Here is a 142,140-nt window from a genome sequence, read left to right as displayed (position 1 = left end):
ACCCTGTATGTCATATCAAGCAGTGACCATTTCTGCTATGTGCTTAAATGAATGCCTGTTGGGAGTGGGGAGGGACCAGAGTGTTGGTATCGATGCCCCAGCTTTGAAATTATCCAAATCTTTTAAATTGAGTTCAGTAGTTTCAGAAGGCTCCTCTGTTCTGATAACTGATCCTTGCAGAAAGCAAGTTTTGGAGTTATGACTTTGGCTGTTGGAGTGTTCTCCAGGGAGTCAGACACTGTGCAATGTCTTGTAAGGGAAGAGTGTGGTGTGGGAAGGATGGGAGGGAGGGGTAGGTGAAGAGGGATGTGATTTTCATAAGCCATTTCTCCAAGGATCAGTTCTCATGAAGGCAGTGAGAAGTAAATAGGCAGGTTTCCAATCATCCCTTTTTTATTTTTTTCTTTAATGTGTGTTAGATAAAGTGAAAATCCTTTGCACCCAGACTCTAAATAAGTCCTCTCAAGCTTGTAATTTGTAGCTATCTCAGGTCATGTGCCAGTTGGCAGAAGAATGGGGTGTTACACTGTGCTTTGTTATTAGATCTTTTCATTTGTATTGATTCTCTTTCTTTTCTTTTTCCATTTAAGTACACTTCTGTGTCAGCTTTATAGCTTTGTTGAAGCCTGTCCAGTGTTAGCTCAGAATCTGGTGTGCCAACTGGATTAAATCATAGCAGCTCTTTGCTCGTAGCACCAGTGCAACTTTCACCACTGCTTCGTTTCATCAGGTCAGTCTAGAAGATGCATCACTTCGTGTTATCTGGCTTTGCAAACAGGATACAGGCCTTTCTGGGGATAAAAACAGTCCTGCAAAGCACTGATTGCAGCTGGTTAGTCTGTGGGCTCTGTTTCGTGTTCGCTCTTTTGAGTTTTCTCTGCTGATTTTTTTTTTTTTTTTTTTAACCTGGTGATTTAATGCTTCAAATCTGTTTCAGCACATTTGTTCTGTCTGTCCTTGAAAGCTACCCGCGTTTGCTCTGCTGTTTGTTAAAACTCAGTTAGGACTTGCAGTTTCAACATGTCTTACTCTTTTCTGAGATCGTATGCTAGAGTGCTCAGCTCTTCCTCCTCTTGTTTCCCTGATGCTTTGTGTTCAGAGTATTGCCTCATGGAGAGGACCTGTGCTCTCATAAGCAGAAGGCAGGTGGGTGCAGTCCAGAAGCAGGGAGGAATTCTAGGGGTGTAAAGCCTTGGGGCCCCCAGAGAGCTGCCTGCAGGCATTTAGGGTGCTCTGAGATCCTGTTCCTCTTCCAGCTTTCCCCTCTGTGCATTCTGGATAGGGCAGAGTACTGCAGAGTCAAAGGGAGAAGGTGGTGCTGTGGGAGAAAGTGCTGAGCGTAACTTTCAGTTTTCCAAGTCTTTATTTAAAATGTAACATTGGCAAATAGTCTTGCCATCTGTCTATTCTGGATTCTCTAATGTGAGCCGAGAGGTGGGGGAAGGCAGCTCTCAGCTTGTTCTTCAGTGCTTTGAAGGCCTGTATCCTGTAGCAGTAGTGCCTTCCCCTCTATCTTTCAATATACAGGCATTTGAATTCAGTCCAGCATGTAGGATGCACCCTGTTTTGTCATCTTCTGCACGATTCCCTCTCCAATCTGGGAAGTGTTCTGCAGATAGAAGAAAAGAAGGTAGTGTTTAGAACTCAGAGCTTCTCTAGGCTGCCTCCCAGTTGTTTTTCACACTCCTTGTGCTGGTCCAGTCCTAGCAGGTGTGCAATGGAAGGCCCCAACGCCTGCCTGGCTGAAGGTCCCAGCAATCTCTGATGTCAAAGTTGTTTCTGTGCAACGATATTGGAGTAGGTGCTATATGCAGTCACTGCCAGAAGTCAGATCAATTTTATATTTTACAAAGTATTGTGATTATTTCCATGTTGGTTCTTACTGAGGCTGTTATTGTTGGCTGTTATTTACAGCCGTGTTGTGTAAGAGGATAACTGTCTGACATTTGCTGCACTATCTGAGTACATGGGAGTCAGTCCGTGTGGAAAAATGTACTTCTTGCTCCCCTAACAGAAGGGCTGTTCAATGCAGGTGATGCACTTTAGTCATGCTAAGCTCAGCAGCGTTATCTCCTTGAATCAGAAGGGACTTCCTGCCCTGTAGTTGCTTCCATTTTCAGATGGTTTTTCCTTTTTTTAAGGAGCTTGGGCTTGGGCAGTGTGCATTGTGGCACTGCAGCACTTCTGAATACTGTAAATTCTCCCTCCCCCTCCAGTTGCTTCTGAGAACAAAATATTTTGCTAAAAGCAGCTTTACCGAATTGTTAGCTGCACTAAAAAGCAACTTGTGTTGACCAAACAAATGTCAGGAAAGTGTAGGTTCCTGCAGTGGGTTGAATATCCTTACCAAAACCCTCCTGAGATCTCTGTGCAGCTTCTGTTGTGAAATAAAAATTGTCCGCGTTGCAGGGGGTGATAAAGAAATCAAATCTGTGGGATAAGCTTTAGAGTCACGATCTTCTGATCTGTGACTTTTCCTTGAGTGTGACCACATTGTTTACAACATGCATTTGCCAAGTTCTTTATTCTTTTTAACTGAAGTAGTGCTCGTGATGTCTAACAACGTTACAGTTGGTCTTCCTTTCTCTAAAAGAATAAGCTATTGCAGTGCAAGTGGAGCTGGGGTGCCTGGGTTGTGGCTAAAGTGGGTGGGAGGGTTGTAGTGAGGGAGAAAGAGGGAAGAAGAATGTTTTATTGCTTTAACTGAGGCTGAATGAGGTGGGATTCAGAAAGCTGCTCTTTAGGTGACGTGTAGGGAGTGCAGGCTGGAGGTGTGGGTTGAAGAAGTAGCTCAGAGCACTGGGTTGTAATATTTCCTTTGCAGTGCCGTGGGATGTTGGCCAGCCGGTGCTATTAGTTTCCTTTTCCACCTGTGCTTTTTGTTGGAGGTGGGTATTGTGAGCTCGTGTTCTCTGAAATCATCCCTGGCATCTCGTTGTGCAGAACAGCTCCTCTTGTAGCGTGATTTTCCTATGAAATGCAATATGGCAGAGGTGGTCTGTGGGTGAGCTTAGCAGTGTTGCTGCCTGTCTGTTTTAGGAAGGGCTGAGCACAGCTGCCTTTCAACTGTCAGATCAGAAAGGTTTCTGTGCTCTTCACTGGCTGCTGGTCCCCGGGGACCTGCTGACATCTCAGTGTGCTCCCATGCTGGGCTTCATTCATGAGGTCCCTCTGCTTTTCAGCCAGAAGTTCTGGTGCCATTTATCTCTGGAACCAGCGCACTTCTTCCATGGGTATTTATGCGTGGGATCCATGCATCTGTGCAGTGCTCTGCAGTGTGAATCCATGTATTCACCCTCCCTCTGTCTTGACAGCTGGAGCTGCACGCACTGCATTCAATCCTGCAGGTCTTCCCAATTTAAGTGCCTCTCTGCAGTTTCTCCCAGTGACTTTTGCTTGCTGCTGCAGCTCCCTTACCAGCTGTTTGCTCAGCTGTCTGTCCCTCCTCTGCTGAGCTACATAATTTAGCTGAATTTATCATTTTATTTATCAATTTATCACAGCCAAAGCTGTGACCAAGGTTGAACATTTGGAGCAGCCCTCAGAGTGCTTGTTTCTTCTGAGTGCTGGGCCTTTCCTTGAAGCCATTAATGAACTTTCTGCCTCTGCATTGCATTGTATTTATTAAGGTGCACTCATTAAGGTGTGTGATGGAAACCATGGTACAGCTTGCCAATGTCCTCTCCATCCTTCTGCATCCAGCGTTGATTGTAGCTGATACTGAGAAGCTGTCTTGGCAGAAAAAAAGTGGCTGTTGGACAAATGGAAACGATGTGAGAACAGAGGGCTCGGAAACCCACTGGGGTAGTTTGCTTTTGCCTGTTCTGAGCTTTGTCTTCCTCATTTGGAAGAAGAGAAATGCTCTCATTAGAGGCCTTTGGTGGTAGAGACAGCGTGGTTAAGTGATGGAAGAAGAGCCTTTGTCCTGGCATGTTGTGTGAGGTGGAAGACATTCCCTGAATCTTGTTGCCATCTGAACACCTGCAAGGAGCATCAGGATCCTCGAAAAGGAGGTGCTGCAAGGCTGTTTGTTCAAGATCAAGAAGGACATCTGCAGGTGGTGTGGGGGTGATGAGCAGCGTGTGCTTGGAGCAGCTCCAGGATAACAGATCACCTCCAGGCAGCAGCTTTCCAGCTCCAGAAATCTTTGTTGTTGTTGTTACCTATCCAAAATGGCTGGCATTTTCCCTGCTCCTTTGAAAGTAAGCGAGGCCACTCTGTAGCCAGCTGCTCATCAGCCACAAGCTGCTTTAACACCTCTGCACCTTGCTCTCTGCACTTGTTCACATGAATACAGATAGCTATTGTGATTGCAGCCCTTGTTTTTCTGGGCTTTTACCCTGGTTGTGTGCATCTCCTGCCCACGTGTGTGTGTGAGCACCACATCCTGCTGCTCCAAGCAGGCGCTTCAGCAGCACATGGCTGCTGAGCTCTGCAACAGCTTCATCATCTCTGTTTCATATAAAGCATAACCACCTTTGAGGATTGGTCCAGGAGGATGCACGAAGAAGGCAGGAGCGTGTTTTACCTCTGGCCAAGATAATAAAGACCTCTTGTTGTGCCAAGTGTGTTCTCCTGCCCGCTCTCCATAGCACGCCGGTGCCTGAATCTGTTTTTCTTAAGGGAAACTGTATCTGTTACCCACCCCCACAGTCAGCACAAGCAGGAGCTCTCACGGAACGACCTCTGCGTTTGCACTATTTATAAAAGGCACGTAGCACAGAATGGATGGCCTGTTTTTGTGTCCTGCGCCTAATGAGTTTAATTAAATAAAGCACATCATTCTCTTGATGATGTAGGTTAATTTTTTTTTTTCATTCACGCTGCCTTTTGGCAGCTTTAAGTAAAGGCCCGTTACCAGACGAGTCACCTGTGCTCTTTGTATGTTTGTCTTCACAGGGAGGCAGAGACCTGCCAGCCCTCCCCATGCTGCAGGTGGAGGGGAGGTTCTACTGCAAGGATTTGTCTGCAGCCATGGTAGCGTGGGGTTGGCTTAGCCTACCTGTGGAAGTACTTGCTGTGTGGTTTAGGAGCTGGAGCAGCTCCCAGTCCCACTGCCACCCCTCCTGCAGCTCCCAGGCCGTGCAGCTCACTAGAGGGCACCCGCCTGCTGCTGGTGAAGCAGGATGCTGGCAGCTTCCTTGCAGCACTCAGCTCCTCGCCTCTGGGCTGCGCACAGCGAACCTTTAATGCTGGCATAAATAGGTTGCGTTGGGCAGTGGGGGTCCTGCGGTTAGGATTCAGCTTGCCTTCGTCTCCTCTTGGTTTATGGGGCTGGTTGGAGACCAGCAGGCTGCACGTACTCAGGAGGAAGACAGATGAACACGCTCTGCTCTTTTGTGTTGGAAAGCAGCACCACGTACGCCCTGCAGTGATTGATCACTAGCTGCTTGCCAAGGAGGAGATGCTGCTTCATAATAAGCGTCTTGACTGCATTGTAGGAAAACAATAAAACTCCACCTGTGGCATCAGAACAGGAGAAAGGAGAGCTGCTTTCCCCATCCCTGACACAACGATACCTGCTGGCAGGAGGCAGAGGTGGCTGTGTGGCTCCTGTGCAGCCCCCTGCTTGCTCCTGCCTGTATTTCTCTGAGCAGCTTTGGGGAGGGCTGGAGTCCAGGATCACCTGTTGGCAGGCAGCTGGTTTGCACCCAGCAGCCATTCCTGTTCTGCCCTGTAGCAGCTGTAGAAGCAGTAATTAGGTTTGCTGGTAAACCCCTGCGAATCTTGAAGCCTGCAGGGAAGTTCCTGGTTCTGCCCCTGCTGTCTTCCCTCAAAGTAACCTTACTTTGCACCCTGCCAGCAAAACCAACCAATCCCAACATGCTCCAAAGCACAGGAGCTGCACGAAGTAGATCCCGTGGAGCAGAACATTAAAACACTCATCAGCTTCTGAAGCAATTCCCTTCCTTCTGCAGGTCCCAGATGAACGAGGTGATGCAGTGCTGCTTTGTGCACTCCGTGCAAGAGGAGCCCTCCCTGAGAAGGAACGATTGCATTGCTCCTCTGGGAGCCTTCCTGTATGTGTGCAGCTGGGCAGATGTTTCCACCAGGCTGGGGTAGGGAAGGAGGCTGTTACAGAGCATCTGTGTTCATCCTGCAAAGCTTGGCAGGCTGAACAAATCCTCCCATTTCTAACAAAATGTATTGGAGCAAGATGGAATTGCTCACCTCAGAGTTCAGCTTAACTGGGAGGGCTGGTGGGGTGTGAAATGCTGAAACGAGGTGGCCATTCATCTCCTGTGGGAAACAACAGTGCAGAGCTGGCATTTCATCCTCGTAGGTGCAAGTGGGATGTGGTTCAATGGGGAAGAGGTTAGCAGGAAATGAAGGCTTTGTTTTTACAGCAGCATGCCATATAGCAGAGCTGCTCCTGCGTGGCTGCTGCTCTCTGAAGTCCTTCAGCCTCATCTTTTGTAGGAAAGCAGTGGTTTGGGGGCAGTGTCAGTGACCCAGGTGTCAGCAATAGGGAACCCTCTGAACAAAAGCCCTCTGGAATGCAATCCATGCGACAGAGCAGCACACTGGACAAAGAGTCACCTGGCTCTGGAGTAGTGGCAAAGTCTGCATTAAACCATCCTGGCACTGCAGTACCCTCTGTGCACCCAGCAGTAAATCAGGAAGGACGTTTCCCAGAGTGATTTAGTGGGATGCTTGAAGTGGCACATAAACGCTTGCATATTGCTGCGAGCCTGGGAGCAGCTTTACAAGTGCTAGGTGTTATTATTTTGTTTGGAAACGGTGTTCTCTTTAAAATCAATACCACAAAGAAGAATACAAGAGCAAGCGAGTTAACTTGCTACAATAGTCTCATTATTGCCATTAGCAGAGGATTGTAACCCACACTGACAGCCCTTCCAGCTCCAGCTGTTCCTCTCACTTGGCATAAAGCAGCACTCGCTTCATCCTGACAGCACTCTTATCTCTGACCCTTGCTTGGAAAATTGTATTTTCTCCTCCTACCTGGAAATGAAATGTTGTAGACGGGCCTTTAAACCATAAAGAAACAAAAAAATAACCCTGGATGTGGCTTAAAACACTGCCCATGAGCACTGTGCCATCAATCAGCCATGCTAGCACTGAGCACAAGGAGCGTGGCCCATTCGTTAGGTGGGCAGCACATCCTCAGCTATTAACCCTGTGCAGGGAGTTGGTGACTGCATGGCTGTGCATCACGGTGGAAATGCTCATCCATCCTCCTGTGCCTGGATTCTGCACGTGCATTGAGTTCCCATCGCTCTCTGATGTTTTGGGTCCTATCCATCCAACAGCTGCAAGCTCTCACTTTGGGTCTGAGGCCTGCCCTGCTGATGGGGGATGTTTAATTCATCTCCTTGGCTGCTCTATCCTGATTTAACGTCCTATAGGTGCCACTTATCACTCTTCTCCCCACTTTCCCTTAACGCTGTGCGATTCCCCTGTTAAATATTTACTGTTCTCTCCATACCAGTGAGGCTCACAGTTCCCTTCAATTTCAATTAAAGATTTACCAGGTGGGCATTGGCATCCATGGTTCAGCCCTTGTCCAGCACAGAGCATCCGTGTCGCTGCGCCGGGACGAGGCAGCTCGTGGCAAAGCCTCATCACTGCTGTAATATTTATAATGAAGCAACTTTTTTTAAATCAATATTTTATTGGGGAGGTTGCTGGGGTAATTCACGCTCCGAGCATCCTGCCTCCACCAGAGAGAAGCCTGGCCTATTAGGAATAATTAACTTTTTGCTACTTACCTTTCGTGAAGTCGTAAATCTTTAATGCTGGCTGGGAGTTTAATAATGGAGGTTGTGACCTCAAAGCTGACAGCAAGGTTGGGGATGGAAGGGGGGGAAGCTGGGAGCACAGTGAGGATGGAAGGCACAGGATCTGTGCTCTTCCAGCCCAGCTGTACTCACACAGCTGCTTTGCATGGAAGGAGAAAACCCCCACATTTCCAGGAGGAAAACCCAACATTTTCATGCAAGCTGCTGCCATCATCCATCCTCTTTGGGCTCTTTCTCAGCTGCTGAGCAGCACTCAGAATTATGTTTCCAAGCAGGAAAGGCAGAAGGCTCCTCATTATCCCCCCTTCCCTCCCCGCCCCTTACACACACCAGGATTTTGGGATGCACCACAGCCTCTCCCCCCATAGCAGATGTTCCCCCCTCTCCTGCAGCCGGCTGTCGCTCCGCTGCATTATTTATCCACTCGGTAACGTTTGCTGGGATTTAGTGTTTAATAACTGTCACTCCAATATATCTTTCCTTAATCCCCCTCAGATCTGGCACGGTGGCAATTTTAAATATTCATCAGCTCCGTTTGTGTGTTCGCTGTTAAGGTTGCAATTTTCTTGTAATTAAAGATTTACAAGATGCTGCGTGAGGTGTACAAAGGGTTGGTAAGGACCAAAGCCCTCTGGCATTCAAGCTGGAAACCAGCAGCTCCCCATAGGTTTTCCATGGGTCTGAGTGATAGGGCAGCCACCCCCATGCATCTCCAAACAGGTTTTGCTGTTGTTTTTCCCCACTGCTGCTCTCAGTGTGGCTCCTCGTGGTGCAAAGCAGCTATCTGCAAGGGATGGGACTTTCAGCCCCCTGCTGCTGTGGCTTTGCCCTTCCAAACCCTCACACTGCTGCTCTCCCTATGGCTCTTTGCCTGCTCCTCCCAGTTGGGTTCCAGCTCCTTGTTCCCTAGCAGCATCCATTTCTCATTAGCAGGAGCCCTGCCACATGCAAACCCAAACAAAATTTCCCCTCCCTGCTCCTCATTAGGATTTAACACAGCTCCAGAATGAGTCCACGGATCCCTGGCTCACCAGCATCCATAGCACATAGCCGTGGTTTCACAAAGCAGCACTGTGTCCCCAAACCTTTGCTTCTTTGGTGACCCCCCCCCAAAAGCAGGAGGTGACCCTTGAGTACCCCAGTGCAAGGGGGAAGCATCCCAAAACACAGAACAGGGATTGGAAATGAAGCAAAGCAGCTAATTGCAAAGCACCCCCTCCCAACACCAAGGAGGTCAGTGCTTGCCTGGCTCAAAGCAGACCTCCATCTGCCCCAGCTGCTCTCCATCAGTATGATTGATGGGCACCTCATTGCCCACCTGAGCTCAACTGAACCCATTTCCTCGGTGGTTGGCTCGTGTAGGAAGCTAGAGCTGCAGTATGCAAAGGGCTGAGCAGCTCTCTTTCCGTTTCCCCATCTTCAGAGCATTGCAGCAGAGCAGGGAGAGGTGATGGAACGTTTGGAGGGAGAGATGCTCACCGTGGAGATTGACAGGCAGGTCTTCCTGGAGGTTTTTTGAGCTGCACCTGCTTCATCCTAATGGCATCATGCATATGGATAACACTGCTGACATTTCCCAGGGAGGTTGGACGTTTTAATTCAAATCATTCTGGAGGAAGTGCTGGAGGAGAGGCCTGCTTTGATTCCCTAATGAACCAATAACGATGTGCCCACTGCACTTCTCTGGGAGCCCAAAGGACGGGGATGTGGGGGCTGCCCAGCAGTGGGTGCTGAGTGCAGGGGCTGCATGAAAGAAGGGCCCCTCTAGAAACTTGTTTTATTAGGAGCTTAAAATAGAGCCTGGCATGCTGTGTTCTCAGCTGGCTCTGCCAGAAGCTCTCTTGCATATGGGATCCATGATGCTGCTTGCACTGAGAAAGAGGAGGAGGAGGGATGGAGGGCGGAAGAAGCAGAAATGAGACATGGAGAAACGAGAATCCAGCCCTGGATCTGCTTTGACTTTGGTGGCAGATTGAAGAGCTCTCCTGCTTTCCACTGCAGGCTCAGCCTGTGAGCAGAGAAGGATCCATGAGCCCTATAACGCTTTGCAGCCACTATAATTCACCCTGAAAAGCTCATTTCTGGCCTGATGCCCCCGATCAGGAGCTGGAAATGGCACGAAAAATTGCAGAGGGGAAATTTATTGCTGGGCTTGGTGCAGGATGCTGAGATTGAGCTGTGCAGTGAGGGCTGTGGGGTGCTGCCTCACAGTGCTGCATAGGCTCCAGCATGGGGACAGAGAGGGGTTTCACCTGACACAGCACACTGATAATGAACATCAGCAGCAGTGAATAGTGGATGAGGCACTGATGGTGCTCTCCAGCTGCTGCCCACAGCCAGGTCTATGGACAGGGGTTATAAATGGTTTGAAAACAGCTCCTTTTGGGAGTGAGGGATTTGGGATCTCCCTATGGAGGAAGGGAGCTGTACCCTGCCCCAGCTGAATTTACTGCATGCATCTCGCATTTCAATCTCTGGTTTGCAGCACTGCTTATTTCTCAGCAGCTCTTCCAGTGGCTTGCAGCAGCCATTTAACTGAACTGCAGTGCAGTGCAGTGGACCCCATTCCTTTGTGACTTCAACTGATGGTCAGAGAAAGCAGGAGAGCAGGTTCCATGCTTTCCCCTCCCTTCACTTCCCACAGTGTACAGCAGTGCAGGGGCTGAACTGTCCTGGGTCCCATTCCCTCCTGCATCTGAAGGTTTGTTACCATCAAGCCCTCTTGCTGCACAGCAGTGCATACAGAAATTTAGAAGAAAAACAAGAATATCCTTCCTCCCCCTCTCCCCCTTCCTCTTTCTGTAACATCACCCTCCGAAGTTTACAAAACAGCCATGAGATTGCACTTGCAGGATATGGGGTTGCAATCAGGCAGCCCTACGGGGATGCCCATTAAGAGATGCGTCACTGCTGCCACTTCTGCTCCGTTTGCCCCACGTGGCTGCCATCCATCCCCTCTGCTTCGCTCTGGGGGATGGCAGCGAGCAGCAGGAAGGAGCTGGGGGTGGGTTTGTGGCTGATTACTCAAGAAAAACAAGAAGCAAACAAAGGAAAACGTATCCTAAAGGGAAAGACTTTGTTTTTTTCTTCCTTTTTTTTTGTTTTTTTGTTTTTTTTGTATTTCCAAAGCAAGGACTGTCCAACCAGGGCGTGTGGGAAGGGGTGACCTGCTGCCCATCCCTATGGCTCTTCAACCATCCCAGCTGTCCCAGGGCTGCTTCTAGGAGCTACACGCAGATCCAGACCGTGTAGAGCTCTGCAAGCCCTGCGGCCAAGCTCTGCTCCTCGACATCCCCACGCTGCTTTGTCTCTTGGCCAAGTCCGTGATATTACACCATGTCTTCACTTTTTGTTCTGTTTTGTGTGATTTTTTTTTCTCTTTTTCTTTTTTCTTTTTTTTTTGGTAAAAAATAGTTTCTCCCTCCCTCTCCCCCACCCCCACTCCCCACCCAACCCAACCCAACCAATGTGACAGCCTTCAGGAGTCCAGGGGTGCCGCCTGCACCTCCACAGCCAGGAGCTGCCCGCTGCGTGGACCCTGAGCCCAATGCTGGGCGAGACGGGGGTAAACCACTCGCACGGCCCCTGCATCCCATAGTGCATCACCAGCCCTCCTGGGCTCGTCCCCAAAACCACAGCGAGCCACCAGGCCGGTGGCCAGCAGCAGGATGCTGAGTGCCAGCAGTGTCAGGAGGCACTGCCTGTCCCCGAGGAAGCGGTGGTGGCGGATGGCCTCTTTAGTCCTGGCGTTGACGCATGCCACCTTGGCCTGCAAGTCTACAAAGGCCACGTGGAGGCAAGCCCAGTACTCCGTGTCCTGGTGGAGCCGGGTGATGTTGTACGCGTGGGTCCCCAGTGGGATGCGAGCGACGTTGGTTGTGTCCAAGCTGGAGCTGAGCAGGAAGCTGGACCAGGTGAGGTTGGAGGAGACGGCGTTGAGGTGCGGCTTCCAAGTGAGTAGGATGTGGTAGGGCTGGATGTCCAGCACCACCAGCTCCAAGCTGGCCTCGCTATGCGGGAAGGAGCTGTTGACCAGCACGGTGATGCTCTTGGTGTCTGCCCCCAGCAAGTTGTGGGCCACGCAGGTGTAGAGCCCGGCCTCCTGCGCTGAGATCCCCATGATCTCCAGAGTCCCTTCGGGGTGCACCTTGTAGCGTCCGTCATGTGCATAGGGGATTAACTTCACCCCCAAGGGGGTGACCCAGTAGATCTCCGGATCCGGCTCTGCCATCGCCCGACAATGCAAGGAAATGTTGTCACCATCCGTCACTTCCAGACGGGAGGGAAAACTCTGGGTGGAGATGAGAGGCAGACACCGATCCGCCATCTCTCGGAAGGGGACGTCCCGAATGTGCCTCCTGTTGAGGTCGGGGGGCTCAGCACACAGCGTGGACTGCGGCTCGATGAAGCGGATGCGGGTCTCGGTGCTGTTGACCCAACGGATGACGCAGTCGCAGCGGATGGGGTTGCTGTGGATGCTGATCTCCTGCAGGTTGGGCAGGGACTCGACCGTCTGCTTATGCAAGGCACTTAGGGCGTTGTTGTTGAGCATGAGGGTTTCCATTTGGGGAAGGTGGTGGAAGGCGTTGGGGTGGATGAAGGACAGCTTGGGGTTGTTGGTGACGTCCAGCTTGGTCAGCTCGGGGAGGTTGATCAAGGCGAACTTGTCAATGGACACCAGCTCCTCCATGTTGTTGAGCCCCAGCTCCTTGAGGTGCAGCATGTTGGTGAAGTCACTCTGCCTGACCCTCTGCAATGGGTTTTTGTTCAGATCCAGGAACTTGAGGCTGGGCACTCGCTGCAGCGCCCTTTTGGGGACGGTCACCAGCTTGTTGTCATAGAAAGAGAGGCTCTCCAAGCTGCGCAGCCCCTCCAGCGCGTAGTCCGAGATCTCCCGCAGGTTCATCCCAGCCAGCACCAAGCTGCGAAGGTTTGACAGGGGCCTGAAATTCATATCCAAGATAGCATCCACCCTGTTGCCTCCGATCATGAGAATCTCCAGGCTGGGCAGCATCTGGAACCAGCGGCTGTCTACCATCCGCAGGAGGTTGGAGTTGAGATGCAGGCGCAGGAGGCTGCCGAGGCCGGCGAAGGCACGGGGCGCGATCCTACGCAGTTGATTGTGGTTCAGGTAGAGCTCCTGCAGGCTGCCCAACCCTGGGAAGCTGCTGTCGGGCAGCTCGGTCAGCCGGTTCTCCTCCAGGTGCAGGCTGAGCAGCTGCGGCATGCTCTTCAGGCCGAAATCCCAAACGTTAGAGAAGCTGTTCTGCGACAGGTCCAGCTCTGTGAGGTTTCGGAGATAGTCCAGCTCGCTCTGCTCCAGCCTGGCGATGTTGTTGCTTTGCAGAAGCAATGTGTGCGTCCCCGCTGGCAGATCCTCGGGCACGGCAGTGATGAACAAATCATTGCAGTCCACGGTGGCAGCCTCCCGGTACGCAGAGCGCGGGGTGTACCAGGGTCTGATCTGGCACACGCACTGCAGAGGGCATTTCACCTTCCAGGGTACGATGGGGATGGCAGCAGCAGCCACTATGCAGAGCAGCAGCGAGCTGCCCTGGAAACCTCTCATTTTTGGGTGGTGGAACCGGCCTTCCTTCGGTCAGGAAAAGCTCAGGGGGTGCAGCCAGAGAGGGGCATGGGGTGACCGTGGTGGGGACGGGGTCTGCAGGAGGAGATGCCCCAAGCGAAGCCCTCGGAGCAATCAGCCCCCACTGCCCTGCCTGCCCCCCCCCAGCTGAGGGCACATCACCCCCTGAATGGGACCAGTCCTCTAATCAGAGCTTCGCCTCCTCTTCCTCCCCAGTGGGTTCATTTTGGCACTCCGCTGCATTTTCCTGGTTGCTCCTCAAGATCATTCCTGAAAGAGGGCAGACGAGGAGTTGCGTTAGAGGAGACCTTACACATATGGCACGGGCTGGAGAAGCAAAGCCCCATGCACGGGAGCTCCAGCATCAGCCCCAAGACATACTAATACATGCACTTCATCTGCTTTGTATCAGCAGCATCACCTCTCCCCTCCCAGCCCAAGAGATGTTGGCTCATGGTTGCCCTGTACAGGGCTACCAGCAGCCCATGGACCTCTCACACCCGTCTCATCCTCTTTAGTCCTACATTGCCCTGGCCTGGGGAATCCCACCCCAGCTGCCCTCTGGAAACCAGAGGAGGGGCTGGGACCAACCATCCAACCCCAAGCATGCACCTCAGCACTTAAAGCACTGCTAGGATCTAATTAACAGGACCAGGAGTGGCTGAACTCATTAGAGGCTCCTGGAAGAATAGAGAAGCCCATTAACCCCATCCCTGCTGGGTGCACCCCCTCGTATCACCCCCTTGTTCTCCCTATAAAGGGCTTCCAAACAAACTTTGTTCGGCATCGACTCAACCAAACTGATGCCAGAATCGATCCCTGCACCGCCTGCTGTGGGGGCACTGCCTTTAAAGCACCTCCTGCATTATAGGAGGGGAAGGTGGTATTGATTTCTGCCGCTTCTGATGGACCCTCATCTTTCTTTTTAAATGCACGGACACTCCTGTGGCTGTAAATCTCTCCAGCCATTAAAATATCATAGAATTTTTTCTCCTTAAGAAGAAATAATACGAAAGAATATATATATGTATTCTAATATGTCATCATGGTTGTGAAGAAGAGCCCAGAAAAGTGCTCTTGCCCAGGGTTGGCTATGGAAATCCCTGTGTGTGAGGTGATGCTCCAATGGCCCGGGTGGTTGTATAGCAAAAGGACCCGAATTTACAGAAAACCATCATTTTCTGCTTGTGTTTCTGGTTCTGTTGGACACATTCCCCAAACGGATCAGGGAGGGCTGATGCTGCGCACACAGCATTGCATCAAGAGGCAGCAGAAGCCCAGAGGGGGAAAAAAGAAGAAGAAAAAAAAAAATATAGCACAAAATAGAAAAGCAACGAGAATGAGAATTGATGAGGCACAGAGAAGGGAAGAGTCTTTTCATCAGCAAGTTTGCTGGATGAAGCCAGGAGATAAATCACTGCATGGAAGGAGCTTTGGTCGCTGCTGCCTCTCCCCTGCTGCCACGGAGCAGCCCGGCTGCGGGAGATGGATGGCTGCAGCTGAGCCGGCTCCCTGCCCTCCCCTCTCCCTTAGCAGCAGGGAGAGGGGCTGATGGTCCCCGGGGTGTGCAATGGGGCAGGAGGTGATGGAGAGCCTCTGTCACCCTGATAGGGTGCTGTGTGGGGAAAGGCAGAGGTTGAGCAGTGGATCTTCTCTGCAAGCAGCATCAATCCTGCAGTGGTGTCCCCGGGTGATGTCCCCAAGGTTTAGCAGCCATCTCAACCACCTTGGGTGCACAGCACTGCCCTGAGCGTGCTGTGAGCTCCTGCCAAACCCTCCTCTTTTCTGAATGACGGCTTTACCGAATCTGAGTGTGGCTGTCACAGCTTTCCCATTTCGCTGTGCTCAGGCAGCCGTGAGCCTCTGCGTCCCCATCAATGCAGTGCCAGATGAGAAGTGGCAGCCAGATGCTGGAGGACCTGCCCCCCCCCCCCCCAATGCCTTTTTGCTCTTTTCCAGGGCATGATGCTATAGAGGAGCCCAAGGGGGATCCAACCCTTGCGTGCAGGGAGCAGGAGGGTGGGAACACACAGCTCTGCAGGGCTTTGCAGCCTGAGATGCACACGCTTGCTCCAGCCCTGCAGGATCCTCTCTGTGCACTGAGATACCGAGATCAGACCCGTGTGTGCATCTCTCCTGTGTGCACCCCCACGGAAGGGATTTATGGCAGAGCTTCATCCCTCCTTCAGCTTGGGTGATGTTTATCCCTGTACTGAAGTCACATCTGCGCTGCTCAAACCTCACAGGTTGTGTTAACGAGAAAACCAGCAGTGAGTTAAAGGGTTCTGTATTGATTACTTGCAAAACTTGGAAGTAAGGCACCCTGCCACGATCTGAAATGCTCCTCTATCCCTCTTTGTCTGCAGCATTCCATCCTGCAGGGCTTTGCTGTGATGGCCCGTTGGTGTGGTGTGGTTGGGGATAAGCACAGCATCACCATGTTAACAGCCTTCGGTGGTTCTGGAAGTGAAATGCCAGTGCTGGAGCATCGCTGTGGGCTGTGTGATGGTGTGGAGCACAGGATCAACCCCGAGCTACAATGTGCTGAGTACATCCCAAGGGATCTCTGAACTGCAGCATTCTGGATGAGCCACAACTGCGATACTGGCAGTATCTACTAGATAGCTGTTAATCTCTAATGAATGCTTTTAATGATCACCTGCTTAACATACAATACCTGACCTGTTAAATCTCATTTAAAGTGCTGAGGACCAGTCGTTATCGGGGGCTGATGGTGGTGGGGTGGAGTGGGAAATGATGGAGCTGTGGGTGCCCCTGTTCGTGGCGGGGAGTGGGAGGTGATGGTCTATAGAGGTCCTTTTCAATCCCAACCCTTCTGTGATTTGAGGCACACAGCCTCGTGGTGTTGGGCTGATGATTGGACGTGATGATCTCAGTATTCTTTTCCAACCTTAATAACTCGATGATTATTCTATGACTCAAGGATTCTCCCCTCCCCACCGCAGCCATCTGCCGATGCTCCAACCAGCTCTGATTTCCTTCCAGCCCACCAACAGCAATGGGCAGCACTACCTCCATTGGTGCAGGTGGGATGTGGGAGTGAAAAGAGGAAGAGATGGAGTGCTGCAGCTCAGCATCATGCGTGGCTGTGGCTGGAGACCTCAGCAGAACCTCTGCTGGGTGCGAGTTCTGCTTTTCTCCCACACGAGGAGCTGATGGAAGCTTTGCCATGCACACGTGGCACTGTGGATCAGAGATGCTCAGCCCCCATCTCAGCCTCACGTTGGGAGCGCAGCAAAAAACCCTCCAGGCTTGCATTCTGTTGTGTCCATACAAACCTTGTGTACGAAGCAATGGCACAGCAATGGCACAGCAACGCTCAGCGTTTCTGGAAGCTGAATGCCTCCCCAGCCCTCCTGCTGCAATCCTGTGTTCAGCAGCAGCACAGCTGGGTTGCAGCATCAGTACCCCAGGGTGGAAAAGCAGCCTCTCCATTGAGCGCAAAGCAACCGACCCAGATCTCGGCAGGGAGTTTGCTGCCACGTCAGAAAATAAACCAATAAATAAATAACTACAAATCCACCCAATCCCTCCGGTAACGTGGCAACTCCCCAGCACTGCTTTTCTCATCTGTATGCTTTGTCACAGCCCCGCACCATCCGCCGGGTGAGCGCCATGGCAACGCTGTGGTCTTTAAACACAGGAGTTTGTGCTGTGATCGCAAACAGCATTAGGCAATTTAATTAAGCAGCTGGCAAAGGAAAAACTTTGCCTGTTTGAGGCGTTTTATTAAATTCGGGGGCATTATGCAGCTCTACGCCCTTGCTGCATGGTTGGAGGGACGCTCCTGCCCCGGCCCTGCTGCAGCTTCAAAGCAAATAAACAGCACGGAGTAGAGGATGGGAAATCCTACATGGATCCTTGCAACCAGCAAAGGCACGGATGGGGCAAAGCCATTCTCTGTGCTGAGCTGTTACTCCCCAGGAAGCATTTGCACAAGGCAGGGAGCAGAGCCCTGGGTTGCTGCTCTGGGTGTTTCTTTCCTTGGTTAAGCCACGTTTTTTGCAAGCAGACTCAGGGACTCTGCTTGCTGCCTGAGGGCCTCGTCCTGCAGCTCTCCTGGCAGGGAGGGAGATAAGGTTGGTTCTGCTCATCCAGGAAGAAGCCAGCAGATAAAATGCTGCCAGGGAGCGTGCAAAGCAAACAGCTCCACTGCTGCATCTCCTATCAGCCCTATCCACCCGCAGCCGGCGGGCAGCAGCCACGCTCACCCCCTTATCAGACTGCTGCTCCCCACCCCCCCAACAGTGCTTTGGGTGGTTTTTAATGAGGAGGGTTGGGAAATGAGGCTGCTCTGCCTCATCTTTTACTTTCAGGCTCTGGACCCACAGGTGTCCCTGGCTTCTGTGCTGGCCCTGAGTGGTCCTGTGCCATCCTCCTGCTATGGGAAGCCCCGAGGCTGTTTCATTGAGATAACTCCACCAGGAGCCCTGGGGCTGCCTGGTTTCAGGGTTGGTCTCAGGGTTATCGTGTGCATTTGTAAATGTTTTTCAAAAGCAAGCTGGAAGAGCTGACTGATCTCCTGGCTGGATCGCTGGGAAGATGGATTCTCAGCCTCAGCTTGTGGCTGAATCGTTCCTCACTCTGAAATATTGGTGTCCTCAGCAGACCCTGTGCTGCATTGGGCAGCATCTCGGTGCGTTTTTGGATGCTGCTCACACGACTGGCACATCTCCGGGCTGCAGCAGGGCTCAGCTGTGCGTGGCCACTGCAGCTCTGTCCCCTTCCTCCTCACCCTCCCATTGCAAACATCCCAAACCCAGAGCATCCCCGATACCACAGGATGGAGATGGGAGAGGTGGGGATGGGATGGAATGTTGGCTGCTTCCCATCCTTCTACCACCGGCTCCGCTCTGCTGCTGTGCTCATCCTCTAACTTGCTGTTTGCCCTTTCCAACTGTTGCTGCAATGTCTCTGTTTCCAGAATGCTATCTCCCCAATCTTCTTCCTGAGTGGCAATAGCTAATTTAGAGCCCTTCACTGCGTAAAAGCCTCTGAGAGCCTCGTGCAGGGTTCCAAATGCCATTTGGCTCCTTCATCACCAGCAGGCTTTAGAAAATGCTGTCTGCTATCGATGGAGCTCAGCACTGAGTCCATTCAGCTCCCTGCAGTTCTTTTGCTTAGGACCCCGTGTGGGACCCCCAGCCTTGGGGACATGCCTTGTGGAGATGCTGCTGTGCCCTTCAGTCCCTGCACCGTGCCCTTGCCAGCATGCAGCTCTGTGTTTTTACACCAGGATCTTGCTCCATTTGAGGTGAGGTTTAACTCCATTCTGCCAGGTTTGGAGGCAGAAATTAAGGCTTTCTTCCCCAAAACTCTGTGTGCAGTGATGGGGTGCACCATGCAGCATCAGGGAGCTGTGCTGCAGGCAATGCCTGTCCCTGCTATTGCCTGGCAGACAAACAGCCCCGGTGCTGCAATGAGCCACGTGGCTCCTCCTGCCCGCTGCACTGCTCAGTTATTGAACTGCCTGGAAATCACCCCCAGCTCTCTCATAATCAGCTCACTACAGACCTGCTGTCCAAGGCTGGTGAGGAGAGCTGTGCCAACGTGCACCAAATTGGCTCACAGCAAAATGGGGGCACTGATGCAATCCTCTGAGCCCCTCTCCAACCCTTTTTCCTTGCTTCCAAACCCCGTAGCCCCCCAGCATAGAACTGGGCAGCAGTGAGATGCAGCAGTGCAGCCTCTGTGCTGGTGAACAGCATGCTCGTGTCACTTGTGCCATTAGCAGAGCCCTTTTCCTGCCATTTGCTGTCATTTTCTGGTGGCTGACAGACACTGCTGCTGCCGTGTGACAACGGGGCCATGGGGCACTGGGGATGGGAAGAGAAGGAGGAGGAGGAGGAGGAGGAGAAGGTGGAAGGAGCAGCATTTTCATGGGGGAGAAAGCCAAAGTTTAGTGCTCTCAGCCTGCAGTCTGCCCACAGCCTTTTGTGCTCCAGCTTTCTGGCTATGGGGCAGACGAGAGGATGGAAAGGAGAGAAAGTGGTGGGGAAGGAGGGGGGAACCCTGGAAAAGCAGAAATCCCCAAAGGTGGCAAATCAAGGAGAGCTCTGACTCTTGGCCACAGCACTGAAGGAGGGGCGAAGGCTCTCTCAGATCTCTGCCCGCCCTGCTCTGGTTTTAGGGTGTTTTCTGCAGGATCTCATGGTTGCATGCCCACGAGTGACACCACGGCTTGTTCCATTCCTGGGTGATGGGAGGAGCTGCTATGAATGGATGCTGAGTGCACGAGGAATTGAACACTGAGATGCAGAGCACCGAGACAGGCACTGGCTGCTTGGCAGAGCCCTGGCCTTGAAAGTGGAGCAGATGCCAGTCCCAGACAGCCCCGTCAATTCCAGCTAATAAAAAGGATATTTTGCATGTTGGGCATTTTGCAGAGGCTTTAATGAGAACAAACAAAGGCTCCTTGGTGCAGATCAGGGGGTGCAGGAGAGCAGCACCCACTGGTCTCAGCCCACCCCCCTGCACCCATAGGACCACACAGCAGCTCCATGGGGCCAAACAGCAACAAGGAAGGTCAGTGCCCCCAAAACAGCCCCGAATGGTGACACTGGAACTGCTGTGCCATGCTACAGCCTGATGTCTGCCACTTCCCACGCGGGTTATCCAGGAGAAGGAAGCATCACCAGAAGGGTTAAACTTTTTTTTCCCTCTTCCCATTTCCTAAAGGAGAGATTTCATGCCATGCTGAATAAATAAAATAATGTGATATTACAAAAGACTGCAGCGCAGTATATTAGATAGCACAGCACCGTTGCAGGGCGTCTGTCAGCACCAATCACCGTGACTGATGACTTATCAAGAATGGACCTGACATTTCCAAATGAGCTGTTTTGATAGAGCTGTCATTCAAAAGGGATCTAAAATAAAATAATAATAATAATAAAAGCACCCGATAGGAACAGGAAGGGAAAATGGAAAACATTTGCCGCCTTCATCCCTCCTGTTTAAGGCTTCCCAGCTCGGCAGCGAGACAATGAGGTGTGGGGCACAGTTCAGCAGTGCTTTGCTGCTGGGGGAGCTCCCTGCAGGAGATGGGGGGCTGCAGCCCTGCGCCTTGCCCAGCTGGCACGGGGGGCTGCATTGCAAGGGGCTCTTTTGCATTGCAGAAAGCAAGAGTGGGGTTGTGGGTGCCTGCCTCCAAACGGGCGCACGTCCCGGATGGGTGCATGCCATTAGCACCTTAGGGTTGGGTGCAGCTGCAGCCCCTCTGTGCTTGCATGGCTGGGAGATGGCGGGGTAGGGAGGGGAAGGAGCAGCTCGAGACAACTCTCTGTCCTTGGAGGAACTGACAAAATATTGTTTTCCTAAAAGCCCCAGAAAATGCTTTTCGCATGACTGAGCTCCGCGGAGATACTCATCCATTCGAGGCAGGAGGAGAGGGGCTGCTCTGCGAAGGAACTTTGGGATGTGTCATTAATGGTTTGAAAGGAGTGTGAAAAAAACCCAACCTGACGCTGGATGCAGGCGTGTGCATGGATAGCAGGAGAAAATGGTAATGAGCGCAGAACCCAACCGCCACAGCTCTGACCTGCAGCGAAGCGGCGATGCTCAGCATCGCCCTGCGCCCTCCAGCCTTGAGCTCCTGCCCAATTAAGCACACAGCTCTAACGGGGTTCTCCTGGCCCTAACGAGCCCCTGTCGTTAGCTGATTGCTGTGCTGTATCACTGCCACTTGTCAGCACGGTGACAGCGGGAGCAGTGAGGTGACGCTGAGACGTGGAGCAGGGAGTGGAGCAGAGCTGATTTAGTCAAATAGGGCAAAACTAAGGACACCCAAATTGCTGCATGGGGCTGAGCTGATGGTTAAGACCCCAGGCAAGGGCCCACATCTCCCTGATTTTGCCAGGAACAGGCAGTGGGGCTGCTGTGCGCTGCGGTGTTGTAGGATCCCAGCATAGGGTGCATGGGCTCTGGCTTTGGAGGAGCTCCACAAGCAGCTGCTGTCACAGAACCACAGATTTGTTGAGGTTGGAAAACACTTTGGGGATCGTTGCATCCAACTGTAAGTGTGACCTATTGAGCCTGTCCCTACCCACATCTGTTTACACCATGACCACACATCTCTTACATACCTCCAGGCTCAGAGACTCCAGAACTTCCCTGGGCAGACCATTGCAATGCTTGAGCACCATCTGCATGGAGAGATTCTTCGTAACATCCAGTCTAAAGCAGGTCTCCAGCCTACACCAGGTTTCTCAAAGAGAGTCTCATGATCTCACAAGTCACATCTCTGGCTGTGACACCACTCCTGCAGCCATTTGAAGCCATGAGAATCACTGAGCTTAAGCCTTTCCTTCACCAAGATCTGCCCATACGCACGTTTGCATGGTACTGCACCCCAAGGATTTCAATCTATGGCAACTTGAAGCACTTATTTTACAACCTGGATTAGTTAGTTACTGAAAGGCTGCTTTTATGGTTTCAGATGTCACCCACCAAGTTTTAAAACCTAGCAGGGCACAGAACGTATTTTCCCCTTAAAGAAAAGCTACTCTTCAGTTTGAGCAATGACTGCCAGACACCATCGTGTTCCCCCCATGGTTTTAATTGGTGCTGTTGGAGAGCTGCACCCCGGGAGGCTCAGCCTCCACCATAACGAAGGAGGAGCATTGAGGTTCAGCCCATTTCACCTTCGGGCCCCACCAGATGGGATCTCCCAGTACGAGGGGTGCAACCACTGCTTCCTTCCATCTAAGCCAGCTATTCCAGTGAAAGGTAATTCAGTGGGATGATGGATTCCTTAGGAAACATCGCCAGCTCCGAAAGGCGCAGCGGATGATGGCGCCACGGGGATGTGGGGATGGAGGAGGAAGGAGGGGGGGCGACGGCCGGAGATGTTTGGCAGCAGCGAGGTAAAATCAGAATGGGGGGGAAAAAACAGTGCGTTGTTTCAGATTAAATGCCCACCCCCTGCTTCAAAGGGCAGGCGGAGAGGCTAACAGGCTGTGACAAAGCAGAACGCATGGACACGGGCAGCCAATTCCCCTAAATACGGCTTTCTTCGGCCTTGATGTCTGCAAACGAGTGGCCTGCAATAAAAAATGAATGCGTTCCCCTGCACTCCCCACCGTGGGCACGGCTGTGGTCCTGGCCCACCCCATCCCCACGGAGCCCTGAAGTGCTGGGGCCGTGGGAGAAGGAGCGAGACGGCATCACTTAGCCTTCATTAGGCCAAATTAAAATCAGAACCGAGATGACAATTACAATTTGTGCCCAGCTAATTGTTCACCTCAGAAGCTGATCGTTGCGCAGATTGGGGAAATTAATTGTTTGCAATCCCAGGTGGGCTGGCTCTGAAACCTGCTGGAGGCGTGGAGCTCCTATGGGCACCGCAGGCAGGAGATGTGTGCTGCACTGCTGGGGGGCTGCAGACCCCAATCCTTGCTTCAACCCACCCTGAGCAGCTGCACAGTGGCTGAATTTGATGCAGCTTGCAGCCTGGCCCCTTGCATCCTGCAGCCTGCTCCTTTGTAACATGCAGCCAGCTCCATGGCTTTCACCCATTGGAAGGGTCTTAACCCATCACTTGCCATCTTCTCAGTGGCAGCACTGCTGTCCTCACTGCTGGCTGACAGAATGGCTTTGCTTGTGATGTCTCTCCATGCACACCCTTCCTTCTGGGGCTTGGGGTGCTGCAGCCATTGCTGCTCCTGGTGTCAGCCAAGCTCCTGTCAATCAAGCCCGACTCTTCAGAGCATCCTGCTGGAATTTAGATTTTTTTAATCCTCGGGGTGCTTGGGAAAGGGTGTTATGAGCACTCGGGTGTAATTATAGCTTCTAATGAGGCTGCCAGAGAGGGGGAAGGTGCCAGATTTCAGCGGAAACGGAGACCTCCAGCTTCTGCCTTCTCCCACCCCGCAGGTTGCTGGCAGGATCTCGGCTGCGACGCTGCTGCGTGGGAGCTGGATCCCTGCAGAGCTGGGGCTGGGCGTGCTGCAGGCTCATCCGTGGGCCAGCACCTTTTGCAACCTGCAACTGGGTCCTTTTTTCAACCTGCAGCCTGCATCTTTGCAATCTGAAGCTGGGACCCTTGCGACCTGCAACCAGGTCCTTTTGCAACCTGCAGCCAGGTCCCTTGCAACCTGCAGCCTGAACCTTTATAACCTGCTGCCAGCTCCTTTTGCAACCTGCAGCCTGAACCTCTGCAATCTGGGAAGCTGGGATCCTTGCAATGTGCAGCTGGGTCCTTTGCAACCTGCTGCAATCCCACACTAGAAGGGCTGCTTTTCCCTCTCCTCCTCCTTTTCTCACCTGCAATTCCTAAAGCAGACTGCAGCTCCTCTCCCTGGGATCAGGGTCTCATTTGCTCACTTTTCTTTGGCTCTCAGACAGCTCCTGCAATCCCAGCAGCCCGGGGCACAGAGCATGGAGCACTGCCAGCAGCCAGGCACTGGGACTTGATCACTCCTATGCTGTACACACCTAATGAGCTGCACCAACATGACAGCAATAACAGCTCGTAACACACAACACAAGTGTGTGCTTGTGCCTTGCAGCGATGTGAGTGCTGGAGAGACAGGAAATGATGGTGTACGTATCCATGACATACCATTGCCCTCTGTTGTGTGCTGCAGATACAGAAAAGCCCACAGATGGTTGGGGTGGGATGAAGCACAGCCTGCAGAGGGAACAGGGAGCAAGATTTTCAACCCCGGTGAGCCTGACGGAATGATGCAGGCAGCTCTGAAGCTCTGGACACTGAGTCTTTGTGAAAAATCAAGGCAGCATGGCACAGGAGCTGGGACTGGAGAGAGATGCTCACATCTCTTCCGTTTATTCCTACATCTTTCTAATCAACCAAGCAAGCAGCACGCCTGGAGCTGCAGCATGCAAGCTGCTTGAAACCTCCTTTCCAAAGATATGAAATCCATGGGAAAGTATCCATTGCTCCTTGCTTCTCCTGGTCACCCCGTGTCCCCAGCCCACTCAGCACAAGGCTCTGTGGGCACTCAGCACAAGGCATCCCATGGGCATCCTGACCCTGAGGCCAGCACAGGTCTGCTTGGGGTGACTCCATCCAGGCAAGCACAGCTGCATCACCCTGGGGACTCTCCCCAGCTGAGCAGCATGGAAACAGGAGGATCAATAGGAGCGTGGCTGTAACCCTCCCCCCTTGCTGCCCACACCGAGGCCATGGCAGCATCCTTCAGAGCAGGGATGCTCGGGGCAATGTCAAAAAGCCTTTTGAGCTCTGCTGCCCAAATTTGCTGGCAGCAAATCCAAACTGCTGCGAGGAAGCTGTCACCTGGGGAACACACATCCATGTCAATGTGGCACTGGGATAAAGTCTCACTTCCCAGTTCAAGCGCTGGGACAGCAGCTCCGGGCAGCTGAGTGTGGGGTTCATGCACTGCCCTCTGCCCCCAGCCCAGGGGATGCTTTAGGCTGAAGTGCTCTCACTGCAGCATTTTGATATCAGTCCCTTCAGATGGATAAACCGCAGCTCTTTACGCTTTCTTCAGCAGGTGGGGAAGAACAGTTTATTGAACACAGCTTAAAACAGGGAAGGAATTCCTGAGCGTAATTAAAATCTAAGCCACGATGGGACGTTTGCTGTTGTTTCTCCAGAGATGCCTGTTGCTGGAGACAATATTTCTTCAGCTAAGCAGTTGTGCTGCAGGCAGGGGATGCTGCACAGGGGCAGGAGGGCAGCTGTCTGCCTATGCTGACCTGAGGGTCGCAGGCGATGCTTCAGCAGCTCATTAGGACACAAGAGCCATGAGGAGCACACGGGTGGCACTGCAGGTTGGATGTCGAGCTGCTCCCAGTGCTGCTGCCAGAATCCTTCCTGCTCCCTGCTCACCCACCAGATGCAACGAGCAGCACTAACAGCAGGCAGGGCTGTGCTATGAAGGAGCTGCTCAGGAGAGCTCAGAGCTGCACTGAAAACCCCACGCTGACTTCAGGTCCTGCTCCATCCCCACAAACTGCAGTGGCAAATCGTGCCTAAGCTGCCCCCAATGAACCTGGGTGAGGCGTTCATTTTTTTGTGTGTTAAGCATGGGTTGAAAACAAGAGAGCATTGATTTCTCTCCCCAAGCTGAGTTTCGCACCTCAGAATGCTGTCCAACCCTGCGGTGGTTTTGGGGTTTGCATGGGGCCCCTCTCATTTCTCTGCTTTCTGCTGCATCTCTGTCTTGCTGGAGCAGTCCCTCTCCATCCCCACACATCTGTGCTATCCTCTGGGTAAAAAAGAAGCTGTGCTTCAGCACTTGCCTTGTGCAAAGGACTCCAGCTTTTGCTGCTCCCTAGGAAGCTGTGCTGACAACACCAGGGAGCATCCCCAGCCCGATCCCTGCTGAGAAACCCATGGGATAAATCTGTTCTTTGAGGCCGAGGGGAGGCAAAGCAACATCCAGCAGTCAAAGGAAAAAAAAGAAAATCACCCAAACCGTAGATTACTGCAAATGCCAATAAGTCATTAGGAATCACAAGAAAAATGTAGGGTTGCCATAGCAACTGCCATGCATGGCTTTTGGGGATGCTTCACCCCTTCCTAGGGCGGGGATGGAGGAAAAGCTCTGTGCTGTGGCACTGTTCCTATTTGGTTTGGGGGTGATGAGCCCCACCTGGGGAGCAGAGAGGCTTTGCCACCAGTGAAGACCTCAGGGACCATCCCAGTGAGATGGGGATCGTGGGGTCTTCCCATCCAAGCAGAGCTGCTGGGCCGTTTCTCCCACCTGGCACAGCCCCGTGGTGCTGAGCCTCACACACAGCTCCTTTTCCACGGCATCTTTGGACAAATGCTTTAGCAAAATGCAACCTATCCCTCTTCTGTTTCCCCTCTGCTTCCCTTTCCTGTGCTCTCCCTTCACCCAACCAGGATTGCAGCAGAACCCTCTGGGTGCCACAGCAACAAAACCTCATTCCCTTCCCCTAAGTGCCACAGGTGCCTGAGCAGCAAGACGCAACAAGATGCCCCACAAAGCAGAGAGAAGGGAGGACGCTGCTGGGTGGACAGGAGCCTCTCACTGCAAACTTCTCCCCCTCCCTGCTGGGCTTTTTCAACTCATTTAGCTCCATAATCCCATTACTGACAGGCGCTGCCCAAGGAGACTGTTTGCATCAAGGACACCAGCAGAACCAAGATTGGCCCCAAGCCCTGGGCAGGATGGAGCAGTGCAGTGGGAAGTGATGCCTTAGCACCCATCACCCATTTCCCTTCTAAGCACAGCAGTTTCCCAAAGGAAAATGACTTTGACTGCATGTTCCTCCCGTTCTCAGTCCCCATTCAGCACTTGAGAAAACATAAAATAAAGCAAAATGTGACGCTGGGCTCCTCTGCGGCTCGGAGCTCCACAGTGCAGTGTGACATGGAGCCAGCCCTGACTGCTGCTCCTTTCCAGTGCTCAATGCAGGGTCAGATTCTGCTGCTGCACCGTAGGTGTGGGAAGGTCTGACCTGACTCCGGACCGATGGAGCGACGTAACCCACACGATGCTGCACAAATCCTGCCCTGGGAAGCCTGGCTTCTCAGCCCTCAGCACATAGAAGGGAAGAAAACTGACTCAGGAATGGGAATTGCCACATTTTCTCCGTGTTTCTAAAAGCATTCGCCAGAAAATGCAGCTCTGGATCAACCGCGGCCATCTGCAAATTCGGATCAGACGCCGCAGAGCTCACAGAGCAAAGCCTGAACCCAATTGGACTCCTCACGTCAAGCAAGCAGGGCTGGTTCTGCGTTTCCAAACCACGTTTTGAAAGGCTGAACCTCTGAATTAAATTGAATTATCATACTACGAAAGAGCAATGGGCACCCAATTAAAACGCGCATTCCGGCGCAAAACAAATTGCTTCATTTCGTAACGTTGCATAAAGAGGAAAGAAGAATTCTTGTTCTTTTCCCAGGTGCCAGCATCGCTTTCTCTGTTTTTCCACACTGATGCTCTTCACCCACACGGCCCTGCTGGGATGAGTGGGGTTTCCCTGTGTTTTCTACCCTCAAACTAAGCTGGGATTAGTTCTCCTGTCGGGAAAGGTTGGTTGAAATGCAAAATCCCCTTTATGCTGATTGCAAATTTGGCACTGATGAAAGCTTTTCCATTCAAAGCAATTGCTGAGGAGCACGGCGGCTTCGTGCAAAGTAGGTTTCCCACTACGAAGCTGGAGATGAGGCTCTGCTCAGCTACGGGCAATGGGAGGACAGCGTGGGCAGACCCTGACCCTGCACACCAAGCTTGATGCTGGAGAGGCTGCTTTATGGCCAGTGATAAATGCCACGAAATATGGTTTTATAATAGTGCCTGGGATGGGCTTTTAAATCCAGCGGGCAGCTCTGGGGCCTGGAGGGGGTCAGAAAATACGGGCGCGTTTATAAGCTGCTGGAGGGGGAAGCTGGCATTCATTCTGAGTAAGGATGGTGAATAATTTATCAGGAGTGATTTGTTGATGAAGTTCTTCTCTTCTGCCCGTCTGGGTAAAAAGCACCCCGGTGCAGAGAGCCAGCAGCAGGCTATAAGGCACTGCTACGTCCCCATTAAGCCCTTTGTGAACGGTCTGGGAACGGATCCCGATTTTCCCATCTTTCTTTGTTATTTGCTTATTGCAAACTCCACAACAGAGCCGGGGCATCGTTCCCACTGTTTGCAAACAGCTGGCGGGGAGCAAGGCATGAGATGTCTGGGGGGGGCTGCTCTGAGGATCCATCACCCCCCTCTCTCATGGGATAGGGGCATCGCTGGGACCCCGCTCCTTGCATTGAGGGACCCTGCAGCCCACCCCACCCCCATGCAGGGCACAGAAACAGGGCTGGGGGCTGCCAACCCCCTGCTGAGCCCCCGCTGCTCCCAGCCGTGACCGGAGTGATTTTCTCGGCCATTTACCCCCTTCCTAAACCCACCCATTGAAGCAGCCTCTTGCAAGCCCTCTGTACATTTATTCATCACAAAATACTCTCTGCTGTCAACCACCAGTGAACCACTGTGTCACTGCCTGGGTGCTGGATGCTGACTGGCTGTGGGGTCAGTGTGGAACGGGGGGAACCTGGATCCCCACAGAATGCAGGGGTTCTTTGGGGCATGGTACAACTGGTGATCAATGAGCATCAGCAAACAAAGCCCAACCCCTACATGCGACCCCGAATCCAAGGAGACCAACTCCCTTCATAGGAACAAGTTTACGACTCGTTGAATTGTGACGTTTCTCTGTTCCCAATGCATTCCCAGTAAGCAACCCTGCTCCCTGTTGCTCTGCCCAGGGCTGGGCTGGGAGCTGCTGCTCACGCTGCAGACATTTCCCCATTTCATGGCCAGGAGAGCCAAAGTCATGCATATATCCCCATCATACCAAGCTGGGAAGGAGCTGCCATGGGTCAGTGTTGTGCTGGCAGCTCGTTAGGAAATCTGCCATGTGCTGGTCCATGCTCAAGACCTCATGCCCCATCCCCTCCTTTGCAGAAATTTAGGATCACCGAGCTCTCAGCCCCAGAGGGATCAGCATGCCCTGCTATGGGTGTTCCCACAGCTCAACCCCAGCAGCTGACACTGAATTTCTCATTTCACGTTGCAGAAAATAAAAAAAGGAAAGGTCCCAATCCATGGAAGGAGCTTAAAATGGCAGAGGAGCAGAATGTGGCACTGAGTTTTGCTCTCATCTCCCCTCTGCACAGCCCCCGATGCCAACACCAAGGGGCTGACAAGCCAGCTCTGCACCAGCGCAAGGAGAGCTGTGCCTACTGCAATGAGGCTGGATTGGAGGGATGGGGTTCTCCTGCCAAAGCGAGGAGGACAGCAGCTGGTTGGTGGTGTCCCATGTCCCAAACCTGACCACCAGTGACTGATGGGCTCGTGAAGTCCCACAACAGGGAGCAGTCAGCACTGCATGGAACTTGCATTGACCCTGCAGCTACAAAGAATTAAGGCAAGCAATGTTTGCTTCCCAGCTTTGCTACGGGCTCTACCTGCATGCAGGCTGCAGCATCAGGGCTGCTTGTCCTCCAAACAGCAGCAGGGGCCGGGTTCTGGCTCAGCAGCTGCACAGCAACATGATAGGGAGGGGAGGTGAGATGGGCAGGGTCTGTATGTAGCCAAGGGGCTCTTAATGCACAGGGGCACACCAACCCCAGGATCCCCAATCCCCATTGCTCCCTGGGCTGGTGGCACCCTACAGCCACAGGAGGGTCTGCTTTTCTTATAACAGCAGTGTGTGCATGGAGAATGGGAGCTAAGAAGGGCTAAAATCAGTACGAAACCAGCAGAGAGATCATTAAAGCCACCCCATGAGCTTCTCCTGCAGAGCAGCCCAAAGCCTCTTACCTCCCCCAGGGGCCACCCTTGCAGTGTGGGGCTGTGCACCCCCAGCACCCTGCTGCCCATAGGCTGCACGCCCACTGCCCAGGGCTCCCTGTTTGCTTTCCCCTCTCTTTTTGCCTTGCTGCACCCTCAGCAGGGTTGTGCCTGGCACCGGTGTGTAAAAGGAGGTTGGGAAGGTAGGAGGGAGAGCACAGGACCAGGCTGCTGGATTTCATACAGTCTCTTCTTTATGCCCTAACTTTGACACTTTCTCCAGGGCTCGGGCACAGAGGGGTTAATGCTTGAAAGTGCTGCTCCTGGAGGGATCACATCCTGCTGGCATCCCTGTGCAATGCTGAATGGATTTCACATTTCAGTCTCAGTGGCACCAATGCAACCCCACTGCATCGCCATAGGGATCTCCACAGTCACCCCATCAGTGCCCAGGCAAGAATCAGCCCAATCCCAGGGAGGGTTTGAGGGTAGGATTGGCAATCCAGCTCCCCCATCACTTCTGAGTTAAACCTCTCCCTGGAGCACCCGTTGTGCTCCTTGCCTCCTCCTGGACCGCTCAGCAGAGAGGCACAGATGCTGCGTGCACTTCCTATTGTCATCTGCTCATTTTTTTAATGCATCATTCAGACCAGGGACCAGACAGAGAGGAAGGGCTAAAACCCCAAACAAACAGCAGAAGCCCCGAGCACAGGAGCACCCCTCCCTCCCCCCCCCCCAAAGCCATGACCACCCGACAGAGATAATAAGGCTGGAGCCCTACTCACCATTGGGGTCTCCTCCCGTCTCCCATCACCGTGAGCATCCGCTGCGGCCGCCGCTCATCGGGTGCGGGCAGACAAAGGCTGGGGGTGCGTTGGACCCAGCAAAGAGCCCTCCAGTCCAACAGGGAGGGGGGGACAACAGCCCACCCCTGCACGCTGCCTCTGTGCTCTCTCTCAGCGCCTGATCCGGAGGCAGCGGGGAGAGAAATCCATCCTCCCCTCGCGCTGCAGCCGCTGCTGCCCCCTCCTCCTCCTCCTCCTCCTCCTCTTCCTCTTCCTCCTCCCTTCTTCTCCCCTCCCTTTTCCCCGTCCTCCTCCTCCTCCTCACTCGAGCCTTGTCGCCACGACGTGCCACCCACCCGAACCAGCTCCTGCTGCCTTAACTCCTGCAGCTCTGGTGAGCGCCGTGACACCACGCACCCATCCATGGGCTGGTGACATGGGGACAGCCACCCCGACACCCCCACAAGGCAATGCTCCCCAACAGCTCCCATTAAAGTGGAGCTGCTTGTTTGCACCCCCACGGCATCCACAATGCCTCCTGCTCCTTCTGGGGGCAACGTGGGGACAATGACAGGGGGGTCACAGAGTTTGGGGTTCCTCACACAGAGATTCCTGGCACTGTGCTGGGAGAGTAGTGGGGAGGGTGGTCTTCTCAAAGGGTTTCTTCCCTTCCACAGCCTGGTTCCTGGCACCAGTCCTGTCCCCATGCTGCCCGTGGTGACGCTATGGATGCCCCTATGTGTTTTGCTGAGTATCCCCTCCAATTGGGTGGTGGCCACATCCCCAGGTAGAATCTGCTGCCCATGGCTCAGGCATTCTTTCCCATTAATTGGAAGAAATTGTCCCTAACCGCCAATAAAAGCCCGAGAATGGCAGATCTATCATAACTCAACGGCTGCTGTAGGGCAGGATTTCAGTCAAGCCAAAATTTCCTCTTCTTTAACCTACGATCCAATCCTAATTTCAGTGGAATTATAAAGTCAAATCTGGGGTGCAGAAGCCTGGAGGCTGAGTCCAGAAGGCTGACTGCGGTCAGACAGAGAGAACTGGGGTTAATCACAGAATCACACCCCTACAGAACCATAGTATGGACCTTAAAGCTCATCCAGTTCCAACCCCCCCCTACAGATGTAGGCACAGATGTGGGCTCAACCAAGGCAGGATTCTGCAAACCAGTGCAGCAGAGCAGCCTCAGCTTTTGTTTTCTTGCCAGCAATACTGCCCCCAAAATGCTTTTTCCATCTGATGTCAGAGCCCCACAGATGCCACGTGCCCCAGGGGTGACAGTGGCCACTGAATCACCATCTCATGCGTGCATTTGCCTGGAGCTCAGGGATGGAGAACAGCCGCGCACACACGCGCCAGAGCCAGTGAGGGAGAAGAGGAGAGATTGGAGTGACCTGATTTAATTGGCAAGGCTTCAATAACATAAAATCCCTGCCCATGTGCCCAGACCAAATGGGTGATGTTCTGGCATGTTGGCCCCCATTCAGCAAAGCATTTAAATGGAGAGTTAATGGGAGCACATGCTTAATGTTAGCCTCGCTTAAATGCTTCGCAGCACAAACTGAGAGGCAGAGAGGGGTGTCAGCTGGAAAATTCCCTCGTGGCTTTTGAAGTAACAAGGGGTGAAACTCGAGGCTGCATCCAAACGCTGGGAGAGGTGGGGCAGTGCCAAAACCAATGAGCACCCTATGAAGCTCTACAGGAGGGGAGACCCTTTTACTGCCCTCTCTGTCCCTCTCCGAGCTGGGAACGGGGACCCACACCACTGGTATGGGGGTGAGCAGCAGCTGGCTGTGCCCAACCATTGCTCAGCAATGCATCCTCGTGTGCCAGCCACCCGGGTGGCCCTGAGCCCTCCCCGTCTCACACCTTGCTGCTAATCACACTGCTCCCTGCACAAAGCCAGCCCGCTGCAGAGGATGACTAATGCGTGTCACTCTCAAGATGCTATCTTCAGGCAGATGAGTACAGCCTGATCCAGGTTTTAATTGTGTGGGATTTTAGCCGAGATGGTGCTAATTTATTTTCTCTGCTGCTTCAGCACTTCTCATGGCTCTCATGCGTGCACTTGAAGTCACCTGGAAGATATTCCCCTGGTGCAAAGGGTTAAAGCTTTTCTTTCTGGGGCAGCAGCTTGCAGTCTCAATGATGTTCTTCCCCTGTAGCCGGTTATATGTGAGGAGCTGGAAGGAACTTTACATTCTCTTCCAACCCCACATGAGCTCCCTGGGGAGCAGGAGGAGATCGTGAGTGCTCCATCCCTGGAGATGCCCAAAGCCACGAGTGGGCAGCCTGAGCTGGTGGGGCACTGAGCTCATGGCAGAGGTTGGATGGGATGTCAGGTCCCTTGCAGCCCAGCCTTCCTATGACCCTATGTTTGGGTTAGGAATGAGTTGATCTTCGAGGTCCCTTCCAACCCAACCGTTTTATGCTCCAATGATTTCAGCACAGTTGCTGTAGGGATGTGGGGGCTCAAAGCGTGTGGCACTCTCTCACCACACCTCCATTCCAGTCAGAAGTAATGGTGACCAGGGAAATTTCCTCCCTCCTTAGGGCCCAATTTGCTCCTGCAGGTTTGCTATGGGCAGGATCAGCTCCAGCACTGTTTTCCTTTCCTTCCTCACAGCTATCTCCCCTACCTCACTGTCCCCACTGGGGATAGAGATGCTGGGCACAAAATGCCAACATCCCCTGGAGCATCGCCTGGGTGTTACATGGATACAGGCGTTGTTGTTTTGCCATTATTATTTTTCTTTAATGATTTAAGGATGTAACAGCAGCTCCCTCAGGCAGCAGGAGGGAACCGTAAACCCTGGAGGTGTTTGCAGAAGCTGCCTGCAGCCCTTCCTCCAGAGCCAGAGAGCAGACACCCCTTCCCTCCCGCATCTCCCCTGTGTGGAATAAAGCAGATCACTTCCCAGCAGCAGCAGTAAGTTATGGCAGGGCTCTCTCTGGTGCAGGACAGAGCCATAATTCACACAAGCTCTGCTGCTGCTGAGTTACAGCGTGGCTGCTGCCTGAGGCAGAGTGGCTGTATGTTACCCCTGGCACCTGGAACGCTGCGGGCAGGGATCACTCCTTCCTTGGGCAGCAGTGCCAAGAATAACCAGCTGAGTACAACACAACCCAACCCAGCACAGCCCAAGCCCCAGAGCTTCCTGATCTCAGGTTTTCAGGGACCTGTGATGATTTTCCTCCCTTTCAGCTGGGAAGACAAACATCAGCCTCTTTCCTCCAGGCTGGGGATGGGTCCACAGCTCTGTTGTTGCACCAAGCAGCACAGCACAGGCTGCCACCCAGGATGCAGTTGCCATTGCATCAATTCCACAAAGTCATTGCCATTTTGGAGGAGCAGTGTACCTATAGGCCTGGGGTGGCTGCTCATTGCTCAGAGCAGCCACACACTGGCAATGAGCTTGCTCAGGGTTATCAGTAAATCCTTGCTTCAAGGTGCTGTTAACACATTATTGTTGTTTTCTTCAATATTTCTATTTCTGCATGTTTCTGGAGTGTCTTTCAGCACTCTTCTAGTGGGCAGCCTCCACATCCCTCCAGACCAACCCTTGCACTTTGAGCACTGCCCACAGAAACCTCTGTCCTCTCTCTGGGTGACAAACCCACACCCATGGTGGCAGCCAATGTTGGGGTGCAGGAGACAGACACACAGTCAGCTGATGAAGGGATGCTCCCCCTCAGCCTCACACCTCCTCCAGAGCACCAGTCCCGAGCTCTCACCATCTCAACCCAAAGCTACATCCCCACGCACCACCACCAGGCTCCTGCTGCAGGAGGCGAGCTGGGTGGGAAGGGGAAATATTCTCTAGTTCCTTTATTTCTCTGCTTTGGGGCTGGTTTACAGCTACTATAAAAGCTGCTCATAAATCAAGGGCGATACTATAAAACGCAGGAAGAGCCATAGTTAGAGCCCCAAAGAGACCAAATCCCTCTGCCAGCCCTGGCAATGCGAGAGGAGCCGCTCGGTTTATCTTTCCCCTTCCCAGCATCTTTATGGCTGCCTTGGGAAGCGAGTCACAGGGGTGAGGCAAACCTGATGGAGTCCCCCATTATATGAACACGAGGCACGCTGAGTAATGCGCTCTTCTTTTATGGAACTCGCTTTGCATTGCAGAAATTTTATATCACTCTCTCTTCCTCTCTTTCTTTCAGCCTTCGCCCCCACCCGCTCTCAAAATTACAGGCAGGAGATTGGTCCGGGGGGAAATAAACTTCCTAAAGAGCACAGCGTTGGCTGATTAAAGAAAGGAAAAACCAGGGAAGGAAATGATTATGATGCCTCATGTGTTACGTGCTGCTTTAGGAGTCAGATTTGTTTCTTTTACTGCCAGACAAAAATGTAATTAAAAGGCTGCAGCGTCAGCCAGCGCGAGTGAACTTGTTGCGTTTGTCAGCAGACAGCGACCATTAACGCCTTCTGTGTCTGGGTCTGCTGATCCCCCAGGTCCTGTTAGCGCTCCTGTTGCCTCAGTGCAGACACAAGAGCAGGGATGCACTGAAGGGGAAGGTTGGATGTTAGGAAAAAGCTCTTCTCCAGATGTTTGGCGATGCTCGGGCACAGCTGCCCAGGGAAGCGTTGGGTCACCATCCCAGGAGGTATTCAAGGACCATGGGGATGTGACATTTGGGGACACGGTCGGTGGGCACGGTGGGATGGGTTGGACGTGGCGATCTTGGGGTTCTTTTCCAGCCTTCTGTTGTTCCACTCTATGAAAGGTGAGGCCTGGCCTCAGCGCAGCCTCTCTTCCACCTCCTGGACTGGAAAACGGACTGCAAGATGCGATTTTCTTTACCCAGCATCACACGGGGGGGGGGGGGGTCCTCCTGCCCCTTCCCCACTGCTGCATGAGGCCAAGCGTGCGGTGTTCGCCAGCAGCTTCGCATTTGCCAGCGTTTCCATGACGATGCGAGGCACCTTCGCTCCCCCTGTGTGTGCACACGTGCTCTGCGGGCACGCATGGGGCTCCCACGTGTGCACACTGGGTTGGCACCCACCCATGTGCTCACCTCCATGCACTCACGTGCCCGCATGCACACCCACACGTGCACACAGCACAGCATCCTCCCCCTCTCCCTCTGCCCCGCGCCTCCATCAGAAGGTATCTTGCAGGCCTCCAGGCTTTGCTTGCTCCTCACCAGCAGTCGTGTAGCTTTTATTTGTTCCTCTGTTGTCAGGCTGCTCCCTGTTGCTGCTTCCCTGTTGAACATGGAGGCCGTGGCCGCACCGAACCACCAGGGAATGGCTCAAAAATTAAAACATGCATCTTTTGTCCCCATGTTCTGATCGATACGGATCCCCCAGCACTTCTCTCCCAGGCAGCCCTGCCCTTTCCTTGTGGGTTGCCCACCTCCCTGCTTGCTCTCCACCCCGAGCCCCGAGCCATGCACCGGGCTTGTTTCCCTCCTTATTTTTTTTTTTAATTGGAATCTCCGCTGAATCCTCTAATTAAGTTCTTTGCCTGCAACTAATATTATGCCTCTAATTCCTCCCCGAAACGATTCCTCCAGCAGTCGCAGAGGTTATGTTCACTGGCATCCTTCCACCACTCTGTTAGGAAAAAAGAAGAGCCCTTTCTCATCGCTGCAGATGACTCATCTGTCAGCCTGCTGCTTGCTGTGGGGCTGAGCCCTCGCAGGATGGGGCCTTTGGACCGACCCCAGCCCAACAGCAGCCCTAAAGCCACCACTTGGCCCCATCCCCACTGCAGCACACAGCGCAGACCCTTTTCCCCCTCATCTTGAGGATTCAGCCACGCTCATAAAGGACTTGGAGCAAAATTTCAGCCTCATCTGCTTTGCAAAGGTGCAAAGCCCCTGCTGGAGCTGCAGGATTTGGCCTTGGGCTCTGGCAGCGTTGTGCAGCTGGGGCTCAGCACTCCTCCTGGAGGCAGTGGGCTGTGATCTGATCCAAAAGGCTGCTTGCTCACACACAGCATGAAAATTCAAGAGCCCTTTGATATTTTTCCTCTCTATCTGTTTTCTCCCGCTTGCTATTTTTATAAATAATACCTGGGCTCGAGCTGAACAGAATACCAAGCGTGCAATTAAATCCCCGAGTGCCAGCGCTGCTTTGGAGGAGGGCTCCAGAGCGATCCATCCTGGAGGCAGTGATGCCACAGCAGAGCATCAGCCCTTGGTGGGAGCTGACCCTACAGAGCACCCAGCAGCCCCACTGCAGCCAGGACAGGGCCTGTTCTCATCCCACCACCCCCTGAGATGGGGTCCTCCCATCTCTTTGATCTCAGCCCCTGTTAACACCAGCAGCACGTCTCTCTCTGCCTGTTGTGTGCTGGATGAAGGTCTGCATTGCTGGAAGGCGAAATCCATCAGAATTAAGGGGACCAAGCATGGAAAATAATGCCCTTCTTGCATGGACAAAGAGAGAAAACATCCAATCTGCCTTGTTTTCTTTTTTTTTTGGTTGGGGAGGGTTCTCTGAGATACATTTCTGCTGCTTTGTGGTATCCAGGGGTGCTGAGATTTTAGCAGGTTGGGAAAAACGAGCTCTTCACCATTACAGCTCTGGGTAGAGCATGGGACGCTGGTGGCAGCCCCAGGTGCCACCTCTTGGTGCCATCAGGCAGGACACGATGGGGACAAGAGCAGGATGCAGAGCCAGGTGTGACCCAGGGCTGCGATGTGAACGGGGTGAATGGGTGCAGAGCAGCAGGGAGCTGGGAGATGCTACCTGGAGAAGCGTTCGCAGGCAGCTCAGGAGGATGGCTGCAGGGTTGCCATGGCAATCAAGCAGCTACAAATTTGCCGATGATTTATCAAGAGTTTTGTTTTGGTTGGGTGAATGGAAGTCCTGCTTCTGGGCAGAGGGCTGCTGGTGGGCTGTGGGTGCCAAAACAGTGTTGTGGGAGCTCAGTTTGTCGCTTGGCGGTGTGAGAAAACACGGAGCAAACCCAAAGGCAGAGCTGAAAGTCGCCTGCTCAGCCCTTTATCAACAGGAATTTCTCACAGGCCTGGAAGCCAACCAAAAAGATTGAGCTCGGGTTGTTTCAATCAGCGCTTGCCCGAGTGCAGCCCCACATGCATGTCCCACAGATCTGCACTGTTGGTGGATTTGGCACGGGCAAAGCAGGTCGGGGCTTCTTTAGTCTGTTACCTGGTTTTGTTTTTGGGATGGGTTTGGGTTGGGCCCTGCATTTGCCAACGCAGGCTGAGTTGCTGCTGGATGGCTGTCTGCTAGGAATGCTTCCCAAAGCAATTTCAGGAGAGGTGATTGAATAATGCTCAGATTTATGGCATTTCATGCCACCTCCTGAGCTCCCTTGCTTGGAGCAGCAGAGCATCCCACAGCCTCTGAGCAGCATCCAGCTGCACACATCCAGAAATCAGAGCCTCCTGATGGGAAGCCCCAGCTCTCTCCAGATGTCTCTGTGTATTTTCCTCCTGATAACGTAGGGGATAGGGGAGGAAAGGGGGGGGGGGGGGGGGCTTGGGAAGCTCTGTGGTTGCTTGGAGCTGGGAACTTGTCCGTGAGCACAGAGCAGAGCAATGGATGGCACACGGAGCCCAGGGCTGAGCAGCCTCTGTAACCTGCTGCCAGCTCCCAGCCTGCTCCCCTTCCGAGCAGACATCTCAGTAATTGCTCCTAAACCTAATAACCGATTCTTTTTGATGCCTTCAGTGCCACAGTTATGTAAATCCCACCGTGATGGTGCTGTATATTTTATGGAGTGTGTGTTTGCTGATGTTCCCAAGCGTGCGTGCAGCTGAGGAAACGCTTTTGATTGCAGCATCAAAAAATCACAAGGACTATAAGAACAGTACAAGCAAAGAACAACTCAAGGAAATCGGGAGCCTGTGGTTGGATTGATTTGAACTTGCCAACAGAGGTCGGTATGAAGGTTCCTAAAATATGCCTGCTGTAGGGCTGCCCATCTCCTTCACCAACCCCAGCCAAGGGGAAGAGGAGAGAGAGATCCATCTGGATGCAGGGGAAAGAGGAGAGAACCCCTGGATGGATGCAAAGCCCTGCTTTGGCTTCACCCCCGAGGGGGCTTTGCTGCCCTTCTGCTATTTCTGTGAGCAGCTTTTGTTTTCCTGGGTATTCCCGGCTGAGCCGTGCTGCTCCAGATGGTGACCCTGCTCAGCTATTTTGGGACATCAGCTTGACCAGAGTTCCCCTGCCCTCAGCTGTGACAGCTTCTGCTCAGACCTAAAGCAGCTGCAGCAGGAAGCTGCACGAGGCACTGGGGGCAGCAGGGGGGGCACATTGCTTTCTTTTCTGCAAGTGCAGCTCTGACAGTGAACCTCTGTCCAAGTGCAACGTGGAGGAATAAATGAGGCTGACACAGCTTGCCCTGGAGCAGTAGTCCCATCCCTTCTCCACACGTGCCTTGAGATGGCCTTAAAGCATCTGCAGGCTCGGGGCGAGCTCTAACCCTAAACCTAATGCTAACCCTAACCCTAATGCTAACCTTAATGCTAAACCCAGCTGGAGCTGCCTCTGGAACCACCACAGGTGAGGCATGCATCTAAGTGGGAGGCTGAATGGGAGCCTTCCCATGACCATGAGAGGATGATGCTGGAGGACCACAGATGATTTGGGTCCCCCCTCTTCGTTCCAGCCCCTATGTAGCACAGAGAGCCCAGCTCTCCAAGCCGCCATACAGCACTGTCAATGAGCCAAACCTGAGCATGGGATTTGGCTAAACAAAAGCAAGACGGAAAGAAGCACTCCTTGGGAAGGGAGGAAAGGTTTTCCAAGAGGTGCCACCCCCATGTGGGGAGGACAATGACAAACGAGGTGAATTCAGAAGCTGCTGAGAAAATTGGCAGAGTGATGAAGGTTTGCTGCCAGGTTTGGGGGAGCTTTAAATGGCATTTAATTAGTGGCATTCAGGTGGTCACGATGCTGTGAGGCACAGTGGCAGCAAAAAGACACTGCTGCAGTTCCTGGCATTTGTTAATTAAAGCCGCTCCTGACAGAGACTAACGACTTTTTAATGAATCTGTTGTCTTAATGTCTTATTAAGTTTTGATTTTCCCTTTCCATCCCCTTTGCGGTGCTCTCCCCATCTCCCCACGCTGGCAGCAAAGCAGAGGGAGGGAGGCTTTGCTGGGAGGTGAGGAATGCATGCTGCTGTCTGTGCAGGGCTGATCTGGCAGGGGAAGCATTGGGGTTGGATGGCTCAGCTCCTGCCTGCAGCCCTGGAGCAGAGGATGCACAGGTTGTGGGGCTGGAGCTCCCACAGCTCAGTGTGTAATGCTATGGGAAAGCATCTTCTCCCAGAACCTGAGATGAAGGAGTCAGAGTGACCAAACTGAGGGAATCCATTGATCCATGTGATAAAAAGCAGAAGATATCATCATGCACTGAGTGGCTGCCATTTAGAGCTGCACTGCAAGGGTACACAAATGCTGCTCCAGCCCCACTGCAGGGTGGCCTGGGGGTGCTTTTATGCTCATGTTGCTCTTATGAGCAGCTTGGCAGCCCTCAGGCAGAGCAGTGAGGAGGACAGAGGTGGCCCCAGGGTCTGCATGTGAGGCAGGGAGCCACTTCTCCTCATTACACCAGTCCTACAGGCCGACATAGGCAGGCAAGAAGGTCCTCATCATTTTTAATTTGTGACACACGCATATACAGCGTGTGTATACAGTGTGTGTGGCCCTGCAGACACGTAGGTGCAGAGCTGGCCATGTGTGCAGCAGGCACACACACACACATCAACATGCTCTGCCATGGCGTTTGCATGTGTGTTGCCATCACCCTGCAGACTCAGAGATGGGACAGCATCCAGTTCAGTGAGGAAGAAATTTCAGCTATGACACGCTGTGCAAGTGCTGCCAGCGAGCAGAAAGCCACGAAGCTCAGGTAGCCTTCAGCAGGCCAGCAGGTGCAATACATGAGAGCTCTTGGCATTTAACGAGCCTCTGCTTAAGGACACACTCAGACACCAACACATTCACAGGGCCTGCACATGGGGGATCTGCACAAGGATAGGTTTGTCCCTTCAGTGCCACCCCGTCACACTGAAGTGCAGGCAGTGCTCCTTCCTTGGCTCAGCTCTGTCCCCAAGTGCTGGAGCAGCGCTGAGCTGAGCACGATGGATGCTGCCATCTCTATGGCAATGAGACGCTGGGAACTTGGCACCAGCCACTCCTGCCAGCCATGGAGAAAGGCATTAATGGGGTCTTTATCTCTCAGAGCCACCTTGGCCCTTCTGCTGGTGCTGCCAAGGGCTCAGCTTGCAGCATGGGATGTGTTGGAGCAATGCATTCTGCCTTGATTTCCTGCAGCTCTGCTGTGAGTGAAGCTGTGGGGTCTATGCGACTTCAGGGCCCCTTTCTCCCTCTGTTCCTCTCCCCTTCCCAGCACCCTACTTGTGCACAAGCATTTCTGGCACTGCAAATCTCCCTTGGAAAGAAAGAGTTAAGCACAAATCATTTTCACAAGTGCTGGGATGGAGAAGTCTCCTGGCAGCTCATTGTAGAGAGCCAAGCTCCAAAGCCTCTGCTCCAGGGCCAGCTGCTCTCGATGGGTGTCACTGTCCTAATTAAGAAGGAGATGTTTAGCAGAGTAGATTAAAGGGGTAGGAGGAAGGGGGGGAGAGAGGAAATGCACAGAGCATGGGGACAAAAGCAATGCACAGGGAAGAAAAATGCTTTGAAAGAGGGGAATGTGCAGCAGGGACCAAGAAGTGCTGCTAGCCTAAGGTCCAGGAAAAATGTCCTGTGATACTAAGGGACTGCTGGAAGCAGTTAGAGAGCAGGTTTCCCTAAAGGCCAAGTGCGAAATATAGCAGGATCCTAATTGCTATCGTTGGTCAGGCATCGCTCAACAGAATCCCAGCTGCTCTGGTAGGAGCCCACGTCCCAAACAAGAGGCTGACGCTGTGCTGACAGCTCCCAGTGTTGACATCCGTAGGAAGAGCAGCAGGCAGCTTCAAAGGGAGCACAAACCACCAAAATAGATCCGATTTCTACATCTATATTTAACACTGTGTTCTCCTTGGAATGGACTCAGGCTATGGCAATTAGCTGATGTTGAGGATGATTAAGGTTTGCTCTCGCGCGTTACATTTATAGCATCTCTCCCACTTCTTTTCTGCATGATAATTCCCTTCCTTTGCAATAGCAGCAGTGAGCTCCCAGGAAACGAGAGGTAAGAGGCAAGGTGAATTAGAAAGGTGAACCACTAAATGGATTGGGGGAAATGAATCAATCTGGTGCTTACCAATCTCCCAGACAGGAGGAGAGCATCGGCCCCAGGAAGGATTTACTCATAGATCTCAGGTGAGAGCGAATGGCTCCGTGCATAGATGTGAGATAACAGGAAAAAGGAATGAGACCAACAAAACCAGTGGCACATTTCTGCTACCCTATCTGAAGAGCTGGGGGCAGGAGAGTGAACATCACTTTGGGATCTGCGGTGCCACTGCCTGCCCCATCAGCATCCCTTCAGCAGGGAGGAACACTGCTCCTCTTCCTGAGAGCGAAAACAAACAGAGCATGAAAAAAAAAAGAAAAAAAAAAAAAAATCAACTGAAATAATTACAGGTTGCAACGAATCAATTGGAGCTGTGTAAATAGCCTGCAGACAGACGTAGGACATGGTGTTCAGGGCTGAACGCACTCAGTGCTCGCCCTCTTCCCCAGACACCTCTCCAGCTGCCACAGCTCCAGCCAAGGGATGAACTCAGCTGAGATGAGCCCTGCAAATCCTTCCAGAAGGCAAACGCTGGGGCTGCCCTCGTTGCAAACTGCTGCCATGGGTTTGGGTTCCATCACAGCGCTGGGGAAGGTTGGAGGGAGATGTCTGATATTTGGCAGCTGCACAGCCCGGGAAGCAGATGTGGGCTCTGGGTGAAGGTTTGGGTTTTTTCCCCACAGCCTGTGGGATCCCAGGGTGCTGGGAGGATGCCCTGTCATGCATTCGTAAGCTTCTCTTAGCAGAGACTGCCGTTAGGTATTCATGCAGCTAATTCTTAGAGACGTGCTGCTGGAAAAGAGAGGGGCAAAACCATCGTCATAGTGAAAATTTTATGCCTTGCAAGCCTCATTACAAAGCATTTTGAGGAAACAAGACAGGAGCAATTTTCTAGGATGTTTCTTCTGCTTTCAGAAACCCTGGTGAATATCAGTGCTGCTCACTGGCTGCCAGCAGCATCCCTCTGCCCCCCTGCCCAGCTCCCCTGGGCTGCCCTATGCACCGTCCCGTTACTTCTCCTTTGGGTTTTGGTGCCATGGATATCCCAGCTGGGGATGGGGCTTGAACAGGACTGAGAATAAGTGCTGAATGCAGGCACTGCAGCAGCCATAGGGGTGGATCTGAGGGGTTTCTGGATGGACTCATGGTGCTACAGACCCACCAGGGGCAGGAGCTCAAGAGCAGAGCATCATTCATGGCTCTGTCCGGGCTGAGCACCCTGGATGTCCTCATTGCAGCTCTCTGCTCACCCAGCATCCCCAGCACTCTGCAGCTGATCTATGGCCACCGGAGGCTCATTCCCATTGATCGATGTCCCACTGCTCCTGTACACGCTCAACAAGATGCTAATTTAATGCTGCGGTCATCTGGCTGGGTATGAGGATTAATGCGAGCTCGTTCTGCTTGCAGCCCCACACTGCTCGGGCTGTGGGGAGCCAGGTCACCTTTCTCAGTCCTTTTCCACGTGGGGAGATGCCCCAGCTCCATCATCAGCCATACGATACAGGAGTTCCATGGCTAACAGTGCTGGAGCACAGCCTGGGGGTCTGCAGCATCCTCATGGGGCTTGGAAGTTCTGGGTTCCATGAAGCATTTGTTAGGGCAACACTAGAGCTGAGCAAACACTTTGTGGAAAATATTTTTTTTTTCTGGACAAATCTTGGCTTGAAACTGACTTGTGAACAGCTTATGTGTTCCCTGGCCTGATCTTCTTTTAAAAATCAATCATGGCACAGCTTCTGAACCAGCTGCTCAGATAGCAGCTAATGCACAAGCAGCAGACTGGAGATTTTCAGTAAGACTCACTTGGGTAAACACTGGATCAGCTGCCCCCCACCCCACAAACGTTCTCCCCAGTGGGGTTATGCTCTGAACGCTCGCAGTACTGAGCTCTGAATTGACTTTCTGAAACAAAAATCTCTCCAAGTTGCTTTGAATTTGACTACTTGCTCGAACGCATGTGCCAAGAAATTCATTAGCAAACTATTAATGGAAAAGAACACAACGTCTGAGCGCCCATCAAGGAGCTCACAGAGGAGATACTTGGCAGCTGGCTGCTATCATCGTGATTGGCATCTTTCGTTACACCTGAAAAGTGTTGGAAATGTGAAACGATGAGCACCTGTGTGAGAACAGCTCTGCAAATAAAGCTGCAGTCCATCCTGAGCATGCTATAGCTGCAGGGAGAGCCTTGGTGGTGGTTGGTGATCAGGGCTTTTTTTTTTGGTGTTCTATATCTGCAGAAGACCAAGGGTGGGAGGTGCAATGCTGGTCCTGATCCTGGCTTTTCTCTGGACAGGAAGGTGAGATGTTAAACCTTTAAAATGTGTGATCTACATGCAGGCAGGAGTCTGTGCTTTGGGAGCAGCAGCTCCGCAGTGATCATCTCATGGGGTGGCTGTGTATAGAGGTCTGTGCTGCCAGAGTCATTTAAACTGGTAAACCTCCCCAAGATGGAAGAAAGCGACTGATAGATTTCAGTACATGGCTTTGAAAGACCCTGAAGGTAAAGGAAACTCTCTCCACTTAGCTGGAGTTGTGTTGGATGCCTTTTGTGATTGAGGAGAAGGCTGTATCAATCACTCCAGCAGAAAAATTCACAAGGAAAGCCCTTTAGAGCTGGAGGTGGGCACTGAACAGCCCTGCAGGGAGGGAGCCCTGTGAGTGCTGCTGATGGAGCTGTGAATTATATTCCACACTCGAATCCTTTTGCAGTGCAAGGTGTCGGCTCTGCTGCCTGAGTTCATGCTGTATAAATATTTATGGCTCCTAATGTAGAGCTTTGTCACATGTAATGACATGAAGCGAGCGGGATGTTGTCTATAGGTGACACGCTGCACCAAAGGAAAGTGGTTAATGTCCTGCCCTGCTCCTGTGGAAAGTGCATTAGCAATGCTTCACGTGTAGCTAAGGGAGCAGGGAACTTGGTGTGGCAGAGTGATTGCCTACCCACCATGGTCCCGGGGAGGGGAGGGGAGGTTTGGGGTCCCTGGGAGGGGAGGGGAGGTTTGGGGTCCCTGGGAGGGGAGGGGAGGCTCAGGACTTCAGATTAGGCTCTCTGACTGCTCACAGATGAGAAGATGGGGTGAAATCCCCATCATGAGCATCCCTGCTGCAGGGCAGCGTTAGATCTGAGCATCACCATCCTGCACTGGGGGCTCCTATCCCCACATCAGCTCTCCTCCCTCTACTTATAACCTGATAACTGTATCTCTGTGCCTGCCAGTCGACAGTATGATTTTTTTTTTTTCCTCCTGTATTGTTCTGCACGTTTCAGCTGCTCGAGGCTTTGGGGCCATCTCCCAGCCTGGCTGATAATATTGCCATTGTTCTCCTCCTCTACCGCCGCTGCTCTGAGTCATTCTGCTCTCTCGCAGGGTGAGCAGGAAGGTCTGGCGGATATCAGATGCAGCTCAGCCCATATCTGCCTGTTTGGTTGGTTCTGCATCTGCGATTCATCTTCAGAGAAGTTGAGGGGCTGCAGGGGGAGGGGGGGAGATGGGGAAGGGAGGAGGACTAATAGGATTAATCCTCTGAATTCATTACAGAGAAAACTCGGCGCCCCGCCAGCCGCTCTCCTGAACAAATGGTCAATGCTTCTCTTTAATAGCATTAAGCAAAATTACAAATCACAACGTTGGCTAATCAATCTCAATAGGCTTCTCTGCATGAAGATTTTTTTTTTTTTTAACTCTCTCCTGGAAAAGGCTGTAACAGATGATGCCTTTCTTTTCTCCCTCTTTCTTCTCTCCTTTCCCCCTTTTCCACCCCTGACATTGCTAGAATTCCTGGTTATTTCATTCCCTTCAGAAGTCCTGGCCTGGCTGGATGGAGTTCTGCATGCCAACTTTCTAAATGAAAGGAATTCCAATGCACTCGTCTTGGTTCCAAACCTTGTGCAAACAGAGCTGGGCTTGATCAAGCCCTGCATGGGAGAAGCTGGGAGCTGCAGCCCTTGATGCACCCCAACGCTGCTGTGCAGCAGCAGATCTGTCCACCCCAAAATAGAAAACAACTTGAGAGCCATGGAATGCCCTTTCATCAGATGGGCCAGGCTCTTTCCTTGCTCGTTGCTTGTGATTTGGGTGCAGGGCTTGGGCATGCTGCCGTGCTCGTTGCTGCACAACAACTGCTGCAGCAGGCAGACTGTGGGCAGATGTATTCTTGCTATGCTAGGCAAGAGTTTGGAGCCAAAGCAAGGCATGCTTTGGTCTTTTGTGTTTGTTTCAGTGTTCCTCACGTCAGCATATCTCTATATTAATAGATGGCAATGGTTTGCATACAGTGTGGGGGTATATTTAAAGAAATGCTAACACAGGAGTATATATATATATATATATATATATATCATAAGTACAGCTCTGTATTACACACTGCTGTTGATATTGGAGATGTTCTCCCACCTGTGGGCTTGCAGTGCCCATCAGGGCAGCTCATTCTGGCCCATGGGAGAGCAGGTTGAGGAACAGATGCTGCTGTGTGCATGGGGGGGGTTTGGGTGAGCTCTGAGCGTGCAGCCTGTGCCTGTAGGATCTGCCCTTCCTTTAGGTTGCGTGGACAAGGTGGTTCCAACTGGGTTAAAGCAGCAGAAATTATGACAAGAAATAAGGCAAACCTTTGCAATAGGGCCCCTGTGCACTCTTTGAGTGGAACAGGGGACCAAGAGAAGGCAGTGAAGAGGGCAGGAACACCCACACAGCAGAGGAAGGTCGGCACCTGCAGGAGCTGCCTGGGGTGGTAAGCATTAGCTAGAGTGAAATCATCAGGAAAATGAGCTCAGAAATGGTCTTGCACTGCTTGTTTTGCTGGAGAAGCACTTCAGGCAGGCTTCTTTCAAAGAAATTCCCATTTGCCACCTATTTCACGTTCTCAAGAGAACAACCAAAATATGCCTCTTAGGTCCAAAGTAGTAATTATATTTAAGGTCACTTTTAGCTTATTTATGGGTGGTTTTCGTTCTTTTTTTTCTGGCCGTGGTATAAATATTCACATGAATATATGTAGATGAGTGTGCTGAGATGGGATATATCAATCCCCAGGCTTGGGGTTGTTGTTTTTAACTGATATTTCAGTCACCTTTATAACAGAGAGAGGAAATAATTTTGGTGATGTATGCAGTGCCGGAACGGCGAGGGCAAAGCAGCCCACCTGGGTTAGGCTCACCCAGGATGTGAGAAGCCACACCATCTGCTTTGCTCCATGGAGAGCACGAGAAGCAGGAGGAGGAGCTGATCTCACCAAGGAGTTGGTGTGTGCTGGTGGCTTGGAGGGTTTGCAGGTGATGGAGGAACTCGCATGGTCTGGTGCAGCAATGCCCACAGCTTGGCACAGCCATAGGGATGCCCAAATGCTGGGGAATGCTGCTGCACGGCCCCTGAGGGTTGGGGCAATAGCAAATATCTGCAGGACAGGGCAGGTTCCTTTAGCAAAGGAGAAGAGGAATCTAGCGCTGAGCTTCCCCTGGTGCACCAGCCTCCTCCTCACCTAATCTAAAATTAACTTTGCTGTTCAGCTGCGTTTAAGCAAAACCAGTTGCCATGGCCACGCCAGGGGCTCCTAGATATAGCAAACGAGGTAATCAGTTAAAATGAATAGCCATGGAGCTGATGCTTGCTGTAGGTTACGTGTGAAGTTCGTTCACTTGTTAAACCTAATGGACTGTATTGCCTGTGAATTGGAAATGTAAATTCTTTCTCTTTTGGTGTCTGGAGTTTGAATCCGGCTGGAAAAGCTGGAGGAAAATGTCAAATTAAAAGAGCTGGTGCTGTGGATAATGTGAGCCCATGGTGGATCAGAGGGGATTTCTGTGTGGGTTTGAGCCTTCGGTTTGCTGCAAGGCGTAGAGCTGAGCCCCCCTTGCTGCCTCTGAGAGGGACACAGATATTTATAGCACCTTATTAATGCTTGCTTTGCTGGTGCTTATTAGCTCTGCTATCCTGCTTTGAATTAAATCAGTGATCAGGTCCTGCATGGCTTCAGAAGGTGCGAGAGAAGAACAGTTTCTATAGCGCAGCCTGCAAGGCATTGAAGAATCTGAAGGCAGGATGCCATGAATTGGCTGTGACCAGGCAGCCTTTGCCCATTGCTGCTGAGCAGTCAAACCCTGGGCAGAGCTGTGCAGTGGGTGGATGCTCACTGTTTTAACAAGCTCTCTCCTGCAGGAAATGGAACGGTCAGAGCTCTGTTTCATTTCTCATACAGGAGCTGGCAAGAGTCCTGCTCCAGTGGCTGTGAGCAAAGCCTTTCCCCTAAGGACATGAAGAGCAGAGGCCCTGGCACAGCTCCCTGCAGCCTCAGGGCAGCCCATTGCTGAGTGTCAAGCAAACCTGGGGTGACCCCTGCGGTCATCCTGCTTGTGTTATCAGTCTGCACAGTGCAGGCACAATTGCTTGCTTTGTAGCAAGCTTTACTACCAACCCATTTTGGCCCTGTTCCATGCAGCCTGATCTCGGGGATTTCTGGAGATTCCCACTTATTGCTGTGTGTGCTCCCCAGGATCCCCTCTGAGCAGGCTGTGAGCACACAGGTAGGCACAGCATCCTCCGCTCCGGCTGCTCGAATGTGGTGGAGGCTGAGTCATCCACTGCTGCTTCCCCCTCCCCTTTTCCCATCTCCTGAAGGTTTGTGGCTCAATGGTGATGGAGAAAAGCTGGCCCGTGCATCAGGTTGGCTTTTGGGAGGGTTGGGTTTGTGTCTTTTGCTCCCGTGCATGAAGTGATGCTGTTCAATGCTTGTCCTAACCCAAAAACTGGGTGGTCAGGAGGTGACACTTACTGCACTTCACTGCTGCACTTATTAACTTAACATCTTGCTAATTCAGCCTCAGCTAACTTACAAAAGAGAACAGAACAGATATTATTTTGTCTACTAATGCCTTGTTCCAATTGCCAAATCTTGCTCTTCTGCCAGCCTGGGGCTTTTGATGGCTAAGTAACACCACTTGCTTTATTTTTCATCTCAAATCATAGGCATAGCAGTGGTTTTGTCCATGTGGACACAGATATGAATGCTCTGGAGAACTGCAGACCCATATCACGGGCAAGTTCATCACCTGACATAAATCAGAGTGTCCCCATGCTCTAACAGTTATGCTGATTTACAGCAAGCCAAAATTCCCTTCTAAGGAAGCATTGAGTAATAGGCCTCACTGCAATGCTTGGAGAAATTAGCTTTGCTGTGACATATGGCACAACCTTCAGGTCCTAATTGTCCTGGCTTGAGCATCTGTAATACTACCAATTATTTATATGATGAGGCTGGATAGCATGTTTATCAGTAATCTTCCTTTTGCAGGCAGTTTATCAGTTTATGATCAGCAAAGTAGCACCCATTGGAATAGTCCAGGCAATTAACCACTCTGATGTGTGCTTGGTGTCATCAGATGTGTCATGCAATAAACAAAGAGAGAGGTTTTTGTGTTCAAAGGGGGCCCTGCTGGAGCTGCCGGGTCAGAAATGCATCCTCCATGCTGTGATTGTAATTGCAGCAGGGTGTGTGATTTGTCATTGCTATGCTTTTGTCTGAGCCATTCTTGCACACAGATAGGAAAGCACACTGACCACAGCCCCTGAGCTCTGTGGCCTGGAGGTTTATGGCTTGTCTTGTCATTCCTGGATTAGGATTTGCTGTTGCAGCTGAAGCCATGGGTCAGGGGAGCTTTCTATCTCTGCATGACACAAATGAATGAGTGGCAGGTGCCAAGCCTTGCTGTGTCCTGAGCCATGTGCGCCAGGTTGGGGATGCCCCACAGTCCCTTGCTTTTTGGGGTTGTTCAACATGGAAAACCTGCTTTTCCCCCCCCCCCCCCCCACTTGTGTGTGGAGTCTGAGTGTCCCCATCTGCTCCAAGCTGGGCTCTCACCTGGGTACCCCCAGGTAATGTTCAAGGCAATTATTCATACACCTCCCCACCTCCTGTTGTTGGGAGAAGAAAGCAGTGCTGGCTGCCCTCACTGTGCACTTATCTGTCAGGGTAAATACGTACCTCCATGTTTGGGTGAGATGCTGATGTTCCTGCACGAGGTGTTCGTGCTCGCCTTCCTGCCACTGAGGCAGTGACAGCATTATCTTGGTGTGCTCAGGGTCCTTCTTATCTCCTGTCCCTGTGATTTGTCCCATGAGGTGTCAGCTCCTTTCTGTTTGCTGCTAATCAGCTCCTTCCCACTGTCCCAGCAAATTATTCGGATAACGAGGGCTGATAGGAGAGGGCAGAGTGATGAGCACATGGTTTGGGGAGGGGTTCTAATCCTGAGCCAAGGGGAGTTCTGGCTTCTGCCATGCAGCCCCTGTGTGCTCAGGTGACAAAGGTGACCCACGCAGGCTTCAAGCAGCACAGACCCCAATGCCAGAAGGAAGCCCAGCCTGATGGTGGGCTGAAATAAGCATCAGGCACAGCGCTGGAACAAGCTCACAGCACCTCACCTAATGTCCTATACCTGTTATAGGTAAGGACTTACCCAGCATCCATAGACCTGCAGGTGACATTTCCAGGCTGTATTAATAAGGAAGGCTTTAAGAACATGCTTTATTTCTGTTATTTTACTGTCGTTTTTCCTGTGACTCTGAAGCTTAGCAGCTGACTTGAATGAGGTTAGCTTGTCCTCTTTGTGGCTCAGATCCTGTGAGCTCTGTGCCTATCGCCTCACTTCCATCTGCTGCCCCTTGGCTGATCAGTGGGGCTGGGAGCTGCAAGGAAGTTAATTAAAGAAGAGATTTGCTGAAAGGGTGTCTGGGAGGGATGTGTTTTGCAGGAGGGGCATCAGGTTCAGCGGGGCGAGACTGACTGTTGTCATCTTCTTGCCTACAAAAAGGGATGCATTTAGATGTGACCCGTTGCATGAGGCTTCAGCACAGCCTGAAACTTGAAGATATCAGTGCTGGTTGGCTCTGGATGAGGAAAGGAACTTCCTGCCCCATATCCACCCCTGGCATACCCATTGCTGTCTCTCCCTCTCCATGGCTTTGTATGGGGATGAGTTTCTCATTCCAAGATGCCATCCTGCTCCAGGTTGGAGGGACGGCTGCAATTAAAGGGTGCTCTGCTAACTGGCTGCCTATGGGCACTGAGAGCAGATCTCCTACATCCAGCCTCAGCCCGCTGCTGGCTTTCAGCTCCAGCAAACGCTGCCTATCAGGGGACACTTAAGGAAACCTTTTAGTCAATATTGCCTTGAGAAATTCACTGGTTGAGAGCCTTAATGCCTTATCATCCACAGTGTGTGGTATAGGACAACACAGTCCGGGAGGCAGAGAGAAATCCTCCAACACTTTCATCCTCCCCACCGCTCATCCAGAAGATGAAAACCCAAACTGTGCTGCTGGCTGCAAAGGAAATGACTTCTCCCTGGGGGAGAGAAGTGTGGTTCTGAGAGCTGCTGTTCTGTGCAGCGTGAGCTGCTCTCCCTCTGAGAAGAGGAGTGGGGAGTGTTTGCATGCTGGGGATGAGGAGGAGAGCGTGGATGAAGGGCAGATGTGTGGGTCAGCACCTCGCTGTGTGTGGGATAATGCATGCAGGATGCATGGGAGCACACATCCTTACCAGGTGCTGGGGATTCGTGGCATGAAGCACTGCCTAGGAACTGCCTCGAAGCCAAATTGCTTAAAGGTGATGGTAGGGCAGCCATGCAGTGCCTGGTGTGTCAGTCTTCCTTGTGCTATTGGTCTGTGCTGGGAGAGCATCAACACATCCCTGTTGTGGGAAGGAGAGGAACGCGTCCCATTGGAGGCCACTTCCTCCCAAGGTGGGATCCTGTCCTCATCTCTTGAGATGCAGAGCTGTGCATGAATAAGGGAAAACAAGTTTGCTCCTATTTTTATGTCAACCTCCTGTCAGCCTGTCTTTCTCAACTGCCGTGGTCTTTTGTATTCTGTTTCTTCCCTATCCCTCCCACTCTGGTCTCTTTTCTTCCACTTCTACTTCATCTTTTTTTTTTTCCCCACTTTGCAGCATTGTGCTAATTAATTCTACTAATTAGTTCGTGTTTGGGCATACAGCAAATGAACATGCCATGGTAGGAGGGTAAAATATTAGACATTATGCTGTCATCTAAATCTTAGAGGCATCAGAGCTGCCTCCCTCAGTAGGTGAGGGATGTGGCTGGAGGCTGCATCAGTGCTGGCTGTGCAAGAGAGCAGCTGGAACTGCAGCAGGAGCTGCAGGGGGGGATGAGACCCACGTCTGGGATGGCATCGTACTGTGGGTCGCCTCTGGTTGGTACAAGTGAGCTCACTGCACGTGGGAACCTGCAAGGTGCATGGATGTAAAATGCCACTGGGTGCATGTTCAAAGCTTGTATGCTATTCAGGCTTGGGGGTGTGTGGGTTCTGCATTAAAAAAACAGAAATGTGGCAGAAAAAAGAGTCGGTGTGGGCATCTCTAAGGTTTGGTTGAAATACATGGGTTGGTTCTATGCACCTAAGAGCAGAAGGTTCTCGGAAACCTCACTGTTTTTCCTTCTGATTGTGTAAGAATTCAGCCTTTGTCCTCACCAAAAAACTGCCTCATTTTATGTATGGGAAAGGGAGTAAACTGTGTTATTATAAATAATGAGGCAGCTCGTTATGTATGTGTGCTCCAAACTACTTGCTCAGCGTCTTTGCTGTTGATGGGGGAATAAAGCAAAGCCTCCTGCATGAATAGTGATGCTGCTCACCAGGTTGGTCTGCACCAGCTTTTGGGGCAGGAATTATTGCTCTGAGATGTGCTGTGGGTGCTTCTCCTCCCCTGTGCAATGCCTGTGTTGTTTGCTCCTCATTCAGTACCTACTTGGTGCTCAGAAGTAGCACAAACAGCTTTGCTACTTCCTTCTGCTGTTTGCTTGCTGTGCAATATTATTTCTTCCTTCTCTGTACAGAAACCTGTGCAAAAGGGCCCCAGCCCCATAAGCAAACAGAAGCTGCCTCTCTGTATATCACAGAGCCACATCCAAGCTGCAGGGCTGGTTCCTTCACCTGCTGCCCATGTGTGAATGCATTCACCACTGAATGCAAGTACTGATACGGGCACTTCTGTATACCTGGGACAAGCTGTCCTCAATGTCATGCTTGGTCCTAAACCCAATTTCTTTATCTGTGGAAACCCAATTATCAGCCTGGATGCTGAGGTCAGGAGAAGAGGCAGCTCGGATGATGAAACTTCCATTTCCACATCCCTCAGGCTGAGCTGTATTATTTTCTTTCATTATGTCACGCTGTCAGAACCCATTGCCTGTGTAAGCATGTGGCCTGAGCGTCTCAAACGATCCCTGCAGGATCAGGGTCGATTAACACCAGTGAACCAGAGGATGGATATAAAGCATCTTTGAGATGAGTGCCTCATTGGGACCTTCCGTCTCACAGCATTGCTCTTAGGGCAGAGTGCTGTGTTGGTTTCCCCTCTCCTGGGTACCAGAACTGAGAATCCTAGCATGGCAAAAAGGACCAGGAACCAGACCAGGCTTCTGGGGGCAATGTGGGGGAAGCCCTATTTCTAACACTGCTGCAGCATGCAGTGCTCCATCAGTGAGGAGCCGTGTGCTGAACTTGCTGCTGATCTGCACTTTAAGCACTGGGCAGATGCCTGAAGTGCCTCCTAAATCACCTCCCTGCACAAACTGCCTGGGCAGCCGTAGATCACTGACAGCGTTGGGTTCCTTGGAGCCTCCGTTTCTTTTTGGCTGCTGTAAAGTAGAAATGGAGCAGTGAGGGGGAACAGATCCTCCCCACCATCCCTGTGCAGTGGTGGGGAGGATCTGTTCCCCCTCATCCCTGTGCTGTGTGCAGAGCAAAACAGCCAAGTAGATTAATTTAAGCTCAGCTGAGGGAGGCCATGGATGTTCCCTATGCTGCTGTCCCACTACCTGCTGTCCTGTGGAAGGAGCGGCTTATTGGGGAGCACACTTGCAACAAGACCACATCTGACCCAGGCATTTCCTTTCATTCCCTCCCTAGGTGACTTTTCCAAAGGGAGAGGGGAGCCCCCTCTTCCCTGTTAGGGACCAGAAGACTTGACAGTGCTGCTGGGAATCGCTGAGACTTCTGTGCCTCTGAGAAATGACCCTGGAGGCATCCTGTAATGCACGCCATGGGTGGGGGTTTTATATGGCCCTGCTCATCAGTAAGGGATTCCTGGGGAAGGGAGGGACTGTGCAACGTTCTCTGCAGAGATCTGGAGAGCAGGAGGGGAGTTGGGGGTGCGGGAAGAGCAGTGCCACTGCATGGCAGGAATTCTGCACCATCAGGTGATGCAGGGAACCCAGGGCCCAGAGGAGGACCTGAGGGGGCTGGCTGTACAAAATCCCTGGGGTGACTGCAAGATCTGGGGCTTTGGTTTCCATCTCATGCACTGCTTTCATCAACTTTCATCAACCACCTGATAAATGAAAGGCCAGGAGCTGACTGGCACAAGAGAAAATGAAACATTTCATTTGGAAATTCAAACTTTCATTATTTTGTTTGTTGTTCTGATGAGAACCAAGTTGTTGTTGGGTTTTTTTTTTTCCCCAAGGAGGAATTTTTACTGAGTTAATAGCAGAGATGGAAGATTTTTAGATAAGTCTCATAGGAAAGCCCCTGTGAGGTTACAAAGGAGGTAAGGCAATTTAAAATCGAATCCACCCAGAGCCAGTGAAGAAAAGCGAGTCGGAATGCCTTGTGGCTCAGAGCATCCTTTGCCCCGGGTGGGTTGATCTGTTTCCCCTGTGCTATTTACCCACATTGGGATAAACCTGATCCCATCTCCTTCCTGCTCAGTTGGCAGTTGGGAATCACCCAGGGCTGGGCACTGTGAATGTCGCTGCTTGGCTCTCGCTCTGTCCTGCTGTGGCTGTTGGGGGGGAAAAAGAAAACACCTCTGGTGGAACAAGTGCTTATCCAGATCCTGCATTCCCGAGCTGGGCTCTGCCATTAGGAATCATCAGGACCCTGGAGGTTTGCACAGGGGGGTCTGAAGGAGTTAGCAGCATGCCCCAAAGGATCAGCTGCCAGGGTCTGCTCTGCTGCACTGATGTGGGGCTGTCAGGTGCTGTCAGGGTAATTATGGAAAATTGCTGCGGGATAAACATCGCTGTATTTGGAAGTGTAATCGTGTGGCAGCCTCAGGTTCTTTTGGCATGTCAGGCAGACACCAATTTTAGCTCCTTGCGCCTTGACAAGCTCAGCAGCTCTGAGCGAGTGTGTGCTCCTTCCTTCCATCTCTGCCTTGTCCCCCGTGACAGCGATGAGTGCTGCCCTCTGGCTCATCCTCTCCTTGTGTGACCATAAAATGCCTCTCCCAAACGCTGTGAGTGATGCCCCAATGGGGATGAATTTTCCTTGTCCTATTGGGGAAGAGCGCATCGCTCTGCTTGGGATGAGAGGCAGCGCTGCATCAGCTTTGGCGATGTGGAGAGGCAATCTGCAGTGTTTTCCTTTCGTAATTTCTGCTTCCCTTTCTGTACATTCTTGGTGGTAATTGTGGGGAATAAAGAGCCTATTTATACCGTTGTAAACAACTTGCTGCTGCTTTGGGAAAGTCTGGCTGGGGTGCTGGGCTGCTGAAGCCCCAGATGCGATGCGTTGAGATGTTCTCCATGCTGCTAGGACAGCTCTAGTGTCCAGTCAGCTCCATCTGGTGTGGCATCTGTAAGGGAAAAACAAATGGGAGCAGGGGAAATGCCATATAAAAAGAGCGTGGGGTGAGGATGGAACTGGCCAAGTGTAAATCAGCAATAGGGCTGTAAATACGGTGGTAGTGGCAGCCTCTGTGCACTGCTGGGTGTGGGTCTGTACCAATTCCCAATGAAGAATGAGTGAAAACCTGTTGGATTTGTCAACGTGGGTGCTGTGCATGCCTGTATTGCTGCTGGCTTTTGGCACAGGTTAGGTGTGTGCTTTTGTTCTTGGTCCAATGCAAATATATGTGGCTGCGGATGCCTTGTGCTCAATGTGCTCATAGGTGCAGAGCCCTAATCCTCATTCTGCAAACATTTCTGTGCAGACACAAGCTTTCCAGTGCTACAAGACTTCTTTAGGAACACGGTTTAGTGGGGTTTTGCTGGTAGTTTGATGGTTGGACCTCTTAAAGGTCTTTTCCAACCTTAATGATTGGTTGTATGAATAAATGTGGGCTCATCCTTGCGCTTGACCCAACGGATTGTCAAATGAGAGCTTGTGGATATCTGGGGACAATATGGATTTTTCTTTGTGTGAACATCGTTTTGTGGCTCTAAGCACTTCTTGGTTAGGTCCTTAAGTAGTGCTTGGGGAGGAATCTCAGCCCACAGGGTTGTCTGCTCCCCAGTGCCTGCGAGGAAAAGGCAACTGAAGGAGCAATTAGTCTGAGCAGCTGGGTGTGTGTTTGTGTAGGAAGATAAATAGAGATGTGGATGGATAGCCAAGGCATAAAATATCATAGGTAGATAATTAGATGGTAGATGGATGGGCCACTAAAGCGTGATTGATAGCTGGCTGCAGAGATGAGATGGAAGGAGACTTCTTCTGAACAGAGCCATCTCAGCTCTGTAACTCACAACAAGAAAACAACCTCAAGTCAACGCACGCCCACACGTGCGTGGAGTTGGCAAATTTCATGAGAATGCTGCTACAACTTCAGAATAACTTCGTAAATAACAATTTTGTCTTGATGTTAAGCACCGTGGAAGAAAGCAGGAGTTGTGGAACCTGCCTCCTCACACAGCACTCCAGGAGGTAGTGGCCAAGTCCAGGGCGGTGTCTTGAAGCAGGCTGGTTTGGGATTTGCATCATCGCTGCTGTTATGGAGGAACGAAGCAGCCCTGGGGATGCCCTGGTCATTGCAGGGGACGCATAGGGACAGCTGTGGGCTGCCATCTCAGTGCACATCCCTGTGCATCGTGCTGGAGAGAAGGGATCATGGTGAGAACCCGGCTGTCAGGGAACCCCTTGTGTGCGTATCGACAGAGATTAATTTATTGTTCAAGAGATCTCTTGGTTCCATTAGGGAGAACACTAAGGCACCAGCTGCTCTGCTGACCTGGCTCGGGCTGTTTCCCTGTCTGTCAGACTAATGCACCCTGGCACTTCCCAAGTTAATTTGCTGCTTAGGTTAGCCAGCCCTACAGCTGTAGCACCACATAAATCACGTTTCTTAAAAAGCCAATGTTTGCATAGGTTTATTGGGAGCACTGCAAAGCATCTGCATGCTCTCTGCAGTTCAGAGACTCCAAATACGCCAAGAAACCCAACTGATAGTGAATTTGGGACTGTTCTGACACTAGAGCCCTATGTGCACCAGGGGTCTCTGCACAACCACGGCTGCTCAGATAAATGTTAATGCTATTGAGGTCATCCCAGTGAGTGCCTCTCATTCCTTCATCTGTCCCTTACCAGGCTGACCAAACCTAGATCCTGAGCTGCAGCAGGGAGTGCTCACACTGAGTCTATTGGGAGCAATTACTAAATAGGAGCTCGGTCTTAATTTGGTGCTTGAAAGAAGGGGGGAAAAAAAAGAGATCAAAAGGAATTTTTTTTTTTCTCCACTACAGGAAAAGCAGATATTATGGATGTGAACTGCTGGAGAAGGAGCTATTTTGGTGTTCAGACAACTCAGCTTATTAAAGGGCTGTAATAAAAAGAGCTGCAGGTCAGTGGCTGTTGTGATGGTGGTGGGCTGCAGGGGGTGGTTTTCCATCTTGCTTGCAGCTGTTGAGTTTTACAGGGGGTCCTGGGACTGCATGGCCACGAAGAACTGCTTTTTGGGGAAGCAAATCTCACTTCTGGGCGCATTTCTTACCATCAAAAAGGAAGAAAAACCTCTGGGGACTGCATGAATTTCAGCAAAACTCTTTGCTCCTTACTTCGTACTGTTTCTACATGTGATCTACATCAAAGCCTCCAAGAACCGTTTGGAGCTCTGCTTACTGACAAGTGAGATGCTTCCTCTCCAAGTAGGGATCTGCAGAGACCTGCCCTTCCTTCCCTTGGTGCCAGCAAAATCTGCATCCCATCACAGCCTGCAATCAGAGCACCAGCTGCCTGTCTTACTGGGCCCCCATCTGTGGGGTGGTTACCTCTCAGCTGGGGGATGAAGTGGAAAGATCTTGTAGTAAATGTGCACGCAAACACGGTGCAATGGAGGTGTAGGTGAATAACATGCTGCAAAACATTGAGAGCGGGAGTTAGAGCAGGGTTATGCCGACAGGATGAGTGTATTTATTTATTATTTTAGGTTGGAAGAGAGAAAACTGTTGTCTCATAAAGGACCTCGTGCCTTCCATCCTCTATGTCTCAGCCCAGGGATGGCAAAGATTGGGCATGGGCTCAAAGCAAGGCTGTGCAAGCACCTTCATGCAGCCCCATCCAAATCCTTTTCTGAAAGGAAAGGATGAGCTCCTGCTTTGGACAGCAGCAGGACTGACCCCAGTGACATCCCAAAGCCTTTCCCCCCAATATCTGAGCACCTGGGCTGTCTGCCCTTCCACCCCATCCATTACACCCCTGGCAATGCCATGCAGACACCAGCACCAATTTACTTGATAAATTCTACTGCTTGTTATTTGAGGGATCGGACAGGCCTCGCACTTTCGGGAGATTAATTTTTGATTTATTGCTGGCTACGATGATTTATTCTGATCCTTCCCCAGGGAAAGGACAGGGCCGTAAATATTTTAAATGCCGTTGGCTGGTGACAAGAAGCATTGCTGGATGGTAACAGGGCGGATGGGGGATTGAAATCAGGGCAGCCTTTCTACTCAATTACTTAAAGGCGACTCCAAACATCTGCTGGTCTGCTTGAATGGAGGAAGAGGGAAAGAAGCTCCACCACGTGCTAAATTGTTATCTTATTAACTGAGACAGCATTCTTGGCTTTCTCCATTTGCCCTCAGAGCCACCGCTGTTGATTGGAATGAATTGAATTTCAAACATCGTCCGTCCTCCCTGGTGAGACAGAGAGGCAATGAAAGGGAACTGCATCTTGAAATGCCAAGTAGTCACATGGAGAAGTGGCTGAGGGCTCTTGGAGGTCTTCTGCTCCAGCTGGGATCTCCACGTGCTTTATGGAGGGGATGGGCATTGCACCATGCCAAGGTGGGCAATGGGAGAGCAGCAGCAGTGCTCAAGTGTTCTCTTGAGCTATGGGCTGGTGGCCTGGTTGCTCGTTTTGCTGTGGTCCCAGAGGAGTTCAGCACTGTGCTGTATCAACGTGAGGAGTTGGATCAAAGCAGAGCTGCGCACAGCTCCAGTGGAAGAGGAAAAACACTCCTGCTAAGTTATGCAAAATATGCATATTGCTTTCTTGTTTTAAAAGCAACATTCCACGCCCTTCTGCAAAGGTTTGAGAAAAGGGAAAGCTTTTAGCACGTGTGTTTCCTTCGGGTTCTCTCTATTTCTCTCCTTGCACCCAGGGATGATTGGGGTGCTTCTGTGCTGACTCTTGGCACTGGCAGCTTGCCTTGATGCAGGACAGGAGCTGCTGCAGCTCCAGGAAACTGAGGAATGCCCCCTTTGGTAGTATGAATAGGCTTCCCCATCACTATTCCTTTTTCAGCCCCATCAGCCCTGCCTGTTTACAGAGCTCTAATCAGCTGCTGTTATGGGTGCCCAGCTGTGCTCTGTGCTTCCCATAAACCTAATGGTGTGTGCAGAGGAAGCACGCATAGTGTGAGTGGGGTAACTGTTCTCATGCCCTTGGTTGACTCCACCGCTGATTCCTTGTTTTCCATCTGTGCTTTGAGATGCTCAGCCTCCAAAAAAGGAAGAGACTTCACCTGAGCACCATCTTTCCTCCATTATATCTGCACTGTGACGCTGTTGGGTGGATGAGCAGCACCAGGATGCTCCTTCTGCTATCAGACCCTTCCACCTCTCCTTCATTCATGAGCAAATCCACCCCAAATCTCCTCTTGGTTGAGTTGCTTCCGATCTCCCTTTGCTATCTGCCAGCAAGAAGAGGCTTCTGGCCGTTGGTGTGCACTCATGAAGGTGTTAATCAGCCACAACCAAGCTGCCTTTTCCTTGCTCAGAGTGATGCCCAGGGTGGGCAGGGGCCCTGAAACCCATCTGTGCAGGATGCAGACCCCAACCCAACCAGGTCTGAAGCACAGTGAGGGCTCTGAGCCAGGAGTGCAGAGCTCCTTTCCTTCTCTGTTCAAATAAAATCCTTTCCTCCTGCTGCTAAATCGGAAAGAAAGGGAGAAAGAAAAAGACAAAACACCCCCCCCCTCCCCCCCAACCTCACAATAAATATCTTGGAGGAAAAAAAATAACTGGAGCATTGAAGATAAAAGAGCGGCTGTTAAATGAAAATGTTGAGGCAGAAAGGCATTAGACAGCTCTAGTAATTGTTAATTTGTACTCGGATTTAGTACGAAAGGGCTTTTATTACTTCAAATATGCATTTATTCTGGTTTTCCATTTGGAGCAGTAACACGCAGATGAGCTTTCAAACCCCCAAGGTATTGGGTAAAATAAAAAATAAAAAATAAATCCTTTAATGGATTTTCAAGACTCCAGTCCAGCAACCATTCCTGTTTGGTTATTTTTTTTTTTCCTTTTTCTACTGTTTAGAGCAATACAGCGTGCAATTAACAGAAGCACAATGGGCGCATCATTAATTGACTTCTCTCATTGTGCTGGGGAGCATCCCAGGGCATTGCTGGGTTATGGGCAGAACCCCCCTATATGGGGACAGCTGGGACGTGGGAGCACTGAGCTCTGCAGTTGGCTTTAGGAAAGTTCCCTGTGACACAGATGATTCTCTCTTTCTTTTTTTTCTTGAGAGAAATATTCTGCTTTAAATGGGAATCGATTCGAGGAAGTCTGACAGACGAATACTATAAACAAGATCAAATGAATTTATGACTGTTGTCCCTTGTAGCTTGATAATCAATGAACTGTCGCAGGAAAGATGCTGGGGTAGCAAAGCGCCGGGGCTGTGTTGTCAGCTGAGCCGCAGGGCTGAACCGTTCAGAGCTAATTCTCCTCGGCACGCTCCTCAGCGAAGCTCTGGGGATGCTGGAGAGCTGCGTAAAACCGCACCGCTGAATCACCCCAGCAATGGGGTCCCATCAGGGATTGATTGCAGCGTGTTTATCCATCAGAAACAGCCGGCGTGAGCCCAGCCTTGTGCCAGGATGGACACCTCGGGCCGTGCACACAACGCGAAGCTGAGAAATTACTGAATTCTCTGCCTTCAGCTGGAGCTGGCTGAACCGTGGCACCGTTTGCACAGGGTTTGGGATCATCACACCTCAGGACTTTTCCCTGCCCCGGCTGGATTCCCGTGATGTGGCTCAGCCGTGTCACCTCCTTGATGACCCCCACGTGTGTCCTGCAGCTTTATGAGCCGTTATTGTCTCTGATGGGCCTTCAGTTGTCTTGAAAGTGTGTGCCGGAGGCTCCCAGTGGGGAGTTTTACTGCCTGAATCATAGGGCTGGGACAGCCTCATCTCGCTCCACTCTCTGCTCCATTAACAAGTAATCACTTTCTCACCAGCCAGCATTCAGGTTGTGTTTTGTTCTCATCTCGTTTTCTTTAAGTGAGTTTTAAACTGTGCCATGCAGTGCTAAGAATCACAAAGGAAGGGAATAAAACCCACTCAAAACTCGCCAAACCCATTCCTGCTTTGGTAAAACAAAACAAAACAAAAAAACCACTCTTGGTTTGGGAAAACAGCCCTTGGCCAATGCCAGATGGACACCAATGCCTCCGTGTGATGGGAAAGCCCAGAACTGCAGTGAGAGCTGCTCTGTACAACACAAGCTGCAGAGCCTGGAGCAAAGTCTGGGCTCTGGTGGAGTTTTGCCTTTCGTGCTCACAGTGCTCAGTATCCAAGTATGAATGTTGACACTTGCACAGGTGAGCAGGCAGCCAGCCCCATATCTTCTGGCCTTGCAACCCCAGCAGCTAATCCCAGCCTTGGTTTCTTCTGCACTTCAGCTCAGGGAGCCCAGGAGCACTAAGACTGTATGGAAACCACAAGCTGGGTGACATTTCAGCCCTGCTGGACCAGGGTGAGCATCCTTCCCAATGTTAGACTGCTATAAACATGTCAGAGGCACTAAGACTGCAAGGATCGATTCCCTTCACAGGATCAACAAAGCAATTTGCTGTCTAGGTCTTGTTCTGTTGTGAATAATAAGCAGTCATGGAAGCACGGCCTTTCTAACACCTTTTTGCACTTTAAATTTGGAAACCATCTGGGACTGTTAGTCATTAAAAGCAGGGAGCAGAAGAATGCATGTGGGGGGAGGGAGGGGGAAGGAGGGAGGGAAATTCCAGCCACTGATCATCAGCCTTGTCTTCTCAAACCTAATCCATAAAGGGCTCTTCACGTTCTGGAGTGCTGCAGATGGAGTGGAGATGCCACTGGGGAGCAGGAAGAGGGCAGTGCTGGCTCTGCTGCCAGGTTGGAGAGCACAGGTCAGTGTGAGCCCAGTGATGGAAATGCAAGATCTGTGTCCTCTGTAAGCAAATGCACATCCTCACCGAGTGCCATCAGCAGCAAGTCGTGCAGAAGGCATCCCTTGCCTGGTGCACCCAACACTTTGCAGATCCCCTCCTCACGGGGAGCAGCTGGAGCTCCGTGGCAAGGCTGACTGCCAGAGCCCAGCATGAAGGTTGTGCCTGGGGATCTGCTCTAAGCTCAGGTGTGAAACCAGCCTGTGTCATCACAAGGTCAATGTGGTTAACCCAAAACTCGGAGAAGCAGCACAAGGGAAGGCTCACACACTTGACAAAATGTGCACGTTCCCAGGGCCAGCCCGATGCTGAAAGCCACACACAACGCACTCAGCTCTCTTTGACAGAGGTGTTTTGTCCCTTTTGCTCCCTCGAGTGTTCTCAGCATACCAACATCAGTCCATTAACATTGAACCCAGCCCTCCTTCCCCTCAGCAACAGCATCAATATTTATGATGTGTAGCTAATGCAGTCTACTTCTATGATTTCTAGGATTTCAGGTGGGAATTCTTTGTACAAAAGACCTCTATTACTTTTCAATATAGGAGGCTGATGTTCACCTGCAAAACAGGCCTTGTGGATCTGTGACCTTCCTTTTACAAGCTATTTCATGCTAAAGGGACCTCGCCTGCAGCTGCTTCTCCATCACAGATAATCTAATTGGGAATAGAAATACAAGAATCCCACTAGTACTAATTGTTCTGCTTAAGCAGAAGTGAGTGTCTGAAAAGGATCAAGCTTATTGATTAATGAACCAATAACCAATATTCAGGCTTTGGTGCAGGCTCTGCAGCTGTGTGCTTGAGTCACTCTGCAGCTTTTTGTCACAACAAATGGTGAGCAAGTCAAAGACTCCTGGGATTGGCTTCATGAACCTGATTCTGGAGGACTGAGGGTGCTGTGTGAAGGACAGTGAAGTGTCCCAGGTCAATGACAAAGAGCTCAGAGGTAGAACAGTAGTGAAGGAGGGAGAGCTGATGTTGTGGATTTGGTCTTCAGCTATTGAGTAGAGCCAGCACCAAGGGGCTGATGACTGGGAGGTGAGAAACTCAGCAATAAGGGCAGCCCAAAGGCAGGACATCCCCTATGTCATGGAAAGATGCTATGGATTGCAAGGGAGTAAACATCTGAAGACCTTCTGTGTGCATCCTGGGTCCTTCCCTCTGCCCCACATATTGCATAGCAGCTCTGTGCCGCTGCACTTTCGTACGTTCTGCCTCAATTCAGGCAGGACTTCAATTTTTAAAAAGGACATTCATGACTGTTGGCAGCGAAGCCTTTCTGCAGGGGGAATCTGTTTCAGCTCACCGCCTGGTTAAGGAGGGCTGGAGGAAGTTTGTGCTTTTCTCTCCCTCTCTTTATGCATTTATCATACAGATATATGCTATTCAGCAGGAGTGGTGTTTTCAACTCAAGCAAAAACTCTGCTGAGCATTGATGGAATCTCACGTGCTTTAGTTCTGTTTAGTCTTAAAGAAGGAAGCCTAACACTTAGTATGAACCTGAACAGTTGCCATGCCTCCCTCTCTCCCTCCTGGCATTAACTCTCTGTGCTTTAACCTGGGCTTTCCATGTCATCCCTTGTGTCAGCTGCTTTCTCCAGACCCTTTAATTCCCACAAATTACCAAGAGGGGTCACTTCAGGACTGGCTTGTGCCAGACACAGGGAACCCAGTTGGACATTTCTCCTCTAAAGGCACGTCTACTGGAAGGCAGTAGGAACAAGGCGGTGGTTCTCTGAGTGATGGCCCAAACAGTGAGAAATCCTCAGGCTCCCAGCTCCAGGACTTGATATTTCCACCAGAGCACAGCCTTCAGACTCAAAACTTCTCATTGCTCCAGAATAAACGCTCTTCTTTTCCATGTAGGGCATCTAGCAGCCAAAGCCCAGAATGCCAGTTCATAAAACCAGTTGACTGATGATTATCTTTCCTCTCCTTTAATTAAAACCATGGCATTTACAAATCAAAAATATCCACACTGGGATTTCCTCCTGCCCTGGTATTTTAAATAATAATTGTTAATTATTAATTATTCATGATTAATGAATGTTTTGCACATCTAAATGTCTTCCTTCCAGACAACCCTGTAAAATAGTTTGCTATAAATGTAAGAAATCTGCTAGGTAACAGCAAAAGTTTTAGGCCTTCTGGGACTGTAGTGGAAATGCAGGAGATCTTTAATATATGGCAAATCCCTGTGAAGGGATCCTCTGAGAGTTAATGGATTTGCTCTTAGGGTGCACTTGGTTATGTCTGCCTATCCTAGCAAGGAGAGGATGCCCACTTTGTCCCTGTTGGATGCAACAGGCAACACGGATCACCCCCCAGTGACAAAATTGGGCACAAGGCATTCTTGGTAGCTGTGCAGGTTGTGATAGGGAAGGTGGATGGATGGATGGATGGATGGATGGATGGACGGATGGATGGACAGATGGTGCACAGCAGTAGAAAACTTCAACTGTAGAGCTTGAGACCAACACGTCCAAGTTGAAAGCTTAAAGCTCAGCTCCAAAATACTCATCCCAGCTGAAGGATTCAGCTGGAGTTCAAGAGTGCTGAGCATGGATCAGTGCTCTTGGCTTCTTTCTGCAATGGGAACTGCAGAAGAGAGGTTTGGAGACAGCCACCATCTGCCTGTCAGCTCCTGGGGCTCTAAGGACCACGTTGTCTTTGCCAGTACAGCAGTTTCTTCTAGGTCACCTCTTGAAGGATTCACAGCCAAGTTTCAAGTTTGCCAAATGTTTGTGCAAACTCAGTAGAAAACCACAGTCCAGTTTCATTGGAGCTCGAGACATTCACCTTTATGGCAACACAGTGCCTTGAACAAAGTGGCCGTGAGATGACACACTGCTGCATGGAAGGGATGTTCTTCCATTCTTCCAGCCCAACAGAGTGGGTGTGAGACATTCTTGTGGGTTATGTGGTTTCCCTTGCTGTGGTTCACTTTCTGTGGGATTTCTCACCTACATTTTTGAGTGATAGCAAGACGTTTCAGTTCTGCAAACTCCTCTGTCTGCTCCTTTCTCCCAGCCAGCCAAGCGTGCTGGTGGCAGAAATTGGTGTTCTGCTGCAATCTAGTGGTGGAACAGGCTCATGAAATTCGATTCAGGCTAAAGATGGGCTCCCAGGCAGGTTGTCCCAATTCTGGCAGGTACTTCTGCAGGAATACTTACCTATATGTGCTCTGTACCAACGATTCCAAAACAGATGAGACAAACCAAAATCAAGGAACGTTATTCTTCATGACAAACAATAGAGAGCATGGATGTGGCTTGAAATACTTGTAGAAAAGCGTACAGAAAGTACAATCTTTTAAAATTACCCCCTTGGAGTGTGTTGGAAGCCATCTTAGGCTTTATGGCAGGGCAACACGACTGAAGTCTTGCATAAAAGGCAGCTGGCTCATGTTAGCAATCAAAGCAGTGTAAGCACAGGCAAGCTGGCCTATTATTTTCCAGCTGAGCAGAGTCATCCTAATAAATGAGGGAAACAGGAGGGATGCTCTTCTAGTTTGCAAAACACTTGTGGGATGTGACGTTGCTGAGAGAGAGCTGTGGGCAAAGCTGCCCTGCCTGGCCCCAAAAGGCAACGCTGCTGGAGGAGAGGGAGGGAAGGATGCTGCCTTTTGTGTCTGTGATCTCGAAGCCTGTCTGGAAAGAGCAGTGTCAGAGCAAAACTTTGTTGATGTTGAACTGCTTAATGTTTCACAGTAAGGCAGTGTTGAATGCAGAAGCCTCTGAGGATGCCTGGAGCTGTGCAGCACAGATGTTTCATTGGCCTGGGTGGCTGCATACATGCCATGGTTTGCAGCAGGCTTTGCTCTCAGCTGTGTCATCTCTACCCCTTTCCAGGCCATTAACACCTTGACTCTTCAGCCAGCATCCCGCTGAGGTTTGCCCTGGGCTGCAAACTCTGCAGATCCTGGTTTCTACAGTCGTGCAAAAAGGTTTTGTTCTGAAGCTAAAAGTAGAAGGCAATATTTCCCTAGAATGAAGGCCAGAGTGTGGCTGGCTGACACCAGTAAGTTATCTCCAGGGGCTGCAGAGCACTTGCTTAAGTCTTGATGACATGCAAGCTGCCCTGGGGCAGGCAAAGCAGGCAATGCTTGGGAATTAAAACCATCCTTTCCAACAGCTGTGCTCTTTGTTACCAACATGAGCATAAGAGGAACTGTGGGAGGGAGCTGAAGATTCACCAGAGGAGCACATCTGCTGTTCAGTACATATGGCATGCTGCAACAACCAAACCCAGCCGGTTCTGGAGGTCTAGCTCAGGTTTGCTGTTTCTCTTCTTTACTGGAGCCACTAAACTCGCCCTGCTGCAATTCTTTTCCTTCTCTGTGTGTGTTGCAGGCACAGAAAAGAGAAAGCTTCACACCCGGTGCCAGGAGGCTCATCTTTTTTAATGAGCTTTTGCAAGGGAACAAAGTAGCTGCTCTCCCCGTTCTTTGTGCCATCTGCAGAACATCCCAGGGCGCTCGCAGGAGGAGGTTTGCAGGAGGGCGTTGGGCGAGATTTACAGCAGCCTCCTGACAGAGGCACTACGGCTGCGTTCTGTGGACGCTAAAAATAATCGCCCTGAACGGGAAAACGCCGTTGTGCTGAGAGCAGCAGATGGCAGCACAGCATAACGAATAGCATCGCCTCGGAGGAAGGTCTCCAGCCCGGCTGGGTAACTTGGCACATCCACCGATCCTTGCCTTAGAGATGCTTTGCGAGCTACAAGTGGATTTATTCGTGGTTTTCTCCCCTCCGGTTGGCTGCATCAGCACGGTGATTTATGTCCTAGGGGGCAGGAGGAGCTGCTGTCCCATTAAAACGAAGTGCCTGGGATGTGCATCCATCACCAGCTCTTCCTGAAAGGCTGGGTGTCGTAGCAGGGTGCACACAAACCCATCTCTCCAAGCACAGATGCTTTAAGGCTGATCAATGCTTTTCTTCAGAGAAATTGGTTGGAGGAGAGGAACTCATCTAATTTCTCCACATTTCTCATCCCTAGCTGAACCTGTTAATTCGATTGCAGAGGGTCTCTAGGGATGAGGAAAGGGAGAGACCCTCTAAGAGCTCTGGAATGAGAGCAAATGCACAGAGTGGATCTGGCAAGGAATCAGAGGAGAGGTGGAAACGAGCCCTTCGTGTCGCTGCCTCCCATGGTCAGCTCTGCCCTGCAGGGAGGTCTGGCTCAATAACCACTGCACCTGTGTATGTCTCTGTTGGTATGGGATGTTCTCATTCATGGGCCAAGGTTCATGCTAGCTTTAATTGTTAGCTGCCACAACAGCCTTGTATGTGCAGGATACAACTTCCACTGGGCTTATCTCAAGTTGCCGTCAGCTTGCAATGTTCTATCTTGAACATTTTGATTCTTGCTGCACCAAAATGGGTTATTCCTCAACAGAAATGCATTTTAAGAGGCCATTTTTAGTTTTGTTTCCAATGCACACGCACTCAGACAGTCTCCAAGGCTTCTGTCAGAGCTCAGCTCACCGTATCTTCCAGTGCATCTCTCTGAAGTGGCCACAGAGAAGAGCAGACAACTTCTTGTTCTTATCACAAAAGGAGCAGTGCTGCATGTTGCAGATCAGTGTTTGTAATGGAGTCAGGCAGTGTTTTCTTCCAGCAAGGACTCCTTACAAATCCTCTACAAAGAGACTTCCAAAAGCAAGAAGGGATATTTATGTTCCTTCACGGAGCCTTCAGTTCCTTCATGCTGGCTGCTTTTCAACCAACACCACTGACAGAATGGGACAGGTGCTTGTAAAAACAAGAAGTACACTTTGCAGGACACTGAGCAGCCCTTCTGAGGTACAACATGCCCTCAAATTCCTCTGGAGTTAACAGTAATCAGCATTTTGGAGAAGCACTCAGCTCGGTTGGAGGCGACTCTTGAAGAATGACTTTATGTCCTCCTGCCCTAAACAGAGCTGCATTATGGAAGCCCTGCAGAAATAGCACAGCGTGTTGAAATCTGATGTTTCCAAAGGTGCTGAGCAGCTCTGTGATAAAGGAGGTAAGCCTGAATCTCAGTGATATTGTTAGCAAAATGTCCCCACCTTATAAGCCCTCTTTCCTTGGCATTGTTAGTGACCTCTCCTTGCTCTATGGTTTGACTTTGCCTCCCTTTCCACCAACAGCTGTGCTGAGCAGACCCAGCTATTCCTCATGGATTAATCTTGATTTGTATCAGCTGGGCCACCGCTCTCCTGCAGCCCCTGCTCTCTGCTTTTGTGTAACTGCATCTACCACTCATTAGAGAAACTGCAGTGCACAGCTCATTTTCCAGATCCCCTGAAGAAGGTCCATCCACCCTTCGGAGGCCCTGCAGACCCCATGGGATGCACACACAAATTCTGAGCACATGATTTCTTCACTGACATTGATGGGATGGCAAGTAGATCTTTTGGGCAAACTTTTTCAAGGCAAACTCCATGAAGGGATGCTCAATATACATCGTCCAGCAGTGCCTAATCAATAAGGATGAACGTGCTCCTGCAGGATGGATGCATCTACGTTGAAATTTCACAACCTCAGCAGTTATTTGTCAGGCAACAAAGTGTACGGCGAGGGAAGTGGCAGGTCCCACTGTGAGTGCATCCTCGATGGGGGAAGGTTTTAATTAACCTGACATTTCTGATAACCAAATGACTGAAGAGATGGCTGTGCTGATAGCAGGAGCCTCTGCTGGGGCACACGGAAGGAAAGTGCCTGAATGCAGATTGCCACCAGCTGACGCCTCACTCGGTGCCAAGCTGCGATGCTCCTGAGCTTCGTCACCCCATGCAGGACAGGGAAGGATGCATCTGAGTGACTCCTCGTGCTCGGAAATCTTTCTCCTTCCCTGAAAACTCGGAGGTGAGCTTCAGAACCTGAACGCGGTCGGGTAAACCCTCTTCGTGTTTGTGGGGAAATCTGGGGGCTGAGCATCAGCGAGGACTGCAGGTGCTAATTAGCGGCAGCGTTAATAAATCCCTCCCCTACCCTTCCTTCTCCTCCCTCTCTTCCTGCCTCCTCCTCCTCGGGGGCGCGCTCGCCCGCCCCGGGAGCGCGCAGTGCGGCGCGGCGATCCCCGGCTGCGGCGATCCCGGCGCTCCGGTGTGGGTAAGCGGGGCCGGGCGGGGGGAAGGGGGGGGGATGAGGATGGGCTCGGTGCCCCCGGGCACAGCCGGAGCTTTGGGACTGTTTTACTCCCTAAACCCCCCCACAGATCTGGGATCTGCCTGCTGGGTTCCCCCTTTCTTACATTTTTTTTTTCCCTCTCTCGGAAATGGGCCAGAACTGCAATGGGGGGGGTGGGGGGGGGGTTGCTGCGTGCGGGGCTCGGGCATGTGATGAGGTTTTTGTTCTTACGTCATGACATCGCGTCTGTGTGAGCGATAACACACTGATGTGTCAACCCAGGGGGCAGGGTAAGGAGCATGGTGTGACAGGGCACTTTTCAGCCCCAAATCTCCAGGGGGGAGCTTCTCCCTGCCCCCTTTCCCCCCTATTTTCAGGGCTGCAATCGCGTCTTCCTTCTCCAACACCCGAGGCCGGTGAAACCCCTCCTCTGGCCTTATCTGGGAGGCCTCTCCGGCAGCACCTGGGCTGTGATGCTGCAGTAGCAGAGCTGGTGATGCTGTGCTGTGGATCCGCATGCTCTGGCTGAGCCTGCAGAAGGGCTCGCTGCTATCGATCAGGCTTCTGGAGGTGGGGAAAGTGCTGAATCATTTGTACTCCGGCTGTACGGGCGGTTCAGCTGTTCTCCATCTCCGGGAAATACTCAGAAACGATCTGCAGAGGCTGAAGAAAACTCTGTTGTGTTTTTTTTGTGGCCGAGGTGGGAGTCCCGTGGGCCTGAAAGAGAGGTACTGTCTGCTCTGAGCACAGGGTGATATCCTCTAACGTGGCCTCAGCTGCTCCTTAGGCAGCAGAGCACAGGGAGAATGCATGCTTACATCTTGCTGAGGCCTCCAATTGGGGCCTGGGGGGAGTTATGTGGGTTAAAGAGGGGGTTGGAGGGAGGTTTTTTCTCTCCTGCCCCTTTTGGAACTGGGGAGGGCACGTGAGCCTTGCTGCCTGGGTTGGTTTCTCTTTCTTCCTTTGAATGCTGTCTTTGAGATGGTTTTCAAGGTCGGATCCTCGGAATAGCATGTGGGCTATTGAGCATTTGTGAAATTCAGGGGGGGATGTTTGTCTGCTTTTTGAGAGGCAGCACGGAATGCCGGAGGGATGCACATAATGCAGAAAAAACCAGCAATATTGAAATCCAGCCCAGAACGCCTGACTGGTTTAAGATGGATGCTGTGGTGGTGTCAGCGTTTCCAGGGTGCTCCTGTCAGACGCTCAGGACAAAAGGAAGAATCTGGTGACTTTTATCCAGATGCTGACTCTTTTCTTGGTGCCTGTGTATCTGTAAAATGCCCATCCTTTGGCTAAAATGGTCGTCAGCATGACTGCTTTGTTTCCAGACAACTTCTATGCGTGGCCTATCCTGAAAGATAACTGCCCAAATCCAGCATCGCCTTCTTTTTATTTAAGGGCTTCAGGCCGGGCCTTTGCTGACTTTTCTTTTTTGTGTGTGTGGCTGTAATGTGAGTGCAACATAAATAATGCATGGCGGCGGAGGATGGGCTCAAGTTGTTAAGTTTGAAGGTGGACTTTGTTTGCCAGGCTTGACTTGGGAGCTGCCTTTGTCTCATCTGAGCTAAAGCTGTGTGATAATGCAGCCCATCAGATCAACGAAGCTCCAAAATCACCCAGCAAGATGCTCCAGAGGTTACTGAGGCCTCGGTGTTCTGTGACTTTTGTTGCCTTGCTTGTGGCCAGGGATCTGATTTGAACTGAGTCGGTCAATCCAATCATGCTGTCTCAGAGCTAATGATTAAATGGAAAACATCCCGAGCTCTTAAATGGTATTAATTCATAATGAATTATTTGTCTAGCTGTGATCTAATTGTCTTCATGTTTGTGGGGCTCGTGTATGATCGATGCTGCTGCTGGCAAAGTGCCACCATGAAGGCTCTCTGCAGTGCACAGGCATTAGAAGTGGTCGTGTAGCTTTAATTATAATAGCAAGTAACGAGGCCTGGTCCTTCATGCCTGTGCACCTGCTGGCTGTCTGAGAAGCTGCAAGGATGCCGTGAGCATGGAGACCATGGGTGGGTGATCTTAGCGTGGTTGTGTCCCATTAAATGTCAGCCTTCGTGTGAAGGAGCCTGGGATCAAGACAGAAGGAAGAAAGGACTTAAGAAGCAGGAACGTAGGAGATACTGATGGAAAACAGTAAACAGATTGGAAGGGCGGTCCTAACTTCCCACAGAAGCAATCCTTGCTTCCATTGCTCTGGTTTTGACCTGGCTGGGTGACCTCATGTCCTTGGGACAAGCTTGCTGTGTGAATTATTCATGCTCACCGAATGCCTTGGCTCCTTTCTTCCCATCTCTTTAACCCCGTTTAGCAGAAATGCAGTCATTTGAGGGTGTCTCTGTCAAAATGCAGACTTGGCAAACGGAAGAGCTTGTAGAAACGGAGACCCCCTAGGCAGAGGGAAGGCTTTGTACAGATTACACAGAGCTTCACAGTGGCTCAGTCTTGGTCTGGGTGTGCTCTGGTGAGGCAGGAGCCCACAAGAGGACGGTTTGCATCGGAGCTGGTTAGAGATACCTGGGGAAATGAAACAGCTTTATTCCCAGGGCACTTCTGTGGTTCTGACATTCAGCAGGGAGATTTCAGGACCGGCTGGACCTTCCATCTTTGCACAGAAGCTCTGTGTGCATGTTGACGTGTTGGTTTTAATTTAGTTGTCTTTGCAGCATCGTGGTATTGAGTCTCATCAGCACTTCACCTTCTAAGTAGATAAACCCAAACAGCAAAGCTGAGCTCCCTGTATTGCTCCCTGTGCTGTATTGCTATAGGGCTTCAGTGAGGTCTGGGAAGGCCTGGCAGCTGTGGAGATCTGCTTGTTCAAGTGAAATCAGAATGCAAGGAAACCTACAAAGAATGTATCTAAACTATATACAGAAATCAGTTTTCACTTGTATTTGAATAGAAAGCATGGGTGGAGGCTTCAAAAAAAAGTCAAGAAGGAAAAATAAGCTCTGGTACTTCTTCTGAGAATCTCTGTTCTTCCTTGGTTTGCCTTCATCAAAATATTCCCCTGTATCTTAAAACTGAACGGGCAGCCCAAACCACGCGTTGTATTCAGCTACAGTTTTTGAAAGGCTCTGGCAAATCTTGTCAGAGAGGTTCTGCCTTGTCTCCCTGCCCCGTGGGCAAATCCTTTCAAAAAACATTCTCTTTATTTTAAATATTGTTGGGTGACTTCTGCTCTTCCCCTCCCTGTCTGCTGAAGCAGGTTGGAACTTCATGTTTGCTTTTACCTCTGCTGTGCTGGGTTGCTGTTGCATAATAGCAGAGATCCAGCTTGGAGTGAACACTCAGAGTTGTTGTTACACTCAGTGATCACTCTCCTCTTTTTATTCATTTATTTTATTTAAATCCAGAGCTGAAAGAGACCTTTCTGTGTTGTTATGGATTAAAATAGAGGAGGATTTAGCCCTCAGCCCTGCTTATGGCGATCACAATTCCTAGTCAATAAGACAGGAGGGAAAGGATTAGCAGCCAAATGAACAGAGATGGTTTTGCATGGCTAAAGCAGGTTAGAAGCTCCTGAGGATGATATGCAGGGACACGTCTTCACTTTGCCTCTTCAGTGCTCCTCATCTGTGTTCCTTTGGACCTCATCCCACCCTCTTGATGCTGATAATAACTGGCTCCGTTTATTCTTGCTGTGCATTGGGAATGTGGTTTAGAGACCAACCCAAGGGCACAGAGAGCAAAGCATCCTGTCCTGACTGCAGGCAGAGCTGGAAAGAGAGCAGGATGCAAGCCTCAGGAGCAGGGAATGGAGATCTCCCCTCAAAAAGCAGCGTCTTGGAGACCTTTGCTAGCACTGCTGCGTCTCTCTTACTCAGTTAAGCAGCCCTCATGCTGGACTTAATTCTGAGGCTGACAGAGAAATATCGGTGCTATAAAGATGGTGCTTTGTGGAGTCAAGGTACAAGCTGGTGTGATACCAGGCACCTTCCTGTCTTGGTGTCCGCAGTGGTATTTGAGGCTTTGCCAGCTTCGTGCATGAAAGTCTGTGCAGTCCAGTATGGTCTCACCTCATGCCAGCCCTGCTCCAGCTGGCGCTGCTGATCCTCGTTATAGGCAACAGCTAATCACGTGTTCAAAGCCTAATGTAGGTAGAACTGATCAACACTTGGCATTGTCTGTCCTTGATGCTGCCCACCCAACTTTGGAAGCAAACACTGAGCCTTACTGATTGCCAGCATTAAAAGGATCATAACCCAGAGGCTTGGTGCAAGATGTTTAGCCCCGGAGGTTTATTTTAATTCCTGGCAAGTTTTCTCCTATTTTATGCCTCCTTGACAGTAGGTTTTGCAGGCTTCCAGCATGGGGAGTGATAGGTTCCTACAGACTTTCAAAGTCACAGCAAGCATGATACCATCTCACTGTCAACCTGCATATTCTATTCCTCCTGAAATGCCCTGGCACAGATGGGAAGGGCTGGCAATTGCAGTGTGAGCTGTGAGATGGATAGGATGCTTCTTGAATGTGCAAAAATGCCATGAAATCTCCTTTCTGTGATGAAATGTTTTCTTTTTTTTTCTTTCTAGTGACCTCAAATAGCTCCAAGTTAAGAAGAGAATGCGGGGCCTCTGAAACTGAGGCAGATTACCTGAGGCACTAACCTGTCGCTCATGTCTTTCCTTTGTATTAAGTAGTTGCTACTTAAGCAGGAAAAGCAGCTTTCATTTTCTAGGCATTACTCAGAAGGCAGTGCTCTTGAAAAAAAACATGTGAATCCTCCTTCTAATGTGCTTGGAGTCCTGAGGTTGTCTGCATTTGTTGGATGCACGAATAGGACATATGCTCCCTGACGGTCAAGATTTTAATTCCACTTATTTCCAGTGAGTATTTATATATTGAACGAAGCCATAGATTATTCTGTGAGTCCTAGTCCCATTCCCCTAGTTTTAACTAGGAAATGTGATTAAATAACAATGCAGGGTTAGCAAAGAGGGACAAAAACGACCAAGGGAAAGGGAATTAAAAGGGGAATTAGAAGGAAATTAGAGGAAAAGGAAAGATTTGATCTTTTCTTGAAGAGGACAGTCTTAGATAACAAATCATCTGCCCACGAGTGAATAACTCTTCAGGTATCGATTCAAGTTAAGTCAACAAAGCAATTGCCGGCCAACAATCCAACAAAAAAAGCGGGATTGTTGCGGCCAAAAGTTTCTCCTGCTGAACCTCTGGGGCTTTATTCCGCAATTTCACTCGTCATTTCATACGATTCGAGGTTTAAAACCGCACAGCCTGTGAATGAGGCGCTCGGGTTCCCTGGGCACGGAGCGCTGCCAGGCGTCGGCCGGGGCGGCGCTGCCCGCCGCTGCCGCTCTCCGTGGTGCTGAATCGGCTCCATCGCCCCTTCCGGGCGCAGCAAGAAGAAGGAATAACAGGCATAGGTTGAAAGCAATGCTTTCAAATGGATGTCGGGCGGGGAGGTGGAAAAAAAATGGATGGTAGGGTGGTTGGATAGTAGGTCAAGGTGCCTGCTGGAGTTTGAGGAGTGTTTGGGCAACGATTAATTGTTTGAATTTAGGGTTGTCCTGTTTGGAGATGGGAAGTGGACTTGCTGATCTTCGTGGGTCCCTTCAAACTCGGGTTTTTCTGTGAAAGGCACCCTCTCCTTCACAAGCATATGCTAAGAAGTAGAGAAGGTTACTTGGAAAGGCTGGGCTGTTTCTATCCTCACTGGATGGGTGTTTTCAAGATCTGTGTGGATAAAGTGCTGAGCAGCCTGGTCTGACCTTACAGCTGATGTTGCTTTCAACAGGCGGTTGAATTAGAAGACCTGCTGTGGTCCTTTTCAAGCCAAATTGTTTGTGATACTTTGCCTTAAGGGTTTCCACCAACAAAAAGCAAAACAGACCCCTTTCTCTTTGTGTCACTTTGAGCACTTTTTCTCATGTATGTAGGCTGACTGCCATCCCTCATATAACTGTGAAGAAGCTTTTATTGCATATTTACATGGCCTGGGGACAGGATGGGGGAAGGGAGAGAAAGAAATTACAGCACTGCCTTCTCACACAACAAACTGAAAAGGTGAAGACCATTCCTGACTCTTGACCCAATCCTGGAAGCTTTACTTATAGACTGTTCAGTTAATGAGGAGCTGCCTGTGCTCTGGTGTATGAGTGGTGAAAATGTCACTGTTCCTCAAGCAATTTAGATGATTAGTACTGGGAGTCAGCCTGCTTCTTGTTCTGCGAGCTCTTAACAGTTCCACAGTAGGGTATGGTACCACCAGCTGCCTTGCATTTAATTACACAGCCCTGTTTGTGATAGCTGGAAGAGTTACTAATATGCCCAACAGCACAGCATGGCTCAGCAGTTGATAAAGGCACATCTGTATGCTGAGCTGTACCCTTATTGAGTTAAGGGCATAGAAAAAGCTCTCTTTCTTGCTGTCACTTAAATGGTGTCAGGATTCGTGAAATCTTGCTTTCAGATTCCTAACAGACCCAGCAACAAAGACTGCTTGTTGCGAGCTCATTGGCTTCTGTTTGAATCCCTGTGACGTGTTCACAGATGTGTGCAGGCAAGTGGGAGAGGGAGGGGAGTGAGAGAAGTGAGTCTTTGTAGCCACGCATGTGTGACAGCATGCATGGGACCCGTGAAGTTCCTCAGATGCTTTCATGACACATCAGCCATGCCCCAGACCATGCTTTGGCGCAGTCATTTTGAGCAGTCTGTCTGCAGTTGAATTGCAAGCCTTGCAGAGTGCCTGGGAACTGAAGTCTTGGTTTATTTTTACTTCCCCCTTTGTAATTTCAGACCGGTGTGGCTAGGTAGGATTTGATGCCCTCAGCGGTGAAGCTGTTTGTAGGGCGTGCACTGACAAAAATCTCTTGAAAGCTGTATCAAATCAATCTACTTAATAAATTGATAATCCTATTTCCTTCTTCCACTCCATCTCGTAAATTTGGATTTTAACATAAACCATCTAAGGCTGCACTTTCTGTCAAAACAGAAGTCCGTCCCTTGTGCCCAGCAAAGCTGGATTAGTGCATGGGCTGTGCTTACTACAAGGCAAATGCGTGTGCAGTATAAAGCGTCCTTCAAAGTACTGTGTTACATATCCCAGGCTGACATCTCCTACTGACAGACCTGGTACCCAGATGCCAAGGCCAACAGAGTTTTACTTTCCAGCCACATCAGCAGCTGGGTACATGGCGATGCATTTTGGTTGACCTCGTCTGAAATCTCCTGACCACAGTGACAGCTGTGAGGCTAATCTGGCATGAGCTCAGTACAGCAGACTTCTCTCTAACGCTGCGTCTAATGTTCTGCTGTTTCCTGGTGTGCCCCACTACTCTAACCTTTCTTTACAAATAGATCCACCTTTCTACGGTGTTTTGGTTTTCACATGGAGGTGGGACTGGTTCCTATGAGTGCCAGGAGATGAGATGGGGAGACTTTGCTTTCTGAATGTTCCTGGCAGGCTCTTTACCCAGGAGATCCTATGTTTGCTCAGCTGTAATGTTTCTTCCTTGCCCTCAGCTTGCTCTGCAGGACAAACAAATGTGATTTATGCTCATGTCCTTAAGATGGCCCTCGTCTGTGACCCACACTAATACATTTAAAAGACAACTTAATCTCAATTAAGAGGGGAGTCGGGGACTTGGGTAAGAATAAATAATTCTCTGGTTGCAGGAGGAGGTTAGCTGAACTCAACGGAGTGTCTGGGATCTTCGGTTCTAGGGAAGCATGGCACCTTCCTGGGACTGTGTGCATGCAAATCTAATTCATTCCCAGCTCTCTCCATGACATCTAGTTACTCCTAACCAGAGAATTAACATGCTCCTCTAGATGTCTCCCAAAAATCATGTTTATAATGGCAGTTATGTAATGCAGAGTAACACAGTTCTTTTGTGGAAATTGGGTTCACTGTAACTCATGAGGTAGAGTGGGGTGGGAGGAGCACAGATCTTGGTTGAAGTCAAAGCAGAAGAGCCTGAGAACGAAACTTAAATGTATTGCCTCTTAGGCTGAGCAAACGTGTAATTAACAATAAGATACCAGGGTGGTTTCACAAGGCAGCTAATTGCATTTTCAAATGTCAGCTTGTCGGTTCTTATTTAGTTTTCATTTAATCTGGCCTTTGCCAGAGCACTGTCTGGTTTTAAACGGCATTTCCTCCTCCTTGTGCTGCTGAAGAGTCTTCTTGCTTGTTCTCAGAAAGCTCTGGTAGGACACCTCCATGCTGCTGGCTGTGCTTTATGATGTAGGCTTCTGTTTGCTGATGTCAGGGAGGGAGCTGGACAGCCAGGAGGGATTCCTCGGGTGGGAAGAGGATCGTGTCACTTCTGCAACTTGTTGAATCTACAGCTGATGCATGGCTGAAAAGTCTCTGCTCCTCTGCTGGTCCTCTGGGTATCAACAGAGCCTTTTAAAACTACATCTGTGTCAGGTAAAAGGTGCCAGTATTATCTCCGCTGTGCTCGCGGTTTCTGTTGGAGGAGATGCTGCAGCAGGTTGCTGTCATGGGATGGCATTTCACCTACGCTGACCAGCCTGTGTATCGTAGGCAGAGATTAGCATCATCCTGGTGTTTGAGGCAGACAGCACATACGTGGTGTCAGCTCCAGCCACCCGCCACGCAGTGAGCAGCAGCGTGTCACTTTCACTTAGCATAGCCTGGGATGGTGTCCTCACTGCTGACCAGCTCGTCGTGCCTGGCTCAGGCTGTGATAAGCAGGGAAATGGCACTAATGAACTTTTCAGTGTATAATCCCTGACGTGCTTAGGCAGGAGTGGTGTGACTTGACTTAAGGGCTGCCTGTGGTTGCAGAGAGCATCACGGAGCTAATGCTATCCAGTTAGGGCTTGGATGCTGAGAAGTGCTTGGCACTGCTGTGTGTAGTCATGCTGCAGGTAAGCACTGCCCTCCCTGAGCTGCAGCTGGCAAAGATGCTTAATCAAAGGACCTCCTAGCGGAAAACAGAGTTGGCTTCTGGAAACTCTTGTAGATGCAGGCCTCTAAAATGACCAGTGTCACTGGGTGTTCGTCCCCTTTACCAGCCCCCTGGTTGTCCTTAGTGTGGGGGAAGGTTTGGCCTTCATTGCTGTGCAGAGCCACAGGATGCTTGGGCAAGCAGCACTGGTGTCACTCAGGGATGTGAGGTCCCAAGTTGCCCCTTGTTCCCCTGTCCTGCCAGCATGAGGCTGTGTTTTCCCTCATGGCATGGTGAGGACGGGCTGGGTGCTGATTTCCAAGCAGGGTCCGTATTGCAAGGGCTGGCCTGTGTTTCTCTTCGTGTCAAGAAACCTTGAGGGCTTCTAAAAGGAAGCACTGGGTTAGCACGGAGTACTTATTCTTGTGGCTGCTGAATGCATGAAAATGCTGCCATTGCCTGCCTCAAGTCACAGATGTCAAGCAATTTGCAGCAAATCCTGGTTCTCAGTCAGAAGGAGGTCTTGCAAAATGAAACAGAGCAGGAATGGGGTACGGTACACGCACAGCCACAGAGCTGCGTGCCAGCAAGCAGAAAGCTGCAGCTCTGCAGTGGAAGTGCAGTCTCTGACTATTGTTCAGCAGAGTGGGGTCTGAGCTGTGCTGGCGACGCTCCCTGCTATTGATTCTGAGCAGATGTTGAGATGTGGGAAGGCAGATGGAGCCCCACGGCGCAATTACCTCCCACAATGGGGTGGGCAGCACTGAGCAGATGTCACACAGGGACGTGGTGGCGGCTCAGCTCTGGCCATGGGCTGCTGGGAGCCTTTGCTTGTGAGGTTTGTCTTTGGGATGAACACGGTTCTGGTCTCAGGTAAATGAATCCGACGCCTGGGTAAAACCCGAATTGTCCTGGTGCTGAGAGGCGCTGCGCAGCTCGGAGCAATGTGTGCCACCGCCTTTCTATTTCTGAACTGCAATCTGTGACAAATCCATAGGCATCTTCAGCATTGGGCTCTAGAGGGCAAAAGAAAGGCTTTTGGAATTCGGCTGCCATCAGCATGTGCTCGTACCTAATTATAGCCCAGTGCTGGCAGCTGTGGCTCCATCTTTCTATTGCCAGGCCGAGCAGCACAGACCCAAGCTCACTTGCTGTAAGAGCATGGGCTGTGTTCTGCTGCTCAGTGTCCTCAGCACTCCATGCAGATGTGCGCTGGGGCTGAGGCCCCATTCTGTGTGTTTTCTGGGGTGTAAGAAACCCTTGGGTCCTGCTCTGCAGCTGGGGATGCTGGAGTGAAGGGCTGCACACTGATGCAGCCAGAGCTGGTGTGCAGTGAGTTTCTAAGCTGGAAAATATAATTGAAATGAGCACATAACTGCCTCTGGGACATTAGGAGTAGAGCAGCAGTGGTTCAAGAACAGGCTAGAGATGTATGAAGCTGTTAATTGGGACTTCTGGAGGGTTTTTAGAATGCAGCCTGAAGAGTTAATCAGGCAGACGAGAGACATCTTCCTCCTGGAGAGGAGCTGAAGGCGAATCACCTCCTCTCCTGTCTCACTTAGGGGTAAGATGAGATTCCTGGGGTCCTGCTCCTTCCTTATGCCTCATCTCTTTGGATAGTGGCAGTCTGAAAGGAGTCCCGTAAAGAGGGACAGCAGGAAAAGAATCCTGAGAAACAGCCTCAATACTAGAAAATAACCTGGTTTTTCTTCGTGGTTTCCTTCAGGACAGAAGCAGAAGAGGTGCTCTGTTAGTTTATTCTGGTTAGAAACTTGGCTGGATTCTCACCAAGTCTGTGCTGGGAGGGGAGCTGAGGATTTTCCCTGCCCTTGGCTGCTGTTTGCGGGCACCCACCCCATAAATGCAGAACCCATCTTCTTTCCAGCAGCTAATTATCCCTGAAATGCAACTGCTTCTAAAGGCCTCTTTGGGACACTGGGAGTGGGGGGAAGGAAGAACCAGCAGCAGCGATCTCTTCCTGCTCAGTACAAGCCTGTAAGCAATCAGTGGGATTTCAAGGATCGTGAAAAAAGAGCATGGCTCATCTTCCCTGGGGAGCCTCTGCTTGTCCTCATTATTCCCCACCTCCCAGCCCTGCAGCTAGTGCTGTCCCCACCATCAAGCAATAGAGATATTGAGTTAATCCCTGGTGACTTCATTCATCTTTGAGCAGGGATTATTTCTGCTGGCAACCAGCCCTGACTCTGACCACCCGCTGCTGTGTCCCATGGCATGGCTGAGGCCAGCACCTTGTGCAGCCCAACGCTGCAATGTGCTCTCTTTCCAGTCCAGCAGTAGCAACCATGATGGGAAATTAATACCCAAGATGCTGGCAGCATCTTGCTGTTGGATGGAGTAGGGATGCTTTGGTTCTCTGTGTTGAACTCCCTGATTTGTCCTATGGGAGCTGTGAAGTTCAGGATGAGGATGATCAGCAGAGTGCTGGTGGTTTGCTCTGGGGTCAGGGAAGCATCATTAGGGGATGCCACAGGACACTGCAGCCTCACAGCCCTCTGTTGTGTTTGGTTGCTTTGGGATCAGAATGGTTCAGCTGAGGATCTACATCAGGCATTTGTGTAGATTGAATTAATTCACTTTTTCATCTCAGTTCTTACCTATTCAGGGTTTACTCCACGAGATCAAGTTTTAATTTCACCAGAGAGCAGGAAAGCACTGCCTAGATGATGAGGAAAGCAGAGTAACAGGGCACATGGCTTACTGGGCATAGCAGTGATGAGTTGATGGTCTGTCCAACCTTTATGATTCTATGAATCAAATGAGAAGAACGGGGCTCATGGTTTTCAAGTCCGCAGTCCTGCTCTTGCTGTCCCATTGCACTCACCCCTTATCCTTCTCATTTCCAGCCCCCCCTCTCACTTTCTAAGGGTTGGAAATGTGCTTGGGATTGCTGGCTTGCCCCTGGGCCGTTGCCCAATCTGAATAATCTGGATCAGCAAGGCTGCCCATGTAATTATCTCAGCAGCTATGCTGGGTTAATGAGAAACGCGGCGGTGGAGTCGGGCTGAGATCCGTTCATGGTGGTTACAATGCCCTTTCATGGGGGAGAAAGGATTTGGGGCCTTATTTAGACCGAGTTTCATCGGCTTGTTGTTAAATTAGCTGTCACAAATAACACACTGATCAGCTCGCAGTTATTAGGGCTGTGATTGCTACTGAAGGGTAAGTTTTGCAGCGGTGTTTGGGAGGATTGTGTGCTCTTGTTTGTGGAGATAAGGATGCATCCATTGGCATTGCATCCAGCGAGCTTTAATAGCGGATTCTTGGGAGAGGGGAGCTGTGAAGCAATGTTTGCCCTGAAATATTGGGTTCTCGGGGCACCTTCGGGCTCCAGGAGGCAGAACTGAAGTGTTTCCTTATAAAGGTGCTGCTGAGCACTGCTGAAGCTCAGCCCCCAGCTTAGGGACACTGCAGGACAGCCAGAGCCACAGACAGCGCTATCTATGCCTGTTTAATCAGGGCAATGGAAATGGCATTTAAATAAGATGGTAATGAAGTTGTGGATCAGATTGGTCGATTTCCTCATTTGAAGATACAAAGGGGAGCTTTGTTTATTTCAGGGGTTTATCACTTCTGTTCTTGCCTGATTAGTCTTAATCTTCTGCTGCCCTTTGCTGGGAACCCCCCATCTCTATTCTCTGCAGAAGTCCATATGTAAGTTTGTGTACAACCCTCCAGGGAAATCAGGCCACCTATATATCATTTAGTGACTTCAGACAATTAACCTAACAAAGATTCCCCTCTCTCCGCCTCCTTCCCCCATCTGCTTCCTAATTACTAGTGGAACTGGGATGCAGGCTGTGCCCATTTCTTTAATTAAATCACCTCTCTGCAATGTTTGGTGCTCGCCTCTTTAAAGGCTGGGATTTGCTGCTGGGGGGAAAACAGTAGAACGCAGAATGGACCATGAAGGCAAAGGAAAAGTCTCTGAGGTGCAGATTTTGGGGCTGGAATGAAGAATTATTTCAATCTTTTTCTTACCTTGGATCACAGTGGTGGATGTGAACTCTGACCTGAGAGCTCAAAGCGAGTTTTCAGTGCTTTCCTCCCACAGCTGGCAGCAGCGTGGGCCAGGGAAGGAGCGTTTCTGGGAGGGGAGAGAGCTCCCAGCTCCCCATTCAAAAAGGAATAATGCACACGTCCCTGTGTGCTGGTACAGGCTGTCCTGCCCTCCCCTCCGTGGGTACGGCTGCACCCAACCACCCCCATCCCAGGGGAAAGCGTTTCTCCCTCAGCAGCCGGAGTCTGGCTGACAGAAAAGCACTGAGCTGCTGGAGGTGCCGTTAATTAATGCAGGGCAAGGCTGGTTCGGGCTGTATTGAAACCTGCTGGGAGGTAATTACCAGCTCGCTGGCTCTGAATGCCTTCGGTGCGTGGCGATGCTGTGCGATTTGAGCTTGCAGCTGATGCTGTGCGCTGCATCTCAGGCTTGAGCATCGCAAGGACCAAAGAAACTGCCCAGCTGCGTTTCCAGTGATGCAGTAAGTGATTCAGCGGAAGGTGGGGAGCCAAGCAGCACTGCTCTATTTGTGCTCCCATGCTCGGGTGTTGTGGCGCTGCTGTTTTGTGGTGTGTGGGATGGGTGCATTGCAGCCCGGTGGGTGTGATGGGGTGGTTTGGGGGTGGGATATTGAGCACATAGAGGCTCATGGATGGTGTGTGTTCAGGAGGAGTTTGCAAAAGCTTGGTTCTGCAACACGCTTTGTGCTTGCTTGTTCTACAGGGGATCGAAAGCTCAGGGTGAGTTTTCATTGTTTTCCAGCCACAGCTGGTGGAAGGGCAGAAAATCCTGTGCTGTGCATGGGAGTGTGTGCCCTCCTTCTTGGCTTCCCTTGTTTGGCCTTTGCACTTTTAGGCTTCATCTTGTCCTTTTGCAGTAACCATCATCTCGGCAGCATCCTTGTTTTTCGGCAGGGCTGTGGCTACAGAAGGGGGTTCTCTCCTGAAATCCCTCTGGTGCTGTGGGACTGGGAACAGCAGAGCTGAATCTGAGCAACCTGAGCATCGCTCAGATCAGTGCGTTGGGTGCCGAGGCTCCTTGGGACTCACCTCACCCTTCAGCATCCTCATTGCTTTGGTTTCCTCAGCTGCGAAATGAGATGCTGCTGCTTGCAAGGGAGGGGGGGAATAGTGCTGAAATAGTGGTGAAAATGCTTTGAAATCTCTGGATTGGAAGCTTCTGTCTGGTACCGGGGAGCTCTGCTCTCTGAGGATGTCACATAGCTCTCAGCAGGGCTGGAACAAAAGGAAACTGCATCTGGGAGCAGCAGCCGGTGGTGCTGACAGCCGGGATGTGGGGACAGGCCCTGGCTGGCACCGAGCCTCCTCCCTGCTGGTGTGGGGGAGGGGGTGGCAGGGGACAGAGTGGGCAGTGTCCTGCACTGCAGCTCCTGCCTTATTCATGGGGGAAATCCAACGAGAGCGAAGAGGGGAGAGTTGGGGTTGTTAACAACTGCTATTGTGCCTTCTGCTGCAGAGATGGGGTGGGGATTGCACAGCCCTGTGCCAGGCAGGACTGTGGGGGGGGGGGATGAGGGAAGGATGCTCTGCAATACCAGTGGGAATGGAAGGCATTGAGCTGGGAAACCGGTGGTGAGAGGTGGAGGAGCCTGAGAATTCGGGAGGGGCAAAGCAGGTCTGAATGGGGGAAGTGAAGGTAGGATGCTCTGCCCTGGGAGCAGATTGATGGAGATGGGATGGAGGTGATGTTTTGGGAAAGCTTCCTGAGGAGGATTTTCTCCTCCTCAGGCTTTGATGTAGGATGAGCTGGAAAGTCTGCCTGAGATTCCCCAGGGCACCAGGAGAATCACCTTGCGGCAGGGCAGGGCTGAGCTCTGTCCCCATCATTTGGGGCTGTGCAGCACCTGACTGCCTCACTCACTGCCTGCTCTTCTTACTGCCTGTTTTGTCGGCACTGGGATGCTGTAAGGACGAGTTAATCTGTTTCTCACATATATAATCACAGCAGCTTTGACTTTCCCAATTTCCATCCCTTCCCAACTTACGCAGGGATGACGCGTGGCCCCAACCCCCCCTCATTGCTGCTTTTAGGGCCGGATGGCAGCAGCCTGTCCCTCTGCTGGTGGGAACAGCAGCCATCACCAGAAGTACGTGCACCATTGGGTTCGATTAGGATGCTCCTCTTTTAGCACGGAGCTTTAGTGCAAGATCTGGAAGTGGGACAAAAGCTTTAGTGCAAGATGCTGAAGTGGGACACTGGCTATTTGTGCTATTTAAAAGCCTCTTGCAGAAGGAGATGGTGGATCTGCAGTGCTTGGGTGCATCCCCACGGCAGCCAAGTGTGTCCTGCTCCCTCACACAGTGCTGTGCTTTTGTTTGGGTCTGGGCTGTGCCCGAGTGTGAGGGATTTTGTTCCATTGGTGGCCTCCTCAAACCCAGGGCACAGGCACTGAGCCCCCAAGGTGATGGCAGGAGGCATTAAAGCAATGGGAGGAGGTATTAAAGCACCCTGCAGCCCCCGGGCACGAGTCAGGTTTGGAATTCCTCGGGGAGGTGATAAGTGTCCTTTTCCACTAACTGCACAGAGCATTTTCATTACTATTTAATGGCAGGCTTTGTCTGCTTTGCTCAACCCCTCCTTGCTGGGGGCTGTTGGGCTCTGGAGGCCCCCAGAAGACATTCAGAGGAATGCAGAAGGCTTGCTGGTGACCTGGAAATCTGCCTCCCTGCTCGCCTTCAGCTGGACCTCAGCGCTGTGGTACATGAGGAGGATGCTGCACTTTGCTTCTCCCTTCCTGGCTCATCAATGCACCCTTTCCTCCCAGTGCTGTTCCAGTTGGTGACACAGCCCTCAGGGCAGGATGATTAGGGTGTAATAGCAGCCAGGTTGCTCCGGAGATGCTGTGTCGAGTTGTATGCATCAGCCTCACCTGTCTGTTGCTGTAATTTGATCTGATTTAAAATGAAAGCCTCTCAAAAGGTTGGCTGGGAAACCTATCCTAATAGCTTCGATAGCAACAGCAGTGTTCAATGCTGGTTTGTTTTCAGTGTGTTCCATGAGACATCTGCTAGGGATTGTCTTCATGGACCCACAGCCGCCTGCAGATCAGATCCCCCTGCGTGCAGCTTGAGTCTGACACCTCCCTCCCTCCTGCTCACAAAGCATCTCAGGTTGGGAATACAGGAACCAGAGTTTGGGGGGAAGCTCAGCTTTGCCACCTTTCATGTTTTTCCTTCCATCCCATAACCGTGCGCTGCAACCTCAGCAGTGAAAGGCAGCTCAGAATGACACCCCATGGCTCACACTGAGCCATCGGCAGCATGGGGGTGGGAAGGACACAATGCACAGAGCTTTCCCATGGCCCTGCAGCATGTCATTAGCAAATGGGATGGGGACAGGGATGCGTAGGGACCGATGTGAAGAGATGATTGCTCTGCTGGGACTCGAAGGATGGCAAATACATTTCCACGCCATCTCTCTCTGTAGGAAGAATTTGCATAAAAGTGTATAGGAAATAATTAGCATAAAGTGGCTGTTGGATGTGGGATGGGTTCCCAGGAGGGGATGGCTGCTGGCTCTGCCTGTTAGGGCAGAAGGAAGGGGAAAGTGGCTCCAATTCATAGGGCTGAGAACACTGGGAAGGCTGGTTGGGCCGTGGTGGGAATGGGAAGGAGACCCCTGGTTTCCCGACCACCCTATGAGCAGCAGAACTCAGTCCTTCCATTGGGACCAAACGCTCTTTCCTTTTCCTTTTTTACTTCTGAATGAATGCCCTTTTGCTGAGGGGAGCTGAGAGCAATGTCCTCTGCCTGGCTGCTCCAGACAATCCAATCTCATAACCTAAAAACAAAACAGAACATACACGAATGCCTCTATTCTATCAAGCCCTATTTATGCACTAAGAAAAGAAGGTGTATGTTAAGATGTGCTGTGTCTAAATTGGGAGGGAGGAGCCTGCAAGGCTGTTGTAGCTCTCGCTAATTGCTCATGAATAATTTTTGAGGTGGGGACCAGGCTCCCCTCCTTCCCACAGGCGTCTGCATGAGTGTGCGTTGCCATGGGCACACACTGGGATGCAAAACGCTGCTCACAGAGAGATGGCAGCCCTGGACCTGCTGCTCTGATCCCTGTGTGCTGTGAGTGCCTTTAGTGCTGCTCCTGCGTGGAAATCCCCATTTATTAAAGACTGTGAGCTCGCATCTCTCATCTTTCTCGAGGTGTGAAGCTTTTGCTAGTGCAAAGTTGCGAGCTGAGGTGGCTGCTTGGGGCTCAGAGCTGCTGTATATAATGCTGTCCATCTGTTTGCTGAGATGCTCGCAGTGCAGCTCAATGAGGTGCTGAATCCACGCTGTGTTTATGCCCCCAGTTTTGCTCCTCACTTTAAACTGACAGCAGTGGCAACCTTTGCATCCGGTCCCACGGCATCCTCCCTAATAGCAGCCTTCCCAAAGAAAGGATGCAAAGAACACAAAGGGTTACAGCTGCTGCAGGTTTGGGCTGGCTCCCCGAGCTCTGAGCGAAGGCTGGAAGGCAGACATTATGGGAATTGTATGCATGCCTGAGCGGGAGGGAGGCTCTGACTGCTTGGCATCCACTTGTCACATGGTGTGTGTTTGGATGCCAGATGACGGCTCCTGAGGTTGCTACCCAGAATAGATAGTTGCTTGTTCTTAAGCTAATTGCACCCATTCAGCCATTCGCAAATAACAAAGTGCCAAACTTTCTCTGTTCTGAAAAATTCCTGGAAAATGCCTGATGCTTTTCCATTATGCTTTGCAAAGAATGTTGTTGGGTTTTAAAAAAAAAAAAAAAAAAAAAAAAAGCAATCCAGCAAAAATCAACAGCTGCTTGTAATTGCAAGATCATAAAAAAGAGCGTTTCATGAACAGCGGGGGGGGAAAAATAAAAACTGAGGCTGTGTTGAGCTGCATCCATGGGCTCTGCAACGACAGAGCGGGGTGATTTGTGGTGCTGGGACGTGTTGGCCAAGTGAGTGCAGGTTGGGATCAGCCCAGAGAGCAGCTCTCCTCCTGGGGCAGCCCTATTGCAAAAGCCCTGCTTGGAGCTGGAGGTCGTTAAGCAGAGTCCCTTGGCACCTTCTGCTGGGAATGGTTTTGCTTCACCTTTTGGAAGCATCGAGCAGGGCTTGTCTGCAAGTGATGGTGAAAATCCTATCATCAAATCAAGAGGGTGGCTCTGGAAGCAGCGGTGTGGTTCAATGGGATGTCAGGGTGCAGCTGGGGGATCTGGGATCAGCCTGAAGTGATCTGGTGGCTGCTCTCCCTTTGTTTGTGCTGGTTTTAAAGTAAAGCTGCTCATGCGATAACGGCGTTGCTTTGCAGTTTGGTTCATTAGGAGTGAAACCAGCAGCAAGACCAGGAGGCAAAACCCAGCGCTCTCATCCCTTCTTGTGGCTTGAGAACAATTGGAGCTGGCTTTTCCCCTCTGTTCTTTGAGGGGGTTTAATAAACGAGCTGTGGAAATGTCTCTGGGGAGAGATGGTTTCTTAATGTGGTTCTCTTTTATGCGTATGCTCGCGTTATCAAAGCCTGTAACAAACTTGTGAAGGGGGGAAGTGCTGAGTGGGTTGGGCTGCTCTGTGCTGTTGGATCTCAGGGAGATGTGAGCACCTAACTTCATGGCAGCAGGGAAGAAGCCAGCATCAGCCCTTGTGTCCTGCAGGTGGTGGGACTGGTGCAGACATCACAGAATGCGTTGAGGTTGGGGAAGACCTCTGAGGTCGACAAATCCAACCCCAACTCATCCCACCATTCCCACTGACCATGTCACAGAACCACAGGAACACCAAGGTTGGAAAAGACCTACAAGGTCACCAACCATCCACCTACCACCAATAGTTCTCACTAAACCACATCCCTCAACGCAAAATCCAAACGTTCCTTGAACACCTCCAGGGTTGGTGACTCCTCCACCTCCCTGGGCAGCCCTCAGTGTCCCTCAGTGCCACATCTCCACACCTCCAGGGATCGTGTCTCCATCACCTCCCCAGGCAGCCTGTGCCAGTGCATCACTGCTCTTACAGAGAAGGGATTTTTCCCTAATATCCAACCTGAACCTGTAAAATCAAAAGCAAGTGCGTAGCTTTACTTTGGGTTCTATTCCAGTCTCAAAGTCAGCGCACAAAACAAGCTTACACAACTCCTTCAGTGCGCAAATGGTCTCGCCTGGAAAGCCTCAGCTAAATTTGTGCCAGAGGAAAAGAGAAACTCTTTCCAAAACCATGATTTAAAAACAAAAACGCAACCGAAAACATTTACTGTTTTCCGTATCGCTTTAGCCAGCGTGGAACATGCTCTGCATTTCTAGATGGTGTTTTGTCCTGGGGGGAGTCAAACAAGGAGCCTGGGAACGAGTTGTGAAAAACATGGCCGGGTTGTGAGCCGTGTCCAGGCCGGGGGAGCCAGAGCTGCCAACTGGATCACAGCCAGGATGGGGCCACCAGAATTGGGATGGGGACACTGCGCTGGGGTGGGGACATAGCATTAGGATGGGGATATGAGGATGGGACCATAGGGACACAAGCACTACCTGTGCTGGTGATCTCCAGTGCTGCCCAACCTGGAGATGTTGGAGAGGGTCCAGAGGAGCCACAAAGATGATCAGGGGGCTGCAGCACCTCCCCTATGGGGACAGGCTGAGGGAGCTGGGCTTGTTCAGCCTGGAGAAAAGAAGGCTGCGGGGTGACCTCATTGCAGCCTGCAGTACCTAAAGGGAGCCTACAAACAAGAGGGGAATCAACTCTTTGAAAGGGGAGATAACAGCAGGACAAGGGGAAATGGTTTGAAGTTGAGGGAGGGAAGATTGAGGTTGGATGTCAGGGGGAAGTTCTTTGCTATGAGTGGTGAGGTGCTGGAACAGCTGCCCAGAGAGGCTGTGATGTCCCGTGCATCCCTGGAGGTGTTCAAGGCCAGGTTGGATGGGGCCCTGGGCAGCCTGGGCTGCTATGAAATGTGGAGGTTGGTGGCCCTGCGTGTGGCAGGGGGTTGGAGCTTCGTGATCCTTGAGGTCCCTTCCAACCCTGGCCATCCTGTGATTCTGGTGGCTTCTCCTCTCCTTGGGCAAAAAGGGCCATCAGGTGTTTGACTACAAAACCAGAGCCGTGTTTTTGTTCAAGCTTTGGCACATAGACCTCAGGAATCTTGCTGATTTAGCCCCTGGTTGCCAACCTCGCCTCCCTACCCCCTGTTGCTTGTCAGCTGCAGTGTGTTAATGGCTTTTACGCCGATGTTTTGCACTTAATGCTTGCAGCACTTCATCTCCATGGTGCAGAGCTTGGCTGGATGAATTCGAGATGAGACAGTTGAAGAGCTGCATATTTAAATTCCCCTTTGTTTTCTGCTTAAATACCACTATTTATCCAGTGAACTTTTCCCCCTGCTTGCAGCTCATGTCAGTGAGAGGAGATCAGTGCTTGCTGGGATCTGCAGGACACGTGTTTCCTATCTCCAACCTGTGGGATGTTGGAAATGTTTTGCAGCCCAGAGAAGGGAGACGAGGCTGCTTGGCTCGTGCATCCCCTGTTGAAGCTGACCTGGCTGAATGCTGCCCACCATCTCAGCAGTGATCTTACACAGATCTCAACACAATAATTAGTCTGGCAGCCGTGGTTTATTTTTTCTTCTATATCCATCAATTATTGCTGACACTTACGTTGTTCCAGTGTCTTTCCAGGGCACAAACCAGTTGATTTTTCTTTCCATTTTCCAATGCTGTTGATTGGGTATGGGTATCACCTGCTATTGGTGACACTTAAAGACCAAGCACCAACCTCATCCTTCTGTATGCATAACCTTTAAGTGTTTTCTGGCACAGGAAACAAGTAATCCGCATCCTGTACTCAGTCCTGAAGGTTAAAAGCAGCTTTTGTGCCAACTTCATTCTGTAGAAGCCAAGTGCTTCTACCAATTAACTTGTTACAGTTTTGAAGGGGTCTCAAAAAGAAAAAAAAGGCAGATGGAGTGACTGTGCTGGCAATATTCACGACTGCCGTGCTGAGGGTGAGAATTTCATAGGGAGTAATGCAAAAACGTGCTAGGAAATGTGCAAAGGCAGCACTGCTGAGGAATGCTGGGTGGTGTTTCCCTGCGAGCCCCGAGCAAAGGCTGCTTCTTGGGGGTAATGAATAAAGTGTGAATTTGATGCTGTAACGGGTGATGCCGTGCTGTCTGTCGTTGAAGGCTGTCAGAGCTTTGGGGCTGGGGACAGATGGTGGGAATGGGGCCAGCACAGCGTTGTGGGTGGGTGGGAGGTGTGTAGACCACCGACTCCACCTCACCAGCTGTTGCTATGGGGGGAAAAAGTACCTAAAATATTATCATGAAGGAGGAAGGAGTGAAGGAACTTGCAGGAAATGGGCATCTCAAGTGGGATCTGCAACGGGCCAAGAGGTTTTATTGGAAGTGCCCACCCGAAACCTGGGTAGAGAGGGGATTTTCCTTGAGATAATGGGCTGAAAAGGTGGACTTCTGATATTCAGTTTGCCCTTCTTGGAAAATCATTACAAGACACTTCACCTTTTTCCATTCTATTCTATAGGCGTAACTTTCGTGGAGGGTTTATAAAGCCATGGCAGGCAGGTGATGGAGCTCAAGTTCCCTGCCAAGAGCTCAGTTACATCTCAGTGAGTGGCTGAGGGAGCACAGAGGAGAGCTAAAGATTCCCCTCCTGTGATTCCCTACCTGTAATCAGGATCCACATGTGCACAGGGCAAGGAAAACTGCTTACCCAGCAAAAGAAATTGCAGTGCTCCTGAGAGAGGCAGACTTGACCTTTCAAGCAGCCTTCCAGATAACTTTATTTGTGTGTTTATGTAAGATTTTAGAGAACTGCTGTGTCTTTTTGGGTCCCCTCTCCTTTTTTCCCCAAACTGTTCTGTGTTGTAGTGCTGTCTAAAGGCTGTACATCAGAGAGCTCAGAGATGAAATGTCAGATTTGTTGCTGCTTTGCTCTGTCACCACTGTTGAAGAGCCTGGGGTTTGAAATTAAATGTCAAAGGCGCTTTGCAGAACATGGAAACCAGATGTGCTCCTTTCCCACGTGTCTGGGAAAGACAGAGCAGCTTCGTTACCTACACTGACTCTTTTAGGGGAGATTTATGTTGGGAATGGAGCTGAGACCCAGTGCAATGACATGGTCCCAGGGAGTTGTGCTCTGTGCAGCTTGTGTCTCTGGACCCGCCTGGGCGATGGATGGATGGATGGATGGATGGATGGATGGATGGATGGATGGATGGATGGATGGATGGATGGATGGATGGATGGATGGATGGATGGATGGCCCACACACCATGGCTGACTGTAAGGTGATACCACAGCTTGAGGGCCCTCAGCTGAGCTGGTGCCTGTAAATACAGCTCACTTACAGGATTAATCATCAGCAGGTGTGTTCCCATCTTGTTGGTGACACCTGCGTGTGATCCAGTTACAGACCTCGCAGATGGAGACAGGAGATACACGTGGAGGTGGCTTGGATGAGAAGACTGCTCCTAAGGCTGGTGATTCCAGTGCTGTTGGGGGCTTGTAGGTTAGCTGTCCTGAGCTGAAGGGAGCATGGGGATGGTGGCCAGTATATTAGGAACAAAACTGTGCCTTTCCTGGATGGTTTCACTGTGACTGGCCTGGCGATGCTCTAAGGACAGCAGAAGGAACCATCTCAGGATCAGAGAGCAGGGAAGGGATAGAAACTTTCTGCTCAGGATATGGGAGCCTCTGAAGGAATAATGTTGGAGTTGCCCAGGAAATGCAAGTCTTTCATAGCAGAAGAACAGCTACTAATTTAGTCATAAGTCATAGGCTTGAAAAGGTTTTCTTCCTTAAGTGCAGATAGATACCGTACCAACAAAATGTTTTGACTGAAATTAAAGCTTTAGTGCTCAAGTCCTTCTCCACCTTTGAATGCTGTAATTTCCAGCAGGGAATGGGCAGCACTGAGTAAAGCCCTCTCTGAGTGCATCCTGAGCTGCAGCCATCGCTGCAAACAGATCCCAAGCCTGCAGGGCTCGAGGGCTGAATGTGAATCTTTCTGTGGTTTAGAGCTGAAAAGCTACACTGGGTACGTCTGCTTTCCCCCCCTGCAGTTCAGGGTTTGCCTGTGCTGATGTGGGGTCTCTGGATTGGGGCTGGAGGGGAATGGAAGGGCTGATATCTTCTTCCCAGGCTCCTCAGTCATCCCAAGTGCCCAGGACCTATGAGAGGTAACATGAGATGCAAACACCAATTCTCCAATTCATTTAGCCACTAAAGTGGTTTCCTGGTGTAGAAGCAGTCAGGGGTTTTTAACCCCTGGGCATCAGCACGCGGCCGATCATCGTGCTTTGCTTCATTAACCTTTTTCTTCTGTGCAAAGAGAGAACCCTTCTTGTGGTGTCGGGGCGTGCATGTTTGTGCCAAGTTGCATCATGTCACTGGCTGCTGCCATGCGGCAGAGCAGGACAGCTTAACCTGAGTGACACAGCATGGGGGGCAGCTACCACGGCACGTCCTGGGATGGCTGTATTTATTCCTCAAGGGATGCTGTGGGCTCGGGGAAATCCCTTAGCATGGTCAAGTCTGAGCTGATGGGGGCCTGAGGGTCCCTTATCCACCTGTGTGACCAAACACAGGCTTGAGCACATGATGCAGACCCCCCAGATCCCTGTGCTTCTGGATACTGGGCAGACTTATGTGAGCCAGAAGGGAATAGGCAGATTTTCCCAAGTGCTTGCTATTTATAGCTATTGCTGGGTGATTAGCAGTTGGCTAATCACTCGGGGACAGATGCTGTCATCCCTTGGATGGGTGGCCAAGGGACACAGCGGGGTAGATGTTAATGGTGTGTCCCCTGTTGCTCTGCCATGCGTCTCCTGAGCAGCGTGGGATGGAGAGCCCTGGAAAGGAGCTTTGCTGTGCGTGGGGGGGATCAGAGCTCAGTGGTCTCAGGTCTCTCCCGGGGACATGGTTAGTGGGCATGGTGGTGATGGGTTGACAGTTGGACTTGATCTCAGGGGTCTTTTCCAACCTCGGTGCAGGTTCTTTCCTGAAGCTTGCAGGGAGGTTGGCATTGCCACTGGTTGGGTTTGCACATGGTGCTGCTCCACTGGGACATAACACCCCAGCCTGGCTCCCACAGGCACCAACACAAGGTTTGGTGCTCAGAGCCTCTGCCTTTTTGTCTCAGCTGCCCCATCTTCCCTACCCATCCCCACAGGCTGGCAGCCCAAGGCTCAGCCCATGCAACAGCGATGCCCTGGAGCACCTTTGCTTTCTACTAAGGGCAGCTCCTCAGAGCTCTCTATTCCTGCTAGTGACAGGATCAGCTGCGGCCCCACACCACGCTCGTGGTGCTGGCAAAGGCCACATCATCATCATCTGCAAACAGCTTCGCACCTTCACGTTTTTTCTCCACTCTCGATGACCGCTTTGTAAAGGTTAAACGCTATTTTCTGATTAAATTCAGTGCTCTGGTGTTACAGGCTTATTTCCCACCCACACCATATCTCATGCATGACCTTGGGGTAACACTTAACCTCCCTGGACTCGAGTCACTCTCTGTAATAGAACTACAGTATTTTCTTACATTACCAAAAGGACAGGATGATAAATTAATTAACACTTATGTAGCGCTGAGATACGGGTCGTGATAGATAAAGAACATCTCCCTGGAGTCATCCGTGCTTTCAGCAGCCCTACATGAGAATGAATTACCTTCTGAATTCTCTATGCAATGCCATGTTTGCTTCCACAGCATCCTGAGGGTACCTGGCAGGTTGCAGGGTGGATTTTGCCACCTGGGACAAAGGCTCTAAACAATGGGAGATGGGGGTTTTACAGCCTGGAAGGCAGCAATCTGGAAACCCACCCAATATATGGTAGGGGGAACGAAGCAGGAGCAGATCCTGGGAAAACGGGTTCTTCAGTCGCTGCTGGGGAATCACATGCATGTATTCCCCCTAAATCAATGTTTTTCATTATCTGAAATGAAAAGTGCTTTCATTTATGGAAACGTTGCTCTGTGCTATTCAATCAGTTTTAATTAAGCGACTGAGATGCGTTAAATTGTGCTGGAGGAATCTTCTTGGGAACACTAGCTGCTCGAGTTTTACTGCTCCTCTTACAACCATAAATAGGGATAAATGCCTAATTGCTACTGAGAGTGTTCTGCTGGACCTAATGAGCTGATCACAAACAATCCTTCATTGTGGAATAATTTAATTGGATTTGACTCCAGCCAGAGATCCCTGTGCCTCACAGTGCTGGGCTGGGGGTCAGCAGGGAAGGAATTGGTTTCCATTGCTGCTCAGAAAGGTCCCATCTCATTATCTCTAGCCCTTCCATGCGGTTGTTTGTACCCAGGGGAAATTCCCCAGCTCTGCCTTTCTCCAGAGGAGAGCAAAGCACAGCAGTGCAGTGAGGCTGGGACTCCTGGAGTGGGGAAGGCTGTGGGGATGTGGCTTGGGAATGCCTCCCACAGCCAGGGCTTGGCCAGAGCAGGGTCAGGCTGCCATCACAGAGCCCTCGAGTGAATCTGTTCTGTGATGGGATCATCGCCCTCACATCTTCACTGAGAATTTTGAGTGGTTTATGAATGAAGTGCTTGGTTATGCTGTGTGTTTTAATTATGGATGTATGAGCGTTGTCTTTCCATCAGCGGAAACTTGAGAGCGTGAAGCTCTCTGCAGAACACACAGGGAAATGAGCAGCGATGGCGCCTGGGCAGGTTTGGTTTCAGCAGCACCCAACTTCCCAGCACAGCTAGTGGGAATGCAGGCAAATTGCAGCCACCTGGTGGGGAATTGCCCCTGCTGATGGGGGACAGCAGAGCTCCACAGAGCCACGCTGATCTCTGCTGGGCTGCAATAGCACCCGACACCCCAGTTCTCTGCACCTCCTCTTGAATCCGTGCAACCCTTGGGCAGTTGCTTAACTGCTGCGCTGTTATTCCAGATTTGGCTCGTTTTGCTATGGAAAGCACGACTCCTCTCTAAGCCTTTAGCTCCCATCCTGGTCCAGCTGCTTCCACCAGCTGTGTTCTCAGCCCTGGAATGAATTGCCCCATCAGTTTATCCACCATCTCCAGGCGCGTGTCAATTTTTTTGCCTTCTTGCTTTGAACCCTTTCCCTCTGCCTGCAAAGAGGAACAGCCTTCAGTTTCACAGGCCCTGCCCTGGGGTTCATTATCCTTTTCCTCAGTGAAAGATGCTCACACAACATCTGAAGGAGGTCTGGAGCAAGATCAGGGATGCATTTCCCAACCCAGACTAACAGCTTGAGATTAGGACATCAGGGAAATGCAAAGCAGCAAGTTGAAGAGCCCTTCTGAACCATGAAGGAGTATTGGGGTAAAAAGCATCTGAGTCCATCCTGCTGCTGCCTTGCCTGTAGCTAGTGGAAGGCAAAGCTGGGACCTGGATTTGCCCATCCTCTTCTACAGCAGCATCGCTGCATGAGAGCTGTGTTCCAACTCGGGTATCTCCCATTGTCAGACACTCTCAGGAACATCCCCAGACACCCATTGCTATGGGCCCCATCCCTCTGTGCTGGGACAGTTCCCCTACTGCCCACATTCCCAACAGTGCAGGCTCTGTTCTGCAGCTCCCAACCCCAGCAGCCCACCTACACACATGGGCACGGTGACAAATTTTGTGCTGCTGCACCCACAGCTGCCCTGGAACGAGCCTGGCTGTTGCTCCCCTAAAGGCAGGGATGATCTTTGGGTGTGCTTTGTTGTGAGTTTTGTTATTTGTTCGTGTTTCTTTGGATTAGCAGTGCTGACAATGCTCTGCGTGGATGCAAGGTCACACGTGCCATACAGGCTGTCCTCCCTGAGCCATTCTCACGTGGGCCCCGCTTTGCTCCCACTCTGCTCTTCCCTCTTCCTTTGGTCTAGATCAGCTGAGTCCCCATGGCTCCCATCCCATCGATGCAGCACTGCTGCAAATCTCCCTTCTGATTCACACAGCCCTTGTTTTTCCAGTCCAAGCACACGTGGCGATGGCTGGGATGTATCCATCAGTTGGATGCACAGCTGCCTGCTTTGTATGCTCTATATAATCAGTGTTTGGACTCAGTTATAGATTCCTATAATGGCTTTAGGTTGGAAGGGACTTTAAGTCCTGTTTGCGTTTCCATTTAATGCCCACATGTATGTAGACATCTCCCAAGCCTCTGCCAGGATCCTTCTCCTTCATGTCACAGACACTGCTTTCACTGTGGCTGACCTCAAAGCAGCACGTAGAGGTATTCAAGTGCCTGTTGCCTTACACAGCAGAAGGAAGGAAGGAAGTTTTAAAGCATTTTGTGCTGTTTCTTTATGTGAAACACCAGTATGTGAGCATAGGAAGGATGCTACAAATCTCAGCCTTGCTAAATATCCGGTTGCAGTATTGGCTTGATTTAGTTGGTAAGTCAAACTATTGCTTAGTAACAGAGAGGCATAAAACCAGCTTATCCATTACTCACTTTAAGCTGAAACTGGAGAAATGAAGCGCTCTAAATAATGAAGACCACAGATCACAGTGATATCTTCCCTTAGACAGAAAGCTAAAGAAGTAATTTGAAAGGCTTCGTTCAGCACGACCTGCTCCCTAAGGGCTGTGGAAATCCTGGACATGACTTTAATTACTGACCCGGTCCTATAATTATTTTGTCCTTCAACTGTTTTTATTGCAGTGACTGGATTGGAAAATCCTTTGAATGAGCAAAAAAAAAAAAAAGAGATCAAAGTAGAACTCCCCTCTGAGCCCCTTTGCAACCCATAATTTGGTGTAACGGGGATGCAGAGGGCTGGTGACTTTGCTTGGGCTTCAGCCCAGGGATGGGGATTTGTTCTGGGCTCTGATTTGGACCATCCTTGAGATTCAGATGTGTGCAGAGGGCCTGGAATGATTCACGGTAAATCTTTAGGGCTGAACATCTTGCTGTTCACACTTCAGAAATCTCGGGCTGCATATTTGGTCTGGGAAGGATGCACAGGGTCCTCCTTACCCATCCCTTCTTATTGAATAACCGTGATGTCTTCCAGACATCTCTGTGATTCCAGGGTGTGTTGCAGGAGCAGCATCTCCTTTAGGGAGAGCAAAACCCTGCAAGGATGATAAAACACTGCCCATTCTCCATAGGGGCAATGGGAAAAACGTTCTCAGGAGCTGCCTTGCACTGGCTGTGCCCCTGCCTGGGGTGCAGGAGAGCTGTGCAGGCCATGTGTCAGGGCTGTCGGCTGGCTGACAGCTGTCAGCTTGGCTCCCTGCAGTACCTATCACCGGCTTCTGTCTGTTGTTCTGAGCCCCCTTCCTCCCACATCAGCCTCATTGGGGCTCAGCAGCAGCAGCCCAAGCTGGACTGATTTATATTTCATGACCCAGGTTCTCCTTGCTTGCCAAATGGCCTCTGTGCTGCTCTCCTGTCGGTGCCGTCCCTGCACAGTGAAGGGCTGCACGGAGATGGGAAGGAGCAGCGCTGGGGATTTTCCACTGTTTGCTGCCCTGGCGTTGTTTCTGCTCTCAGCTGAGAGCTGTCTGGATGTCTGCTGCCCGGCTGTTATAGCTCTATTACAGACAGAGCTGTAACTCAGCTGTGATGCCACCTCTGCGGTGCAGCAGCCTTTCTACGGGGAATTTTATAGTACAGATAAGATAATTCATCCTCCTTTCTACTCTCTTTTAATCTGCAGTTTGTCTGTGGGCTTATTAACAGCAAAATCAAATGGATGTCTATGAAAACTCCAAGCGATGCGCTGCCAGTCCCTGCAGGCTCCTGGATGTGTGCAGGGGTGAAGGCATCATCCCATTGCCTGACCCCACACAGCTTTGAAGCCCCGTTGCCTCCTGGAAAATAGAGGCAAAGCAGCTCACAAAGAGATGCTGCATTTGTGCTCTGCTCTCGTCGGTCCAAAAATATTCCCATAGTGTGTAGAGGCAGTGCTCTTTTGGGAAGGGGAATGGCCATCAGCAGTGCTGGAGCACCTTTTGGGCTCTCGTTGGCTCCGCAGTTCTTCCTTCAGTGGAATTCAACTCTTTGTTTTCGGTCCAGAATGAAAGCTGGGTTTTACTGTTTGTTTGGTCTTGTGCATGAAATTCAGCTATGAGTTTCCTGACTCCTGGGCAACATCATCTGATGCCCATTTCGTCTAGTTTAGAGGTTTGCAGTCCTGCCCACGGTGGGGTGGTTGGTAGGAAGTGGTCTTTGAGGTCCCTTCCAACCCAATCATGCTATGATTCCATGGTTCTGCGTTTCTATGGTTCTGTGAAACAGCAAACCATCCTTCTGATTTTCTCCTGCGGGGCCTATGTGGTTCAGCATTCACTTCTCAGGGCAACTTTCCTGCATTCCTTGGGGAGAACTCAACAGAACTCTGGGGTTTGAGCACAGGTAACCACAAAGACTGAACAAAAAATGTTTGGAAGGGCAGCGACCATGGGCTGAGTACTGGAAACGTGCCTGGAAAATAATTCTGGCACCATTAACACCCTTTGTCCCTCTGTACAAATATTTTCAGATTGCAAACTCTCTGTCCCAGGAAGAGAAATGCAGGACATAGCAGTGCTGACCTCTGGCTTTTTGTGTTTTGCAGCTGAGGACCCAACAGCCATCAGCTCTCCTGGGGGGAGCAGGTGAGGTCATAGCATTATCCTGACATCCAAAATGGTCCTGCACAGCCACCAGCTCATCTGTGCAGGGATTGCATTTGCTCTGTGCCTCCAACACCTCATCAACGCCATCGAAGTCCCTCTGGATTGTAAGTTCTGATTTACTCCCTCTAAATCTGGGCACGGTGGGGGTGGGCTGATGGTTGGGTTGTATGATCTCAGTGGTCTTTTCCAAGGCCTGTGATTCTATGGTTTCCTGCTTGAAGGGCTGCGGAGGCAGAGTGAAGAGATACGCACACCAGGCATCTTTCCTGCTCCAACCAAACATTTAGGATATTTTCCTTTTTAAGTCACTTTTTAAGTCATTTCATCCAGAAATCCACCTGAATTGCTGACTCGAAAGCTGAGCAAAGGACTTGCAGCCACCCATCAAAAAGAGGCAGAACACCAAGCTGGTAGAGAAGCCCACCCCCAGCAAACCTTTAGCCCACAGACTTAAAGTGGAGCATCCCACAGTTTTTGTCTCTGTTGGGACTTTTGGTTAAACATGAGACACGAGTTATGTTTTATTGTGTTTTATTCAGAGAGTTTGAGGATATGGGGTGAGGAGGAAGGGGACAAGGGGTGTTGTTTCTACTAAACAGCATCTTCAGGCTGGTGTCTGGGAAATGTATGGCTCGTTTGGGTGCGCTTGGGATGAAGGTTTGTACTGAGAGCAAGCTGCTAAGTCATGGCTCAGAGGCTCTGTTCCAGCTACTCGTCTGGATACCAGTTTCATAATTTCTCTGTGTCCCAGCTTCCTCCTGTAGAGGCTGTTAATAATAATCAGCCTGTAGCTGCAGGGAATCTATTCTGACAGTGCAATGTACAGAAATCCTCCTGCGAGCGGTGCATTAGTGGAGAAAGCACTGCTTTGTGCTGCTGTCTGTAGTCAGGCTGAAGCACCAGGGTTCTTTGGAAACAACGTGAAGAGAGAGAGTGGGAAATCTCTGGTTTGCTGAGGGGAAAGTAAATACTTGTGCGACTGAAAGCTTGAGGTGGGGGTCCCATGCAATCTCTTACCTGTGAGAGACTTGAGTGTGAGTTCCTGCTCTACTCCGTTCCGAATGATTGTGGATGAACATAATTTTGTTCCCTAGGGTCAGCCCTTGGCACCCTTGTTCCCAACTTGGGAATTTGACAAGATGAACACAGCTTGGATGTGCAGGCAGTCAGTACATAGATGGGAGCCATTGGGCATGACTGACTAGGTCTGCAAACAGCAGTCTTCTGCTCTTTCTTGTGCTTTTCTGTCAAAAAAGAGTGATTTTGATGCTTACACGTAATATGAGCTTAGAAAAGTAAGGGAAATGCTGACAGCTGGTGGAGAACTGCTGAAGGCAGCCTGTCTTTGCAACTCACCTCTTCTTCAGTCACCTCCCTGCTGCACAGCATGGACTCACAGCAGAGCATCATCACCTCCAGCACTGGAGATGCTGGAGGATCTAAATATCTATCTATATATGGGATAGATACCTATATATCTACATATGGGATATAGATATTGGTACACTAGAGTTCATTTCATGCCCTCTTTGGACCCCCAACCCTCCCAGAGGCTGCACATTGTTAGCAGCTAACAGCGACTTGGACTCAGTGGTCCTTATGGGTCTCTTCCAACTCAGGATATTCTATCATTCCATCATTCTCTGAGTGCTCACCAGCGTCTCCTGCTATATAACTGTAAGTAGGTGGATTAGAACATGCTGGAATTGTTAAATCAGTCGTATGTAGGATTTGCAGGCTCTACAATAACAGTGTTTTGCTTTCATGTTTGTGTGCATAATGTGTGTTTATCGGGGTTAGCCCCTCTATTAACCCTTCTTTCTTCTTTTTCATTATGCTTGCACTTTGGAAATAACAGCAAGTATTCAGAGTGAATGTAAGTGCTGCCTTCTATGTGAACATGGTGGTGTCCTCTGCATGTCCAAAATGGCAGGAGGGGTTGGGTCTGGTGCCAGCTGTGCTTTGGTCCAAGGTATACGTGGTGCACAGGGCTGGTGACAGATAGCATGCGCTCCATGCTTGCTTGTGGTTTTGGAGGTCTTTGGACCACAGATTGGGGAAGGTGTCAGAATCCTGGTGAGATCTGCTGCAGGAGAGCAGAGAGAGGCTTCTCCCTCTCACACAGCTCATCTCACTGCTGCCATTTGCTTTGCAGTGCCTCAGCCCCCCACCATCACCAAGCAGTCTGTGAAGGACTACATCGTTGACCCCCGAGACAACATCTTCATTGAATGTGAAGCCAAAGGGAATCCTGTACCCACGTAAGTGCCCCGGAATTGCTCCTGTACTGGAGCTCTGTGGTTTGTTAGCCCTGGTTCTGAAGGTGCTGGGATTTCTGGGCACAGCAGATCTCAGTTGGCCACACTGTCCCCAAAACCAGCGCCATAGATGCCAGTTGCCACTTGCATAACCCAACTAAGGCTCTTTCCAGGGAAATACACCCCACAGTCACCTCACAAATCTCTCTGCCACGCTGACAGCTTTTCCTGGACAAGGAATGGGAAGTTCTTCAACGTGGCAAAGGACCCCAAGGTGTCCATGAGGAGGCGGTCGGGGACGTTGGTCATCGATTTCCATGGAGGTGGGAGGCCAGACGACTACGAGGGCGAGTACCAGTGCTTCGCCAGGAACGATTTTGGCACTGCACTGTCCAGCAAAATCCACCTCCAGGTGTCCAGTGAGTAAGCACAGTTGTGTGGGGCGAGCAGCAGAAATCAGACTCAGGAAGTTCCACGGTTCTATGGATGCTTTGTAGTAGAAGCACAGATAGAATCCAGTGGTCAGACATCCCAGCCTGCTTCGTGGTCTTTTAAGGTCACTTCCAACCCTGTGATTTTGTCATCCATTGCCTGTGTCAAGATCATGGAATCATTAAGGCTGGAAAGGATTTCTAGGATCACCGAGTCCAACCCCAAGCCATCCCTGCTGTGCCCACTACCCATGACCCTCAGTGCCACATCTCCACAGTTATTGACCCCCTCCAGGGATGGTGAATCCACCACCTCCTTGGGCAGCCTGCGCCAGTGCCTGACCACTCTTCCTGAGAAGAATTTTTTCCTGATATCCAACCTGAACCTTCCCTGGTGCAACTCGAGGCCATTACTTTTAATCCCATTGCTGTTACCTGGGAAAAGAGGCCTACCCCACCTCGCTACAAACTCCTTACAGGGAACTGTAGAGAGAGATGAGGTCTCCCCTGAGCCTCCTCTTCTCCAGACTGAACCATCCCAGTTCTCTCAGCTGCTCCCCATAAGACTTGCACACACAGAAATAAGGCTTCCCTCTCTGCATTGAGGCCATTCCATCGAAACCAGGCCAGGTCCGGTGGGAAGGGAGGAGATCTTCAGAGTGAATACCTACCTTCCTCATGCAGTGCTATGATTCTCATGGCAGGATCTCCCCTGTGGCCCAAGGAGAAGGTGGATGTCATTGAGGTTGATGAAGGTTCTCCACTCAGCCTGCAGTGCAACCCACCTCCTGGTCTGCCTCCTCCTGTCATCTTCTGGATGAGCAGCTGTGAGTTGGGGAAGCCCTTTCCATCATGAACCCTCACTCCCTTCAAGCACCTGCAGTGTTAGTTTGTAATAATTACGTTTGGAGTCATCGTTGCCAGTTCACAGCTTGGTGGTACCCACGCATGGTTTAAGTTGGGAGTTGCTTTTTGCCTTCACGTGTTCAGGAGGTCCTGTTAACTGAATGCCTCTTCCCTTGCAGCCATGGAGCCCATCCACCAGGACAAGCGTGTCTCCCAGGGCCAGAATGGTGACCTGTACTTCTCCAATGTCATGCTGCAGGATGCCCAGACTGACTACAGCTGCAATGCACGATTCCACTTCACCCACACCATCCAGCAGAAAAATCCCTACACCCTCAAGGTGAAAACCAGTAAGTGTCATGGTTGTCAGCCAGGATGGAGCTCTGCCAACCTCTTGGGTAGGGTTCTCCTTTCAGTCTTTGACAGCTCTGAGTCCTACCAAAGAAAAGAGTGTCTTCCCTCGTTTTGATCGGGATAGAAGTCCGGTTAAGAACTGATGGGACTCAGACTGACTCCATGGCTTGTTCCCTTGCAGTGCCCCAGGGCTGCAGAGATTGCTCAGTGTGGGTACTGCTGAGTTTCTGAGATGGACACGGATGGTGTATTCCCTCCATCCTTAGGGAGAGGTGCAATATCAAGTGATCTTTCCCTAATTTGGATGGCTGGAGATAGCCATGTTTTGCTCCAGGTTTAGGTTTATGGGGACGCCCTGTGGTGCTGCATGGGGGGGGACTGAGTGTTTGTTCATTGCTGACCAACAAGTCTTGGGGTTCACCATGACCAGGAGCTGATGAACAGTTCTGGAAGGTGGGAGCAGGGGGAGCAGAGCCTTAGGGGCCTGGCGACCCTGGCTCCCAATTCCCGGCACCAGGAGCTTCATCTGTTGCTTAATAGGAGGTAACACTATTAAAGCGTTCTGATACCTGGCACTGAGGTGTGATGTGAGCAGCAGGCTGGGCTTGGAGCATTCTGCACTTCTGGTGTAACACCTTCTCCTTGTGCAAAGCACGAGAAGTAGCAAAGCAAATACTACAAATGGGCACTAATGGTGAGGAAGGTGTACATGTAACTCGCTCCGGTTACTTGTTATCTGGTTGAGAAGCTGGCTGAATAAAGCCAAAATTTGCCTCGTACTGAAGGACTGAACCCTGAATGAGCTCAGGCTCAAAGTGGAGAGCAAAAAACCTGTGTTCATTTGGGTCTCAGACGTTTTCAGCCTGGTATATCGGTCCAGCTCCAGAAAAAGAAGTGAAAGAAATCCTGGAAGGATTTCCTGTGGAGCATCTCTGCTGTGTCTTGGGCCCCAGGCTGTGCCCTGGGTGCTCTCTGTTCTGCTCATTACCCAGTGGAGCTCTGTTGGCAATTAGCAGCTGTACTCGCCTAGGTGTCAGCAATTGTCAGTGAGGGAGAGCGGTGTGTTATGAGGAGCTGCTGTTTTTGCATATAACACAATTTGCTTCAATTACCTGGGAATTGAAAGGGGTTTTTACAGCAGATTATGCTCTTAAAGCTTAATTGTTGTTATCATTTTTATTTGTTCGCCCTCTCCATGCCTTTCTGCATCATTACACTGCTGCCTCGGTGCATCCAGCCCATTCTTTGTGCTGGAAAGAAATAGCAGGAGCACGCTTATCTCACAGTTAACTGAGAGAAAACGATATATTTTCTTCCCAAATTGAATTAATTCTTGTCAACATTGCCTTTATACCAAAGGAAAAACACTTAGAGGAAATGTTTATGATCAAGTTAGGTGATATTTATCACGCGTTTGTTTGTCTCTCCATCTCGTAGGAGGAAAGCAATCTTCTCTTCCCCTCCCGCACCACTGTGCTCTGTTGCTGTTTGTCTCCTAAGGCTCCGAGCACCTCTGTTTGCTTCTGTGCTCCCTGGTCCCCATGTAGCCCCATCCCTGTTTTCCACCGCTGCTTTGTGCCGCTCGGTATGCTCACGGTCTTTTGTTTATTGCAGAGAAACCCCATAACGAAACGTCCTTACGAAATCACACTGACATGTACAGTGGTGAGTCAACAGCAGCTTCTGGAGACCTTCACGTTTGTAACCCCCTGTGCCTAACCCGACTGATCCCGTGCTAACCCAGCGTGGGCTGCGTCGGCAGCATCCCCGTGTGCACAGCCCCGATGTGTGCGTGTGGTCCTTTCTGTGCTTCGTCCCCCCCAAACGTCACCAAAAGTGGGCTGGGAACAGCCCAGCAGCCCAAATCCCCTCCGAGTTTTGACATCTTAAAAATGATCGAGGGCTAAGCTAATTAATTGGATACACCGAGCTCAGCTCCGGAGATATTTGGCTTAATAGGATCAGGGCTAAGTGGGAAAGCTGCTGGTTGGCTCCACTGCCTCGTCCTCCTGATTGAGATACAAGAGCCACCATCCCTCTTTGTCTGCATTCAGAATGAGCACCTATTGTGCTTGCAGCCAAGCATGGGCACTGACCATTAGGAGGAAGAATCCAAATATTTGGTTTTCCCAGCCATTTGTTTCTCTGTGGCACGGTTATACCTGTGCTGAGTGCTTTTCCACTTACCCCAGCGGGGAGGCTGTCCCTGGACGCTATGTGATCAACACATCCCCAAGCCATAGAATCCTTAAGGTTGGAAAAGACCTCTAAGATCACCAAGCCCAACCATCAACCCATCCCCAACACTAGCCATATCCCATCAGCTCTTGTTCTGGCACATGAGCTCACAGCTCCTGTGAGGAGCTGGGAGGTGATGGGGTGGGTCTGCATGGGGGAATGGAGCACGCTGCTGGGAGCATCCCCAGGAACCAGTGGGCTTCCCTCTCTGCCCGTCTGCCATTTCTTCCCTCCTGTGCCACGTCAATGTGTGTTCAGGTGGTGCTTAGCAGCTATTGGCCTCTTGGTTTTCGTCTCAGCTTGAAGCACGTGCTTTGCCTGGGAGCAAGGCCCAAGTTCTTGCTGCCTCCAAAAGGTTGAGATTAGCCAGATCTTACATTGCAGTGTCCTTTTTTTTTTTTTTTGCAAAACATGGGGATTTCTCCCTTACTCCTCACATACTTCTGCAATGGGACAACGTTCCCTGCTGAGCTGGGGTTTGGGTGAGAGGTTCCTCTGGAAGGTCTGAGCGTGAAGCATAACTGGAGGAAGTGGGGACAGCAAATGGGCTGGGCATGGTCTGCAACACTCACAGAAATGGCTGTGAAACAAGCAAAATTAACATCAATGTGAATTCCATAAATGGAACGACACCTCAATGAGAGGCACGTGGGAGGAGATGCCTTCCTGGTGGGCACACGGCGGTGGGATCTCCTCTAAACACAACATGCAGCTCCTCCAAGCACAGAGCAGCGTGGATGGTTTGTTGTGGAAGGAATGCCTTTATGTTCTGGTGTCTGCAGTCCTCGTGGGTTGGGAGGGGGTGCCTTCATCTCCTGCTGCGTTGGTGTGTTCAGGGAAAAGGGAGGTGGATGTCAGCCAGGGAGATAAAAGGTCTAAAATGATTAATTGGGAATTTCATTAGCTGAAGTTCATCACCTTCTTATGGAAGTGAAAATCTTTTGTCCTTTTTCATTTGTGCTGTTTTGGCAAATCTGTGGGATGTTGTCAAGCCGGCAAGCGGGGCAGGAGGCGAGAGATGGATGTGTTGGGATGCACATATTTCTATCATTGCCTTTAGCAGAAACAATCTGCGGGTTGATGTACAACCTGATGTGCTGTCAGGTCGGGATGTTGGGGAGGAGATACTGGCAGTTTCTGGAATGGGTCCATTCTGCAGTTGAATGGGTCCAATTCCACAGAGGTGGGATCAGTAGTGGTAACATATTAGAAGCAGAGCACATTCTTGAGCTCTGCTTCCAGTGAATAGCCGTAGAATTTATTCTTCCAGTCAGTTCCACCCATGTGGAGGAGTGAGACGTTGCTGTTTAACAGCTTCCAGCTGTAGTGCCATGAGATCAGAGCTGGAACTTCTGCCCCAGATCATTGCAGGCCTCTTCCCATTAGAAATAGCAAAATATTTACTTAAAGTGCTGTGCTAAGGCAAAGCTTATCAGCTAAGCAGTGTTGTCATTAGGTTTATTAAACAAGTGGATAGCATACTAATTTATCTCCCTTATGTTTTAATGTTCATCATTAATATACGGCTCGTAAAATTTGGCTTGCGCTGCTGCTTATCTCTTCTCGTTGTGCCCCAAGCAAATGGTTTGTGGCAGGAGTGAGGCATATGGCCCATTCACACGGGCTACAGGTTGCTGGCAGATAAAAGCCAATATTCACTCATAAAATGATTGATAAACACAGACCTGAAATCTCAGCACTGATCTGCAAGGCATTACATGGGCGGTGATCCTAACCAGGAAAACCAGCATCTCCGAAGCAGGCGAGCAAACAGCAGCACGCCTGCCCCTGGTAATCCATTAATCAAGTAATTAACTAACCCTCTGACGAGCACCTCCTGCTGCTAACATGTGGGTGTGTGAGAGCAGAGTGGTGCGTGAATGTGGCTGCTCCCCAGTGATGTGGAGTCAGTCTGAAGGGATGAGTTCCTTCCTGTTGATTTATTACTATTATTAATTTTAATTTCTCTTGAGGGGCCTGGTCACGAGCTTTTCCTGATTGAGTTCCAAAAACAGTCTCTGCTCTCTCTCTCCCCTGTATCTTCCCAGCCCTTTTCTTTGTATCAGAGCTCAGAGATTTCCCAAATAGCTCGTTTGGCTAATGAAGCATTTGGGCCAGCAGGAAAGGATCCCAAGAGCCTGCTCCTGCCCCAGGGTGGGCATTCCCCAATTCTCTATTTGCCCAAATAGATTGTGTCAAACCCACCCATCTCACCCCACGTCCTAATCCCATAACCTCCATCTCTGCTACTGCTGCTTTCGAGACCATCTCATCCCACGCTGTCTTCACTGATCCACATCTAGAGTAATGATTCCATTTATTAATGGAAACTATTCCATTAATAATTTTTTTTTTTCTCTCACAAAGAGACCTCCGCTGTGTGTATTTGTAGGGAGCTGTCTTGTCTCTCCCCTGGTTGTTTCCCATTAAACTTTCCTGTCCCATCCCAATGTCTTCAGCTCTGCTCCATCCCCAGACAGCTCCATCCTTCCAGGCCCAGCAGCTCCCAGTAAGAGTGGGAACCTACGTGATGCTGCCAGAGCTCTGGCATCCTCCTTCCCATGGGGGATCTCTGTGGCTCAGCTGTCTCATGTACCCTTCTTGTGCCCATTTGTCACTACTGTCCTTCACTAAGTGTTCTGTCCATCAGTGTTTCCATGTCTCATCTGATTCCAGCCCCATGCTGGAGGTAGGGTGAGCAGGGTTGGCGCTGCCCTGCTCGGGATCTGGGCTCTCCTGGTGCCCCGTCCCCATGGTTCTGCTTCCCCGGCCCATCCTTTTTCTTCTTTCTTCTCCCTGCCTGCCAAGCATCCTCTCTCCACTACGTCTTCTTACCTTAAAAATGACTTTAAGCCCTTCTCTAGTTTTCAGGTATATTCCTGCGTGAGTCCTGTTGCTGAACCCTGAACCCTTCCGATGCTGCAGAGAAGGAGAATTTAAAAGTGCTCTGTTTTTGTTTTTTGTTTTTTTCTTCTTGATTTTCTTTCCTGCTGATCTCAGCCCGAGGGGTTACAGAAACAACACCCAGCTTCATGTACCCATACGGGACCTCCAGCAGCCAGATGGTGCTCCGAGGGGTGGACCTGTTGCTGGAGTGCATTGCATCAGGAGTGTACGTACCATGATGGGAGCGGGCGGTCACCAGCAGCCCCATGAGGTGCTCTCATAGCTTTAATGATGAACTGCTGGTGAAAATACCAGCAATGAATGGAGCACGCCATTCGTTTTCTATTAACTGCTATTAACAATATTCCTGTAACTTACTGAAAGGGTAGGAGCATGAAAGCAGACAGGAGAGCTGAGTTCACAGAATCACAGAATCACCCGGGTTGGAAGGGACCTCAAGGATCATGTAGTTCCAACCCCCCTGCCTAGCAGGGCCCCCAAACATCCACATTTTAGATCAGGTTGCCCAGGACCCCGTCCAACCTGGCCTTGAACTCGTCCAAGGACGGGGCATCCACAACCTCCCTGGGCAGCCCGTTCCAGGGCCTAACCACTCTCCTTGTAAAGAACTTCCCCCTAACATCCAACCGAAATCTTCCCTCCTTCAACTTGGATCCATGAGTTCTGCAGCACTGCTCAGAGCAAGAGGTATCTTCAGATACTTGCTGTCCAAAGATGATGCCCCATCAATTTGTCCTTACAGGGAGTTGCAGATCTCTTGGGTGGCCCTTTAGCACACTATATTAAGTGCAGGTGAGGAGGTTTGTAGTATGTGTACAAGCAGAAGTGTCCTGGGCATGGGGTGGGACTTTGGCAGCACTTCCTGAGCACAAGGTAGGACAAAAATCCCACTCCTCACCATCTGGTGATGTTGAAGTCCTAGTGGAGGGGCTGTGGTAGGTAAAAGAGTGGCCCGGAGGTCTTTCTCCTTGGGTTTAGAAGGTCTTAAGTGCAGGATTTATATTAGGAAAGTTGTCTTGCAAGAGCTTTTATTTCCTTCCCTCTCTTTAGACCAGCACCAGATATCATGTGGTACAAGAAAGGAGGTGAGCTCCCAGTGGGCAAAACCAAGCTGGAAAACTTTAACAAGGCCCTTCGTATCTCCAACGTCTCAGAGGAAGACTCTGGGGAGTATTTCTGCCTGGCATCCAACAAGATGGGCAGCATCCGCCACACGATCTCGGTGAGAGTGAAGGGTACGTCACTTTTACTTCACCATCTCCTTCACTTTCACAGCCAGAAATTGAGAGGGGAGCTTGGGATCCTCTGGAGGCCATCTGCTCCAGTTTGCTCTGTGTGTAACTGTTCCATTTGTGTGTCTTAAAGCTGCCCCGTATTGGCTGGATGAGCCACAGAATCTCATTTTGGCCCCTGGTGAGGATGGCAGGTTGGTGTGTCGAGCCAATGGGAACCCCAAGCCTTCAATCCAGTGGTTGGTGAACGGAGAGCCCATTGAAGGTGAGCCAGGAAGAGTCTGCACCTCCTATATGAAAACATAGCCAAGGGTCTCATGGCTGACCATGGGAGCCAGAGCTGCCACTGGGGCACTGGCTTGGCTGCGTCATGGCCAGTTGAGCCGTGTCTCTGGAGGCCCATAGCATGCCACTGGCTCTTTTTATCTGGGCTAAGATGTGAAGATGAGTAACAAAATGCAGCATCTTGTGAGCTTTAATTTAAAATTTAATGAAAAGTGTCCTTTCTGTCTTCCTTATTTTGAAGGTTCTCCACCCAACCCAAGCAGAGAGGTGGCTGGAGATACCATCGTGTTTCGAGACACGCAGATCGGCAGCAGCGCTGTGTACCAGTGCAATGCTTCCAACGAGCATGGCTACCTCCTTGCCAATGCCTTTGTCAGTGTCCTGGGTAGGTGCCTGTGTGGACAGGTGAGCCCTAATGCACATGGATGAGGAAGGAAACTCTCTCAAAAGAAGTGACCATTAGAATCCAGCAGCGTGTCAGCTCATGGAATGCAGAATGCATTCCACACAGAATGATGGTTAATGCTTCCATTCTTGTGGAAGATAAATGCGCTGTATTCTAATTTCCTTGCAGGTTATCCTTATATCCCCTGTGCTGTTAGTTACTCTGAGAATGATGTACATGGGTAGGTGGCCTCTGCAATGGGGCTTCAGGATAAAAGTTGGTAGCCATATACCAGCCAGCACTGTTGGAGCGCCTCTGTTTCACGGAGTGAGGTTGGAAAGGGGATGGAAAAGCTCCATTAAGTCTTGAAAAGCTCAGTGTAGAGCCGTAGAGTCATAGATTTGTTAAGACTGGAAAAGACCACTAAGAGCATCGAGTCCACTCATTCAATAGCTGTCATCTTTGATGCTCTGCAGATGTGCCACCACGGATACTGGCCCCTCGCAACCAGCTCATCAAAGTCATCCAGTACAACAGGACCCGGCTGGACTGCCCCTTCTTTGGCTCACCCATCCCCACCCTGCGATGGTAAGGAGTGTAGCACATCCCCTGCCCACCCATGGGGCTGGGAAGGCGGTTTCCTGCTCTTTCTTCCCTTACAACAGTACTTTGTATGGCTGTGAGGTTTAAGAACGGCCAGGGGAACACGCTGGATGGAGGGAACTACAAAGCACATGAGAACGGGAGCTTGGAGATGAGCATGGCTCGGAAGGAGGATCAGGGCATCTACACCTGTGTTGCCACCAACATCCTGGGCAAAGCGGAGGCCCAGGTTCGCCTGGAAGTCAAAGGTAGGAATGCAATGAGCTCAAGAGCAAAAGATGCTCTTGGATCAGCTGAATCTCGCAGCTTGAGCTGTGAGCACTGCAAAAAAAAGATGCATGGGGAATAACTGATGGCACTAAAATATATTCAGAATCTCTTTTTTTCCCCCCCATTGAGCAAATTTTTTGCTGAAATAGAGAAGTTGGTATTTTTTCAGCATGAATTAGTGGTTTGTTAAAGTAGTTTGTTTGCAAGCATCTGTATCAGAGGTGGTTAGAGGCGAGCAGCCGTCATGCATGCTTGTCCTACCGAGTGGCACCACTCTTAAGCTCTGATCGAGTTCCAAGCTGACGTGCTGATACTTCCTTTGGGGTGCTTTGCAGACCCCACCAGGATTGTGAGAGGCCCCGAAGATCAAGTGGTGAAGAGGGGCTCCATGCCTCGCCTGCACTGCCGCGTGAAGCACGACCCAACATTGAAGCTGACGGTCACCTGGCTGAAGGACGACGCTCCTCTCTACATTGGGAACAGGTCTGTGATGAACGCTTCCATCTGTCTTCTCACCAGGATCTTTATTCCCCCACTGCAAAGTGTTTCAGGAGACACCAGGGATAATAAGGACAAACACTGAGTTCCCATCTGGGCGACGACGGCTGTTCTTGATACTTGTAATGTTATTAGCTGAGGATAATACTGAGGCTGCCTAGCAGTTAAAATTGACTTACCAGTAAATCAAGACATCGACCTTAGGCTTTATTTACAGATGTTTTAGGACATCTTGATAAAAACAGGCAGGTTAATAACAAGCTCCTCCAAAGTTAATGTTTATCTGTGCCAGTGGTGTAGCTGTAATTTCCTTTCCACATCCCGAATCACTTCTTGTGAAATAATGAGATGTCATCACAGGACATGAGCTGGTCAGATGGCAGCCTGCTTTCCCGAAAGTGTGACTCTTCCAGATGAATACCAGAGCAAATTCACTGGTTCTTTAGAAAATGAGGTTTCCAAGAATAACTGAGCGCATCCCCAATTGATAAAATCTTCAGGCCAGAGATGTACTCCTCTTCTCTTTGGACTCTTTTGTGTATTTTATCAGAGAACAGCTCGTCTTCAATCCTGCTCCTTAATTCTCTTGGGAACAGTGGTGTGATTATTGCTTTCATTCCTTTAAGGATGAAGAAGGAAGACGATGGTCTGACGATATACGGCGTGGCTGAGAAGGATCAGGGTGATTACACCTGCGTGGCCAGCACGGAGCTGGACAAGGACTCAGCTAAAGCCTACCTCACCGTGCTAGGTAAAGCTGTCCTCCCAGTGCACTCAGTGCTTCATCTGCACTGCAGGAGGTTGATTTCACACCGAAAGGTGGATTTGTGGGCACAGGGCTGTCCTCTAAAGCAGAGATGATGCTCAGTTGCTGGCAGAGCAATTATTGGGTTGCTGCAGGACTTGGCAAGGATGTGAAGCCCGATCTCAGCCTCTCTCAATGCTGTTGAAGGAAACTTGCCTTTGACACAAAAAGAAAAGCAGTTATTACATACAGCTAAAAATACCCAAATGTGGCCTGTTGAAGCTCACATTTGCAAGTGAACTTATCTGGATCTCAGGGTGCTGTCAACCAGGGAGTGAATGAACTGCTTGCAATCTCCCCTCCTTTTCAACTTGAAACCCATCCTCCATACCCATTCACTGCCAGATCTACTCTGAAAACCTCCCAAGTCTATCAGTCCCTGCCTTCAACCCCTTCCATTCTTGAGGAGGAACTTTGTTTCTGGCAGTGCCCCAACCCAACGGTGGCATAGACCCACACTGCCATACCAGAGCAGGAGTGCAATACAAATCCCATACCCCTAATAGTATGACTGGGCTTAATTTATTTCCCTTCCTCTTCCCCTAATAGCTAATTAACTTTCTAATAGAAACGTGAAAGAAGGTGTGCAGAGCTGAGGGTCTCTGGGGGAAGGATGTGTTCTCTCTGGTCCCCAGGTGGGATCTGTGACTGTGTGTGACTTCATATTTACCAGGTTCTCCTTTCACCACCCAAGCCTAATGACTCAACTAACACTGTTAACATCCAATGTCTTACCTTGCAGCAATCCCTGCTAACCGTTTGAGAGAGTTACCTAAAGGTAATCATCACTAATTCATTTGGTTTATTTTCTTTTGGGAGTCGATTTGGTTTTTTTTGCCTTGCCAATAACGCCAACAGAAAATCAAGGTGTAGTGATTGAGCACGCTGGGAGATGGTGCTTCCATGTCCAGCTCAAGTTGTCCTCAAGAACCCATCCAGATGGCCACGAGTAGAAATGTGACATCTTGTTTTTTGACATCTAGACTGGTGACAATTCTAGAGTGCCAGAATCACCCTATCCATAGCTGGAAATGAGCCCTGAGAGTAGAGAAAATAAATCATGTTGAATCCCTTGACTTTTATATGAAAATAAGGTGCTGCTGTTACTGTTGGTGCATGAGGTGGCTCAGTGTGTTGTGACAAGACAGCGAAATTGTGCCCGCAGCGCAATAACCAAGTATGTATTTTCATTTAGGTTTGGTGTCCTTCCCATTCTATTTGCAATTACTTTCTGAACGGTTGCATGCAGTGTGCTGTAAGATCATATATCCTGCTAAGCCACCATCGTGCTCCCAGCACCAGATAATGTCAGTGCATCCAGAGGGCAGCTCAGGTTACGAGGCAAGGCACAATTAATACATGAGCACGTTTGTATTTAATAACAAAACACACTGAGAGCAGAGGGATGTGAGACACGCTGCAAAGCACGTCTCCTCCTGTGGGTCCAGGCCGGGAGAAGGGGTGGGATTGGATGCTGCTGGGATGTTTCAGCCTCATTTATCTCATTATTTGGCCATCAGAGCGACCCGACCGGCCACGGGACCTGGAGCTGTCAGACCTGGCTGAGAGGAGCGTGAAGCTGACGTGGATTCCTGGAGATGACAACAACAGTCCCATCACAGGTCAGTGCCGGCCCCACAGCCACGGATCCTTCGGTCTTCTCCTGTGGGGTGTGGGGAAACCTCCTCATGGTGGGCTCTGATTCCTCCATCCTCCCCTCAGACTACATCGTCCAATTTGAGGAGGACCGATTCCAGCCCGGCACGTGGCACAACCACTCCAGGTATCCTGGGAATGTCAACTCGGCCGTCCTGAACCTCTCTCCTTACGTCAACTACCAATTTCGGGTGATTGCAGTGAACGACGTGGGCAGCAGCCTGCCCAGCACGCCTTCAGAACGATACCAGACCAGCGGTGCACGTGAGTAGCGGTCATTGCAGCACCTTGGGGTGGATCCCATTGCTGCCATCGCTTTGGGCTGAGTTTTTCCCCTCATTGGGTACAGGAAGGGGGTGAGCTGGTCCATGCAGGTGTGTGCTGGGGGGTGATTTCATAAATTGCACCTCAAGGCTGTGAGGGAGGTCCTGTGGAGCAGCAGGGCTCGAATGGCATGAGTTACTCAATGGCTCTTCTGGCAGAATCTGTTGAAGGAAGGCTAGTCACACCATACAGAGAAGCTTTCTAAAAGAAATCTTTCATCCTTTCTGACCACAGGAAGCTCTTGGAAAAACAGACTTCCAAGTGTAAAGTGGCCACGAGCAAAAGACATTTTGTTCCAAATTTGCTAATTCATTGCCTGCTGCTAAAGCCAGGCAGGAGCCCAGGCTTATGCCAGAATAAAGTGTGCTGCAGTCCACAACCAAGGCTCAGTCTTTGGAGTGTGCCCGGAGCTTTGTGCATTGGACAATACTTGGGAAAAGTCATATGAGAAGCTCACAGGAAGCTCAGCAGTTTTGCTGCATGTCTCCATTTGACCTTTGTAGATGCAATATCTGCTGGCATCTAGTGTTGGGTTTTGACATTGCTCTTCTTGCTGTGGATGATTCTAAAGGGTCAGAGTTGGCTCCTGGGGTTGCTTCACAATGGGTGTCTTTTAAAGATGTAGGACAAGATTTTGGGAGAGAGAAAGGAAAGAAAAAAAGAAAAAGTGAAGGATCCTAAATATGCGACCTGGTTTTCAAGAGTGCTGGAAAGTCTCGTGTTCCATTAACCTGAATGGGAACTTGAAACTTCTGGAAAATCAGGCTATTAGCTTCTGTTTTGGATCTAATTTTGACCTGCGCTGTAAATGGGTTTTAACCACAGAAAGGGTCATTTTTTCCAGCACTTTATTTATTTTTTCTCCCCATGTGAATTTCAGGACCTGAAATTAACCCAACGGGAGTTCAAGGAGCAGGGACCCAAAAAAACAACATGGAGATAACCTGGACGGTGAGTTCTTCCTTGACTGTTCTCTGCAATCCAATCTTATCATTACAGTCCCTGATACTAAGATAGATCTCAGGGTCTCTAGTGTGTGTGATGTATCACACAAAAAAATTATCACAAAGGATAAAAGGCAGAAGATACGACTATTAATTGTTAGTGCCAACAAGAAGGCTTGTGATTTAGAAATAGACAAAGGAAAGGTGCTGGATCACAGGTGAAGGTTAGTCAGGATGCTTGCAGAGTGTGGTCCCTTCAGCAAAGACATGCAGGGCTCTCAGACAGAGCAGCTCTTGGTTTTCTTGGTCGACCAGTAGGTGTCATCCTGCAATAAGCCAAAGGCTGTTGGTAGGCTGGAAACAGCGTGGGCTGGAAAACGAATAGAATGGAATCATAAGAATTGCTCAGGTTGGAAAGGCCCTTCAAGATCATCAAGTCCAACCAGAACCTAACCGTACTACCCGAACTCCATGCAAGTATGGCTTTTGGTTCTGCCTTGGGTTTGGAATGCCAGGATAAGTGTTTTTTGGGGAAAAAAATGTAGATCTTAGAGGTTTACTGATGGAATATGAAGTATGAATCAGCTGCTGAACAGAACTTTTCGGAGCACCAGAGCAGAGAAATCCAGCCGTCTTTCTCTCTCAACTTTCTTTCTCTGCTTTGCTCCATTCAGCCTCTGAACGCAACGCAGGCATATGGGCCCAACCTGCGTTACATCGTGCGATGGAGGCGGAGGGACCCACGTGGGAGTTGGTACAACGAGACAGTGAAGGCGCCACGGCACGTCGTCTGGAACACACCCATCTACGTCCCCTACGAGATCAAAGTGCAGGCAGAGAATGACTTTGGTAGAGCACCAGAGCCTGAGACCTACATCGGCTATTCAGGGGAAGATTGTGAGTATTTTCTTTGACAGAGCTCGTAAGTGTTTCAGAGCTGGAGTCCATCTAATGTCAGTGGGTTGGCATCTGTTCCCTGGGTCGTATTTATAGCATTGCTCCATTTGGCACAAAAATGCAGTTTCAGGCACTGGGAGAAGGAAGCGGAGTTGTGCTCTGGGCTCTGTCTGCAGATGCCTACGTGACCTGAACCACTTAGCCTCTCCCTTTTGCTCTGTAAAATATTCAGTGTGGAAGACTTAAGATTTCACCAGGATGAGCTCTGGCTGCATTCCAGCATTTCGTTTCTTTCTCCTGCCATCTGCAGAGCACCAAGTTCATCCCCATCGCTGGAGGCGTTCAAGGCCAGGTTGGCTGTGGCTCTGGGCAGCCTGGTCTGGTGGGTGGCAACCCTACCCACAACAAGGGGGTTGAAACAAGATGGCCTTTGGGGTCAACCCAGGCCATCCTGTGATTTCTTTGATTCATCTTGGATGAAGGGTCTTCCGAGTGGCCAAGAAGGCTCTGGGTCACCCTGGGCTGGGTTCTTGTGCCTCTGACACAGCCTCAATTATGCCCAGGCTTGGACTGCTGTTTGCAGCACACCGCTGGCTCAACTTCTGTCCTTTAAAACTCTCCGCTTGCTCATGCAGAAGAGCAGCCAGCTTCTTCAGCTCTCTTTCCCCTTCTTTTTGGACTGCTGGTATCACCTTCTGCCTGTAGCATCCAGGTCTCCCTTCTATGATCCTGTGAGGATAATGCAGCTTGCTGCCAACAACTTCATTGTAAAAGAAATATAAATCATTTCTTCTCAGTGCCTCAAATCAGCAGGGATCCCTGCTGGCTGACTTTGAGACCACCAAGAGGTAGAAGCACTGCAAAAAAATACTCATCTTAAAAAGCATACATGCACTGTGGGCCCCTTCCAACTCACGATATTTTATGATCAGATAAAAAATGTGGAGCATGAAGGTAAGTAATGGAATACTACATACATTGGTGCAGCCATAGCGTCTACTTGACCCAAAGGAGGACAGCCAAGGTGTCCAGAACTGGCCTATTGTTGCTCCTCTAAAACTGAATTGAAAGAGGGAGAAACGGCCACAATTTCTCCCCATGAAAAACCTGAGGATGGTCGGGGGACCAGCAGATGGCAGAGCTGGAGCGTGGCTGGGCTGGTTGCCTGATATATGCTCTGCTTTGTCCCCAAACACCCAGATCCCAAGGCTGCACCTACGGATGTTAGGATAAGAGTTCTAAACAGCACTGCCATTGCTCTGACATGGACCCGCGTGCACCTGGACACCATCCAGGGACAGCTTAAGGAGTACAGAGTGAGCCAAAGCAAATCTCTTCTCACTGTCTATTAATATGGCTAACCTTCTCACTAGCTGAGCTGGCCCCGTTGATGGAGCCACCTGCAATGGGGATGACAGAAAACTGCTCTAGCCACCCTGCCCCTGTGCTGTGGTGCATCCCACAGGCTGAGCTCTGCTCTGGATCAGCACCAGGAGTGAAGCCTTTGGCTGCCCTTCCCCACGTCTGGGCAGTGGGTAAATCTGCCTTGGCTCCCTGAGACCTGGGGTGACACAGGGACTGCCTTTAGGCACCAAGGGACCGATTCTAAGGCAGCTCCTGGCCCTAGAGCTGCTTCATACTTCTTCAGATAGGTACAAACAGGCTCAATTTTGTGTCATCCCCAAAGTACCACCATTGTCTTTTAACAGACACCAACCATGCAAAACCTAAACCCAGTACTTGATACTAACTGGCAACTAGAGGCAGCATAGATCCTGTTTTTTGTTGTTGTTTTTTTTTTTAACATCTAATGTTGAAGATTTACTGCTACAGTAAAATACCTGTGTTTATGTGTAGAAGATAAACCCTATTCAAAGCAAACGAAGTCTGAACAGAGCCCCTCTGAGCAGAGTTAAAGACTCTTGATACCAAAAGCATCTGTGCTGCAGACAGCTATAACACTTCAATTCCAATCAGTCACCAAGTGTAAGGAGAGCTCCCTGGTTGCTGCTTTCATTTCTTCTCCCTCTGCTCTGTTCTTCTGGTCTGTTTTCCAAATGAATCTTATTTCTGCATGAAATAAGATTTGCTGTCGGGGCTCTGATTCACAGACTCTCCAAGTTCTGATTTCTCATTGTGGTTGGACGTGTCCACGCCTTGCCTAACACTAATCTGGGCAGGAAGGGAGAGCTCAGCGCTCAGCAATGAGAGCTGGAGCCAGAAGCAGCTCTTTGCAGCCTAACCTTAATCCTAACCCAGTGCTTCCCCACCTGCCTTGCTGGGAGGTGAAGAGCTCCGCTTTGCTCTTTGCGAAAGCAAAGTTCAGCTGCGCTTTGTTCATGAAAACCAATTGCATTTCAAATGGGAAAAGCTTCATGCCATGCGTGTTTCTTGAAGGCCTATTTCTGGAGAGACAGTAGTTTGCTGAAGAACCTGTGGGTCTCCAAAAAAAGACAGTATGTGAGTTTTCCTGGAGACCGAAACCGGGGCATAGTGTCCCGGCTGTTCCCTTACAGCAACTACAAGCTTGAGATGGTTGTAACCAACGGGAGAGGCGATGGGCCCCGCAGCGAAGTCAAGGAGTTCCCCACACCTGAAGGAGGTACGTGCCTGCCGAGCTGCAATTTCGGGCAGCTCAGGCTCTGCAGAGCCAACCAGGACGAGCACAGCTCTGCAGCAGAGCTGTGATTTGGCCAACAGCACATAAAGAGGCATTGCTCGGGCTGAGCAAGGCACAGCCGTGCCCTTGGTTTGCTGCCTGACCTCCACGCATCGCCCGCCCTCCCCGCGCTGCGGCGCCGCTCAGTCAAATCCCTGCAAGACCTCAGGACTGAACGAATGTCACCAATCTCCGATTGGGCTGCTCAGCTGGGAGCGCCTCGTTCTGCTCTGTAAGGAGCTCGTGTCAAGGAGGAATGGGAGATTTTAATTTTCTCCTTGTCACGGGAGCTATTTATAGAGGCGCCGATAACTTTTTGTCGGAGCGGCGCTTTCAGCGGCTGCCCATGAATCTTTCTTTAGCACAGATGTTTTTGGCACAGTGTGTTACAGAATTGCAGGGGAAAGAAACAGAGGAGGCTGGAAGCAAACCCTGTCTCAAATAACACAAAATACGATGGGCTCTTCTTCTTCCTGCTGCACGAGAGCACTCTCTCTTTCTCCTGCACCCTTTCCTTGGATGCTGTCACCATTTTCTGATGTTTTTCACTCACCAGCTTCAGTTCAGCTTGTTTAAAAAGGAGAAGTTCTGTTCCAGGACAGCAGCTTGGTGGGGTGTGCCTTGATTTAGCGCTCACCTAGGGGCTGGAGGCCTGTCACATTGGGATAATGCTCTTGGCATATGTAAACTATTGATTTTCTTCTTCCTGTTCCACTAAGCTATTTTATTGGCTATATATTGATGCTTGGGAGATGGATATTCTGCCAAACTTCCATTTAAGAGGAAAAAAAAAAATGTCATTAATCTCTCCGATCAGTGAACCAAGCTCTTTCCCCACTTAAAGGCACAGCGATTAGGAATAAACCAGGAGAATAATTAAATTCCATAGGTCATAATGCTTTCCTTCCTTTACTAGCTTTGAATAAGCAGCCATAAAAGCAGACATTCCTCAGGGTAAGGACTGCTGTATACCTGCACCGGATCCCCGTTACAGCTCCCCAGACGTTAATAACACAAAGATGCTCTGCAGGAAGAAGTCGCTCTGCTTTTTCTATCATGCCAGCAGATAAATAGATGAGGCATAAGCATCGGGCTGGGTGAGAGCAGGGGCAGTAACAAGACTCCAGCAGCAGTAAAATATGCAAACAACATACAGAAAAGGGACACAACTGCAAAAGTGCTCCCTGCGTGGCTGCAGCATCCGTTGTGGGTGCCTGGCCGAGCGTGGTGATGGGAGACAGCAGTCCCCAGTGTGAGGGCATGGTGCATGCTGAGCTGCTCTGCTGCTGGTAACACAGGGCTGGAGCATGATTCCTGGCCTAGATTGTTGTTCTGTCAGTATCTGACCTTTAGAGTGTGTTTGTATGTGGTTGAATGTCTTGAGTTTTATCAGGCAGCCTGCGATGTGTACAGTATTGTGAGGTATGTTATCTTGTATGTTTTTTCTTCTTTCCCTTTTCTTCCTGCTCCCGTCCTCCTCCCAAGTGCCCAGCTCCCCCAGGTACTTAAGAATCCGACAGCCAAATCTGGAAAGCATCAATTTGGAGTGGGATCACCCAGAACACCCCAATGGAGTCCTCACAGGATACAACCTTAGATACCAAGCCTGTACGTTCCACATCTTATCTTCTTAGTGACAATAGCTAAGTCATTCAGTATTTTCCTTGCTGCTGAGCTGCCTCCTTGCCTAACACCAAAAGCAATCTATAGGGAGTGGGATGCTTCTAACATCAGCTGATGGTACTGAGTCCTGGAGTGCTGCTGGGCACCTGCAGCTCACAGTTGACCACAGAGGGCTGTGGATCCTCAGTAGTTCTCCATCCTCAGCCCCTCGAGGGAAATCAGATTGACCTCAGGCTCCTGCAGTACGTGATGCTGCACAGTGTGTGGCCCAGTGTGACTTCTGGGGAGCCCCAGGTTTTATCTGAATGCTTGACACTTTGTGCTAAGCTTTTCCTTACCCACCTCCACAACCCTGAATGTCCCCAGCAGCATGTTCCCAGACAAGGCATATCTGCCCCCAGCTGCAGGTCCTGCCCTTGGGGACAGGTAACACGCTGCAGAACCCAAGCTGAAGCCACCACCACCTGCCTTTCCTCCCCAGTTAACGGATCCAAAACGGGCAGAACCCTGGTAGAGAACTTCTCTCCCAACCAGACAAGGTTCACCGTGCAGAGGACAGACCCCATCTCGCGCTATCGATTCTTCCTGCGTGCTCGGACACAGGTGGGAGATGGAGAAGTCATAGTGGAAGAGTCACCAGCACTGCTGAATGAAGGTGAGTGCAGGGCAGCTCCTGGCACTGGGTTGCAGGCGATGATACAAACGTTGGCCAAGAAGTGCAGGTCAGAGGATCCAATGATCCTCAGCCCAAAGCAACCAGTGTCAGATAACTGGTGTATGTCTGCTACCTACTGCAGCAATGGGCAGGCAGTCCTGTGTGCTCTTGCTTGATTACCTTAAATATGTCTCTTCAGGTTTGGATATTAGGAACAGTTTCTTCTCAAGGAGGAGTGGTGATACATTGGCACAGCTGCTCAGGGAGGTGGTGGGGTCGCTGTCCCTGGAGGTGTTCAAGAACCGTGGAGATGTGGCACTGAGAGACGTGGTTAGGTGGGCATGGTGGCGGTGAGTTGGGCTTGGATTTGGTGATCCGAGAGGTCTTTCCCAACCTCAGTGAGTCTATGATTCTTCAGAGCTCAGTGATGCAGCCAGGCGCAATCTCAGCTGCCTCTATAAGAGCCAAATTCAGGGCTGATGATTTCTGCACCGCTGGAAGGAGGTGCACATCAGTGCCCCTGCCTTGCCACTCTGCAGCCAGCCGCTGACCTCACCCCCACTGCAGAGCCACAGCTCCCAGACTCCTAACGAGATAAAACGCCCCTTGTGAGGCATTCATCACACTAAGTGAAAGTTCAGGAGCCCTGGGGGAACTGGGGAGACAAAAGCCGGCTCTTTCCTTTCTCCAGCATTTGCTAAAAGACCTATGATTTAGTTAGCCCTCAGATTTAATGGAGTTTTTGTCTCCTTTCCTCCATCTCCTCCTCCCCAACTAATGGCTCTGAGTAGGAAAAGCAATTCCTACTGACGACCCAGAGGAAATGAAATGCTTCCTGACACTCTTCAGTGGGCTCCAGCATCACTAATTGATGCGATAGGATCGGAGATGGGGCTGCATATGCTAAAGGAAAAATCAGCAAAGTTGCACATTGGCAAATATGAGAAGGGGGGAAGGTGAAGCTTAAAAGAGAAGATTTGCTGAAAAAACAGCTTAGAGCATAGGGATTGGATCGAAGTCATTGGTGCTGATAGTGGTCCAGATTGTATCTTAAGCATTTGCTGGACTGGATTTGTTTCTACATGGTGGCAACAGTGACTGTAAGGACAGCATTGCTTAAAAATGCTTGAATGGTGATGGGATATTGCTTAACTGATTTGTATCAGAGAGCAGTGGGTGCAGACTATGCCAGGATGCCAAGGTAAGTGCTGAGGGCTGCAGCCCCTGCAGCATGGAGGAAGGATGGAGCACTGTCATCAGGCATTGGGGAGGGTCAGATCCTCAAGCAAAGTTACAGAAATGAAGCACGGGTTGATTTCAGAACGTGAAACCCTGAGGTAGAGTTCAACGTAGGCACGTCCTGGTAATGGCAGATGTGTGTGTGCAATTAGCAGCTCTAAGTGAGCTGGGTGTTGTGGTGCTGTCGTGCAGCAGTGTGAAAGGGGAATCTGGAATAAAAGAAGTATAAGAAAGATAAACCCATTGACAGTCAGGGGTTACTTCCTGCTTGCCAGACTCATTCACCTGAGAAATCCAAACGAAATACAGCTTTCTGGAGGTCTGTGTGGCAGGCTCCAACTCACAGCAGAGGATAAACCCTGCCCTTAGAGTGACACCAGAAAAATGAAGGCAAAATTCATTGTCTAAACCTGTCCTTGCTGGGACGAGACATAAGCACCTGCTGAAGAGCTTTGCTGAACCAACACCTCTGGGATGTCTGCCTTGGTGTGTGTGCCACCGGCTCCAAGGGTCTGTGCTGCACAGAAGGGCGATGTGTTGCAGCTAACGCATTGATGTCCTCTCTCTCATGTCTCTGTTGACTGCGTGCAGTGATCCGAGTCTCCTGTTGGTGTGTTCTGGCTGTTTTATCTATTCCTTTGTTTTCTCTTCCTTTCTCTTCTACGCTGTCCTCGTATTCCCCTCTCTATCCTTGGCGCTGCCCTCTGAAGCCACGCCAACCCCAGGTATTGTACCAGCGGAGGAGGTAACAGGCATGGGGCAAGGCTCACCCGCTCGCGTGCGCTGCCAATTAAGCATGCACTCCATTAACCCTTTCAATGGGGAGGCGAAGCAGCACGGGGTCTAAATTGGGCACGTGGAAGGACAGCAGGTAGCACTGCAGGCAGATTAATGGTAGCCAAGCAAATCTCGGAGCCAGCTAGCCCGAATGATGAGGTTGTAAAGCCCAGGTCTGCACCAGCCTTCTCTCTTTTCAAGCCTCAGCATCCCTGCTCTGAGAAATGCAGAGAAACCTTCACCGGCGGTGCCCACCCTGTTAACCAAACGTGCTGCTCTTTTGCCTCCTGGTGACCATTGAAAGGGTAAAGGACAATGTTTGTGCCACAGCTGTGCATGTCTGCATGCGAGGCTATCGCTAGCTTTGCCCTCTACTGCGTGTTTTACACCAGCATTGAAGCACAGAGAAACCTTTCCTCAGCAAGGGGTACACGCCTGCTTCTACAGAACCCAAACCCCAATTAATCCAGTGTCCAACTACCCAGCATCAGCAATGCAAAGCATTACCAGAATTTCTTGTTGCCCAGAGAAGGACACCTACCTCTTATAAAGCTGCAGCCAAGACTTCTCCTCCTCGAATGCTGTATTTCCACAGGGTTATACAGCCCTGTAAGCAGGAGCAGTGCTAGGGGATACAACCAACCCCTCAGTGCTGCAGAAAAGCTTTGGGGCTGCCCTGCACGAGGGTGCTGTATGAGGTCGTGCTTTGCCTTTGCTGGGTGCAGCCCTGAGCCCATGGGGCTTTCAGTGAGGAACAGCTTTGTAGCAAACACTGCCAAAGTGATGCAAGTGCAGGAACTGCTCTGTGCACCCTTAGGTTTTGCTTCCCCACCTCGTAGGCGTTTCTCTTCCTCCTCCTCTTCCTTTCTTTTTGTTGGAGCGATGTCTCTCCTCAGTATTATTTTGCACTTTTTCCCTTCTGAATAGTTGCCAATCCTTTTCCAACTGTATTTTCCTTAAATATACATATATCCGTATACATTAGGGGCTAACAGATTGGTCTGCCTTGGCTGGTGGGAAGCTGAAAAGTGGCACAACCTCTTGGCTCAGAGGAGCAGAGCTCCTGCTGCAGTCAGGTCAGCTCAGCCACAAGAATCCAGCTTTTCTTCCAAAAGAACTTTCCTGCTTTCGGTAGATATTGCTCAACTCCAAAAGCACAATGCAATCTCTTTATCCTTCCAGCATCATGTCAATGCAGAAATAACTCTTGGACTACTGGCAGCCAGGTGAACTCGTTGCTATCCAAAGGATAAGATCATTAAATACTGCTGGAATAGGGGGCGTTCCTCTATTTTTACTTCCTGATAGGAGAAATGGCACAGAGGAGAGATAGGTGAGCACTGGAAGAAGGCTGAAAAGCCATAACCGAAGCACAGGTGCTCACTGGGCAGCACTCTGCAATGTAATTCTCCGAGAGGGATGAGGGCAGGGGAAGGTGTAGCACTATTAGGAGCAAATCCTCATCTTGATACTGAGCCAAGCATCATTCCTTGTTAGGGCGCATCCCGGTGCTGCAGGACCAGCTGTGCCCTTTATTGGTGTTGGTAGCGGGGTTGCTGCTCCCCTTCCCAAAAAGTACAGCCCTCTGGTGAATACTGCTTGACCTTTCTCAAATGATTCCTCTCTGCAGGGTGGATTTGGTGGATTTGGTGGATTCTTGGGGAAGGTTGCCCAAAAGTGTGCTATGATGCTCTTCGCCGTGGGCTGTTGGCTCTAAAAATGGCCGCCTTTTTTTTTTTTCCCCTCTCTCATGGGGTCATTGCTGCTCTGCAGGCCCGTGAGAAAGTGGGCCGAGTTGATGGAGCCAAAGTGAAGGGCAGAGGCTTTACCTTAGAAAGGCTTTGGGTTTCCTGAGCCACAGCGGGTGAGGTAACGTGGGGAAAGGGTGGCACACAAAGGGCTCTCATTTATGCTATGAATGACACCACCAAAAGGCGCATCCCATAATAATTCCCAGTGTCCATCCCTTCATCAGGGACCGTAAGAGTATTGGCCTTAGACGTTTTTTTTTGGGGGGGGGAAAACCCAACACATTGATTTGTTTGTTCCCTTCTCGTTGCTCCATAACGACGAAGCAGAGGAGAAAGCCCCGATTGTTCATTTTGGAAAGGGACAGCAATAGAAATACAGAAAACTGCTGACCCTTCTCTTTTAGAGGGCATTCAATTGCTTCTTTCTGCTCTCGAATTTCTTAGAGCTGTCAGATTTGGAGCTTTTTTGTTGTGGTTTTTTTTTTTCCCTCTTTTTGATAACGACTTAACAATCTCCTTCTGTTGCTACAAACTGGGAGAGGGAGAGAAGTCTGCAAACGTATTTGGCTAATCATCTAAATTCATGAAAAATTCATCAAATTTCTCCAAGCCTAATTATTTTGTAGACACACCCAAGGGAAAGCTGTTACCGCAGCCTAACAACACATTAAAAGCACCTTTAAATAATTAAAGAGCAGTATGGCTGGGCTATTATTATTATTATTTTAGTATTTTACAAAGTCTTGCCAACTGCTCACCCAGCCCCCACGCTGCTTGGAGCAGGGTTCAAGCCCCTCTCCCACGCCTTAAATTCCCCCTTTTTTTGCTTCTATGTTTCTTCCTTGCAGCACTGCCCAATCCGAGCATCCCCAGTTTTGATGACTATCCATTCCCAACCATACGAGCTGCACTGCTGCTAAGAGAGCAAACCTATTGGCAGCCCTCCTGCTGCACCCATCACTTACCCTTTTAATTGCTACAGCCAGACTGCTGCATCCCTTGTCCATTATAGCAGCGTCTCCTCCCCACCGTGCCCCTTGGTCTCCATTACCAGGAATGCTAATGCATCTTGTAGACAGAAAAAGCAATCAGTGCGTGGCAAAGATGGGGCCGATTTATGAGCTAACTCACATGTATTTCCAGGAAGAGGAGCTCATCCATGTAGGCAGCCATATGCTGGCTTTCACTTGGGCTTTTCTGGATGAATTGGGGCTATATCAAAGCCTGCTCCCCTCCACGCACCATCTTTCAGGGTGCTCTCTACCCTGCATTAAGAACGTGGCTGCCCGTTCTCGGCAGCACCTCCTGCAAGCAGGGAGTGCAAAAAGAGAAGTGCAGCTACTCTGCCAAGCTCAGAAATGCTGTAAGCCATAAATGTTACCCCTGCATTTTTGGAAGGATGCGCACAATTTCTAGATGGGCATCATCTGGCAAAAGCAAGCAGTTGGTTTGAGCAGATCCGGAGCTGTCAGCCATGATGAGCAGAGCCCAGGTTGCAGCACGGGGCTGTGGAGGGGATCTCCTTTCTTTGGGGGCAGCGGGGAGCTCTGATCTTCTGTCAAAGCCGTCTTTACCTCCCCCCAACCTGAACTCAGCTCTCATTAGGGGATGGATTTCAAAGGCTAGCAAATGCCCCTTATCTTCTCTCCCCCAAATCTACCAGCTGAGCTTTTCCTCCGCATACATTTCGTATTCAAACACAAATGAGGCTGCAGCTGTGAATCCCGAAGCAGAGAGGACCAAATCCCTCAGCCCAGCAGGAGCCCCGCTTCCCTCCTCCTGCCCGGTGCTGCCCACATGTGCTCCCCTCGTTGACCTCCTGCTTTAACAAGGACTTAACCTGCTGCTAGAGCCATTGCAGCGGTGCTGGGTGACGCACGCAGAGCGCTCAGGTGCGGCGTGATGGATCAACGTGGGCTGGGAGCTGGGCGTTGGAGCAGCCTTACAGCAAATTGCTTGGGGCTCTGTTGTGTTGTCTTTTCCTTCGCTGTGAATCAGGGATTCGCAGAGGAAGTGGTGAGGTTGCATTAGCTGATAGCTAGCTTCCACTGCTCAGGTTGACTCTGGACGTTGTAATCCTACAGAGGAGTTGCAGCAAAATTGCATTAGCGGTAACCACGCCGATGGCTTCACCTTCCAAAAAATGGTCATACCTCTCGCCCTATTTGTAACCTACAGCCTCAGGACACAGCAAAGCAAAGCTTGCCAATGAGCTGAGATAAAGCAGTGCAGAACAGCAATCCTGCTGTCACAACTGAGATTGTTGGGGTTTTGCTATGCCCCGTGCGCCCACGAGAACCAAGTTGTGCAACGTTCCAGCCTGGCTCCCATCGCTATCACTGCCATCTGTCTGGGTTGGGATGTGTTCCACAATGCTGGAGTGTTTTTGGGGGGGGGTGGTTGCTCCATTCCTGCCCCACCCGGTGCTGCATTGCTGCATGAGGCTTGTGCAAGGCTGCGTCGGTCCCTGCGTGGGGTGCCGTGGGTTGCATTGGGTTTGCTGTCATGGTGTGTGCTGCTAATGGGGTTTGACTGCAGCATGCAGTAGGGAGGTGGCCACAATGAGCCTTGGGACCGCTGGGATTTTAGAGGTTGGGGTCTCTTAGGATCTTAGCTGCATTCTCTCAGAACTTTCCTGCTGTGCTTGTGGGCTTGAAGGGAGGTCTGCTTCCATACAAGCCAACCTGGGACTGAGCTGGTGAAAAAGCAACCCTGGCTTTGATCTCGGATGGTTTTTAAAGCACATTCCTCACGCTATTCTTATTAGTGGGTGATATTTGTAACAGCCATTTTCATTTGCCTGATGGGGATTTGTAATCCCTTGATCTGTAGTAAGAGTAAGTAAATACAACTTAATGCAAACACCACGGGATTTCCTTTACTCCAGGCAGTTTAAGCAGCTCCTCGGCTGCGTTTTCTGCTGGCAGGTTTTCAGGCAGCAGAAATCGCCTTTACAGAGCAATGCTCACTCATACCTGAGAGCATTCAGCAATGGTTGCCAATGTCCCCTTCCATCAGATGTTAGCCAGTGGTACTGCCATCCCCTCTGGAAATTCCCTCTGTGTTCCCATTAGCAAAGCCAGCTGCAGCCCCCTGCTCCAGCTGAGGGCTCTGGTCCCATTCATGGCCACTGAGGATCACAGCTCTGACCCAATATAAAGCTAGAAAGATGTCCTATTGCCTCCTCAGCTAGCCCAACCCATGCACCTTCCTTTGGTGGCATTTAGGAAGTTTTGCAAGCACACAGAGGGGTGCAGACATAATGCGCACATTGACCTTATTGCTCACAGCAGAAGTGAGATGTGCGTGGGGCAAATGGGGGCAAGTTAGAGAGGCAAAATTGTACTGACTTCTCATTTGGAAAGCTTAAGGCACATCCTACATTAACTGTAAATTTTGAGGAGCAGTTTGATGGCAAAGCAGCACCCTGAAGAGCTACACCCACATTAATGCTAAGGCTGCTTCATCACCATCCTGCAGGACCCAGTACACAGAGCAGCAAGAAGGAAGCAGCTAAGGAGCTGCAGGGCAGATTGGCAGCTAAATAACGCAGGGGCTGCCAAACTCATTGAACGGGGGTTCGCCTGGCCCGCAGCAGATGGGCTTTTCCTATGAGCTCAGTCTGGGTGCTGCTCCTACTGATTGCGATGGGGAAGGGACGGCGGGTCTGCGTGGTGCTGTGCTCGATGCTTCCCCTCTGCTCGGTGTTGGGAACGGTGTGTGAGAGTCCTAGGAGCCATAACTGCTTCTTGACAGCCAGCGTCTGCCTTTCCCTCTGCCAGCCTCCACCTGGTTGCCTCCACCTACAACTGAGCTAACTCCAGCAGCCACCACTGCCACCACCACCGCCATCCCTACTACTGAAACCCCTCCTACTGAAATCCCTACTACTGCCATCCCTACCACCACCACTACTACAACCACCACAGCTGCCAGCACCGTCGCAAGCACTACAACAACTGCAGAGAGGGCTGTGGCAGCCACCACAAAACAGGAGCTGGGTACTGCGCTTTCCTTTTCCTCTAACCCCTTCTAACCCTATGGGACCTTTCCTACTTCTTGCTCAGGGCGAGGATTAGTAATGGGGATGGAAAAAGGCATTCCGTGCTTTGGGAATGGTGTTACAAGGAGCCAGAGGTGGTACAGGCTCAGGGTTGTGGCGGTGATTTGGGGGTCTTGCTGCCCACAAAAGGGGTAACACGGCTCTGCCTGGGGTGTCGTGATGTTGAATTAGCATCAGGGTTGGGAAGGAGGTGGAAGACCCTGTAAAGTGTTATCTTACCTTTATTGTCCTTAAAAAGGGGTTCTGCTGCTATTATAGACGATGTCGCTTCGAATTTAGCACATCAGCTGTTAGAGAGGAGAGCTGTCACAGCTCATAGGAGTCTTTTGGTTCATGGTGCTGCTCCCTGCATCGTACCCTGCTCATAGCCCACGGGGAACCTGGGCAGGTGGCTAAAGGTACAGCTGTGCTCCAGGTGTTACCCAGCTCACCACGCAGCCATTGTGCAGTCAAGCAGAGCAGGGTGATCAAACTGCATTGGTGTGGGCATATTCTCTACTTTATATGGGGAGAGGTGTCCCTCTGAGCCTTGCTTCTAAAGACACCGCGATGACGGGCTCTCTGGTTAACGAATGATGGATGGTTGTATTTGGGTTGCTCAAAAATGAGTCAAGGGAGCACAGCCAAAGGAATGCAGTTATGTAGCTGGATAGGATGCACTCCAAAATGTAAGAGCAAAAGCTACAGAACTCTTTGTTTACTCTTAAAAGAAAGAAAGGAGACTGTAGTAATGAATATTAAACTTGACACTGGTTTACTTCAAGGAATTTGATAAAAGGAATTCTAGCCACTTTATGCCTAAATCAGCTCAAGATCATTAAACCCAACACCCAACGCATGCTGGGAGGCCCTGGGTCCATCCGAGAGGCCCTCTGCAGTAAGAGAGATCTGAGAACACACAGCACATCTCCTCCTCTGCACTAGTTTGCTCCTTAAGGCTGCCATCCTGACTGAGGGAGCACAGATTCGTGCTCTGTCTCATGGCAGGCAACCCTCCCAGGGGCATCTCCAAAGCCACAAGCAAAGGGAACAAGGGCACGGATCTGCGCTGCCCTAACAAAACCAGTTTAAAAACTGGTGCTAGATAGCAAGATGCAACTTCAGCATTATGAATGAATCCATAGCACTGAAGCAGGTTCACAAAATCGTTACCAGAACACGGTCACAATTCAGCGAGCACATGGGAGATGCTGCTTACTGAGACCAGGTGATGGAAATGGGAGGAAAGGAGGCAGAGGAGCAGTGAGAGTCCCTAATGGCCCCAGGGCCATGAGCCCAGAGCCTGACCCTGATGTGGGCAGACAGAGAGACTCCAACACGGGCTCCAACCCCCATCCCAAAAGTCTCACAGCTGTCCCTGTTGCAGGAATGGAAGGCACTCCTCTGTGCATCAACCCAAAACTCGAGCTACACCCCCTAAGTAAACAGCACTAATAGCAAAACGGAGGTGTGATGCATCTGACGGGACACGCACGCATGCTAAATAGTGGATTAGCTCCACTTCACCAGAAATAGAAGTTCATCCACTCTCCAAAGCAATGTCGACAATCCTCAGCTTCAAAATCAGAAACGAGTGACTTCATTGCCCCACTGGCTGTCTGAGCCCCAGTCAGATGAAGGCGTTTGCTCCCAGTTGTGGCAGTGCGGCTGTGTGCGCTCACGCGTGGATCTCCTGTGTTGGTTTAGGCATGAGTTTAGCCAGGAGATTTCCCTACGGACCAAAATCCACACAGAATTGCCACAAAAGCCAAAATTTTTGTGAGATAAACTGAGTGCAGTTGGACTTAAAACCCAGCATGCCATGAGATACTGAACTTCCTCCAACATTTGGAAGTCAAGGTTTTCGTAGGAAACGATTACATCTTCAGGTACACTCATAGGTTAAGACTGAAGCATCAATTTTAGGAATGATTTTATAGGATTTTACCAACCCTGGCTGCTAGGTGAGCTCTCGTCTCGGTATAATCCTAAATACTAACTCCTGTTCTAACCTATTCACCAGCCACCAATGGATCGTCCATATGGGACATAAGAGCTTGGGCTAATAGTAACTGGGCAAACATCACCTGGAGCCACAATTACTCTGCAGGAACTGACTTTGTGGTTAAGTATATCACCAGTAAGCATCAGATCGCGTGGGGAATCTATAGGGTGGTGATGCTGCTGGAGATTCTGCCAGCTCCCGAGGCTGCAATTGCTAGTCTTAATTACTGTGCATTCCGTGTGCTCGTGGTTGTAAGACATTCATACTCATGAACCACCAATGAGCACAGCTGTTTTTCTGGGGGCTGTCTGTGGAGCTGGGCTTTATGCAGTCTCGGCATAAAGAGACTTGAAATGTATCTACTTGTGCGTATAAAACAATCGTTCATAGAAAACAAATAAGACCGACACAAATTGGAGGGCAGGGTTATCCATCTCTGGAGCAGGACTTGCTGAACCTGGAGCTGGCAGAATCACCTCTGACCTCCTGTCGTATCGGATACCTTTGTCTCTTGCAATTGTAAGGCTGTCCGTGGAAACTTCGAGCTGATATATCTGCTTTTAGTGCTCGTTTAGAACAGGCATTTACACGCTGGTTTGGATTTCTTGTAGATAGGCAGCGACGAGCGCTGCTTATCTCTGTCTTTATTTCCCAGCCATTTCAGCCTTATTGTATGGCACATCGATCTTAAATTGGCATTTTAAACAAACAGTCATCAACAGCGAATCACTTCTGCTCACACACTGAGAGCTGACGTTGCTGCTTACTTAAAGCAGCTTGGGAGGCACCATCAGTGCCCGCTCTCGCTCTGCAGCCTTTGTTATCGCGACAGAGAAAGGCACCATTTTCCCCCTTCTGAACCATTTTCCACAACTGGGGATACAAACATTGGATGTCCAAACTCTAAAGGCCAAATATCCCAGCTCCAAACTCATTTCCTCCCAGCCCAGCTGGGCTGCAGCATCCAGCCCATAGAAAGCATCCTTAGCCTGCAGGCACAACGCTGAGCACAGGAGCTGGTCCTTTACCCAGCCCTGCAGCGCAGCAACTGAATGGGACCAGGCAAATCCCAGACCTTTATTACAAGCACTCCAACACCCAGACCTGCGGCTGGGCAGATAAAGCATCTGTCAGGTCTTCAGAATAGGGAGAAATCTGATCAGCTCTCCATTGTTTCATTTTTAAGTACAGCAAGCAGGGACGCAGCAAACCACCTCGCCGTTTTCCTTCTATCTGAGGGATAATCACGGCGCTGCTCATAGCCCCCTGACCACCGTGCTGTATTATTTCTGCTTGGTGGCTCAGGCCAGCACGACGCAGCGCCTGCGGTGCCAGCACAGCCACCTCCCGCGGCTGGCTTTGATGTGCGGTTTCTGTTTCTCAGGTAACAAGACAGAGAAATCTATCCCCGTTAAAGCTCAGACCCCCTCCTCTGTGCAGCTGGCCAATCTGACGCCGGGGATGGTGTACAAGCTGTGGGTGTTCCCCATATGGTCTAGCCCCAGCGAGCATTCGTACATAACCTTTACCACCAGCTCAGGTGAGCGGGGCTGCGTGTCCACTGCATGTCACTGCGTCCCCACGGGTGGCACCGGCGTGGTGGTGGGAGGGGGACGAGCACAACCCTGCCCTTAAGAGCCAGCCGAGCATCCTGACTGCATTGAACAAAGGGCAAAAGGAAGGGGTTGAATCAGGGTGAGGAGCACGGGCATGCACCTTGTGGCGCTGCGCATGAGTTGGGGACGGCACCGCAGCCACGCATGGTGCGGGCAACGGCTCTTCAGCTCGGTGAAAGGCAAGGTATGTTCCCCCAGCAACTTTGCATTTAATTGCACAAGCAATTTTCCAGGCTTATCACCTCAGTGATTTTTAGAGCTTCCTAATTATGGGCTTCCCACACTGCCCACTGAATGCCCCAGAAGGAGCCTTACTGACTTCCACAGGCACTCCATCAGGCTTTATGCGTTTCTAAAGCATCCCTGTTGACACACGATGAGTGTCAGTAAATCACGACGCCCGTGCTTCCCTTTGTGTCCGCTCGTGGGTTGTGCCATAGGAATCTGTGTGCAATGCTGTCCAAGCACAGGGCTCAGCTCTGCACAGCAGCTGTGTGAGCAGCGCCGGAGCAGCCCACGCTGCAGTAGGTAAAGGCTGAGATTTCAGAGAACTGAGATTACTTTGCTGAGATCCAACAGCGTGATGGAGAGCTGAAGCACGAAAGCCATCTCTTTGCTCAGGAGCAAAATGTTCGTTCCCAGCAAAGGAAGGCTGCAGCAGCAGCAGCTCTCCCCACCTTACTCCACGCAGCCCAAGTGCCAGCAAGGCATTGCTCCATCCCAAATAATTCCCTGGTGTGCTAAGCAGAGACAGAGGGCAGCTGTTGGTAACCCTGTGTCCAACACAACCCAATGCTGATACTGCCTCAGGCACGGCAGCATGGTACACCTCTCCATGAGGATGTGCAGCATCCCCAGTTTCTGCTCCCAGACTGACTCAGAAATTGCCCCCAGGTTGCAGCCCCCTCACCCATACCATGCAACACCTTTCTGCATCACTGCTCCCCAGCTCGGACCCGTCTCTTCTCTTCTCTTGCAGCTTTTCTCCCACTTTGGATGTTAGGGTGGAGGACCACCAGCACCAAGGGGTGGGAAATCACTAGGACAGGAGGTCACATCCTTGGCTGGTTGATGCTGGCATGGCTATCTGCAGTAATTTATGGGTTTCTATTGCTGTTACTGAGACAATGCACAGGGGGCACCCAACCCTGTCCCCACAGCTCCATCCCTGCCCATTTTTCACTGCTAGATTGTGCTGAGACGGGTGCTCAGCCCCCGCTGACAATCACATGCTGCAGGAATGCTGGTGATCAGAGAGCCCTGTTCATTTTGCTTGTTGGTTGCAATGTTTGCCAAATAGCTGTTCTTCAGATCGAATGCAGATAAATAAGAGGTCCACGCGCACCACGCCTTCTCTTCTGCTTAACTTGACAGCTCAATATCCCAAAAGAGCTCTTTCCAATAGTAAATGGCATTTAAACTACAAATATAGCTTGATGCAAATTGTCTTCTAAATTCAAGAAGCAATGTAAAACGCTGAAGGGGGATCTGTGCAGGACTGCAGCTAGCTGGGCTTCACGCACCCAATTGCTTCACAAACGTGACATAAATTTTGCTGGCCTGCTGTCAGAATGCAGTCAGCTTTCCTACTGGCGTATAAACCACGACTGTTGGGTAACATGTTTTCTGCCACAAGATTATAATTACTTTTTCTTTTACCAAACAAAAAAAAAAAAGAAAAGAAAAAGCCACTGCAGTTGCATTTCAGATCAATACCAGTTCGATGCCACAGCTGCTTGCCACTATTTACCCTTGGCGTCGGCCTTACATTAACACAAATCAGAACACTCTCTCTGACAGCCGTGTGCTTACCCTTCTCTTTCCGAATGCTGCAATGACAGTCACTCGTTTGCTCCAAAAACAAGATTGCTGTGACTATGATTTGTCGGCACGTGTTGCTTTTTTGGGAAGGATGGCAATCACACCCTTACCTCCGTGGCATGCAGGATCCCCTCCGTGCAACCAGCTCAGCCCTGGTCAGCATGGAGCTCAACCCCTGGGCACACTTGAGGCTTTGAAGAGCCCTTCGTTCCCCCTTAGCTCTGCTTTCTGCACAAACCCCACCAGGGCTGCTAAAACCACCTCCTCCCATTTCAAATCTCTCCAGTAGAGCTCTGTTTCTCTTTCCTCCTCAAGCACTTGAGTTAATTGAATCCAATTCTCAGCTCCTCTCTGTTCTAATCTCATTCTTTCGACTACAAACAGTCCATCTACGCAGCTCAGGTTGTTTTAAATACCGAGTGTGGCAGTATTAAAGGAAAAAAGCAACAAAAGAGAGCCAAGGCAGCACCCTCCCACCCAAAAAGCAGCACCAAAAAACGTTCTGCATCCAACATCGTTTCTTTAACAAACGGTACTTTCTTGTCAATCTCATTCTCTCCTCTTTTATCTGCGATTTCTTTGCGTCGTGCTTTGTCTGCAATTATCTGCCGACAGCGGGGCTCAGATTTCATCTTAAGGAAAGCACCTGTTATCTCAAGTCAGTTTGGAAAGAATGAGTTTGGAAGGAATAATAGGAAGCGTACTGAGCGTGCTGTCCAAGGGCTCACTCACTGTAACTGCTCCTGGAGCAGAGGATGGTGGGTTTAAATCCAATTATTTCAAGGCAGCTCCACAAGACAGTTGCGTGTGCTCCCTCCCAGGTCTTGTTGGCTGGAGTTGACTCATCTAATTAAACCAGGCAAAGTCTGGAAGCAGCAGCACATCCCTCCCTAGAACTCCACAGTGCCAATACCGGAGAGCAGCAGCAGCAATCCCATTGCTTCAGATTGCTTTTTGGCACAAAAGATGCTCCATCCTGCCCATTTCGGGCAAACCCCCACTCCCCTATTAAGCCCCTGATTTGATCCCATCCAGCTCAGAGCTCCCTTACTCCAGGAACACCTCTCTGCCTGCTCCGCAGCCTGGTTGCTCTCAGCCCCCCGCTGTGCTGAAGGTTATTTTCTCCTCCACTCTGTCTTGCTGAATATCACCCGTGTGTCAATGAGAGCCCGAGAATGGCAGCTCGGTGCTATTTATAGGAGACAGATGTGTCGGTCTGACCGCACACGGGTGCTGCGTGCAGCAAGGCAGGGCATGGCTGCAGGAGCAGGATGCCTCCCCTCGCTCAGTGTCACACCAGACCGTGGGACAACGACATCCCAATGCTCCCAAACCACGTCTCAGCAAGCTGGGATGTTCCTTGAGGATATAACTGGTAACCCTGCCCATGGCAGGGGGTTGGAGCTTGTTGCTATTTAAGGTCCTCCCAGCCCAAGCCATTCTATGGTTCTATGACCTCCCAGAGCTCTGCACTTGCTGCTTGCTCATACAGTGGCCAAGCTATGCACGCCAGGACTGCATCTTTATCTTTGGGCACCTCGATCCCAGACCTCCAGGGCTGCTTTCAAGTGCAGGATTTGCAAGATCAAGTCTGTTACCCAGCTTCTTTTGCCATTACTTTCAATGCCTTTTCTCACCAGTCTCCGCTAGGTTTTCCTTTACGCTGTGACCCTTTGCTGTTTGTGGCTCCTGCTAAAAATGCTGAGTTGACCCACCATTAAAATAGCCACAGATCCCTGTGCTATGGCATCTGATAACCCAGAAAACACACACACACACACATATATATATATAAATACAAATGCAGTGCTACAGATAGCGTGGACTGAGTCCTTCTGGTCATTTGTTTCTCCCCGCTGTCCTGATCTCCCCTTAGAGCTCTTTCCTTTCTCCATTTTCCTCCCAGCTTACACCAAGAACCATGTGGACATCGCGACCCAGGGCTGGTTCATTGGGCTGATGTGTGCCATTGCTCTCCTGGTCCTCATTCTGCTGATTGTTTGCTTCATTAAGAGGAGCAGAGGAGGGAAATACCCAGGTAAGAGGACTGCGGGGTGATCCTTTGTGCTGTAAATATCTCCAGGCTTCAAAGGCAATCAAACTGCTGCTCTGATACGTGTTCATGATTTCAAGCACTTTCCTTCTTCCATAGTGGGAACGCTGTTATTAGTGGGAAGCATTTTAGTTAATTAAAGGGCGGGTGAGGGCTGTGTGCTGTGCAGGGAGCTGGATGCTGCTGCTCTGCCTGACCCCACCTCTGCTCTGCAAATCTGCTCAGCCACATCCAGAAAGAGCTCTTTTCAGGCAGGGAAAAAAAAAAAAAAAAAAAAAAAGAAAAGCAAAAAAAAAAGAAAAGCTCATTAAATTTTTGCAAAGCAAAGACAAGCACTTAAGAAAAGTCACTTTCCATCGTGTGCCGGTGCCCCTGGTGCCACTGCAGCAGGAAGTCTGAGAAGCAGCCTGCAAGTCCACCCAGCTGCACTTCACCTTGCAGGCTTACTGACGGGGATGCTGGGGATGTGTTTGCTTACAGTGCGTGACAACAAAGATGAGCACCTGAACCCTGAGGACAAGAACGTAGAAGATGGCTCGTTCGACTACAGGTATGCTCCCTGGCATGGACCCACATCCCCATCAGCCCCATCACAGCCCCTCACTGCTCTCCTCCTCCGCAGCCTCACGGTGCCACGCAGCCTCCTCAGTTATTTCTCCCACCTTTCTCCTCCTGCCTCATTCTCTCTGCAAGTCCTCTGCCAAAGGAAACGTTTCCTAAAGCTCCTAAAGCAGGGAGTTGGCTGCAAAGGTTTGCTTCTGGGTCAGTCCGGGAAGAGCTGGCATGCTGTGACCCAGGACGTGGCTCTTACAGATCACACATGGAAAAAAGGTGCTAGAGTGAATTCCTGAAGCATCCTGCGGTTATTTCAGGGACATCACCCCATAGCTCAGCCTCTCTCCTGCTCATAGAGGAAGAAGTGCCCAAAATCATGCTAAGAACAGCTCCGAAAGCATGCAGGTGCGCTTGCCCAGGCTTCAAAGCAAGGCTTTGCCCCAATGTCCCCAGGGAAACCCTTCTCAAACAGCCCCTGGAGTGCTGAGCACTGATCCTGCTCAAACCACTCCGATTCTCCTCGCCTCCCAGCAGCCCCTTTTGAGCAAGAAGGAGCAGCACCCATCTTTCCTCCTGGAAAAGTTCCTAGGATGTTTCAGAGGGGGATCAGCAGCTCACAGCCATGTCAGTGCCCCCGCTGCCTCCAGGGAGCAGGAGCAGGTAATGTGTCAGGTCTCATTGGATCGCCCACACTCGACAGATGACAGGGATGTTTTACAGTACACCCAGTTTGCCCTCTGAGCACCTACTGTGTGCTCTGCTTTTTGCTAAAGAATTTAAATGCACCTTTCCATCAGAGCTGGATCCACAGCCCAATTAGTCTGGTGGGAGTTCTTCCTCCTGACTTCAAAACAGGGGTTAATTAAACCCTATGTCATTACCAGCACTCCCAGCATTACAAATTGATGTAGCCAAGATGGGAAGAATTTACTTACAATTCAGCGAGGGATGTAACAACTCACACGTGTTCCACCAAAGACTTCAGAGGGAGCAAAATGAATAGGTCTGCCTGCACACAATGCATAAATGAAAGCAGAACAACTGCATTCCTCTGTACCGTCACATTTATACTGTTTGTAGCATGGTAACCACATTAGGTTTCTCTCCAAAGGATGTCAGAACACCAAAGCTCCCCACTTTTCCTGGTAGGAATGGTAGAGAATACAAATATACCTCAGTGGGAACCCAAATAGGTACTGCAGGAAGAAGTCACCATTTATTGCCCTTCGCACCATGCAGGGGCAGCACCTTCAAGCTATGGATAAAACCATTAGGTACAGAAAATAATGGTTTGATCAAGAAAATCTACTGCTGGTTTCCATACTTTGACCATCCCACAATGCAGCAACTCCTGCTTAGCTCAGTCTCAGCCTCTTATTGACAGCCCCACTGCCATGAGCATGCAGAAAATAGAAGGGCAGCGAAAGCAACAAGAACAGGTATTATTCACATAGGAATGACTGAAGCATAGGAGCTGGAAGGGTCCTGCTTTGAGTATTTGGGGTTGTTATCCATAGAGCTGAGGTTTTTGCAACGTTGCTGGCATGGATGTGACCCTTGCTCTGCGAGTCATGGATTTACTAAACCAAGACAAGATTTCTTCCTGTAACAGCTGGATACTGTACTTAAATGCTGCTGGGAAGGGGGATGGTGTGCCTGAGTGCAGTCTTCATACCAAGCCCCAAGATGCTCTTGCATTTTCCATCAGCATCCCATGAACTAGACATGAAAAAAAAAAAAAAGCAACCAAAGAGAAATAAAACCAGACCCTGAACTCTGCCCCTCCATCAGGAACAGAAGTGGTAGGAGGTTCTCTCAAGGAGGCAGAAAGGAAGGTGAACTTGAAGGATTGATATGAAATGCTGTTGGCTGATTAAGATTCAAAATGATTGCGATGCTAGGCTCAAGGAGGGTAGCAATTAGTATTTCAAGCAAGGACAGGATCTGAGCTGACGTGAGTTCTTCATTGGTTTCCCTCCCTACCTCCACATAGCATGTCTGATATGCTCTCATCATATCTCACGTCCTTAATGCCCTGTGCATGCAACTTTCAAATCTCTGCAGCCTATAATTAAGAGATACTGTCACATCTTTCTGTTCCACTAACAGAATAATGGTTTTCCTGGGCAGAGGCTAAGCTGAGAAGCTTATTTTCAAAGCAGGAGACCATTATCCTTGGACAGTGTTCTGTGCCAGTGACTGTGCCTCATTATACCAAATGTTTAAAAGCTGCACGTGGGGGAACCGACCAGAAATCTGGGCTACTGGGATGGGAGAGTTGAGTGGTTTTACCTCCTGGGCTCCACGCAGCTCTGGTTCAGGTTGGGATCTGGTGGCACATCCCAGTGCACTGTGGATAGCAGCAACCAGGTCAGGAGACACAGAGCTGCCCGCAGCCCAGCAAGGGGAGGACAGAGGAATAGGTTCAACTGTTGACATCACCATGCACTGATGTTACATCAGCATGGAAGCCCAGCAGAGGGATGGAGGGGATGCTGAGCGGTCCCTTCACCTTACCCCTGGCCAGCATGTTGTTTGTCCCCCAGCATGGCATCTGCCCCCTGCAGCTTGTGCCTGGCCATCAGCCCAACACAAGCAGCCTGGCTTCTGCCAGCTGTGCTCTCCTGGGTCAGCTTCCCCAGCGATGGGATTCCTCCAGATCTGAACAATTCCACCGGCTCCATTTGGTATAACGAGGCAATGAGCTCCATGAGGAATGCAGTGACTTTTTGTTTTGGTTTTAGCACTGCCCCTGTAAATGCATACCTCATCATATCTCTCTCTGATCAGGCTCTTTCTGCTTCTCTCTGTTTTATTCCCATTCTTTCTTCTCCTTTTCACCTGGTCTATCCACATGGACCATGAAGGTCTCTTGAAAGGTAGGACCACGTGCTGCCAGAACTCCAGCACATTTAGCTTTTTTTTTTTTTTTTTTAATTACTCCTTTTTGCAATTTGTTTCTCCCCTCCCCATCCCATCCCCATACACCCGCCTTCACCTAACACCTAACGTTAAACACGACTCCTCTATCTCTCACCGGGGTCGAGAGTACCCCCATATGCCCATCGATGCATTTTGCTTGGAGATGCTCCATGGGCATCGCCAGCCACGTCACCCTCATCCCAAACTGGTCTCCAGTGTGTAGTGGGACCAAGGGATGCTGACGACAGACGTGAGCGGAAGGGCTGGATCCTCTGCATCACCCCTCAGCGCCCTCCTCCTGGCTCCAGACTCCCCTCTTGCCGATGATTTATGCCGCTCAGGATAGCACTTCCTCGACGGATTTGAGCTGGGTGCTCTGCTTCTTTAATGCACCCATCAGCAAATCCCTTAGAAATCCATGTTAACAGGGTTAGAGCCCATCAGCGTGCTGATGAATATCTGCTTCGCCCTCCTAATGTACTAACAGGATGAGCAGCGTTGGAGAGAGGTAAAACCAGGGCAGGCACGAGAAATGCACTGCCGGGGAGCTTGGCACTGCAGAGCCCACCTTAGGGAAAACCTGGCTCTAGATCCAAGTCCAACCCAACCCAGCCCAAATCTTGGGAGCGGGTATTTCAGATAAAAGGATCTGGTTTTTGCCACTCTCTACTTGACGTTAATTGGGCTTTCTAACAGTCTTGCTTGCAGACTGAATCCTCTCCCCCCTAGAAAGGAGCCACTTACGAAGCTAACAAGCGATTATTTATCGAGATGCCAAGTTAACACAAGGCCTGGAACGTTGGTTTTGTATCATTGCTTAATTCACAAAGCGCTGATGGAAGGAAACACGGAACAAAGCTGCCAGCTGTGCCGTGGGATACCAAATTCCTCTCCCACTGCAGAGAGCTGATGCCATTAATGAAATGCCATTAATGAAATGGCACAAAGAGATGCAACGCTTTCCCTGGCCGCTCCCATCACTAAGGAGCATTTTTCCCCCTGGTCCAAGCAAAATGTTCCCTGTTCCCCTCTCCAGGACCACGCACCGTGCTGTGGATGCTGCCTGCCCAAAGGGCGAATCCTGAGATGCTGCTTTAATGAAAAATGGCCTCAAAACTCCAGAGGCTACGGGAGGTTGTTTTTCCAAAAAAGCAAACAAATGAAAAAAAATAGGCTGAATCATTTTTTCTTTGATTGATGACTCTGCGTGCACAGCTTTGAAATAGCCCCATATTTTTTATCAATTTTAATAAAAGTCAAGAACAGAGTGGACTGCCATGCAGGGGAGCGAGCCTGCTGGGTGCAGGACTAAACCAAACCCAAATAAATAGAGACAGGAGTGGGAGGGAGGAAAAACACTCAAGGTACGTAAGAGATCTCCTTAGCTGTGTCACACAATTTGCATGCTGAATGTGGGCTCAAATATGAACTAATGACTAGCTGATATGAAAATTAATTTTTATATATAGCAACTCTCTCGTCCTCGATGCAGTTCTATCTTTATTTATGAGGTACCAGTCCTTGCCCTCCTGAGAGGAAAACAGCTTTTCCCCCATTTTTTGTTAAAAGGTTTCTTTAAAAGATTGGTTTTTTTTTTCCTGTGGGTCAGCCGATTTGTTTTTCAGTGACCTGGCCTAATCTTTCCAGTGAAAAAGAGAAGAGTTGCAACTAAAGAGTTGGGCAAACAAGCTTAGATGCTCAGAAATAAGCTTGGAAAGGTAAATTCCCATGAGTTTCAGGAGCTGCACAGAACTTGGCATCCTGTACTTGCCCCCTCGCAGTGCTTTGAGTTTTCCCCATTGCATGGAGCTCTCTAAAACAATGTGTGCTTTCACAAGGAAAGCTGGGAACAAACCTCACTAAACCAAGGTTACATCAAGGTTGGCTAAAATGCAGGGAGAAGGAAAGGATACGAGCAATGACAAGGGAAGGATATTTATCACGTACATCCAGTCGGACTGCTCTGAGCAATGTGTGTCACGTAAAAAGCTCAGGAAGCATTGGGGCAGTGCTCTCACACAAGCTTTATGGCTTTTGGGTGGTTTTGTGTGGAGCTTGGAGTTGGACTCGGGATCCTTATGGTTCCCTGCCAGCTTGGGATATCCTGCGATTCGGTGATTCTACAAAATTGCTTTCTAAAACCAAAAACCACCAGGGCTGGGCTATCAGAAATCCCAACTGCAGCACAAAACCCAGCTATGGACTTCCTTCATGGAGGCTGCATGCCAACCTTGGGTTCCTACTAAGCACCCCATGACCCGCTGCCCGCACTCAGTGCCTTTCTCCTGCTCTCTCAGCTCAGCACAGTCACACACTGGATTTACCTTTGAATATCCAGCCCTTGGCTTTTATCCCTCGCGATCCCCACGCTCAACCCTCATTCTGTCTGTCTGTCCACCAGTGATGAAGACAACAAACCACTGCCCAACAGCCAGACATCCCTGGATGGCACGATAAAGCAGCAGGAGAGCGACGACAGCTTGGTGGACTACGGAGAGGGTGGGGAAGGGCAGTTCAACGAGGACGGCTCCTTCATTGGCCAGTACACGGTGAAAAAGGACAAGGAGGAGACAGAAGGCAACGAGAGCTCGGAAGCCACATCCCCAGTCAATGCTATCTATTCATTAGCATAGCGCAACGCAATGGGACCACGAACAGCCTGTGGGGCTTGTAGTGGCTGGGGGGTTCAAGAGCCGCCACCACCACCGCCTCCAACTCAACATACAAATGAAAACCAACCAACGACACACACACACACAAAAAAAAAAGAAAAAAAAGAAAAAAAAAGAAAAAAATAAGGAAAAAAAATAGAAAAAAATAATCCAAGCAAACAGGCAGACCAGGTTGCTGCCAATGCCATCTTATCCTTAGCAAACAAGTAAATGGCAAGGACTCCCGAGGCGTGGATGAGTTG

General features: G+C 50.4%; 2 protein-coding genes across 2 annotated transcripts; one reads left to right on the top strand and one right to left on the bottom strand.

Annotated features, from left to right (window-relative positions):
• Positions 1-11,238: 11,238 nt before the first annotated feature.
• Positions 11,239-13,329, bottom strand: LRRN2 (leucine rich repeat neuronal 2; the record flags this gene model as incomplete). The annotated part of the gene is made up of 1 exon (XM_079546515.1): positions 11,239-13,329. One exon carries the CDS (start codon positions 13,327-13,329, stop codon positions 11,239-11,241), a length of 2,091 nt encoding a protein of 696 aa, XP_079402641.1.
• Positions 13,330-98,585: 85,256 nt separating this feature from the next.
• NFASC (neurofascin) lies at positions 98,586-141,859 on the top strand (the record flags this gene model as incomplete). Its single annotated transcript, XM_079546304.1, is given in 32 exon segments — positions 98,586-98,679; positions 100,434-100,451; positions 100,731-100,836; positions 101,056-101,252; positions 101,969-102,091; positions 102,290-102,460; positions 104,079-104,129; positions 107,703-107,814; positions 108,660-108,844; positions 108,975-109,106; positions 109,368-109,511; positions 109,988-110,099; positions 110,196-110,362; positions 110,720-110,867; positions 111,509-111,633; positions 112,430-112,465; positions 113,208-113,309; positions 113,410-113,607; positions 114,548-114,618; positions 115,286-115,508; positions 116,709-116,824; positions 117,906-118,110; positions 119,653-119,775; positions 120,272-120,445; positions 122,395-122,418; positions 122,421-122,429; positions 127,995-128,213; positions 130,278-130,394; positions 131,644-131,799; positions 135,603-135,734; positions 136,230-136,299; positions 141,628-141,859. Coding segments are annotated over 32 exon segments (4,092 nt in total).
• Between the last annotated feature and the right edge of the window lie 281 nt (positions 141,860-142,140).

This window comes from Tetrao urogallus (assembly GCF_951394365.1).
Source record: "Tetrao urogallus genome assembly, chromosome: 24".
Classification (NCBI taxonomy): Eukaryota; Metazoa; Chordata; class Aves; order Galliformes; family Phasianidae; genus Tetrao; species Tetrao urogallus.
Note: the sequence above shows the minus strand (reverse complement) of the source record. Positions and strands in the feature narration are given on the sequence as shown.